The 132,392-nt window shown below is 37.4% G+C and overlaps 3 protein-coding genes and 2 long non-coding RNA genes across 10 annotated transcripts in view; 3 read left to right on the plus strand and 2 right to left on the minus strand.

The window, feature by feature from the left end:
* The window catches only part of LOC121329288, a 20,147-nt gene extending 7,576 nt beyond the window's left edge, over positions 1-12,571 (plus strand). The window contains exons 2-3 of the long non-coding RNA XR_005951756.1: positions 8,866-8,967; positions 10,328-12,571. This is a non-coding gene — a long non-coding RNA (uncharacterized LOC121329288). The remainder of the gene's footprint in view (positions 1-8,865; positions 8,968-10,327) is intronic.
* Positions 12,572-58,856: 46,285 nt separating this feature from the next.
* Positions 58,857-61,923, minus strand: LOC121328226 (transmembrane protein 26-like). The gene is made up of 3 exons (XM_041272775.1): positions 61,433-61,923; positions 60,081-60,225; positions 58,857-59,766 (listed from the first exon to the last, which is right to left on the minus strand). Exons 1-3 carry the CDS (start codon positions 61,624-61,626, stop codon positions 59,080-59,082), a joined length of 1,026 nt encoding a protein of 341 aa, XP_041128709.1. The 5' UTR covers positions 61,627-61,923; the 3' UTR covers positions 58,857-59,079.
* Positions 61,924-63,859: 1,936 nt separating this feature from the next.
* Positions 63,860-74,081, minus strand: LOC121328302 (gamma-aminobutyric acid receptor subunit delta-like). Of its 2 annotated transcripts, XM_041272909.1 has the most exons (9): positions 73,636-74,081; positions 68,453-68,565; positions 67,327-67,394; positions 66,703-66,923; positions 66,308-66,390; positions 66,011-66,148; positions 65,354-65,509; positions 64,900-65,117; positions 63,860-64,466 (listed from the first exon to the last, which is right to left on the minus strand). In XM_041272909.1, the coding sequence occupies exons 1-9, from the start codon at positions 73,701-73,703 to the stop codon at positions 64,167-64,169; spliced, it is 1,365 nt and encodes a 454-aa protein (XP_041128843.1). In that variant the 5' UTR covers positions 73,704-74,081; the 3' UTR covers positions 63,860-64,166. The 2 variants fall into 2 exon arrangements, with proteins under 2 accessions (XP_041128843.1, XP_041128844.1); XM_041272910.1 differs by lacking the exon at positions 68,453-68,565 and having other exon boundaries at positions 73,636-74,079.
* A 5,085-nt stretch (positions 74,082-79,166) lies between these two features.
* On the plus strand, positions 79,167-119,384 carry LOC121328267 (cilia- and flagella-associated protein 74-like). Of its 5 annotated transcripts, none has more exons than XM_041272852.1 (39): positions 79,167-79,235; positions 79,919-79,966; positions 80,819-80,906; positions 81,516-81,665; positions 82,635-82,733; positions 83,734-83,838; positions 85,621-85,794; positions 86,131-86,241; positions 87,530-87,632; positions 88,382-88,539; positions 88,902-89,121; positions 89,762-89,950; positions 91,357-91,530; positions 91,763-91,881; positions 94,745-94,811; positions 95,205-95,294; positions 96,280-96,453; positions 96,853-97,000; positions 97,170-97,330; positions 98,800-98,922; positions 99,061-99,182; positions 102,090-102,218; positions 107,214-107,301; positions 110,208-110,381; positions 110,894-111,027; positions 111,222-111,498; positions 111,992-112,153; positions 112,346-112,515; positions 112,853-112,987; positions 113,135-113,280; positions 113,995-114,050; positions 114,299-114,418; positions 114,803-114,958; positions 115,493-115,622; positions 115,912-116,066; positions 116,870-117,002; positions 117,659-117,786; positions 118,245-118,379; positions 119,138-119,384. In XM_041272852.1, exons 2-39 carry the CDS (start codon positions 79,942-79,944, stop codon positions 119,231-119,233), a joined length of 5,124 nt encoding a protein of 1,707 aa, XP_041128786.1. In that variant the 5' UTR covers positions 79,167-79,235; positions 79,919-79,941; the 3' UTR covers positions 119,234-119,384. The 5 variants fall into 5 exon arrangements, with proteins under 5 accessions (XP_041128786.1, XP_041128789.1, XP_041128788.1 ...); XM_041272853.1 differs by having other exon boundaries at positions 79,174-79,235; positions 113,171-113,280; XM_041272855.1 differs by lacking the exon at positions 111,992-112,153.
* A 10,764-nt stretch (positions 119,385-130,148) lies between these two features.
* Positions 130,149-130,916, plus strand: LOC121329333. Its single transcript, XR_005951762.1, has 3 exons — positions 130,149-130,633; positions 130,721-130,764; positions 130,848-130,916. It is a non-coding gene; the product is annotated as an uncharacterized LOC121329333 (long non-coding RNA).
* The last annotated feature ends 1,476 nt before the right edge of the window (positions 130,917-132,392 follow it).

The raw sequence follows: 132,392 nt of genomic DNA on the forward strand, positions 1-132,392 counted from the left end.
ATCAGCAAAGAGACAGATAATATACTGAGAGAGGACAAAAGTGAAGGTAATATTGAGAATCACCCCCCGGAAAGGTCTATATTCCAGATGCTGCTAGAAACAGGTTGGCACTCTTGTATACACTGTGTTGTGGAGATATTGAGTACAGACAGAGTTGGGAAAATGTTAATCTCCAGGTTGCAGAGTGTGGATTTCTCAATACCAAAGGTGGCTGATAGGACAAGTTCAAGGAGTGGTCCTTCAGTGAGCTGCAATGAGTTTGAGTACACAGAGAAGTCTAAAGCAGTAACACTTTATGACAAGTGGTAATTGCTTTTCAGCTTACATATTGTCTAATGAATTATTTTAAAACTGTAAAATTTTGGAGTGTCATTGCAACTAACTTTACCATTAAGCTCTATGCCTACTGTAAGCTGGGGGAAAAAAAGGCAATCAAGATCTAGCTGTTCAATCACATGTCCAGGTTTTTTTTTTCAAATTATGAAAGTAATTATTTGATCATTGGCATAAAGCATATTACTTTTGTTCAACATACAAAGGAAATTAATTCAAGACTCTTTAAATAAACTGCATTCACCTAGTAAAGGGCCCAGGTGTTTTTAGCTACATCACATTACAAACCTGGCCATTGGAAAGTGATTTCACTAAGGACAAAAGCCATTCAAGCAGAACGCAGAATGGATATTTTCTGATTGATTAATCTGTATAAGAGGGAGTTGAATGCAATGAATTAACTGAGGGCTGATGTGCACTAAAGCACTGTGCCTGTACTGACTGGCAAATATATTGCAATGTACTGTAACCTGCCTCTCAGCCCGGGATCCAGAGGGGTATGTGTAATGCTCCTGTTATTTAATGAATCAGAACTAATAGCTGGAATAATTCTTAAAACCTGGAGACTGTTGAGACTTCCCTGCAGATACTGGGATGCTGTGATTCAGTCTGTATCATTTTAGTAAGTGCTAAAGGAATACTTTATAAATATCAGCTTGTTCAGAACATTTCATTTCTTACCTGTTCTCTTATTGCTGTCTAACTATATCTTTTATCAGGCTTTCCAACTGCAACTAGTGCTTCAACCATAGGGGCTACTTCTGAAAAGACTCCTAAAAGCAGCATAATTTAATAGCAATTAACATAACTGAATGCTTAATCAAAAAATCCAGGCTTTAATCCAGTCTGATGTACAGGAATTAGGTTTATTTTATTCTACAAGGTTAAATTTGGGCAATTACCTTAACACAAATAGTCTCTACTATATTAGTGAAGATTAGACATCGTACACAATAGAAAACTCTCTTGCTGCTTTTGGGCAGTTTGCATCACAGAACTAAACTTTTAGGGTTTTGGTTTCTACATGTACAGAACTAAATGCTCTATATTCCGATCGTCACTGTATTTCTCAGACCGCCCTTATCAAAGACACCGCTTTCCTCTTTTGAGTTTAAGCTCCATGAAATTGGTTAGAAATGAAACAGATGCTGAGAACACTGTGGCTAAATGTGTTTGTTTATTAAAGTATTATAAAAGACATCCATTTCCTGAAAAAATAAAAGGGTTATGTTTTTTTTTTTTAACTGCTGTATGTATCAACGCATTTTCTTAAAATTCTTTGAACCTCTTGTCAGAACCTCAATGAGATGCAATGGTTTCTCTGCTGGTTAGGTAACTAAGATAACTACAGACAACAACAGCAGGCTGCTGAGTAGAAGAGAGACTGTGAAAAAGAGCAAGGGGATTGCTGGCAAACATGTGTCAATTGTTGTTGTTTTAAACTAGAATCCAACAGTTAGGACAAAAACATTATTTTTCTTTTTTCTGCAGCTTTCTGATTGTGGCAGACAATGAAGATGAATAGTGTTAATGGACTGGTTAGTTTTTCGAAATGTATTATCGCATTGACAAACATAGTGATGTACGATGCAGAAGGGACTGCATAACCTTCAGGGGCCGCTCCCTGATTTCATTATCGATCCAGTTTAATGTCCCGTGGGGTTTCAGAAGGTAAGTCTTTCTGTAGCAATGGACTTTTAACACGATCAGCAGTATATCATAACACAGTTACATCAAATGCAATACAAGAGTAAAAGACACAACTCATCAAGCCTCAAGCACAAAACCTCCTGTAATAAATGTTTTTTTCTGATTAGATTTTTTTTGTCAACACTACCAATGATATAGTCAGACCCTTCTTCCCTCTCCATAGGATTTCAAGCTGATTGCCCCTGCTGTTATTTAAAACAGCACATATAAGGCACTCTTTTAAATTCTCTTTTTTTTCCAGATTGAAAATTGCAGGACATATCTACAGATCTTCTCTGGTGTTATTTGCAAATGCTCGCATGGTGTTCCTGAGAAAGATTGGATAATTATGTTAATAAGCACTAAATCAGATGCATTTGGTCGGTGTGTAAGCATTTTGTTAATCATAAGTATTTTTAACCTTACTAATACCTATTGCAACCTACTGTGAATACCAAATCAGGAGTACATTTAACATTACGCCAACATTTGACCTTGTAAGAATTTTTCCCTGTATATATTAAACTTCACCTAAATTTGACTAAAGATCTTGAAGCTGAACCCGTATCAAGTGTTATGATGTTGCAGTGAAGACACCAGTGAATTTGTCTTAAAAATATACTTTGTAGACAAACCTGTCTCTGTGTTTCAAAAGCCTTCCATGACTCATTATACTAAATATTTCTACCTGGCTATATGAAAAACTAACGGTGGAGCATTTAAAAAAACAAAACGACCTTGGTATAAATTAAACAAACATTGCAAAAAGGTGACAGAGGAGATATAAAAAGGCTTTTTTTTCTTTCTAATTGCTGTCATTAAGCTTCTGCAACCATTGAATTATATGCCTGAAAGAATTCATATTTCTGTGTTTAACTTTTGAGTCATAACTTGCACATTTTTAGACATGCAGCCTTCAAGATTCACAGTTATGTATTATGTGTGGCCTCAAGGATATCTGCATTTAATTTTTCACCCAGTGGCCTTTAAACAAATTGCATAACACCTTTTCTTTGAAAGTAAACTTTTATTGATTTAGCACACATAACCCAGAAATATGGTTTGAAAGGTTATATAGGATTTGAAGGGTTTCCAAAGCAGTTACGTTACCATTGTATCAATGATATAGACAGGTTAATAAAGGTGTATAGAATAGGGTAATAAAAAAATCTGGCAGAAAGCCTGACTGTACCACACAACATCTATCTCTTGACAGGAATTCAGACCAAAACAAAGAGACAAAATTAATGTTACACTTACACAGATTTGTCTTTCTAGCTATCTTTTTTTCTTTTTAATAATTAGAGCCTCCCTTTAAAAAGAAAAGGCAAGGTGCAGGTCATTCCCTGGTAATGACAAACTGTTGCCATGTAAAAACAAAAATCACTACTATCCCATAATTCTCTATAAACAAAAACTACTCAAACAGTTCTGATTTTCTTTTTTTTCCACAGAGACTTTTTCAAAGCAAAAAAAATATATAAGGTTCTGTATTTGAAGATATGTAAATCTGGTTATCTACTTTGTTTCTTACAGTATTATTGAATTTTTCAGGGAATAGCTGGCTCTTTCCCTGCTTTTTTTCTTTCTGAAAGCTCTTTCCGATTGAGCTGCATTCACAAATCTTCACTTGTCCTCTAATTTGATTGAGTTGATTTACAGTATGGGTTTTTCAATCGTTATTTTTATTTAAAAATCAATAATAATTAATTTTGTTCCGTTACAGCCATTGTACAGATCACCCAGTACTCTGAACCATCCCAATTATATGTCTTTGATCTTGAATGTAGACAGTAAACTTTAGATATAAGCTGGTCTCTGAGCTTCATAAATCATCACAGTGGATTTGGTATCCTGGTAACGGCTGCTGGTTTGTGTTGGTTGGGAATCAAAGGTTGAGCTCTTTGAATGCGCTATTCTTGGACTTCAACTTTGAGCAATAGTCTTTTTATTATATTGCAGTGAGCAGGGTGGTTTAATCAAACTTAATGAAACTTTTCTTTTACAGAGCACACGATTAAGGTTTTATTAGGATTTTGTGATGAAGTGCTGGAAGTTGTTGATGAACCACTGCTTTAATAAAAAACTCTCACTAACAAATAGTGCAAGCTTCATTTTTTAAGTCAATACCAGAATACCCTACGCACACATCTCATTAAAACGGCATTACATTTGGCATACAAACAATAACTTTTATTTCTACTTATATATTGTTAATGCTATGCACTTTTTAGATTGGTTTTAGGGCATGCTTAAATCATTCAGTACAGTACTGTATTAAATGAATAATACCCTGATTTTTAATCTCAATATATATTTACTATTTGGCTCCACTAGCAGGAAGAGCATGTTTACCATGAACATGATTAATAAATCCTGAATATATTAGGCTTGTGTAATTTAAAAAAAAAAAAATGTGTTGTTATTTTTTCTCTCCTATTCAAATACAATCACATTTGTTAAACAAGGATAGGATAAAACTAAGGGGCTGAGTTAATCACCCTAATACTCAGTCGGGATAAATCACAGCTGGATTCACAGTACCTGTATTGCATCAGTAATACCTCACATTACACTCTAATTACTGTGTATTTACATAGTAGTTACTAGTAAATACACATGTACTTACACATAATTACAATGTTATTATGCATAATTACAATGTACTTAATGTGTAAATATTTTTGCACAATAGATGTTAGTACACAATTGTATCAGAACAGGGTTAGGGGTTAGAGTTAGGGTTAGGGTTAGGGATATCGTAAGGGTTATATCATGGAAAACAATGAGCACATTAAGTAAATTGTAACTATGCATAATAACATTGTAATTACGTGTAAGTACACATGTATTTACTAAGTAACTACTATGTAAATACATAGTAATTCGAGACACTTTGTGTAAAGTGTTACCATTGCTTCAATCCAGGGTGATTTCCGAGTGCTGTAAATGCTCTAAATAATCCAGCAGTGCCTTATTGTTTGATCTAATCAATCCCTAAATCAAATAGACAAACACTTCAGGAAGTGCCTTCAAAAAATGTTTTGATTGAAGTTATGGATGAACAAGGCTAGTGCTTGCTGAGGGGCTGCTTCTCAGCCAACACAAACATTGTGAAGCCATATTGTTATCGCAGAACTTACTGCAAGATGCAAATGAAAAGTTCAATCACTTTTAACAGAATGCTCAAGACCAATCTGCTGTTTTGCTGCTTGTTTAATCTTAACGAATGCCTGCGGATGCTTCTAATCTATTAACAAGACTCCTGTGACCAAAATAATCAATACAAAGGCTTTCTAATTATTCTAACTGCCTGACCATTCCCTGCATCTGCTTAATGATTTTGAATTGCATTAGCTAGACATTAACACCAGGAAGGTAGGTAACAAATGGGTCAGATCATTTAAAGTGTATCTCATTCCTAAAATATACTAAACCTTTACTGATTTATATTAGTGTTAATGGTGTTTTCCTTTAGATAATTGGAGCTCTGTTAGTGTCCACACTGAAATTCTGCCATTGTGCAAATCGGTTTTATTGGTATAGATTGGTTTTATGTACACTACCCAAACGTGTAGATTTTAGAAGTTGAAGTCGATAACTCAGTTTTTTTTTTATTATTATTATTATTTCAAATACTAATAGTGCACCGTCCTGACATACTGTTTGCAAAATTATATTCTGACAAAAAAAAAATCTACAAAAAAGGAACAGTAATGTTTGAGATTATTACCATACATCACTTAATTCCTTTGCTATATTTTGGTGTTGGAGAGCATATATTAACAAGTTGACAATACACCTCATTTGAGCAGACAATGGATCAGAAATGATTCATATAACCAATAACTTCAAAAACACTCAAACAGAAGTTTAAAACTAATGAAGAACAATTGGGTTGATTTGATCAGCCTGCACTGTGCCTCCTGTAGGAATGAGACACAGTTAGAATTATAGGAGACACAGAAGAACATCTCTGAATTGCCCCCATAACTTATCTGTGCAGAGTATAGGTATATCAAACCACCCCCTGTCCTCACCATGATAAAAACATTGCAACAAGATGCTTTGAAAAGTTGCTTGCAAAAGCCCATAGGTTTTCAGTGCTGTTCTGCAGGGCGTCAGGACAAAGCCCTGTATTTGCTGTTTAGTTTTAAAGTGAAGCATCTTTGAGGTTTGAACTTTCAAGCAAAAAAGTATGCAATGTATCTACACCACACATCACAGGCAGTCTGGCTTGTCACAAAATGTCACTAATCCCAATGCCAGCTATAAAGACATTAATAATCCAGGGATACCCCAGCTCATTAAAATGAGGGATGACAGTGCAGGAGTTCAGTTCAGTACTTCGAAATTCAGATAAATGCTGATCATTGCACACATTGTTTTATGCAGTGTATTGCATCTTGGATGCTGGCCTTTAGATGAATGAGCAAAGCCTACAAAATGGGCTGGTGTATGTTGCAAGTCAGTATTCAGTGAATCATGCAACACTTCTTAACATAAATGCAACAAGTTGACTGAATGAGATATTCTATAAACACAGAGCCTGTTGTCTCTGCACAGATTATTCTAATCCCCACCATTAGAATAAATATTTTAAGGCATCCCCTTCAAAGAACCTCCATGCATTTAGGTTGTCTCATTTGTTTGAGAAAAGCAAAACCCATTACGTTTAGAGAATGTAATGCCCTTAATAAATCCTCTATCTCTTCCCTGAAAAGTAACCTTTAAATTATTGTTGCAGCAATAAACCCATTGATTTCTTATAACAATGCAATCAGCAATGAAGATCATTTTTCTTTCCACATGCACTGATCAAGTAAATTAGGCTTCCTAGTCTCAGCCAAGGCCAAAGCCCCTGTCGCCCTAATTTGCTAATAAGGCCAACAGAAACCAGTGAGATGCATAAGACCAGCATATACATTTAAAAAGTTACCTTATAAAGCAATCAGCCAGGAGAAAAAGGGACCAGAGGCAATACAAAGAATCTTTCATTCTGTCACAGGCACTCAGTCCCAAACACCACTGACCTATTCCACTGGCACAGAAAGCACAGCAAAGCGCCAGCTTCAGAGTCATGACCATAACTTCTCCTGCTGGAATGCAGGCTCCTAATTAGAGAAGGTACAAGAAGGTTTGTCAGCTGAAGCAGACAGAATTTGGTCTGGCTTAAGCTTTGGAAGCAGAAGGATGTTGTTGGCTAACAATGGCTTCACTGAGCTGTTTCAGAAACCTCTGTAATTGATAACGGGAGTACAGATTGAGAGGAGCCAGGGGGGTACAGTGGATTCAGCACACGGCAGCAGTTAAGCAAGTCAACATGCTGAAGCTGGGGCAAAGTTTCGAACAACAAGAAATACTTTCGGCAAGTGTTTGGATTGGTATTGCTCCAACAATGGCGTCTCGTCCATGGTTTAGTTAATGCACTTATATCTCTAGTTCTAGTTTCCAGCCATAGGCCTAAGTCGCATAAACTAGAACAGCCAGTATCTTTATAGAAGCACGCGCCATCTAGCTTTTTTGGATTAAGTTTTCTTTTGTATTGCTAGCAATACAAAGTTGTACACTAGGTGGAGCTGGTGGTTACTAACATAAAGACACTTTTTTTCTGATCTAGCCTATATTACATATGTGAATTATGATGTAGTTAAAGACAATCAATATAAAGTAGCACCAACACTTTAACACAAAATAATACTTATAAAGCCAGCATAACAGACTGATATACTTACCCTTTAATTAATTGAAACAGACAAACAAAATCACATTGTCATTGATCTCTAAAGTATAATTACTGGGTAACTGTACATCACAGTTACTGTAGTACACTATTTCATTTAGTATTACTTGTTTGAAACCCAGAATGGTCCGTTGTTAAGAACTGGGAGAAAACTGTATCCTAAAGATACTGCTGAAACTGCAGAAACCATCAATTATTTATACAAACAATCTGTATCATCCTTCAAACATCAGGTAAGAACCCATATCAATCTAGTTCATCTAAATATAACTCATCTGCATATTAATTTAGACACATTCTGAGATTAATAACTCTAAAATGAAACTCAGGGGTTGTCATTTTTCATTCTTCTGTGGCTCACAGCTAGCGGTCCAGCTGTAAAATATAAAAGCGCATTTATCACTTGCTTGCAGGTTAAAAATAAATCTCTAGTTACTCTCAACAGCTGGGTTAACGGACAATGATTAGCACGCTAGTCTTGGACTACTTGATAATGAGTGTTTGTAACACCAGCCCTTCATGTTGTTGATCTTATAGATTTAAAGCAAGTATGTGAATGTTAAGTACTGCACTGAATTTCCATTGTCTATAATCAGACTGTGAGGGCACTGTGTGCAAGGTTACATGGAAATGACATTGCAAATAAACCATGTGAAGATGCGAGCAAATGCCTGAGATTAAAATACCTTTCTTCAGTGTGTTTTGTGGCTGCTTTGCACAGCCCCGGGTTTAATTGTTTTATTCATGGAATTAGGGACACCTGCTAAGGCAGGGGTATATAAGCAGGTCAGATGTTTCTGTGTGTGTTAAGGCTAAGGTCTGAGAAGAGACCTGTGTTCAAACCAGGAAAGTTATTGTGATACTTTAAGGTATGTGGGTACTGGTAAATGGCTTAGCCATCTAGTTCTTAGTTTAGAACTTGGAAAAAACAGTCCCACTATATATATATATATATATATATATATATATATATATATATATATATAGAGAGAGAGAGAGAGAGAGAGAGAGAGAGAGAGAGAGAGAGAGAGAGAGAGAGAGAGAGAGAGAGAGAGATCTGATTTGAAATAACTTTTTAATTGCTTTTTTTTTCTTGGCAGGTTGCAGTGACAAAATGAATTCCTCTCATGAAATCTTGTGGAACACCTGTACAAGTTTGCAGAATACTAGAAGATAATAGCTACTTGCAATCAATTCTCAAAGTATGACTCAATTGAGAACTATTACCAGGATATGCAATTTTACCTAATTTACATAATTTAGGATGTATCTGGAAATCAATTAAATGAACATCTGCACCTCATATATATATATATATATATATATATATATATATATATATATATATATATGAAACAAGGGTTAACACTTAAACAATGCTAATGTCCTCTATTTAACACCTCTGCCAAAAGATATCACCTCATACAACTTAATTCGCTGCCAGATGTAGCTACATCTGAACACCAAAATGCAATTCACACCATTTTCTGTCCACTTAACGGTCAACATTCCAAAATGAATAACAATCACACTTTTGTGTCCTGGAATGAAGCTTCAGATTAGTCTGGTACTTGTATTATAATTATTTTATTTATCCAAGGCGACTCACAGATGTATATAATACTGTACAGTATGAACTAGCTGTGCACATTGTTGATGGATTGGATTAATGGATTAGATTTACAATTAGCTGCAACAAACGATTTGGTTTTAACTTAAATCTGTGCTTATATGCATCTATTGAAACCATTATTATTATTATTTTTTTTTTTAATCAACAAAACATGTTTAACTTTTGCAGTAAAATGAAGAGGCTTGCAAACACGAGAAACTATTTTACAATATTTGAAAACCATAAAAAGCATGTATAGTTAAGTCCACTATTGCCCACATACCTTTTTAACTTGCTGATGTAATGTTGCTGGAGCTACATGAGGTACCCTGGCACTAGTATGTTATACCAGTGATTAACCTTGAGGATATAATCATGCCTTTTACGTTGTAGGACCTACACCCTATAGTTCCAGCAACATTATCAGTTCTGTGAAACATGAATTTCCTCTCTACAGTATCTTTGTTATACTTAAGCTGTATACGGCTGAAAATACTGGTACACTGGATTTTTTTAAAAAGAGTGCACATAAGGGTCAACTATATTGTAAGTTAAACACAGTAGTAAAATTCCAGTTTATCAGTGACAATATGACAAAGAGGCAGTCTCAGCTAAGCACAGTGCATCAGGAGTTAGGGGAAGAAATCAGTGGGAAAGTATGCAATTAAAAGCTCAGCTCTGATTTGAATTTTAAAATAATTCTTGGCTAACGATGCTGACAATTAGAAAATCTAATTGCAAGGATTAAAGAGAATCCAAAATGAATTAACGTGCATGTCAGATTTTAATGCGCATGACCTTTTTATTGTGGCCCGAAGGGGGGAAATTGTATTGCATTTTCAGACATCCTAAGCCTAAGGCAGTAAATGTGCTTTGCACCAAGTGCGGGCTAACATGGTATTACAGTGGCATGTCCTTTATGTTTTGTTTTTTTTCTCTCTATTCTACAGGTTCACTTGGTAATGCAAAGCTTGGCCAAGAGGGTGGCCGAAGCCAGAGTCCCCAGCTAACTATAAGACATGTAGCAAAGTAGCAGTGCTGTCTGAAGACATCCTACATTCCACAGACAGACATTCTATATTCCACACACAGCATGCTTCATCCTTGCACGTGTACAAGATGCTGATCAAATTGCAATATGCTACACTTTCTACAGGACTTGTGTTGCCATTGCCATCTCTATAGAAGCACTGAAATCTACAGCTCCCACGAGCTCTTTATTTTTTTGCCAGCATTGCCTCGAGCCAAAAGTTATTAGAAGAATAGCAGAATGCCACAGAGACACTATAGTTTAATTGCTCAGTTTCATCATATGAGCTCAAGGAAGTGAACAGGTTTACTATTCTTTCTGAGCTACTGTAAATTTTGGCACCAGACCCTAATTTAACCTTAGATAACGTGGAAAAGAAGGAAAGACACTAAACCACCTTTAACTGGAGACATCCACCATGTGCATACACTACCCTATGTTGCAACATTCTAGTTTGTATCATAAAGCATTCCCAAGATCAAAACCTTAAGATTAAAAAAGCATTAATTCAAGATTCTTTCATGTTGGTATCCTAGTGTCTCACACTGTAATAGCACAGTAATTACACATGTTGTATTGTAGTTGCAGTCCTGAAGCAAACAACTGAAAGATAAATAGCTAGATTTTGAGTATCAATAGCATGCTGTTTAGTGTTTGCAGTACTTACACTGCTCTGCAATGCTAATATGGTTAAAATGCTGCAAATGCTACAAACAAAACATCAGTATGGGCCAAACCTCTTTAGAAAACCAAGGCTCACTACAGAAAAATATATATTTTTTAAAATCTACATTTGACCTTAATATGCATCCCTAGTGGGCTATCAACAAACTACATTGTGAAAGCAACAGAGCCTGCCTTGTATTTCAATCTCTTATATTAAATGTATCCTTTCGGATAACAATTAGTGAAACGCATAATGCTTTCTAAATTGCCTGCATTGCGATTCTAATTTAATCCACTTGAAAGAAAGGTTTTAAAGTTAGAATCTGTTTTAAAAATGAGCACTCCAGGTAGGGAATCAGTCAAGATAGCGTTTATAGACTGCAATAGTGCATACTGTTGCAAACAAAAACTGTATTAAATTGGGCATTAATTGTTGCCCTACGGGGAATGCCACATTTGAATGCAATGCTTTTGAGAAGGCTATCTGAGATTTTCACTATGACCTTGCCTTAATGAACGTGCATGGATTTTACATGCAATAGTTTGGTTATTTAAAAGACTCAGCTAGTTTGTTGCCCTATTGTTCAAGGCTATGTGACATTCCAATTTCCATTAAATATAAAACGGCAGCTTTATACTTGCCATAAAAGTCAATGGGGCAGAAAATGGCGTCATAATGGCTTTAATTAACTTGGCTCCCCAGCAGCCGTTCATGCAGTTATATTTGAACTTGTGCAACTCGTTCCTTTTCAATGTGTCGGTGCATCTGATCAAAGTTGAGAAGAATTCTGGGTATATTTTAAACCAACATGGCTACATCACAGCTGTATTTGTATTACATTTGCTTGTGGTAATTAGCAATTTATTCAGATAGTCAGTCAACAGCATTGATAGATGTAGCATAAGAATGTCCTGTTGGATAATTACTGTTTGGTCCAGGATTCTGCATTCTGGTTCAGCAGGAGCTTCCCTCCGTTGGTTAACCAAGGACGGGTGACATAGGATCACTGAACCCCCATGTTAAATGCTGAAACGTGGTCATGATTACAGTACCTGGAGCCAGAAAATATGTAAAAACACTTGTTATTGATCTGAATGTGTTTTTTACACAACTTCCTGTCCACTTTGGAAACTTCTAATTGGTCCTTCTTTATAACATTAGAAGAGACCCCTTCAAATTGAAGCTGACGTCAATACTTCCTGCTGGTGTTCAAGCAGTGTTATGCTTATTGATTTACTGTGATCATTTGTTTTCTGTTCGTCAGACGTTGGCTTTAGATATCTGGTGCAATAGATTCCCAAAGGAGGATAAAGGGTTATACAATATGGTAAGATGATTGACGGTTTGATCAATAGTTTTTTTTTTTTCTTGTCAACAAAAGTCAATTATCTAACAGCAGCAGGCAAAAATGTCTTAGAAAAGTTTCAGTCCAAATATACACTGCTGTGCAAAAGTCTAGACATGTTGCATTGTTTCACTCTGATGCATTATGAGCATCAACAATTTACTCAAAGCCTCTACTAGTGTTTTCTACTATTATAACAACCTTGACTTGCATAAAGAAGGAAAAATTGCGTGAAATAGCTTGCATCACTTGATTTTCAAGAGTGGTATCCGAAGCATAATCAACAAGTACAGAGAAACAGTAATTCTGTACTTTACAAACCCAGGACTGAAAGACCCCAAAGCTGTCTAACAAGGATGAACGATACTTGAAGATAATATCCTTAAGGAATAGAAAGAAGACAAGCATTGAATTGACAACAGAACTGGCAAAAGGCGCAGTGTCATTGTCCATCCATATAAGAGCCGACTTCCCAGTGTTCCGGTATGTTTAACATCCCTTTGTCAAGAGAAAATGTGTTCAGGCTTTTGATGCCATGGCAACTGCACTCATTTATTTCTATTTAAATCTATTAATAGTTTGTGATGTCATTAACTACATAGTTAATGATGTAATGATCTACTACCACCTGTCTATTTAAACGGTCAGGTATCATGGTATTGAGTCTGTTGATCCATTGCTTTCCCTTTATTCTTCTATATTGTACATAGTGGTTGTGTTTCTTCTAAAAGTACACGTTTTAGGTCATTTGCATTCTGTTTAATGTTTGTAAAGTGTTGAACTATCGGTTCATTGATCTTTAGTTTTATACACAGAACGGATTTCTGTTTCTGAAATCCTTAATGGCATCTCAGTCTTCTAGCAAGTAATTGCAAAGTGTAAAAGACTCTGCTCCCAATATGTATAGCATGCCATTGAAATGCACAGAATACATACATCTACTGCATATTTCTGTGCAGTGCTTTAACTACATTACAGTTGCATGTGTAATTTACATTGTAAATACATAACTGCTATCTAAATGCAGTGCAATTACTAATGATGCAAGCATCTGCCAACATTTTGTAATTACACATGTTCTTGCATTGCAACTATACAAATATGTTTGTAATAAATGTGTTGTTACAGCATAATTATAAGTGAGTTAGAGACGAAATGTTACCCAAAGCAATAATTCAGATTTAGGTTGTTTTTCATTTGAGAACATTGACATTTTTATAATTATTATTTATTTTTATTTTTATTTTATTTATTTTTTAACTTTTTAAGCTTTATGTATACTGAGCAAGCTTTCCTGTTTCATAACATTTCTAAATCATTTGCAGTTTTCCAGTTCAATTTGCAGACCCTGCTATTGTATGTACAGACTGGTGTTAATAATTAATGAACAGTTTCCAGCTATATATTAGCTAGCCAGCACTTTGCATCTCTCACGCCCACTTCTGATTTTGATATAACACAACATCAGTGGAGGTGAGAGCAATGTAAATAATAACAATATTAAAACACAAAATGTTCTCTGGCGGTATAGTTTCACTTAGTGATTCCCAAAGGGTGAGAACAGAGGCTTGCTTTTTAACATTAAACATCTAAAATCAAGGCAAGGTGCTGTAATAATCAGCAACCAGGTCACATTCACATACAGACAGTGCTTTACTGTAGAACAGCTATCACAGATAAACAATGCATGCTTTAGTGTTGTAGTATTGAAGTTAAACATATACATGTAATGTGACACACAATGTATGCAGCAATTTCACTTCAACAGGCAAACAATCACTGACATCTGCCAACTGCTTCAGATTGACCTGGAAGCTAATATGCAGAGAGCACACTGTTTGCCTCTAGCACAGCAAATGTTAGTGCAGGACCTGCTGCGTTAACATTTTATGCCGTTGGCCGCAGTAAAGCGGGCAGGAGAATTAATCCATTTCCCTGTCTCTCACGAGCTGTAGCAAAATACAAAAGCTTTGTAAGGGTTTTCTTGGGAGGTCTGGGTTTCCTGGTGTGCTGGGAGCCATCAGTTTCACACATGCACAGCTATGCCCACAAACAGAATTGGCACCTCCACATAAATCGTGATGGGACCTATTTTGTCAACGTGCAAGTAGTGTGTGATGCCAAAAACTACATCACAGATGTGTATGTAACACATTTCTGCCTTCGCTTATGACTCTTTTATCCTCGCTAATTCGTAGGTGGCAGCTGCGTTTCAGCGGGATGACAGTCTGAGAGACTGGTTGATAGGGGACAACAGGTATCCACTGAAGCGATGGCTGCTGACACTGCTGTGCTTTGATTGGCTGGGCGCATGAGTCGCTATTGACATGATTTAGCACACGCATGAGACCTGACTTCTACATCACGTTTTCGGTTCTCTAACGCTGTCATTTTTTGCCCGAGAGGACGCGGCTGCGCACATATATGCTAAACAGGACCTTTATTGTCCTTGGCAGAAAATTACAGATTACTGCACCTCCACTCTTTTGGAACTTGATGTCAAGGAGTTTTACATGTTTTTTATTCCATGAGATAATTGCAAAGCATCAGTTGGACAGATAGTCATTACTGAAACACATTGGGAAATATTATTCTTTCATTTTTTCTTTTATTGAAGCTAACTCCATTACCATAACGAAGCTCTTTCTGTGATTCCATTGATGCATTGAAGCAGAGCCAGAGAAATTGCATAGCATCCTATCACCCATTATTAATTGTCAAAGGGCGGCTGTAGAAGTCTCTATACATGGTCAGATGTACGTAGCCTTGATATGCACATTGTATATCCACTGAATACATTTTTTAAAAAGCCCATTTTGAATAAATAAATTGCTAATGTAGTACTTCTGTGGTTATGCACATTTAAGAATAGCTATTTTACCACAAAAAGGGTTGAAATATAAGCGCCACCCACCACAAATAATCCAAATAAATAGAATTTCATCCCAATCCTTTTGATATTATTTTATTATAACATCATCCCCTAGCCATTTAAAACAGAAGAGAAACCCTTAAACATAATCACATATATAAAAGACAGAAACACAACCGACATTACAAGTTCTGACCTACAAAAACATATCAAGTTTATTAGCCTTCAAACACTTGAAGCAATGAAAGAAAGCAATGAATTCCCACCGCTAATCTTGTATTCAGCACAAAGGTCCCAGGTAGCAGATATCAGTCGGCAAAGTTAATTTCTAATAATTATAAACCTGGGATTTCCTCTTTTTTTTCTAATTACTGGCTAGCCTAATTATGTGTGACCTAAATAATTGTTAATTACTAACCCAATGCTCAGTAGAGGAATGGGACCCGATAACAGTGAGATACTAGTCCCAATCCAACAGCTGTACATTAAGTTTCATGACAAACCATTTACAAATATTCTCCAAATGTCTATCAGGGGTGTATCAAATCTCCTTCGCCTTGGGCTTGAAAAAGGACTTGCATATTTGATGTGACAACTGTGAATTAAAAAAATAGAGAAAAAAAAAGCTGAAAACAAAATCCTTGTAATCTTCTTTACCAGAAAATATTCCCATAAGTGCTTAACACATTTATGCGTGTAACGTTTTAATTAAATGTAGAGATATGTTTTTATCGCACTAATTATTATACTAATTATGTGCACGCATTGAGAAAGATGTTGCAGGGAGGGTATAAAGCCTCTTGTTTTATGGAACGTATAGGGGTGTAAGACAATAAGTACTTGGAAAATGTTTTGTTAGTATGATTGAAAATCGAATCTCTAATATTCTATACTCTATGAAAGCTGCATCTTCCTTTTGCAAAGTCTTTTAGGGACACACCCAAGCTGTAAATCAGATGTAATATTTTTGCTAGTCATATTAGTGAAGCTTGATGTAACTTTTTCCTGTATGCCAAGACTCGAATTTTGGTTTGATGAATAAATACTCGACGGTCAACACTCGCACTGTGCTTATTGGAACAATTCTGGCATGTTAAAGGAAAACAAGTGACTCTGAAATGCTTTTCCAGCAGCGCAATAAACTGACCAGCATTCCAACACCCTTCCTAATTATCAACCTAGAAATGTCAAGACTGTAAGGGAAGGGAAAAGGTGGCAATTCTTAAGAAGCACCTGGGGATAGAGGGAGAAAGAAATTTCAGCAACTACTGTGCGCTTGTACCTCTTTATTCACATATCAGCATGTCTTTATTACTATTGCCTTGTTATGTGACACATCAGCCCTCTACATTGTTTGTAACATGCGTTTGCATATATACTGTGTACTGGCTGCCAGAGTAGTGCTCAGCTTGACATTTGTTTAGGAAATCGAAAGCATAGCTGCCACGTTTGATAAAAGACTTTGTATGGATGGGGTAGTTTTTTAATCCTTGTTATTTTTCCAATTGAAAATGTTAGCTTGCAGCTCTACCTGCTGCTGTTTAAGACTGTGTACGTCTTGACCTAGCTTTAAACAATCACTTCAGTATTTAGTTAACTCATTTATTTTTCATTTTCATTTTTCCTATGTTACTGTTGCCAACAACTTGAGAGTGAAGAGGCCTTGAATCATTTTACTTTGTGGTTTCATTCTATTAAAATTAACAGGTGTTTTTCTCCTTTTAACAAATATGTAACACCCTCCTATAAGTCAAGCAGACATGTGTTTTGGCTAATGCCATCAGTGTAACTAGTTAGTTTTTTTATATTTTTTACCTCAGCACATTTGTACTGACTCACAAAACAAGGCATTACATTACCAGATGCAACTGCTGAGCAAAAAATAAATAAACATAAAAATGACATTATGGGATAAGAATGTCAGCTATTAAAAAAAATAACAGTATGATAAGCTGAATACGAACAAATGCATCATTATATAATTTATTTATATTCAATTACAGCATGCCTGGACACACTTTTTTAATGAGCAAGTTCACTTTTTCCATAGAAAATGTGTATTCGATAGTTTTCTAGGAGGGAAAATCCATTACAGATTCCAGATAGAAACAGTAGGCGGGTGTTTCTCATTACTGAATACATCTGATATCATTAATGCAGCACAAGTCATTAATACATGACAGAGTTTTAGCGACAGGAATGCATTTTGCATATAACAAGCCAAGGCATGTAAATTACTGCTCAAGCAATTTTGCCTGTGCAAAAGAAGTCAGGGCTACCTGTGGTATCTCATGTCAAAGACATGCATAAACACGATGCATACACTTCAGAAGTAAAATGCTTTGTTTGTTCCTTTGTTTTTTCCAGGGAATGATCAGGCAGTTAATAAGTCGATTCAGAAGTATGGGTTTTTATTTGAATGAAAGCCTGCTGTCGGTAAAGTATCATAAAACACAGAACAGTCTCATGAAATTGCATCTTCTCTGTTTTGTTGAAAAAATGGCCATGTATTGATAATTGAGGCATCTTTCATCCTGACGTTAAATTGCACATCCATGGCCCCTTGATTATATTTCTTCTTTTTGGTTTTTTTTTCACAGCACAGCTAAATTGAAATTATGTTGCAGGCTCTGAGACAAAGGCAAAATAATAATGAAGAAAAGGCAGTGTTTACTTGAAACGGGAAGCTGAGGTTTGCTTTAATCGTTCTCTTTCCTGCCCTGAAGGAGGATTCAGACTCTCTCAGCAGAAAGTAAAACCCATTACAGCCAAATCTGAATACAGGGCTCCCTCAAATATTTGTTCTTATATTTTCATAAGTGAATGTTAAGATGTTTTCATATTCCAAAAATATCTGAATCCTGGCCAAATATAGGAATACTTACTTAAGATTTAAGCTAATGTGAAAAGTGCATTGTAACAAGCAGGAAAGCAACGTTTAAACACAGGGAACTCTCGTAAAGCACGTGAAAGCATTGTTAAGCGTGTGAAATGTCCGCAGCAAAACCTGAATTTGTAGCGATTCACTCTCGCGCTGCTTTAACAGTGAAGAGACAAAATGGTGGCCAAAGGTGGGGCCACCCAAGTGTTTAGAAATGTACAACAGTCCATGTCTCCTAAATTCTCTTTCTTTTCCTTTCCAATTATGATCAGTTTGTGTTTGACCACTTTTCACAATGATAAGAAGTGTGTGGGGTGGGGGGTCACTGAAAATATATTTTAAAAAACGATTCTCTCTTTTGTCTCTCTTGGTTGCTCCCGGATTGTCTGAGAAAATAAATGCTAAACAATAGACGGGAACCCCAACATTTCCGACACCCAGTTTTCTTAATGCAGCCAGAGGCTTCGTAATGAGGTGGTTCTTTTAAATCCAGACCTTCATTTTTAAATCGGTGTCATCTCTACACCGCCCCTGAAATTTGCAACTGATAGAAGGCACAGGGACCACGTCCCCCCCAGTGGAATGACGATATGGCTTCTATTTGTGTCCTATTGTGTCATTTCAAGGTAGAGGTATACAATAATGAGTCCGTGTATGACTGCAATTATGCTTCAGGCTGTGATAAGATCATATCTCACACACACACACACACACACACACACACACACACACACAAACTCATGCACGTTCACATACAGAGTGCCTTTGGCAATATTGAGAAATGCCGTGGATATAATACCCCCTTTAACCACTGGGGGGGGATAAAGAAGGTTTTAAGAACAGGAGTGGGCAGAAGAAATACTCTTGCGTACTGTATGTGCTTGTTGTTGATTTGTTATTTTAATTTACAATGTACTACATGCAATAAAAAGCTCATCGGGAGGGTTCAATATGGTTCGAGGTGATCTTTCTCCAGGGGGTTACTGCATGCCAGCTGAACCATAGATTTCAGATGGTGCTCCTGTTACACACAGTAGTGCTGACAATGCCTCTTAAAGCATGTGAGTGCTGGTATACTGGCACCCCAACCACGCTGTGTGTGGTGTGCAGGCCTTGCTTATTGAAAATGTGCAATCTAATTCATTATTCATGAAAGCTTTGGAGGAACGTTGTTAAAAGGTGATGATCAGTGGAGCGGGGCAGATTCTTCAGAAGGCTCTAAGGAAACTGCAGAGGCATTGTGAAGATTTCCAGTGAGAATGGAACCTTGGTAACAGAAAGGCTTGATGGGTATTGTATGTGAAAGGCACAAAAAGCTTTTCAGCCAGTATAAACTGCAAGGACAAGTGCATTGCATAACACACATAACTTACTTGCATTGTCTGACAATGTTTCACACAGTACTGAAATATATTCAGTAGAGCATAATGGGTACCACTACGTCAATACAATTACACCCATTATAACATCCACAGTTATAATGATTTTGTGACAGTTTGGCAAATAAGCAAGGAACTTACTACAAAAAACTAGTAATCTTTGGTTCCTCTGTAACCAGACATTTGGTCCTAATTTATGATAGCACTATATTCATATAAGTAATAATATATCTCATATAATATATATATATATATATATATAATATATATATATTATATATATATTATATATATTATATATATAACCTTGTGTGATTAATCAGTAAACTAACTGCTGTTAACAACATTAAGCTGGGTTTTTTTCTGTATCTTTTGGATTGTGTGTAATTGGGAAAAGTGTCTAATTAATCTGAGTAATATTTTGTTTAATGCCTGTCTTGTTAACATGATGAACTATGATGAATTATCATTTATCATTGTATGATTCTAATGGTTTTTGTTGGCTAAAATGATCACTGAGGCGTTCATGGTAGAAAGTTAAAATGATTGTTTTATTTTTCAAAAAGGATTATTGTATTTGTAGTTGTCATTAAGCTGAAAGAAAAAAATATTATATATATATATATATATATATATATATATATATATATATATATATATATATAGTTATAGGACATGTGATGCATCACTAGACCTTTATTCCCTGTTAAATATGAAAATCATTAATCAAAATGCCAATAAACATGTTGTGTTTTTTTTTTTCTGGCAGATTTAAAAGATCTGTCTAAAATCCTTTTCGCTATATGAGCTAAGTGCTACTGTTTATAGATCCTGCATTTTCAATGTCATTAAAAAGGGAGCTCGGAGTTGTACACTTTTAATGTCAGTCACCTCTGACCCATCATTTCCCAAGAGCCCGTTTGCACCAGTGATGAGTGATGTGAGATACTAGGAGCCAGTTAACAGTGCAACCCACCCCCCCTTCAAGTCTCTGCAGGAATAAGGCTGAAGATGCATTTAAAGAAAGAGAAAAGGAAATCCCTTCTCTCATTTTGTTTATCAATTTCTACAGCTTGTCCTTACAGCTGAAACCAAGCAGATTCATATCTTACTTTAGTACTACTACTATATGTGTGTGTGTGTGTAGTTGCAAATCAAGCTTCATTAGTGAATAATTAAAAATAAATGAACACAGAATAATATTAGAACAGCATATGCATAATTAAACGTTAATAAAGCATTGGATGTTTAGGTTTCATAAGCAATTCTTAAAAGAAAATGATCTTCTAGTAATGGTCAGTGGGGAAAGTGTTAATGCTTTTATAAACTGAACAGATGCTTTTGTGTCTGAAGAACTTGTTTAGGTTGTATGGTAGACCTGACTACTCAGGCTGCTTGAAATACATCTCCATTTTAAAGCAAATTTTCTGTTCGCTTTAGAGGCAGTGGGACAGTATCTGCTCTTCTCTGAATCTAATTCAGAAGGGTTCAGTAAGGGAAGTCACATTATGCCAGATTAAGACTGAATCTTTCCTCACAACCCTTTTATCTCAGCTGGGTTGAACGTCATTATCAAATACCACAGTGTTAGATTGTGATGAGCTACAGCACAAAAAGGAAAGCAGTGAACCGCCAAGCACGGACACCGCCAAAGTGCATCCTAACCGCTATGCGACAGTGCCAGACTCTCTGTATTTGGGGTTGAGCTTCAAACCTCATCTCACTGACAGCTGCCTGTTACACTAGATCGCATCAAGATTCAGGCAGTATCATTATAGCTGCCAGCGCCATACATTTAGATTTAATTCAGGCCAATCTTAGAAAACTTACTTGGTGGTTTAGAGAATGAATTTTCCAGACTTCTCTTTGCCCAACTTCTCTGTGACAAATTATGTTTTATCACTGAGACCCTGTGGAGTATTTTCTGGGCATCCAAGAAATGAAACTTCAAAGATACTTGTAACCTATTACATGTCATCCATTATTACAGCTTTCATGGAACTTCTTTTTAAAACATTAATTTTAAGTCAGCAATCAGTCATTGTAAAACATTTTTAGCCTGGAAATAGTGGCATGTCATGGGATAGTTAGATTTATCACCAGCCATATTTACAAAGCTTTGTAAAAGATTGATTAATGATATGAAGTTCAATAAGGTTTGATCTGGGAATATGAGGTGGGGGGGGGGTCTCTTGTAAGTTACCTTATTACTTCCTTATTTACAGCCATATTTACAAAGCTTTGTAAAAGATTGATTATTACCTGCCTTTGATGATTCCAAGTTCATCCATCTCGACAAATCCAAAATTAATTTTGTTCTTTACTGACCTGCTCGTATACTAGCAGGATCAGTGAGGTTAAAGGAGGTGTCTTTCATTTTGAAAACATTGGTATTAGAGATACCAATTCAACCTCAAAGGCAATTTCCATCTGAGTTATTCAGATACAAATCAGATTTTGTGTTGTTGCAACCTTGTAATTGATGACAGGAATAAAAAGGAAAAAATGGAAATAAAATATGTATCCAGAAACAATACAACTTTAGAAACATAAAAAAATAAAGTTACTGCATAGTTTGAATTAAAAATAGAGCAGTCCTGTATAAGAAAAAGCACCTATTCATCAAGATATCAGTCGTACAGATGCACTGGAAGAGCATTTTTGGACAAGCTTCATCACTTAGGTGTTCCAATGCTGTAAACTTAGTCACATGCATTCCAGAACCTTGGTTCAAACTCACCAAGCAAAAAAGCACCCTTGACTCTTCTAAAGCATATCAATGTGACTGGCATTTTGACAATCACCTGTAAATACTGACTTTCACACATCTTATTTCTGTTTCCTTCACTTTCCTTTAACCACAGCAGTATTAGGGTGGGAAGAGCTACCACAGTATAAGCGTTTCTTTCAGAGTAACCAAGAGCAATGCTCTTGCTTTCTCTCCAGCCTAGGTCTTGACCTATCTAGTAGTGTTAAATAATTTCGGCATTCAAACCATCACATTTACCAATGCAAAAGGGACTCCAGAATCTTTCGGAAGATGAATGTACTGCAAGTGGAAGCTGGCCGTGCAGCATTTCGTGCATTGTACAAGAACATCATTATAAAAAAGTTACATCATATGTATTTTCTTTTTCTGTATCTTGTGTCTCTCCTTCACGCTGAGCTCCAAATAGACCAAAATGGCAAGCTCTAAATCAAAGTCACACACCAGGACTTGAAATTAATGAGATCTATACAGATTCCTAATGAGTAACTAAGGAATTAAGCAAAAGAGCAGGCATCTAGTGTTTCTTATAACAAGGATCAGTTCTTAGAGTTTCTCACTTTGCAACAGTAGCTGCTGGATTTTACATGTTTTCATTAAATTAACATTATAATTCCAGTAATAGCATCTTGGTTCCTTTTAATTTACACTGTTGTTCAAGTTATGATTTCAGCTATGTGCTGCAAGCTTGTCAAACTGTCTAATTCTGATCACTCAAGGTATGTGTAAATCTTTGTGCACAATATGCGTAAGTACACAATTGTATCAGAAAAGGGTTAGGGTTAGGGTTAGGGGATTAGGATATGCATTTATACATTAAGTACATTGTAACTAGGCATGATACCATTGTAATGATGTGTAAGTGTGCATTTACTAAGCAACTACTATGTAAATACATAGTGATTAGATACACGTAATGTATTGCTACCATAAATATATTGCATTATTATGTAATATGCTGTATATTTTCTTTCTTAAATTAGCATTGTTATGTTCCCTAGATTTGAGTAGTGACTTTATGTTTTTTTGGGGGTTTTTTTTGTTTGTTTTTTGTTAACCCTTTAGACGTGATCTGTCTTTACTTTTGCAATGCATTCTGGGGTTTGACAGAGGTGAATACAGTAACCGGGCAATGCCCATTTCTGAAGGCAAGGCTGATCTAAAGAGACAGGCACGGTATGTTTCAAACTGACTGCTAGCAGAAGGAGAATCAAGTGGAAGCTGACGTAAGGAAACAAAATAAAAGGAGAGGTGTGTTTCAAACAATAATAATTTGTGTTACTGAAAAGCAATCATCTGATTTTGATCAAAAATCCCAGGGTTTTCAGATCTTGGTTTTTCCCTGAGTGTTTCTACATGGTCCTAGTGAGAGAGCAACACAAGGTTAATCTATACAACACAAGGCGAATAGCAGATAGGTTTTTTTTCTTGCCAATCAACTGGATTGAAGGTTTTGTTTTTTTTTGTTTTTTTAAACATTTGCAGATGTTGTTGTCTGTTCACGCTGTGACAGACAGTACAGATGATTTTCCACAGTCTGCGCTTTAATGTCATCCTTGTAGCTGTACAACCCCCCTCCATAAAAAAAAAACAAAAAAAAAAAACAGTGCAAGTCAATAATCGTTTCAAACTCCTCTAAAGTGGAATATTAAATGTAACATAAAACAAATACCTCAGGTCAACAGTGCTTAAGGTTCCATAAATAAGATCCCCAATGTGTGTTAAAAAGCTAAAAGTATTTAATAGCATAATGTATTACAGTGCTACAGGATTGGGCTTGGATTTGTAATTTGACTGCATTGGTAAAATAGATGTTAGATAATAAATGGTCTTTCACTGCTTAAATTTGAAATAGTCTCAAAACCAATTTTTCCCTGAAGAGAAATATAAGCACACAAATTCTATTTGCCAACAAAATCCACCTTTCATTGTATTAAACATTGGGGAGTAGTAAATCTTGGCATGCAAATCCATGCTTCATTCAATACACTGTAATACTTTCAGCTGTCACAGGTCAGTTACTCAAACTGGAATTTATATACTCTGCATTATTTAAGAGCACAATCATTATTAATGTAAGCATACTAGGTATGCACCAGATATTCAAAAGTGCTCTTTCCTTTTATTGTGTTTTTGGGGGATTTGTAATTAGAATTCTGTTTTTTTTTTATTTTCTTTAATAAAAACATGCCTTTCCCACAAAATATGATTATGTCTGTGCTAGGGATGTGGCCCGGCTGTCCAGTTCAAAGAGTGGGCTGGACCATTGACCGATAGTATTGTGAACCAGCCGTGTGAAACAGGGTGAAGGCTGGGCGCCAACTGGCGACCTCACACACTGCAAGCAAGATTTTAACTGATACGGTTGCTGATGTACAAATCTGTAGCTGTGTTTTCAACTCAAAGCGTGGTACAATAGGAACTGCGGCATAGCCTAGACTGGCTGTTTTTTCAAATCCGTATCCCTAATCTGTACTCATATCAAGGACGGGACACCCATTTTTAAATCTAGGACTCCTTCTTCGATGGCTACACGGAATTTTCTATTCCTATTCCACTATTGCCTTTTGTGAATCTTTAATTAGATAGAAGCCATCAAGATTCGAATGTTGGCAGGCATAACGTTATATTTATGCTCATCGGTGCTGTCCATAATTCATGGATTGTTTCCTTAGTTTAAGCACAAACTCAGCAGGCAACCAAATTATGGAAAGTTTAAACTTTACCAATTCCCAGAACTGAACTGCGTATGTGAGCCGCAGGTGGGGGGTGGGGGGGGGGCTGGGCAGACAGCACAGAGAAGTTAGATGGTCTGCAATGCAGTGTCTGTGAAAACTGTAGTTAACAAGCTGTCATTGCAATCATTAGACAGCATTGTAGCACAGTGGTGGAGAAACAGCAGGAGCTGCGCTTGCCTTTAAATTGAGGAACCTGGTATTCAGAACAAAACAAAAAACAAATGGTAGCAAGGCATATACTCTCTGAGACTTGCTGCTCGCCCTTTTAATTTGGAACATTGCCCTTTTTAATTTGGAACAATAGAGTTTGTCAGGTTGCAAGTAGCTGGTTGATTGCAACACTTGGCAAAGTCTTCTAATGATTCAGCATCTACAACATGGCAAGGTAACCCATTCCATACCCAGATCACTCCAAATGGAACAAAGTGTCTCATACTCTCTGTCCTACGTCTGTCTTCACTTAATTTTAAACTGTGTCCTCTGGTCCTGGTATCTGTTATCGAGTGTAATGTCGGAAGGAATACATTTAAATTAGCATTTCATTTGTATCAAGTAAACATTTATTCGTGGAATATTCTGTTCTACTATAAAACATAATGTCTATCTATCATAAAGATGCCTATATTAAAGATGTTAATAATTACTGTTATGAGATTTGTATGGAATGCATGAGTAATGCAAATGGAATGATGATTGTTAATCAGAATAATGAATACAAATTGTACTTGGGAGTCATCAGCATGTTAATTCATACCGTAGAGAGCAAGCTTAAAAATGCATTATTAAAAAGCAATAAATCATTTGTATTTTGTTTATTAATCATTAAGAAGGAATCAGTGTGGCTGGAGAAAAAATAAAAGCACAATTACTGAAGCAATGTACAACCATACGCTGGAATGATGCATTCCAATCCCTTAAGGGCATTGATGAAAACATTGAAAGAAACACAGATTTCTTTTGTGGAATGTGATAAAACCTGTAGAGGAAACAATAGAGTAACATTTATTATTGAGAGGCTACATGAAGTTCTCAGTTGTTTTGTAGATTGGTAGCTATGAGAAAGGATTATTCTTTTGCCATATTGTCTTCAGCAAGAAGCGAAAGCAGAGTACCTAATTTGTGGGTGTGGATCTGCTGCTGGAGGCTGATGAGTTAATAATACCCGCTTCAGAATAAGACACGTACTTACCTCGCCACTACAGATCTTGCTCTTTTTCTTTGAACTGTATGGTTTGCGGTTAACATCCAGCCCTTGCATTTCCGTTCAATTTAATGGACTGAGATGGCAAACCATTACAAGTGCCATATGTAGTTATTTTCTATCAAGGGCCCTTTAGACTTGGTACAGCTGTAATTCAAAATGCCACAGCCCTGCACATTAAACAGTTTTATTTGTTTTCCGCTCATCCCCTCCACCCTTCCATGTTTCACCGGCCATAAGCTGCACTATCAGGAATGGTTTATGTTTTATAAATCTTAGTTTTTTGGGGGGGTTTTTTCTGTTGCGTTTTCTTAGCGTGGAGAGCGACTGCAGCACAGATCATCTGAGCGGCACACAAGCTAAATATCTGCACAGACTTCCACACTCTGAGGATTACAGAAGCAACACCACATTGTTAATTAAATCACAAATCAACTGTGTTTTTTAATTTCAATCTCTTTATTTTTCTGGGGCCCAGTTTGTGAACAGCAAGGTGTTCCATAATTAATTATGTTTCATTAATGCTGTAGCATTTAATTCAAGCATATTAATTAGTAGGTAATATTGATTGCACTGCTCAACAGATTATTAACAGTGACTATTGGAGGATAAGAAAATATCTCGGTAAATAATTAGTGCATTTACTGCACGCTTGCGTGTAAATATATGGCAGAGCAGAGTTCTGCCTGTAAATGTACTATTATGATTTGTATTGTTTTGTGTTTTTTTTAAAACAAGTAATGGTTGTTATAGTTTGACAGTGTGGGTGGGATTAAACCCCCCCCCCGGATGCATGCAGAATGTGTCCGTCTCCGAACTGATTTAGTGATTACTAATTGGGAGATGGCCACGTGTATAAAAGCACAGCCTCCACTCATACGGGGTGGGGATTGATGAGAGCGGAGAGTAGAAACGAGAGCGCGGAGAGAAAGTGACAGTAAGAGAAAACTTCAAAACAATCGCTATGGGTGCTGGGTCAATACCAGCACGATGCTTGCTTGTTTGTCTCTGGAACCAGATAATTAGGCTCTTATGTAAAAATTATTAACGACACATGTTTTTTATTCTATATTTTTTTTGTGTAATAATAAACCTTCATTATTACCTGAGTTCAGTGTTCGTTAATAATACACAAATACAATACAAACTAGATTACAGTTTCGTACCACTGTTTAATAAATTAATATAACATTATATATAATTAAGACTATTCTTAATTACTTTCCACAGACAGTCACTGCTTTTGAATATGAATGTATGACTAGTAAGCAGTGCCTCTATGGGTCAGACTTTATTAAATTGTTCAGTACAACTGCACTGTTAGCGGCATTTAAAATCCAAATATATTCAACCATTTGCCATTATCACAGACCACATCTCTCTCTCTCTCTCTCTCTCTCTCTCTCTCTCTCTCTCTCTCTCTCTCTCTCTCTCTCTCTCTCTCTCTCTCTCTCTCTCTCTCCTTCATTCCACAAAGCATTCTCAAATAAATTCCTATTAGGAGTCAGAATAACTGACATGGCTCCTGCCAAGCTGTTAAATGTTGGGTCCATCTTCATTTCCCCCAAAGATTTAATGAGTTTTCAAACCACCTCTCCGGTAATAATGGGTATTTCTGCGTGTAATGAAATCACAGGATGCCTATTGACAGAGGCACTGTGCAGTCTGACAGCATCTACAGAGAGAGTGTTCTGGAAAATTAGATGACAAAATAAACCCTATTAAAACTGTAGCCAGTACTCACAAATGTGAGTCCTAATGTGCGTGTGTGTGTGTGTGTGTGTGTGTGTGTGTGTGTGTGTGTGTGTGTGATTTTCTATTACTGCAATTTCATACTTACCTAGAGTTTTAGGATTGCGACACAATGTCAATTTCTTTTGGAAAACTACAAAGTGGTATGTGGCAGAGCAAAGCTCTGCCCTTTAAATTGGCAGGGATGGGGTTAACTTCCCCTACCTGTCTGGGTTTATTATGTTCAGGTGGCTGGGGTTGATTAGTTGATTAGGTTGATTAACGATCAATCAGCGCCCAGCCACCTGATATAAAAGGAGGCCTCTGCTTCTCATTTGGAGAGGGAGCTGAGGAAGCAGGTTGGTTTTTTTTGGTTGTTTGGAAAGTTTGAATCCAGTGAAGGCATTGCCCAGCCTGGAAATTGTTATTTTTGTAAATTTTGCTTTTTGTCTTTCTTTGTGTTTAAATTGTTTTGTTTTGGCCCTTGTGCCCTTTCATTTTTGTGTTTATTTATAATAAAATAGTTATTTTTTTGAACTGCAGTCTGTCTCTGGGCCTCTTTCCACTCGTCAGCCTGCCACATGGTACATAACTCAATATGTTACCGTAACATTATTCAGCAGATTTTATTCAACTTAGTTAATTCTGTAGGGTGATGTCAAACGTTTGGCCATAGCTGTACAGTACTTTAGAGTGGACAATTTGGAGTGGAAAACGACCCAGCCTTTGTATTCACAGCAGCATTCAACCAGGTCTCACTCAGTATGTGGAGACCAATCCCCTATGCAGGGGCATCTCAGTGGAGGAAACAGTATTATTAAACAAAACTATCAAACACTTGTGATAGCGATCTGCTTACACATGCTGGACTGTTTCCCTAAATCAGCAGTAAACACCGTATTAATCATCAGAGAATCTACGATAGGGTTTCTCCTCAGCACTAATGCATAAATTCCCAACTGAGCCGTGACGGCTATCAGGATTCCCGGTGTATTCCCATCAAGGGTTACAGATCCTAGGTGGGATTAGGACTCGTAGGGAGATAAAGTTATCTTTGCATATAGATAAATAGTTAGATAGATAGATAGATAGATAGATAGATAGATAGATAGATAGATAGATAGATAGATATGGGTGAATGGTTGGGTGGATGGATGGATGGATGGATAGATAGATAGATAAATGCCTGTGCCCATTCTACTGTGGACTCAGTAGTTCTCTCCCCCTTGTTCTCAGCTCCTAAAAAGTTGTAGATTTCAAGCTATCTATAACATTTTATTGTTAAGTTGAAATCTCCAACTTTTTAAGATCTGAAAAATGTTTTAAAGGCCAAATTAAGATAATTATTAGCTCCATTAAGGGAGTAGTTAAGTAATTGAGAGTTCAGTTGGAATGAAAACCTGAGCACCGGGGTTGAAATCCACTGTTCTAGTCAATTCACATTTTTGCAACAGTTGGGATAATAGTGAACCGTGAAAATATATTAGAACACCCCATTGCTTCCGTAGTTTTGATTTGCCGTGCCTATGAAATCAAACCACTGTAACTGGAAATTTTGAAACAATTTAAAAATATTCATGACTTTAATAGGCCACACAAGCAATTCATTTAAAATATTAAGAGAAGGGGAACACACAGCCACACATAGTACAATGCAATGGGTGTTTAATATACCTAATTAAAAAACAAAGTGGTCAAACATTTTCACACATGAGTGCATATTGTTTCTCTATCACTGATTACTGACCAAAAATTGAAATCCTCACACCCAAAGGTTTTTCATGCAGGTAGGTATATAAAGGATATAAATGACAAATCTTGAGGTGTGCTAATAAATTAGCAGTCACTCGGACTATCATTGTCATTTCTTTTATACTTTAGAACTGGATATTCACTGTTATAATGTAATATATCTGATGCTACTCTTGACACATCTACTGACAGGTCAATAGATAACTGCCTATAAAACAGTCTGAACAAAAGTGATGGAATAATGCATTGCCAATGCAATTGCAGTGGGATATTGAAAGTAAAGCCATGGCTATTGAGGAGCTGAATCGGAAATCTTGCTATTTTGATGTCTGTCATGGATCAACCATGAGTCATTATCACTTCCCTTGGCTTAAGCTTGAGGATCTCTTTGATAAATCTTTAAAACACTTTGTGATGGTGGTCCGCTATGAAAGGCGCTATATAAAACAAAGATTGATTGATACATCCTCTTTACTGCTGGTCAGTGGGCCAGTACTGAGCTGTCATTAATATTCCCTTGACAGACCCAGTTCAATTTGAAAGCCTGCGGACTTGATAATAATTAGACTTGTAAATTTTTGACTCGTCTCCAACAGGTCACTGATTTTAGAAGTGTCTTTCCAGCACATATAATTACTTTTTTTTTTCTCTCAGCACCCTCAGGACTCAGTTAAGGTCCCATGCTTTTTTTCCATGCTTTTATTCCAAAATAAGCCCGGCCTGTCAGAATTAATTGATGTTCAGGTGTTGGGTTATCGGAATGGGCAACAATAAAAAAATACTTTAAGGGGAAAACTTTGAGGGTAAATGCATTAATGTACTGGTTATATTTGAGGCAACATTATTCAAAATGAGTGCTTTGCATTGTAATCACATGACTTTGCCAGTAAAACAGCAATGATTCTAATCAAAAACTGTCCATGGCAAATTTGCTAGGAGTGTGCATGAATTATGAATTGGGCTTGCTCATACTGAAGACCAACTAGTAGATTTTTTTTTTACTGATGTGCACTAGGGAGCAAAAGAAATACATTAAAATCCAGGTTGGGGTACATATCTGGCCTGCATAAATTATGGAAAAGAAACATTTCACATATAATACATTTACACCCTGCTAATGCTCAGAATTACAATGCTGTATTACAAGGATGAATATGAAAGTTGTTCGTCTTCCAGAATGCTCACCTATGAATTTACACAGAAGTCACTTTAGCTGTCCTTACCCAAGGCTGTTAAAAGGCAGACACTCAGTCCAATTCTTGTTCTGAATCAGGGAGCACTATTATCTCAGGGCCTGAGGATGCAAGCATAGATGGCTAGAGAGAAGATGGAAATTAACCAAGGAATAAATTAAACAAATGGCCCTGGATAGTGAAAACATTCAATCAGCTCTGCAAGCCTACAGCAAAACAACAGAAAATAGCAATTCGTTAACAGGTCACCATTTCAAACTGTGAAATTGCAGCTACTGTGAAGGACGTTCTCCATGCAAAAAACTCTAGCCAGAACTCCTCTGTCATTGAGATACTTAACATACGGTTGTTAGTCTGCTATTGCTGGGCTTTTCTCCACTCTTCAACCCAATCCACGTATGCCTCAGCCCCAAGGGATTGCACTGCTGACCCCCTGTGCAAGGTTCATTTGCTTTTCTATGTGAAAATTGTCGCCTTACAAACAGGTCATCCAACTAGCCCTGGCCATTCATTGTGTGCATATCGAAAGGTACCATACAGCTCCCTGTAGTTCTTGCTGCAGCCGTGCTATTTACAATACTGTAATAACTTGAATGATTTGTTACAGGCTGCATGTTTTGTGTTTTGGAGTAGAAGACTTGATTGTGTTATTGTTTAATAGTATAACAGGTGGAATCGCTTTGCTATTGACATGCAATTGAATTCCAAGTGTAGCAATTCCTATAGGTTCCATCAGACCTTGATAAAGGTACAGTAAACGTTTTCCTGAGGCACCAGCTAAGACTCATTGCGCAGTGTCTATGTTATTGATGAAAACAGAGGCAGCCTAAAACCAATAAACCCATTCTAACACAGACCTTGCTCATCCATAACTTCAAGCAAGTCATCTTTTATCAATGTCTTCTGTGGTATTGACAAAGGCTTCTAGTTGAAACTTGTGTTTAGTTTTATATTTATGTTTCTTTTTAGTACTACATTAAATGTATTTTCTTTGCGCTACATATAATGGATCTCTATAATGGGGACAATAAATCAGCTCTTGATGTAAAACCCCAGCGGGTCACAGTGAGAGTTATAGAATGGCAGTACTGGGTTCAGCTACCATCCACAGAGATGGTTTAAGTTATCCTTTGTACTCAGAGTTTACAGAAAGCAATGGGCTCTCCTCAGAGTTCCTGGCCCTGCTGTTGCCGCTTCTCTGTTTCAATGGCTTGAACGAGAGCAGGATGATTAAGGTCAGACTCCACTGTGCTTGTTTGATGTTCCTGCAGAGGCTGCCAGACAACAGCTGTATAAATGTACTGTTATTGTCACACCAGTCTTCTTTTTATTAAGGCACTTTTTTCAAACTGAATGATAAACAGGGAATGGAAGCGGCAGTGTATATATATATATATATATATATATATATATATATATATATATATATATATATATATATATATATATCTATATATAAAGGGTCTCATTTGCTAAGAACAATCCTAAATTAAAACTCAATTGAATAGCCAGGCTCAATAAAATTACAATGTGATCATTAAGGCACCTACTGACTTCCACATGGCCAAGGCTTGCTTTGAGAAAGATTATCTAACTCATAAGCATTTCTGATCATTATTCTTAGCAATACCAATCAGGTTAAATGATTACCCTATAATCCTCTTACTCCTGAGTTTCTTCTAGAAACTGGCAGCTTTAATTTACTGTCGGTAATAGCTAGTTTCCATCAACTTACCAATAGCTATTTATTTTTATTGTTGCTTTACTTAAAGCCACGGGAAAAGTCAATATGATGAAATATTAGTTCCAATATTGACTGAACAGTGCAGTTAAATGAGACACAAAAAGATTGAGTCTTTTTAATTTATTGTGCAGCACAAACTAATGTTGATTTGATCTTGTTCGCTATATTGTTGCTATTTGTTACACTCAGATCAATGCTGGCTGGTCAATAGGCTTTTATGTGGTAAGTGCAATAGCAAAGCTTAAAAGTGCAATTTCATTTTTTGTTTTATTATTATTATTATTATTATTATTATTATTATTATTATTATTATTATTATTATTATTATTATTATTATTATTATTATTATTATATTTTTTGTTTTGCCCTTAGACATAGTCATGCTTATTGATCTTTGTTCTATCAAAACCTCATTATTCTTTTTTCTTGAACATTTGGAGCATAGAGAGAAAATGTCAAAGAGGACATATGAATTCAGGTATGGTTTCTTAATACATACTTTTTATTTCATTTTTTCATCGAGAGTTTTAAAAGGTATTTTTCAGTACGTATGTCATATATATATATATATAATATATATATATATATATATATATATATATATATATATATATATATATATATATATATATGTGTGTGTGTGTGGTGTGTGTGTGTGTGTGTGTGCGTGTGTGTGTGTGTGTGTGTGTGTGTGTGTGTGTGTGTGTGTGTACAACAGGTCACAGTTCCTCAGTTAGTTAATGTCATTACTTTCAATCAATATAAATGTATTACTGTTATTTCAATGTTGTCTTGCACTTATTACAACATTGTCCAATAGCTCTGTTTACAGTGAATAAATATAAGGCACCCATACCAATGTTAAACTATGCAGGGCTACAGATACATAAGAACAGCTTTACTCAGTTTGACATGGCAGGTAATCATGTCTCTGCATTGTGTTCTATTGATAGATACAGCTTTGCATACTGAATACCATTTCAGGAGACATTGATGGTCACAAAAATAATTAACTCTAATTGTTTCAAAGGAAAGAGCATTTGCAGAAAGGGCCACTTGTCTGCTGCAACCACTGCCCCTTCTTCTGCTGTATTCATAATGCACTGTGTGAACAGACCCTGAGACACCGGCTCTGCATTGAAACACCTGAGATCTGACCTCAGTAGATCTCACACGCACAGAGAATGATGTAGAGTAGTCACCATACAACTGGGAGACCCATATAGCAAAATCTACACAGCGGAGATATTAAACTGGATACATTTCAAAATGAGATCTGCTTGACTACAAGACAGTCTTGTTGTGTTTATTGAGACATACTGAATGCACCTCTTTGAATCCCTGTCTTAAAGCACAGCCAAAGGAATATGTGGAGACGTGAACTGACCTGGTGACATAGGCGGAATTTACACGGGGGACACAGGGGCCATGACCCCCCCCCCCCCCACACACACACACACACACCCACACCCACACACCCACACTTTTTCATTATTTCAGATAGAATAATCTTTATGCAGAAACTTCCTCCCACCCCCATCCCACTATTGAAACCAAAGTTACTCCACTGACTAGTGATAAGCAGATGTGTTTTCAATACAAAACCTGACAATGTAAAACATTGGCTGAGGGGTTTGTGGTTGTGTTATAGCAGCATAATTTTTGGTGTTTTCCCCCAAACATTTGTGGGACTTGAACTAAATTCTTACCTTGTGTGCCCGAAAGCAACGCAATGCTTGTTAGAAGAGATCAGTGAGATTGGAGCCACAGGAGGGCAATTAAAGATACACAATCAGGGCGAAGACACTTGTCTCTATTTTGTGGCTGTTCTGGTAGAAGGTTCTTGTTGTAACTCACCCTCAGAGAGACTAATAAAAGCACAATAACAAAGGGGTTTGCAAAGAGCCTGACAGGAGGTTTTTAGGAGCGTATGCTAATGGGACCCACAGTTGATTCTGACATCATTTTAAAAATGTTCTCTTACGCAGTACCGTATGATCCTCTGACTAAGATGGCTCGTACATTTTGTAAAAGAAAACCAGACCTCACATTATCTGTTTCTACAGTTACCTAATTGCACTTTTAAATAAACATCTCCAGTGCCTTCAGTTTCCAGACATACTATTTTGCCTCTTATTGCATACTGTCTGGACAATAGTACCCTCCTGTTTATGCCTGTGGCACCAGTTCAACAGAGTATAGAAGTCAGCAGCCTTTTTCCGCCTCCTCCTTTACAAACCCCAGTTGCTAAGCAATGGAATGTCAGATGCAATGCATTCTTGAAGCCCAGAAGATTGCAAAACATCACCTTTGAGCAGAGGTGAGATCCCAAAGCCACTGACAGCTCTGTGTCTTCAAATTCAAGATCAAGACTGCACTGCTGGGTCAAATGCATTAAGCATGGATTAGCAAAGCTACTATAATAATAATAATAATAATAATAATAATAATAATAATAATAAATAATAATTGGGGCTGTGCAGAAAATGTAGGTTTTACTTTATTATAAAGATCGTTACTGTCAATATTTAAATCATACTGGAGTTAGGATCCCTAATTACACTGTAATTACTGTAATTAAATTGTAAATCCACTACAATATGTGTAATTTCCATGCTATACACTGTAATGAGAGACACTCAATGTAAAGTGTTATCGAGTTTAGTTTATTATTTATACCATGTAAGAAGCTCAATTTAGGGGTTGTGCAGTGTTGTACATAACAGCATTACCTCTTCCATATAATAAAGGAAAGATCCACAGATTGGTCTTTAGTGTCTGCTGTGCATTGCTAGGAAATACATTATTGAAGGATTCACAATAAGGCGATGGCTCTGGCCATGCTGCATGACCTTTAGCTATCAATGGATACCTTTACTTTACCATGGAAATGCACTAGGGGGACCTGGCGAAGGAGTATATGCCATTGACCTTTGCCCTCATATCGCCTCCTTGGACTTTATTAGTGATTCATGCTTGTCTTTCAGATGCCCACACTGTGTTTCTCTACCTCACAGCCAGCGTGTTGATGTAAAATGAGCAGTATAAATAAATAGGTCACATCAGTATTTGGCAAGCGATAAGGGTTTGTTTACAGAGCTCACGCTGTGCTGTGCTGTGCTGTGCTGTGCTGCGCTGTGCTGTGCTGCGCTGCGCTGCGCTGTGCTGTGCTGTGCTGTGCTGTGCTGTGCTGTGCTGTGCTGAGCACCAACTTTGGGAACAGCAGCAGGTTAAATCATTAAAAAAAATGAAATAATTTGAGCCAGAAATGGATCACAGTATACCTGTCCTGTTTTCATCTGTTCGCCTTGATTTGAAAAAATGACAGCGATGATAGGACAAGCAAAATATCACCTTGCCTCATCACATGTTTTATCATGTTCACCTTCCAATCTGACAAGTATCACAAATACTGCTATGTAAATTCTCATGATGTCAGGATACTGTACATCAATCCCCTATCATACATCAATGATAATTCCAGCCCATACAGGGATCTAGTCTAGATGGGGGGGGGCTTGAGATGGTAGCAGCTGGTGGTACAGTAAAAAAAACTAAGCAATCTAGATCAAGTTTGAATAGAGGTGATAAAATATGCATACTGTCATTATCAAACACTGACTGTAGGCATGTGATTATAACTAACACTTTATCATCTGTTTATACTGCAAATAAAACAGGAATGATGATAAAAAACAATTTCTCTTTCGAATAAGGGCATAATAATAAATTGGTATTTCTTTCCTTTTTCTTATCAGATATAACATTAAGTAGCTCCCCTGCATTTTTAATTATTAATGTCCTGACACTTTTATAGGGACTACATTTCAATGTAACATTTTATATGAGAATTGTACACAGACAAGCAGAGTTCTGTATTCTGTAGAGGTTTGCTGGTGTATTTTAGTAACATGTACAAAGAGGCTGTTTTATAGCATGATTAGCCCTTGTATAATCTGGATTTGAGGTTGCTTAAATTGAAAGCTTTTGAACGAAATGATAACTGCATAACTGCATATGTCTAGTTACAGTATTTAACGTCTTTTCTTTTTGTGTAATTTAGTTGTGACACCAGACTTGCATGCAGCAACAGAGTACAATAAATATGAAATGTAATCTATGCTTCCTTGGTGAGTAAGCAATGCTTTACTACATTCACACTCCTAGTCCATAAAACAAAAAAATACAGATCATTGCATCCATCTCACCTCTCTATTACTTTACATCTCGAAATTAAACTGACGGCTCTTTTTAAGGAGGAATGAAAAAGCTTATTAGGAAAGAATGACGTACGGGTCTCAGATCAAAGGAAAGTAATTGTTGGGCAATTTCACCCTGCAGTTAAAAAGTGCAATTTTTAAAAAAGAAGTCTACAACCTCTCTGTTTGATAGAATATAACATTCTGTTCTTTTTTCAGCTCTCATGAACACCTCTCAGTGGATTCACAACACAGGCTGAGCTACCACTTAAGAAGCAAAGACGTCATATTTGTCCGAATGCAAGCTGGTTCTATATCAGCATGTTACTTTCTCTTTCATTCTTCGTATTGTGGCTGAATTGTTCTGTTTTGGATTGCTAGGTCTTTAGGAGTGCACTGTTGAGTTTTATAAACGCATTGTTGTAGGTGAAAGTATTAAATAATAGCATACCAATGAATAAACGTCAAGCCACACCACCAAGGTCCCTGCTGCCAGTTTGTGGAATTTCTCTACCGCTGCGGACAAACAAGAGAAAATTGCTTTGCTCAGTTCATTAAAAATCTAAAAACAACTCCTGCCAACTAGCTCAAGCACGCAAAGACATATTAAGGGATTTCGTTTGATGGGCATTGTCGGTTATTAACCCACAGTGATAAATATATAGTCGTTTCTTTCTTTTTTTTTTCCTCCACAGCTTGGCATGTTTTAGAACCGTAAAACTGGGCTGCCTTTGCTGATGACCTTTTAGAACTGAAACTGCCTGCAGCCCTGGCAGGACTAGCCTTAACAGTTCAGTATTCTTCACATATACAGAGTTTACTAATCCAGCTCTTTACCTTGGTCAATCCTTCCAAACACCCAGGAATCAAAGCTGCTCCAAATGGAGATTATTTTACACATAGAATATTGATTAGCCTATTGGATTCATGAAAGACTTGCCCCTTCCTTGATGATTTGATTACTCATCAGGTTTAGAAATCCTCTCCAGAACTTTTCCACCTCTGAGTCATATATCTTCTCCCAGAACAAGTGATCAGTCTACATGTACTTGGAAAACGAAGAGCATAATATCTGAAAGGTGTCAATTAATAAGCACTGAATGCAGCTGTATTGACTAGAAAAGGGCACAGGGAGTTACCCAAGAGTACTAGACCACTGTTGACAGGGTGACCACTTCTTTAGTAGCAAGGAGGTCATTTTATTGTACAGGTACTGCAGTACTGAGAATCTAAACACACTGAAATGTTTTTACTTGCAATGAAGTCTGCTTGCGTTTGTTCAGACTAGGGTCGATTGTTTCGTACTATGATTTGTGTTACAGGCTCTACTGAACAGAATTGAGTTGGATGTTTGTCTCCAGCCCCGGTTGAAAAGAGGAGTTAAGATCAAACGCAGCTCTGACACAGAGGGCGCCATTTTGCCCCCCCCCCCCTTTTCTATTAAGTTTTACTAGAACAAAAGCTGGATTCCCACCAATCCTGCTCTGGAATCCAGAGAAATCAAGACGCCATGAAAGTGAAAGGGGTCTCAGGGCTTTACCGTGGATGAATCCAGTAGTGCTGACAGGATTACAATATTTAACCCAAGATCTTTAAACTAAATTTTCTCATAACTATTGATTGCTTTTTTTAATACTTTCGAACTGAGAGAATTAAAGCAACGCATATTACACAAGAGATTGTTTTGTATAATAACTGGAGCTTAAAAACATGCATGCAAAATTAATAAAAGGGTAATAAAAGGATAAATAAATGCTTAGATTCACTTCACAGTCTTTTTGTAACCAGAAAATGCAAATACAGAAGGACAAAAACATTTTGGTTATTTTTTAATATATTTCTCATCTAAGTAGGTTCTTTTTAATATATTTCTTCTTAATGTATATGTAATCTTCATTGGAAAGTTGACTTTATTAGCTGCTCTTCAGAATGGTTTTCATGCTCCATTTCCATAATGGCAAGGATCTTATTATGCACACAGAAATGTTTTATTGTTTTTCATAAGATAAAAACAACTGATTTTTTTTTTTTTCAAATTATCTTTCCTTTTAAAAAGGGAGGAGGAGGAGGAGGGAACAGGAAACTCGAACAAGCTTTCTGATTCTATTCTCTTTAATACAGAATGCAAGGGAAATCCATTATCTGCCAATTATGAGCTGTCTGCCAGAGAAGAGTCTCAATCACATCGCCTCCTTCTCAACAAACCCAAGTTCAAATGACTTTGCTGAAAGAGGAAGCTGATTTTTTTATTCCATATGGGACAAATCACCCTCTGTTAAATCCCCAGTTGGACCTCTTACATGTATACATTTCAGGGCGTGCCCGGACAAATCCGTTAAAAAACTTTTTTTCTTTTTTTTTGTTTGTTTTTTAATAATGCCAGTGAAGTTAGTTCTCTGTATAAGAAAAGTCTTATCCTTTGTTCTGACTCCTTAGTGATGTGTGTAGATATTGCTGGAGTCATGGGTATCTCTGAAGCCTTTTTTTAATGGACAAGTTAATAACCATCCGACCAATTTACTATTTAACCCTTTGAGGACTGGAATTGTGTTACCACGATCATACTGAAGTGGGCTTCTAGGAACACGATCGACAGTTTTGGCAGCGCTGACAGATAGCTGCTTCAGAGAAACACATTTAGAGGTTAGAAAGACACAGAAAAACACTATAAATCTGTACACTGTAATTATATTAGAACATTTATTCTATCTCATTTGTTTTAATATATATGTTTTTACAACATTTATAAATATCAAGAAACTAATGGATATAAGTAGATACTATTTTATGAACTAAATGTATCAGGTTTTTTTCCTTATTACTGATAATAATGGAATGAATAACAATTATTTTATTTATAAATACTTATTTTGAGAAAATAAATTGAGAGTAGTCCATTTTTGCTTATAAAGACCCTGAGAATAAACATGCATTACGTCTTGCAATAACAAAGGTGAAACAGTGTCTTGTAATTTGCCCCAACAAAACTTATTTTTCAACAAAAACACCAGGAATTATTGTAAGGTCTCTCGGGTCATAGAATAACACGTTTTTATACATGTATCTCTGAACTGAATACATAATAATAAAATATACTTATCATTTAAAAAAAAATAATGTGTTGAAAAAAAAAGCAGAAAGTTTGTATGGATTCTGAAGTACCCAGAGTGTTCTGAAAAAAAGGACTTCCAAGATGCTACAGTAAAAAATAGATTTGTTGTGAATTTTTATAGGAAGAGAGTCAAATGCAACCAAAAAACGCCTCGTCCTGGGGGAGCAGAACAGCACTGACAACAAGCTTATTAAACAGAAACCCTGTAAGTCCTCTTTCCTAGAAGGCAAAAACATCATTTTGATCTATTTAGGCAGCATTGCCAACCTTAACCAATACAAAAGGGAATTAATTATAGCTCTTCCTAATTACTCAAAAAAAAACACAAACTCTATGTGCAGGCAATTTGGGAGGATAGTATATCCTCAAGCAACCCATTGAGAATGATTCATTATTTCTAACAAAAAGAAATGTTTTGTGAACATACAGTAAACACAAGAACACAATGTGCTCATACCTTCATTTGGGAAAACAATCCATAAAGTTTCAGATAATAATTCATTGAGGTGTTCATCTGCTTTTCAAATAGGTCTTGACTAGATGCCAGCAAAATGTTACAAATAAAGTATTTATATCTTGGTAAATGTACTGCAATAACACTGTAATTGCACAAATGGTTGTGTAGTTGCAATGCAACAGCACATTTAATTACAAAATGGAAATGAATTGGCAGTTAAAAGCATAGTTTGCTATTACATTGTGTTTGTGTGATTACTACTGTATGCATCCATACAGGCACAATGTAATTACAGTGTAGTTAAGAGACTCTTCATGAAAAAAAGAACCAATTTCAAATTCCAAAGTTACAAGAAAATTCAAGCAGACAGATTGCAGATAAATATAATACTTACAGTAGATAACCTTGTAACAGTGACCATTCTGTAGATCTCCCTCGAAGTACTACTACCCCTGTTCTATACCATACTGCAGGGCCTTCACAATTCCATTGCTGCAATGCATAACAAGTTTAAAGATATAAACATGTTCTTCATAGATATTACAAAATTCATATTTAAACTGCAGGGTCCAGAAAGTGGGGTGTTACTTTTACCCCAAGATTTTTTCAAACAATCTTTAATTTTTGTTGTACAGGCATCTTATGTTGCTCGGGAGTGTGCAGTTATCAGTCTTAAATTATCCATGCAATCTAATTAGCCTGATTTGCGCAGAGGGATTCAGCTGAAGAATCTCCTGGAAACGGACTAGGTTCAAGCAGCAACGTTGATCATTAACGCTAGCTGACAAGATATTGCTTCACTAGCTCATTTGACTGTCATATCACCTCAAGATCATTATGCATCTTAATGAGACGAGGTCAATGCCCCTATCCGAGTTTCAGTTGATTGTGATTGATCTGCAGCTGAGCAAGTCTAAACTACCAACAGGTATTTTCTTGCTTAACCAATCAGTCTCACCGTCCAGCAAGTAATCCATATTGCTTCTATCAGAGCTCATAAGCGGGTTTTTTTTCAGTATTTCAATAGAATTCATGCTGGATCTAAAGCAAGTCTTTATATCCATCTTGTTTCTAGTATTAAATGCTTTCAGTTCTGTTGAGACTTAATAACCCGCAATAGAAAGAAAATTGTTCAACATAAAAAATAAAAAAAAGATCACACTAGCCCCTCGTAACCATATTGCCTTTTTGTTTTTCCAGTTCACAAGTACAATGAGATCTCTGCAAATCCCTGACTGGAATCAATCCTTCCATTCTAAATTGTTTTTAATATCACCCCAGGAAAATGTATGAAGGGCTTTACAGTTGCCATGCAGAATAGAGAACAGGGGGCTGCCGCAAAGTGGTAGAGAAGGGGCCAATAAGGCGTGCACCTGGTAGTTATAAACTGCATTGCATAATTGCAAGAAATGACTTCGTAACAGAGTTATAGATGGAGTCTCACAACAGTTCCGGTAGTTTTTGGAAGTCATTTTTGGAATTTTCCAGTCTGAGTATCAACGTGTAACCATGTTAAACTAACATAATGGACAGTGAATGCATTTGGCATCTATTATAGTATCACGCACAGAAAATGTTGATGCAATTAGCAAAAAGGCAGAAGTTAGGTTACTATTTCATATAACCCGTTTCCTCTCTTTTGTTCCGTGTCAGAAATATTTTTCAGTGTCTCTTTGTGCACACTGCACAGTGCTGTCATCTGGCAGAGTGACTATCGAAATGAGCCCTTTCAGCAAACAAGCTATCCGCAGATAATGAGATTGAAAAGAATTCCTGGAAGAACCCCATTACATTTTAAAAACCTTCTGTACAGTAATTCAAAATGATTACTAATCTAAACTTGAGTAACAAGACAGATGACATGGCAAAAACAAAATAAAAGACAGTGTCAGCTTGAGCAGTTAAAATAGCAGTGGCATGTTATCTTTCAAGGGGATCTAGCAATGAAGTGGAAATGAGATTTTAAAAAAGTAAGTGAAAGTAAGAGCTGAGTCATTTTAAATCATTGCAGCTGAACAGAAACCAACGCAATAACTTATAACCTACAGTGCACTCCATTGAAAAAAGAACATTCGTTTAGGCTCCAGCAAGATCAGCTTAGCATCGTTAAGAGGTCAGACTCATCCCTTAAGATTTTGGTTGCTTTTTTGTTATTGCTGTAACCCTGCAAACAAGTCACACTTTACATTTGATGTGTCTCATAATGGAAGCCACAGTTAGGGGGTTAAAATGTTGATGTCATTTTCAGTTATTAGTTATGTATTGGAGTTAGTATAAATTCAATGACAAGAAGAGGCTTTGCTGTAATTGATTTGTCAATATTAAGATCCTTTTGGTTTCACAAGCCTTCAAGTTGCAGTCTCCCCCAATACAAGCAACTGTCTTTCAGTGTCAATGTTTTCCTGTTTATGTGCTTACTTTGTGGATACACTAAAAACTGGCAGTACTCAATGTTAGATAACTTCCTGTAACTGTTAAACAGCTATACATACAACCTAAATAATGTGAGATAAGCACATGTTGAAACCTAGCAATTGCCAATCACTTCATTTGCAATTTTAAAAACATAATGGTCAAGTGTAACAGGGCAGTGGCAGGGAGTGAACCGCCAACCCCGTGCACTGCAAGCAAGCCACAATGCAAAACAGCCCATTGCCCTCTGCCCCCTTTAACATTGGCAATTGGCTGCAGCCAATCTATGGACTGAAATAGCAGGAAGCCTTGTTAAAAACTAAAATACTGAATGAATGAATCCTACCCCAGAAGCAAGCTCACTGCAAATTAACTTTACAAGAGAAACTCTCTTATATATGTAAATGAATCTGAAAATATATATTTCCCATTTTTTGTCATTTCTGATTGTTCCACCAATGTCCTTTAAAGAATTTAAAAGGCAATATCCAGGGATTTAAAAAAAAAAAAAAAAAAAAGGAAAGTCTCTCCCTGAAATGTCATCCTATGATCACATGACATCGATCTGACAGCTCAAACCATCCAACCAGACAATAAGAACATTTCCCCCTTTACTCTCAAAATCATATTCTTTAGAGCTGAGATGTACTCCCGATTGCTAAGCAACACTTTCTGCTTGGAGCCCATTTAAACACAACGATGATTTGCATAATGTAACTTGTTTTTTTTTTTGGGGGGGGGGGGGGGGGGGTTGCGCCAGTAGCACAGAACACCAGTGAATATTCAATATCTGTCGATTCACCTGCATTTTTTCACATGGCTCTGAATGAAACTGACAACCACGTTGCTAAAATCTAATGACAACCACATTGTTAAAATCTAATGATACGAGGAAAGATCTTGTAAGTCTAATATCTGTGTGTTTTTTTTTTTTTTTTTCATCCATATAACAAGTTTGTTTATTTAAGCTCTTTAAATGTATTCATCCAAAGTGAGATTCTGTTGTCTCTTCTTAAGTTGGCACTTTGAATCATGCTGGGTGCGCAGAGGCAACGTTCATTTTCATTGCTAGTCAAGGTGATTTGTTTCGCAGAGTTGCTGTGAACAGCAGAGGGCACATTTTGCAAACAGCTCCCCTGTATGTGGTGCTTAGCATATTTACATGAAATAATGCAAAAGGCACTGTGCTCATCTGCTGGGCATTAGCTGCTGCAGCTTAAAGGAAATATATAATGTGGCAAAGCATTTTTTAGAATTACTTGAGAGCATTTCTAATGTGAAGCGGTGGATTGCTGTTTTTTGATAGGAGGATCTCGCCCGTACTTGTTTTTGTGATCTGTCCAAATCAGATGTCTTTCCACCACCAAAATAAATGAAAGATGATTCAGTTTAGTTTTTGTGTTAATCAAACAGACTGCGTGTGAGAGACGATGTGTATTCTTTTACCTATGTTCTGGTCATTATGTAACTTCGGTCAATGGTACAATATTGATAAATCACTGCTTGATCACAATACTTTCATGCAACCTAATTACACTGGAAGGCATACGGTAAACTCAAATTATTATCTGTCCATGTTTTGCATAAAATATAGGCCACTGCAGTAATTGAATTGAATTGAAAAAGCAGTGACATTTCAAGGTTCTTATCTTATCCTGAGACACATTAATTTCTCCATTCAAATTGTATATATTCCACCTATCAGGGCTGGTCCCATATTGAGTAAAGCCTTCAGGGATGCGTAGATGGATTATCACAGTATTCCAGCTAATCTCTATTGAGGTGAAGGGGTATTCAGCTTTCCTACTTTCTCTAATAGAATTAGAGCTGGCAGTGAAGAACTCAGGAGAGATGTGCTTATGGGATTGACAGAACAACCAGGTAACATAAAGATCATCCATTCAACCTTGGCAATGAATCGGGAAGATCAAGCAAGTCTAATGACATGGACTAATGTTCTTAACATAGATCCGATGGGTTTCTGTGGGGTTACTGCAAACCCCAGCTTTGAATCTGTCAACCTTTGCTCTGTTTCATCTTAGCCAGCTTTTTAATTTATATCATTAAAAAAAAGAACGTTGAACAAAATGACTAGCCCTTTGAGTACAATGCATTTACTGCACAGTACACACTGTGCCATCTGGTTCCAGTACACAATACCAGCACCCTGGTTGAATTTATTAACCTATTTAAAGTTTATGGTAGATGTCCATGAAACATGTATGGATTCTATTTTATTAGTGATCAGCCCTAAAGAATTATGTGGCTTTTAGCAAATAAATACATCTTTGCTAGACCCCTATAAGAATGCTTAAAAATAGCTTGCTAAATCTACTTTGCATCAAGTGTTTATGAGAACTTGAGGCGATAAACTTTCATTTATTATGATATGGCCACATATAAACAGCGATATTGCATATTAACAATGAAACAATACAATCAAATAATTAAAGAGGCCCAAGAAAAGAAAAATAGAGAAAAATAATGACAGAGCCTCTCAGTTTCTTTATATAGTCATTGAAATTAACAGCTACTTTATACTTTCCATCAGGGTCAGTTCTAATTAATAAGTAAAAATAATAACTGAAGAATGCATTTTAAATGTGCGTGCACAGCTTCAATTACTTGGCAACAAAACATCTAGAGTCTTTCCAGTTTGATAACTGATAGAAGCACTGTGGAACACTGCTTTGAAAATGCTTTCTCTCAAGTATATCAAGGTATATCAGTTCTAGTATCTGTCACAGATGGGAGGACTCTGCTGTACTAAAGACTAATGATCCTTCTAACTGAACCCCAGTGAAGAGGAAAGGGAGGAGATAAAACTAAGACAGGCCTCTGTCTGATCTGCAATCTTTCTTTATATCTGGAAGAAGGTTGTTTAAGGCTTTGGGTAAGTCTCTAGCTGTGTGGGTTACAAGAATAAATGCGGGCCGAGGATGAAGATCAAACCTTCATCCCTGACTGTGGCAGGCTGGCGAGTGGATAGAATGCCTTCACTGGATTTAGAAAAATTTAGACAACCAAACAAAACCAACCTGCTTCCTCAGCTCCCTCCTCCCAAATGAGAAGCAGAGGCCTCCTTTTATGTCAGGTGGCTGGGCGCTGATTGATCATTAATTAAACTAATCATCTAATCAACCCCAGCCACCTGAACACAATGAACCCAGGCAGGTAGGGGAATTTAACCCCATCCCTGCCAATTTAAAAAGGGCAGAGCTTTGCTCTGCCACACTGACGTTTTCAGACTTATGAGGATCTTCAAGCAATCTCTATGCAGGAAGCGCCGTGGGCAGTCATTAGTCAGGGTTATCCAGCTGAAAACCTACTGCAGAGGCCAGGATTCCCGTAGGGAGGGAGCAAGAGCCTGAAGGGGTTTGGAAAGGATCCCTGGACTGGAAAACATGTTAGATCATGAAGCAGTGGAACAGAGAGCACAGAAATACACTACCACGCAAAATTAAGACAGGCTGCAGTCTATTGAAGACAATATATTAGAGCTGGAGTTTTAACTTTAAATGTGTAATTGCATGTGTATTAATATGTTATAACTGGTTGTTACTGTTAGTAATACGGTTAACATGAGTAATGACATGTTATTAAGTTGACAGAAGACACCTTATAATTACTTAATGACTTAAAGCTTACTAGTAGTGTATCAAGAAAAATTTAGTAATAAACTGTTATCCTGTGTTAAAAAATACCTTTATTGGTATTATAGGTATTAATGAGTGTTATAAGAAAATGTCAGTTTCCTCTATGCTAGTAAGTGATATCATTTTCCACACAAAAATTAACCTTTCTTGAAAGAAGTGGACTCAATTTCACAGTTTTCCTTCTTCAGCTATGTGGAAAACACTCTTTCATGTAATTTAAATGGTCCAATTTAATATGCAATATAAAGTAAAATAACATAATTACAGAAAGTGTGATAACAGCATCGTTTTTTTCACCTTGCCAAATTAGATAAGCTGTATCATGATAACACAATGGAAATTAGGGCCCACTCTATTTAGTCCAGTCAAATACAGCAGAATCCAAATGAATTGCTAAATAGAATGAACATTAGTGGCTGCTCAACGACAGCTTATTCGAGGTCTTACTGTAGATAAGAATGCAGGGAGATGTTTAGCTATGTGAATGGAATATATATATACTTCAATGAACATATCATACTTTGCATTGCTGAGACAGCATTATGAATAATATCAAGTATGCATTTACTAATGAGTGTCATACAGAGGAATTTGTCATTGGGGTAATTCAACATTAATAAATAGGTCATTCATAAATATGTAATGCATAGCATGTGTCTGATACTGGGGGAGAAATTTTGTGGGGACTAGAGTAGCTGATGATTTTCACATCTTTGACATTAGAAAGAAAATGGGAAAGAAAAGAAGCAATAGACCACTACAACTCAGCATGCTAACCCTAAATCTGTCACCGCAGCTGAGACGCTCTGCCACTAAGCCGACAGTGAAGGGAGAGGCGATGCATCTGAGCTTAGAAAAGCGACAGTATAAATGACGCAGAAGATAAATGTCACATCCTATTCAGATGTGTTATGTGGACTCATAACCTTATGGATATGCAGTCAACGCGAATGCATGGCACTCTAATCTGTTTATGTGTTGGGTTTCCTTGAATGTGCTGGAGCCCTGTAATCACGTGTGGTCCACACAAGGGCACAGAGATATTTAACATAACCTTTCCCAAATACCCCCTTTCCTCTGACTCAAGCAGGCAGCATATTTCCACAGGTGTTTTTCCCAGGCACTGATTCTCAAAAGAACCTTTCAATATACCTTACAGAGTCCTTGGAATTACATTGTGTGATTAAATAAAACCCCTTACTGCTCCTTTCACTCATGATTCTTATTCTGAAGAACCTTTGAGAGTGGATTAACAAAGGGCTTCGATATTGGCATAATGTAATCAGAAGAAAAATCAATTCCTGCATACACTTTATGATAATGGGATTTGAGAGGAATTATGTAATTCAGGCCAGTGATATCGTTATGAACAGTTGGTAGAATGGGCCGCAAATCTAACACTGAAATGATAGAAAGTGTTATTCTAGTGCAGTGCCATGGTTATGTTATCAATACCAGTGTGGTATTGTACTTCACAAGAACCATTATTCACTAAATCTGACTGTCCAAATCTGTTGTCCCTGCAATTATAAAGTTTATATTAAAAACTGGTGGCCAGGTGTCTTTTGTTTTTCTTTAAGTATTATTTAAAAGTTTTTGTATCGTTGCTACTTATGCATGCTACACAGCACTGTGCTCACTTCTAAAGATTACGAGATGCTTCGAGTTAGTTCACCTCAAAGGCATTTTGCCTTATCAATGTGAGACTAATTGCATCGTGATGAGCTATTTGAGTTTACTGTTGACCTACTGAGATGCATTGAGTCTGAAGGTGAGACCAATAATCCAATTACCTTGATAAAGGACCCAGAATGCAATGAAAAACAGAAACAAAACCATCCAAATAACATGAATGAAAACATACACACACACACACACACACATACACACACAACATTCACCATACTTGGGAGTGTGTGTTATATCATTTTGTAGACCTTGCTTATTCAATCTTTAACAGATTGAAAAAAAATGTAGTGCTTATTTTAATACGCTTGAAGTGCCGCATTTGTGACAAAAAAGACTGCAACGATGGTCTGTATTATCTGGTACAAGCAGTTACAATGAAAAAGCAACACAATTGTGCGGTGATAGAACAATGAACACAAAATACTGAAGCCGTGACCTTGTGTAGTCAAACTTATTTAATTTTATATTTTTGAGGTACATTTAATACATTGCAATTAATTTCTTGACTGACTGAAGTTAACATTTTACTGAAACACTGTTCTTTACCACTCTGCGTGCCCATCCACAGCGCTGACAGTATAATGCGTTTTAAAATTACTGTTTTTAAGCTCCTGTGAAAGAGCTTTCATTTTGTTTGACATCAGAACCCTTGAAGGAACGTTCAGAGTTTTATGCTGGTTTTTGTTTGTAGCTTGTACGTTCCTTGCAAAGATACAGGAATGTGTATTTCTATAGCGAATGACAAGTGGAGAGACTTCGTTTTCACTTGCAAATGCAAAAACAACGTTAGAGAAGATGATGATATCTCAGCATGGCAGGTCTCACAAACAGCTGGCTCTTTTCTAGATGTGATGCTGTTGTAGGAAAGAACAATGGCCTACAGGATGGAAATTTTGCTTACCACTGACAGCCATAAATGAAATATTTATTATAGAAGTTGTTTCACCTTTATTGGAACTACCATTGGGTATATTTGCAGAAATAAATTTGTCTATTGACCCATCGTATAGATTTATTTTCCTATGTCTGTTTATATTATTTCCCATTGTTAGAGAAGATAATATATATATATATATATATATATATATATATATATATATATTTTACTCAACTTACACCTCAGTCGAGAAAGAGAATTGTACCTATGCTTCTGGAAGTATGTTGAATTAATCTGGTCTGATCCCATTTCATGTCTCAGTGCCTCTTTAGAATACATTTTTAAAATCCAGTTGAGGTCTGCCTTTAAGGACAGACTACAGCTACGATAACCCTTCCAATACAGGACTATTGTTCAAAGCCCAAGGTGTTGAAGGTAAAGTTTATTATATCCTGGAGTGCGAACATTGTTTTGCTTGAAGCTGCCAACGCCCGCAGGGGAAATACTCCTTACGTGAACAAAAAAGTTCTACGGTACTGCTGGTATAGACTTTTATACTTCATTGCATATAAAAATGCAATTTAGACCTCCCTGTCATATTTGCTCTACTGCTTCTTTCTGATGTGCTGACGAAAACACATCTTCAGAAAAACATTAAAACATGCACTGGAATGCAGAGCTTTCAAATATTTAATAAAAAAAGGGTTTTTAATGCCTCATTAAACTGAAAACCATCAATATTTAATAGTGATTCATTTCTAACTTACATTTCACATCAGAAGCCCCGTTGTCAAATCCGATTCCTTGGGATCCTTAACAGTGTAATGCTGCATAAAATTTTTTTTAAAAAACAAAACATTAATTGCTTTGCTCAGCATTGTTTTGTACTCAGTTTTGCTGTTTTTTTTATTTATAATTAAACTCCAGTGAATAAAAATGAGTTTGGATAAGAGAGCAAAAAAAATAAATAAATATTGAAATTATATTTATAGAGAGGAGGAAGGGGAGAAATGAGGTCAGTTCACTTCAGACAAGAAATTGCATACTGGTAAGAATCTCCTTGAGTTCAAACAGGTTAATGAATTCCAGTTGCATACCATAGGAACAACACCTGAATATCTTCTGCAATTCATCTGAGTTCATTCATTTTTTAAATTCAGCCCTGTTAATTCACGTGGATTTAATTAGCTGTATTCATTCAATATTGATCACATGTATTAGGCATGCCTTCAAGCGAGAATTAAATCTTCTCACACCCCGCTGGTATGCGTATAAGAGGGTATGAATTAGTGAAGAATAAACAGGGAATGCATTAAGAACGGGTGGAGGGGAAAGGAGAACCGAAATGTTTTTAAATCGTGATGAATTAACAGGGGCTGAATTCAAAATGTTTATTCAGACTTGTGCAACAAAACTGGTGGCCGGTCGCACAAAACACTGGGTAAGTGGACTACATTGCAATATAATACCTAAACATTTTCTCCTATTTTAAAATTGGTTTCTGCAATACTTTAAAACTCAATATACACTTAAGGTGAAAACTTAACTTAATGTGGCACCTGGGCTGTGGAATTTAGAACTTTATATGCTTATGGGTGTTCCAAAGTGGGAAACACTTTACATTGAGTGTCTCTAATTACTGTGTATTTTTATAGCAGTAACTTTATAAACACATGTGTACTTACACATAATGACACTGTTATTATGCATAGTTACAATATACTTAACAATGTAAAAAAAACAAAACAAGTGACTTCTTTCTACTGAGCTGTTACAAAAGAAAGTTACAGAGCACCAAATTTCAACTTTAAAATAAAAAAGAACTTTGCCTGTTCAGTTTCAGGGAGCCGTGGCTATAATTGTCACTGTAGCTCTCCCTGTGAATGTAGTGATGTATTAGGGTGATAAAAGATCCACACAGACGAGTTTCCATATAAACTCTGTGGACTGTAATTGGATCAGTGGTTAAACTGAAAATTAATTAAAGTAAAAAAGTCGGGAAAGCAACAGGAAGCTGGCTTCTTGTACATTTAGTATAAAATATTCAAGAGAGTTTCGTGTTCATTTTAAAAGGTCGGGTGACATGAGCTGTAGCAGGTTTAAAATACATTATTTAAAGTTTAATGGCTCTAGAATATACGGGAACAGATGGATTATGAGAATGGACAGGTGTTGGAATGCTCAAAGCTAGCCAATAAGCATGATTAAGGATTGGTAAGTGAGGTCAGGGTGACGAGCAACATTATAATTCGCCATTTGCTGGTTCTTTAAAAGGAACGATGATCAAAATTCTAAATATTTTAATTTTGGGAGGGAACTAGTGTAATATTGCTTGAGTTTGGCAGGTCATCATGTTTCTTAATGCTGAACATGAACCAATGTTGAAAATGTCTGTTAGAAATATAGGGAGCATGTTACATCAACCACATATATTTAGGGTTAACTGCAGATAACCACAGAGAGGTGGCTGAAGCAATCCAGAGTGATTCCACAGTACTGTATAATACAGCTGTAGCTCAACCCGGCAGTGTGTAGGTTGGTCTCAACTACACCATGGGCATTAAAGAAACCAATGTCACTCTTCTAAAGAATAATAGGTGTGTCACATGGTGTATAGTTAAATCGCAGTTGAACTTAGTAAAACTCTGGATATATTACATTAAGTGATTCTACAAAACAAGCCTCCTGCTTTCCTACTCAGTTTATCCTGCCTGGTTAAATAAAGGATCTTATAAATGATGTTTGAAGGTTTATGCTTAGAATTTCCCCAGGGAAAGTCTTATAGCCATTTCAACAGATACTGTTCTAGAATACAAAAGTTAACCTGGGAGGATGAATGGAAACAGTAGATTTAAATTGTGCTATTTGGAATGCAAAATAAATGTTACTTACCTTATCAAACTATTGACAGGAGACAGAACTACAGAAATAAATATGTAAAGAAGAAAATGCAAGACAAGTAGCCTTCACTTGCATTGCATTATAATTTCCCAGCATTTGAAAACAACACCATTGATTAAAAGTCAAATAGGGATTTTCAGTGTTTTGCCCAAGTGCGGATGTCAAGAGGCTTATAAATATAGAGAACCCCTAATGAAGTGCATATAGATTTAAGTTATTTTGATGAATTAATCTGTGGAGAATCTTCTGCTTTATGTTTCAGAAAAAAAAACCTCATTAGAGTAAATGCATTCATTTCAGATTAATTCATAAAACCATACAGAATGATTTCCCTTGTGTGGGAATTACTGGAAAACACTTATGGATATTAAGCATTGATTAATACCACATGCAAGCTGAAGAGTGAAGCAGATTAATGCAGATGATTTTCTTGTTTGAATGCAACCTTTATTAAGAGGCTGATGTTCATATACTTAGGCATTTTAATATTATACATCTGGAAAGGCCAGTGAACTAACAAAGAGTGCAAAAAGACAGTGGAATCTATGTAATTGATCTAAGCAGTGGCGGATCTTAACACAGCCACGGTACACTTATTAAAATAGGACCATACCTGTCTTTTTAATATAATTTACAAAAATATTCCCACGCACTGTGAGAAGTTGGTTTCCACAAAGCTTCCTTCTTGTACTGATATAAAATGGCTGCAGTGTTTCAATCTCCCACCGTTTAGATCTATTGAACAGAACGCATTGTTTTCCATTTGGTGAAGTGATATATTGGATAGAATCATTTTTGACCTGGCATGCCACCTTGTTTTCAAAGGGAGCAAGAGAGCCAGCACAATACTGCAGGTGCGCTCCTATAAAATGACTCCTTCGTTGTACATTTGATTGGCATGTATTATAAACACAATAGAAAGGAAAACTCGTCTTTGATTGGCTGTGAACTTTTCATGTATAATCAGAAATGGACACGGTATTGACTCTGCAGTTGTATCCATGTGCTGTACACCATTGTTTAAAGAAATCCTTCGTTTTGGCTACAACCTGTTGCATGCTATATTGAGGACAGTCAAGTTAGATGTGCCTATAATCAGCAATGAAGCTCAACATATGGAAAATGGAGCTTTGTCATCACTGTGGGGAGGAATACACCAAGAAACAAGAAAAGGCAAATCAACCCATCAAGGCTAGTCTCTTGTTAGCACACCATTCGCCCCTATCTGGAGGTGGGGTGGGAGGGGGGGTAATTGAAAAGCACACTTACCAGTGTTTAAGATCCTACTACTGCACTTGATAGGCAATGTATTTAAGACTCAGTTTCCACTTATGCCTTCTTGTTATTTTCTGTAAACTTAAAGTAGCATCTTGGGTTAACTTTATCTGTACCATTTACTTCATCAAGTCCCTTCTTACCTTTTTTGGTTCCAGGCTGATGATAATGGAGTCATAAGCACATTGTGAAATCACACTGAGCATGTGCAGTATTTAATGACAATAAAGAGCATAGGGGGCCAGGAAGCTTAGTTGTTGTAGATGATGTTTTCGTCTCATAAAGCCTTTTCTAAGGCTGCTTATTATAATCATCACTTTAGTGGCAGCTTTCCAAAAAAATACAGTTCCAACACCCCATTTTTACATTAAGGAGATCATGATAAAGAAAGAAAAAGGATCAGGATTCTTTGAACATTCAGACCGCCTCTCTCAAAACAAGCACTGTTTTCCACTTGACATAATTTATCGGGCCGAGGCTGCAGAAGCTGTCTTTCAGGTCAACTCTGAGTCAGAGCTAATAATGTTAAGTTGATTCATGTGCTGTTTAAACGTGTAAGTAGAGCAGCAAGCCGTGTTCTGTTTGCAGTGTCAAAAGTGCTTGATTATGGATGAAGGTGTCTGAGCCCCCATCAAAAATGTAAACACGTGGCTTCATAACATGTAGGCCATTAGTGTGGTGTCACTAACACAGCTGCATGTGACTATCCCGGTTTAATACTGTCATTCAGTCACCTTCGTGGAGGTGTTGTAATAGGTGCTTTCAGTGAAGAGCATTTTGAATGCTAAAGAGGATTTTTATAATTGTGTTAACGTGGGGTATGGTAGGCATAGGCAGGATCCAAGCAAAATGTGCTTTTAACATTGCTGTGCGATCTTAAAGAGCTACACGCTTCAAGTATCATTTGAGTTGCTTTTATATATTTTTTTTACTGTTAAATGATGTTTGTAGTCATTCTGAGAGTTCCAGGCTCTATTCCGCCAACGCTGAGGTATTATTAGTGTTGTCTGTATCTGCCTCTACATGGCTTTGACCACCACGTTGTCACATGAATGGAATGAGGAAGGCGGTTCATTCACTGCATTTAGAGTCTTCACACAAGCTCCAGGCAGCTAACAGCTGGTAAAGACACAGATGACATGAACTCAATTTTGCAACAGCAGAACCCAGAACCACTCAGAACTATTGGAAACAGCATGCAGTAGTTAGGGAGATACACCAGAATACATTTTTAAAAATTGTCATTTACGGTTGGTGTCTTTTAAAGAAGTCAGACATGCTCAGGTTGGAGGTGTTTTAATGGATTTCTATCAAAGGCAGATCATGCAGTATTGCTATCTGTTGGCATGCCTTTCCACCTACAGATAAACAGTGCATCTAGAATGCTGGGAGAAAATTGCTTAAAAGTAAGCCATAGGTATCTGTCAACACTGAAACCTGAAAATATCAAACTAAGTTTACAGTTTATCCTGTTGAAAGCATTTGCCATTGGTGTGTTTGTATGACATTGTAACTTGCTTACGCAATGCCCTGACCGCTCTTTATCGTGTGTTGCTGTGCCTTCTAAGGTTTACAAAGCAATGCATTCAAATATTCTCCCGTATTAGCATTCTGTACAATAGCATTGTTCACCAAACTGGACCGCTGAAGTTTCTTTGGTTGTGTCTGTTAAAGGATGCTTGCATGAAATTGATGAATTTGGATTCCTGCTATGAGTGAAATTATACAATCACAAAAATCGATGGCATTTTTTTTATTTAATTTTTTATTTGTCACAAAAGAAATGACTGGTACGAAACAGCTAAACAACCCATAAATGTTTGTTTGTTTGTTTTAAATGAAGCAATATTTCTTTCCATTTCTTCCAAAGGGATAGTTAAGCAGGCGTTTTATTGCAAGTAAATGTTGCCCTCTAGTGACGAATTTCATTACAGCCAAACCCTTCACATTTTTAGATCAGAAATGTGTGAACTGCATTTCTGTTTACAGTGGGCAGGCCAACCTGTCAGAACAAAGCTGCCAGATCGTTATGAGTGTGCAGTACTACTCCATAGAAGAGATTGATACTTTCAAAATATACCATGGTAGACTCTTGTAGTGAAAGAAAAAAACATTTCTTAAACCTTCCTAACTGTTGTCAATCCACACTGACTGAATTAATGTTTTAATGACACAGGCATGACTGTAAGTGTGTGTATATATATATATATATATATATATATATATATATATATAGTAGCCATCTCGGTTAACTCAGCAGGCATCTCACACAGGGCATGGCAATCCACACACAGGTGGAGGGCAGGTGTGAACCCAGGACCTCTTGCACTAAAGCATAGTGCCAATACCGCTGTACAAATGAGCCAGCTCCTTTGCAAGTAGTGTATATCAGGCTTATGGCTTTGGTTCTGGTATGTGATTACATCACCTACCAGCCCTGCTGCTGCCTTCCCCCGTGCACGCTACTATATATATATATATATATATATATATATATATATATATATATATATATATATATATATATATATATGCTTCTCAGGAGCCCATTTGTTCATTCCTGTTGTAGGTACAGAATGTACAGTGTTATGGTTAGCTTCCTCACATACTGTTCAATGAGCGGCTGATTGTTGGACTCTTCAGTCCAATGCTCGCCATATAAACCACCAGCAGTTCTTACAAGACAGCATGACAGGTGTGTGCCCTGTGGTCTTCAATACTGCTCCCCAAGGAGCACCTTACAAAAGAGATGGTGTCTTCTATGATTTTTCTGATGGGCTAATAAAGAATGAAAATAAGACAACCTAAACCTTATTATCTTAAAAATAAACCCTTTGCCTTTTCTGTTATCTCGGAGCTTCCTGTAATAAATCTTGAGACTTGTAAAACTTGTCTTTCTCAGTACAGTGGGGGTGATTCCTGTAAAGGTCACTTCCTCCCTGAATATGTATATTAGGAACAGATATCTTTAACCCTTTCTTTGCTGGGTTTTTTTTTTTTTTTTTTTTGCACTAGTACAGTATGGTGATGAACCAGGAGGTTCTGATGGAAAGTCAGGTGGATTGCTAGAAATCCACCCCCCCCCCCCCCCCCCCCCCCCCCCCCCCCAGATATTACCAGATATTACCAATGAATGGAAAGCAACACTTTACATGAAGTGTCTCTAATTACTGTGTATCTACATAGCTGTTACTTAGTAACTGCATGTGTACTTACACATAATGACAAGGTTATTGTGCATCGTTACAATGCACTTAATGTGTAAATGTTTTTGCATGATAGAATCCTAACCTTATCCCTTACCCTAACTCTAAACCTAACCCGAACCCTAACCCCCCCTAACCCTAACATATTTCTGAGAACTTAAATAGATTTACAAGTTAAGTGCTTTTGTAACTATGCATAATAGCATTGTATTTACGAAGAAACTACTATGTAAATACACATGTGAATGCACAAGTGCTACCCAATGGATTGCCAGCCAGTTTTTACCCCTCCACTACATATTTGATTATGTGACGTCAACTAACAAGTAAAGGCAGTCCTGTAACATACACTGGGCTGCTGTTATACTTGCTGTTCGCAGTCACAGAACAGTGCTGATGAATTGGTTTTCAGAAAACAACGCCTACACAGACTGACTTGTGCAGCACAATTAGCAATCAGCTTCTAGTTAACTGGTGAATTCCCTGTGCACCGGAACTGGGAGGTGAGGGCTATCCCTTTGAAACCATGACTAGGACAGGGTGATATCAAACCCTTTCTTCAGGAGAGCATGGGTTAATTTGATTGAGCTAACATGGTGTCTGTTATCTTTTAAAAAAGCCAGTCCTTTGGGTATTGTTTTTGCCTGTAATGCTCAAGCAAATGAGCAAGAAAAAAAAAGCATAATAAAACCGTAATGCATCATTGTGCGTGGGAGGAAGCAGGAATCTGCATAGGGAGACCAATTGATGGCTCTCATTTTCATGGGTTCGGCTCCAGCGCAGCTTTTAACGCAACAGAAATCCAGTTATTACTCAGGTTAGAGGCAAGTGGGCTCTTGAAACAGCTAGTGATGAGACTTTCCCCACAGATCATAAAACACCACAATAAACTGGCTTTCTACAGAGGCAGCAGACATGAAGAGTAAAAGATTTCAAAGCAGCTTAATCTGCCGACAGAAATGTACTGGTGTCTATCGAAAAAAAAAGACATGCAGCAATTGAGTTTTAAAGATGTGTAAACGTGAAAAGTGATGTTTATTCCATATTATTATTATTATTATTATTATTATTATTATTATTATTATTATTACTGATTCCAAATACAATGACCAGTTTTTCCTAATAGATTATTTCACCATTCATTGATTTTTATGGCTGTTTAAAATATATTACATTATATTCTATCACAGCTATTATTAGGTGAGTACAGGAAAAACAAACAGATGATACCCTTCTAAAAAGGTACTGTAATAATGAAAGGCATGATCTCCAGATCAAATGCTTTCTTTGATGCAAATCTAAGTGCAGTTTGGGCTGAGTTGCAATATTGCATTAAAAAAGGCGGCTGATAAAGCCTCGGTCTAATTATAACATATAATATAATCTGCTCATGCTTGGTGTCATTTATGACGACATCACAAGTATCGTCAACACTTAAAACTGAACGAAATGTGTCATTTACAATCGGAGATAGAAACTGTCACCCCCATTGTTTGCATTAAACACGTTCAAACTGAACCACATGTTTTGTATTATTATTATTATTATTATTATTATTATTATTATTATTACTACTCCTGCAACTAATTTCCATCAGACGGAACTATATTGCCATCTTGTGGAGATGTGTGCAACTGCAGTTCTTTGGAGCTGTGAATTATCTTGGAATATGTGCAATATTAATCAACAGTGCATGGTAATAAAATACAGAAGATATCCTTCAATAAGCCAGCAAAGCACATGTCATTACTTCTGAAAAAGTATCGGTACAGGTGCTGTAACACAAATAGAACAGGGAAACAGAGAAATAAATATACCCTGCTCAAGAAAAATCATATCAGTCTGGTTCAAAATATTGATACGTTACATCTATAACATGTCTATTAGGAAATATGTACAAGCACAAGACAATTCCAAGTATGCAGAATCAATAATTAGGTTACTTTAACTGTTTCTAATGCTCCACAGTGCTGTATAGATACATTCACAATAGTTAGTTTCTCAGTAGTTCAATGCGTTATTATGATATGGGTTGTATTCAGTAAACTTTAGTCAAATTAATATAAATTGAAGGACATACTGTAGTTTATTTTGTATAGAATATATTTGTTTTACTATTCCTTTATTTGTTCACCAATTTTAGTTATACAAAGCAGCTCAATCATTTACCAAAATGATCATTGTGTTATATTTGCTATACAAATGCAATGCACATCTATAGAATCACTACAATAGTATCTACACTATCTGCATGTAGCTGGGTAGTTACAGTATATTATATTCACAATCCCATATATAGAAACCCTAAAGAGGAGCTCTATTATCATTTAACATATTTGCATTTTTCATATATATATACAGTTACCATATCCAACTATTAGTGATGCTTAAATTCTCAAATATCATTACCTAATGTTAAAAAGAAATTCTTTTAAAATGTGACTGTGAATACCATCTCATTTTGAGGGTGTCCATTACTTTAAACTAAAACCCATAAGCTGTTAGAGCAGGGCTAGGCAACACTGGTTCTTAGAGTCCACTCACTGCAAGACTCTTTCAATCAGGTCCCTTGGTTGATATTTAGCAGTTAAATAATTAAGAAACCGGTTGGAACAAAGTCACGCAACGGATCGGACCGGAAGCTCCAATGTTGCCTTGTCTTGGGTTAGAGATGCGGTTTGAAAATGTTCTCGTGGTCTTTCAGCAGCGTCATCGGAGTGGTCCTGCTGCCTCCCCCTGCGGCTCTTCTCACACTGAACCACGACGATCCTGTAGATCTCAATCATGACGATGAGGATGTTCTTGCAAGTGAAGAAGATCATGAGCTGGTTGAGCACATTCTCCCGAGCCATCAGGTAGAGCCGATAGAAGAGAAAGGGGCCGTCCTGCATCCCCACGGTGACCAGCAGACTCCACACCTCGCTGGAGCAGCAGGACACGCAGCCGCTGCCTACGGGACTCTCCAGCCGCGGCTCTTTGCCAGCCTCCGAGGGGAAGCTGACATCCAGGGGAGAGCTGTGGGGTTTTGTTTGGGTCAAGACCAGAGGGAATTGCATGAGAGCCCAAGTGAAGAGGCTCAAGCCGATGAGCAGGATGCCATGGTTGGTCTCCACCTCCGGCTCTTTGAAGGTGTCGAAAATATCTAGGATGTCGGCCCCCAGTCCCACGTAGACCATGAGCAGCTGGGAAAGCTGGTCCCGGGACATGTCACCCTTTGGCATGAGCCATCGGCCCAAAACTAATACAATCAACATTGTCTGCTCCAACCCAGCAGCCCAGTTTTGAGGGTTCAGGCAAATCAGCTCCTGGTTCAACAACATATTAGAAAATAGCTGTCATATTTTATTGATGAGGCAAGGCAGCCAATAAGGTTCATGTAATAACCTCCTTTACCCCCCTCTCATAATCTGTGATCTGTGGTATATTATATCAACTACAACAAGGTCAATGAAGACAGAACACAAAGACTTCAACTTCTTTTTTTATGAATACCTTAATAATTGTTACAGTGTGTCTGGGGTTTGTGATACAGCACTGTACCACAGATATAGATATTATTAAAGTGAGAAAAACAAACAGACATTGTAAGTCTTGTTCATGCACCGCATGCTTTACCTACCACAGGTATTGGCAGATTGGGTGGCAGATCATGTGTACCCCCGTGAGAGGCGTTGGCTGACAGTTTCGACTGCAACAAATTGAGTTCCAGAAACCAGATTGAAGGGATCACTGTGCTCAAGTACAGAAACACCATAGGGGAGAACCTACAGATATTGAGGAAAGAGCTTTTGTAGTATTTCCATTCATGATGGTCAAGGAAAGAACCACTGACCAGCAGTAAAATCACAAAATATCGGAAACATTTAAACAAATGTTTATCGAAGGTATTGCACGTGTTAAAAACATGCCACGCCCATGAGAATTAATATGACGGTACCATATTCTGATATTACAGTTTATTCATCATAATTTGGTACAGGCAATAAAACTGAATGAAAATGGATGTAGGATTAAGGTTAAGGGTTAAAAATGGCCATCACTATTCAGCTCAGGGGTGGCCAATCACATCCTGGAGAGCCATTTCACTACGGGATTAACAGCTGAGATAATTAACGACTTTGAGTCTTGATGGAGGGTTAATTGGCTCATAAACAATTAAGAACAGGGTTGCAAATGCTCATTTTTGAAAATCTGATATTTTAATTTGACACTTACCAAGGGACTCAAACATTATCAGTAAAACAAACCCAAATCGGAAAGCACAAACCTAACAGCTTGAAAAAAAATACTCCTAGCTATAATCATTCCATTTTAAAAAGGTCCGGTTCATTAAAAGGGAACTGCTTGCTGCTTTAAGATAATGAGACCACATTAGGACTACAGCATTCAAATATTGTAGTTATGCAGAATTATTTCATTACAAAAGCGATCTAAATACTGCCACTGTTTATATAATATATTTCTGTATATTTATTATAGATCCTTGCAATCCTCGCTCACCTGGGGATTGTGAGAAGTGTTAATTCGTGCATGAATGCATGCCACATACATGTGATCAAGATCATTTGCTACAAAGGGACATGGAATGAACAGGCATGAATAAAAATGAATTACTTGAGAACTCAAAGGAAGTGCATAACATATTCAGGTGTTACTCCTGTGGTGTTCAGCCAGAATTCATTATTCTAAAGTGTTATCCTTTAAGATAGGGGTCTCCACCACTAGTCCTGGAGAGCTACATGGTCTTCTAGTTTTCATCTCAAACAAACTCTCAGTTACTTCATTGCACCAATCATTGGCTTAATTAGTCAAGATCAACAGGTGTTGCAGATCTTCAGCCATTGAAGACATCTCAATCAGCAGTAATGTGGCACCTCTTGAGTGTTTTAAATGACTGCTGTATTTAGTTGTGCCGCTGTGCAGATCAATGGAACATGTTTTGTAACTTATTTTTTTAGGACCTGCTCTTACCATTTCCACTCTCCGTTCTGTGTGCATTTCAGTGTGACTGCCATCTCGACGCCCAGGAGCCCCACTCCGATCAGCAGGAGCCAGTAGATGGGTTCTCCTTTCACCGAGACCACCCGCCACACTGTCACCATGCCGTGGACAGCAAACAGAACGCGACTGAGTGTGGCCAAAAGGAGGTTCAGCAACTGACACATCTTGGTGGAGATCTAATAGAAAAGCTAGGGCGAGTGAGAAAGAGCAGTGATAAGCGCTATATATATATAAAGACCTCTAACAGGGAATTGCTCTTCACATTTATGAATTGAAAGGGATTGACAAAGCGGTTATTTTATAAATGCAGCGTATTGTAAGAAAAACAAACTCCATATATTAGCTGTACTAGGAACAGTGGATATAGTGGATATCAACATTGACTGTATATAGATTTACACTGTATGGAGATCAGATGTTTTTTGAAATCAACATTTTTCCAAATTTTAGATAAATGGAACAATTGTATAGTATAGTTTACTTATATGACAAAGTAACAAATGTATCCAGAATGTATCCAGTCGTTAATCTGCCCTCATCACAAACTAACCTAAAATGAATAAATATGGTATATAAAGTATACTATTATATAACTATTGGCCAGTTGTTAATTATGTGGTCTCTACTTTGTGTACAGATATATTTTGGCAATAAGACTTCACTTGGTTATAACACTGGGTTATTTTATTCTTTTAGTATTTTAAACTTGAAATACATTGAATACATTTACAGACGTGGTTTAGGATATACAAAACTTACCGTATGTATTATATTTGATCTCCAGTCTGATTTTCTCTGCTCCCGATCTCCTTATCCAGAACTGTTTATTGAGGCTACAGGGAATGTACCTGCTCCCAGATGTTCCCAGATGTTTTATTTCTCACAGATCCACAGACAAATGAAAAAAGTATATGTCCATCACAAAAGCCCATCAAAACCTCTTTTAGAATATCCAGCTGGACAAACGCTCAGTGTCGTAAACGCAGATCTGTTTATATTTAGTGATACTGGCTCACATGTCTTGTGTGACCCGTAGAACATGTTCTGGTTTCTGTGAGGAGGTACCCCTGTGTCAGTGTTTGAAAAGGACGAGGTTGAAGGGGTCTGGGGTTTTTCATGCTAAAGGAAACGGGGTGTAACGTGTGTGTGGTTTGCAATGAATGGCTTAGAGATAAAGAAGCATTGACCAAAACCCCTTTGAAACTGTTAATATGTAAACCAGCCCTTATTATGTCATCATTTGAACTATGGCTAACAAAGCTATCTCCGAGTAAAAATAACAGCACGTAGTAAACCTTGTAGTTATATCAGGGTTATTCCCTTCCCCACCCAAGAGATGTCTCAACCCATCAATACCCTTCAAGATAAACGTGTTCAGGCAGCGTGTTTTGAGTTGCTCATATGTCTCAAACACAGGACGCATGGAAAAAGTTCTGCAATTCCTGATACCAACAACAGCAAACTTTCACATCCCTGCAAATTTCAAAGGTGTAGTTAGGAATTTGTAAACTGTGCATCATTGTCCTTACTTCAGTGAGAATGTGGAATCGTTTTTGACTGCTTTCGCACACGGACGACACAAATTGCATTCTAGTTGTCATTTTTTATTTCCTCATTGTGGTCCCCCTGGCTTGTTTCTTGCCAGTACTCTACATTGGCAAGATAACATAACGCAAGCTAAAAGAATATGTGCCACATATTATATCACATCGCAAAAAACCTAGCCAAGCAATGTTTTTGTTTTTTTTTGTTTTTTTAATGAGCAAATCAAAACAGATCAAGTCTTTGCAATGCTGTAGCTGCTTCAGTTTAGTTGATGTTTTCAAATAGGATAGGCAGAAAACATGAGGGTTCTGGATTGGTCAGAAAAATAAACAATTGATGAGTAACAAAAGGAAAAATACACCGTTACCAAAATGACCAAACCTGAAATAACAAATAAGTGCCTGGTAGTCTGAGGTTCCCAATCGCAGTTGATGTTTTTCTCTTGAACTGAAGAACCAGAGGGAAACCTCTCTTAGGTGTTTTAATACAGACAGAGAGGGTATGAGAAGATGAGAATACATCCAATGTGTAAAACTAGAAACAAGAACTGTAGGCAGTTCACAAACAGAGAAGTGTCTTCTGCATAGCAGAAGAAGAAAATACATGCACAACAGTTAAATTCTACTTGATGGCACCGGAGGAAAAAACAGCAGGCTTCCCCATCTCCATTCTGTATTCAGCGCCAAAAAAGTGCAAAAATAGAATACACATATTAAACAATTCATGCACCACCCAGAAAATGACACACAGCTGTTGTGTAGCTATTAGCTTCAGGATCATACGTTGTCAAGTTCACAACCAGCTGACCTCCTGTTGAAGAAATTGGTTGTAAAATAAGACGCCACCAACAGGTCAGGCAAGTTCCATTTAATGTTATCTGTTGATAAATGATACATTACGATCCGTTATTTGCACACGTGGCTTTGGATTCTGGGTTACAGTATCGGATCAGTAGCTGTTGCTTTTTGCATGTACATTATTATATTGAATGAAGTCAGAAAAGTCATAAACTTTTTCATAAACTGAAAGGTCACTGTTAGACCCAGTGTTTCAGCTTCCACTTTCGTTAGATCACATGGTAGAAATAACTCGGGGAGATTGATGTTCGGAACAGCTGCATCAGTCTGCCTGGCTATTTCTACTGTGTACTGTATCATATTTACATGGTGTAGGCCACCCAGTAGATGACATTGACAGCAGCAAAGGCCGCAGGGAACACGGCTCTTGAATAGATATCGATGGTGTCCGCGCCAATGGGTTTGAATATGGGCTTCTTCTCTGTCTTGGTGTCATGCTTCTTTGACTTTGTCTTGCCATTCTCGACCTCATCTGTGCCGTAGGGAACCCCAGGGGGCTTTTGGGCCCGGTGCTGCCGGTTAGAAATCATCAAGTCCTGGTTCATGCCGGCCATTGAAAGGGAGAAGAGCACCATGGCTTGTTTGCCATTTTTTACAAAGGACTGTAAAAAAAAAAAAAAAAAAAGCTGTAATACACAAAATACACATAAATCTTGATATTTGTGGCTTGGGGCTGAATTGATCAAAAATGAACGAATCAGTATTTGCTATGGTGTTTTATCTTTTGTGGAAAACTTCTAATATTAGAAACTTGGAAATAATCCATTCCATTTAGGATTGATTCTAACTCGCTCAATAATAATAATAATAATAATAATAATAATAATAATAATAATAATAATAATAATAAATGTTAATTACAGTATCTGACACACAAAGATGCTAATTTAAAGTCGATTTGACAACATGTTATTTTGCTCTGGGGATCTGGGGTATACTGAGAGTAGTATACTAAATTTACAATCTGCTGTCCTCACGATGACCCTGTGAATGCTGAATGGACCCACTGTACTGTGAAATGAGGAACAAACCCACCTCTGCTCCAGATTTGTTTGCCTTGATCTTCGTTCTCGGTTTCCGCATGTACTTGTAGTCGGCGTTATAGTGAGCAAAGGCATACTCCACCAGGGCGGCGAACACGAACACGTAGCAGATCCAGAAGTAAACGTCCAGGGCTTTGATGGCAGACGCTCTCGGAAGAGACGACCTGGCGCTGACCATGAGGGTGGTCATTGTGAGGACCGTGGTGATTCCTGGGAAAAGAGAAGCCATCATTTAAACTAAGGGTCAAACGAGCAGAATCCTTAAAAAAACAATGTTGCAAATTGCATTTGATAAAGCAGTCCCTGTGTGTCATATAATCATGCATCATATTTTCGGAGTATAACTAAAGATATGAGGGTCTACTTTTCTCCTTGTCTGACACCAAATACAGAGCCAATCTTACCAGTAGTTTTACTTGGAAACTGTATATATATACAAAACTTACCTAACGATACCCTTGCAGGCACAGCTGATTGGCTAATCCAAAAGGAAACCCAAGACATGGCGACCAATAAGATGGAAGGCATATAGGACTGCATAATGTAAATGCCTCGATTCCGCCGTAACTGGAAACGAAGACTTAGCCTGGGAAACCTGCCGGCTAGGCAGAAGCACAGGTATTAAAAAAAATGGCAAATTCACATGGATTCTATACAGACAACAGGATTCAACTAGTTTCTCACTTTGCTAGACAATTGAGTACAGGTGAGAGTTGCTGTAATTATGGTTGATTAAGACAGTAGATGTCATACGGACTTGGGTTTAAAGCAATTGATTGTTTTTTTATAACTGGGATTTATTAAGCCTTTCACCATTCAGTTAACAGATGCACTTAACATGCAGAGCTTTGAAGTTCTTAAGGAGATATATGAAGATTTATTTTTAATTAGGGCAGTTCAGCAAACATAAAGGTCATTTTAGCTGTTTCTGGTGATATAACTGATTACATTCTTACAGGTCTAAAAGAGTCAAATAATTAAGTATTATTTAAATACAGACACATTAGGGTATGTTTAGACTACATAAGTGATCCGAGTCCATTAATCGAAGGTTGAGGGAGAAAACCTTCCACTGTCTGAATAACAGCTTGACATGTTCTTACCAGATTTGAAGTTCATAACCTCTGTGTCAAATCTGTAGTCCGTGATGGTAAACTGAGACAGCTCGAGTTTATCCAGTCCATGGATTTGATCCTGGTTCTCTGACCAATGATAGACGATATCTTCAGAAGAGTAGCCATCTGAGATGAAAATATACATATATATAAAGAAGAATATTGGCTCCAGGGTGAGAGTGCTTTAGATGACTCCTCTGCCAAGCCACATTCATTATTGTTGTGAGATGAATTGATATGAGCAGTACTTTTTGGCAGGCTTGGTAGCCTCCTAATGTAACTTACAGCTCTCCAAATCCAGCATGCATTCCTGTTCATCCATTGGGTACTTGGTGAGATCCATGTCACATGCAACTGTCGAGGTAATTCTGAAAGAGAATAACAGTAGCTATGTTATCTTGCAAGTAAATCGGTTCTCAAATGAGCTTGGAGGGAATTCTAAGAACAAGAGAAGCCATGCATATATATTATAACGCATCGTATGATTCCATATGGAGTCATCAACAGCTGTGCATCTGACGTCAGCATTATCAAGACATCCTGAATGGGGAACTTGATAGGTCCAAATAATCGTTCTTCAAAGCATGTTTTAAATCGAAAGGCATTTTCATCTCCAGTCAAACGCATTAGTAAATAATTCCAATAACAAGGTAACTGCGTGATCTCTGAGATATCCGTACCTAATGCTGTACAGGATAACTCCGTCGGGCTGCAGGCGGATGAGCTTGTTCTCCACAGTGACGTCATGAAACCAGGCGGATTTGGCGTTGACGATGAACGTGTCCGGCAGCCACAGCTTCTCCACGAAGCGGCTGTCCAGCCCCAGAGTCTTGTTGGTGTGGTTGTACGAGAGCCTGTCGTCTCGCCAGCTTTGACGGAGATACACCGTCATTGTGTACTCCTTCAAAGAGACCCAGAAGAGTGGTATAAACGATAAGCAGTGACGCTTAAAAAAGATGAAATCTAACAAGAACAAATGCATTCACCCTGCAATGGCAATTTTGCCAGAATGATACATGTTTGAAACCATACAGCCAAGGCTGTCCTATTGAAGCCTGTGGTATTTTGTATCACTGTTTGGACCTGATTAAAATGGGATACAAGCTGTGACATGAGAATCAAACATAAATAAAACTTTACATGAACGGAAATGAGCAAATGTTGATTTGCATGCAAAGCTTTTCTTGATAAAAGAAACGACTTGTCTTGCTGGTTGTTATTCAACAGGCCAGCTTAGCAAACATGTTGTTCCTTATTGTTTAAGACAAGGGCTCACTTATTAAAAGGGGAAAATTATACATTACCATGTTAACTTCCGAGATGTGATCAATGCTAGCTACTTCTATAGCCATGGCTACATTCACCGGAGGACCTGTGCAAAATACACAGAAATTCAAATAAGCAAAAGCTACTGAAACTGAATTATTATTATGACAACGCACAGCACATAATAATTATTTAGCCAGGTTATACTGGTATTGTCCAAATATCTCAAAATATGTTTATTGCCAAAGGTTAATTCTAGATTTTGGTGGCATTAAGATTTGAATAGAAGTATTACTCTGATATGGTAGATTATCAAAAATATTGACCAGCTTTAGGCATTTATTATGTATTTATAAGGAGGATAAAAGCCCAGTTCAATTACTCACAGGTCAAAAATGTAATGAGATCATTACACTGCTGTTACAGCATGCTGGGAAGGGACAGAGAATAAATAAGAAGGGTTCTGTGATCTATATCCAGTACTGTAAGCAGGTCTGATATTAACTGGAATGACAGCGGTGTGTGAAGGTTGAGCGTCAATACCACTGATCGTTTTCTTTGAGATTAACAATATCTGAATTTAGTAAGTAACATAATGTCGATACACCGCTAACTCTGTACTTCCAAAGCCAGTCAAGTCTACGGATAATATTTATTTTAAAAATATATATTTTATTTAATGTATTCCGGGGGGGGGGGGGGGACACCTTTCGTAAAAGATTTAAAGGCGTAGTCGTTATAGCAACCTGTACTCTATTCAACAAGCCAATACAGATGGGCTCTATTGTAAACTTTACTGTAGCTCAGACAAAGAGACAAATCTGCTTAATCACTGTAACCTTTCTCGTTAATGTAATTTATACAAATGATAATTACGCTTGAAGGAGGATTAATAGGCCAGTTAATTGTGGAATATAAGTTCTGATCTAATTCAATGTCTTAGGTCATTTTTATATACTTGTTTTAAGTTTGGAACTTTTAAAAAGTTTCACGATTATTATTATTATTATTATTATTATTATTATTATTATTATTATTATTATTATTATTATTTCCTTGATTTTGTGAGCAGCATATAAGCAAATCATTTAAACAGCATTTTTTTCAGAGCACCACCCCTTCCTGAACACTTTATGCAATGATAACAATATAGTTCAAACCCACCTCCTATCCCTGGGCGGAAATTCCGAGCATACCCTTTCATCAAATCATCCAGATTAGGAAGCCAGTATATTTCAATGTCTGTTCCGATATACTCGCCAATGTCATTCATGGCCCTAAACAAACAACAAAAAGAATGCTTAAGGTCTCTTTCTATAGGCGCTGCGTGTTACAGGTCGAAGCATATATAAGGGAAGGAAACATTAATAAATTGCAGTCCAGTTTCTTATCAGTCTAATTGTAACTGCTAGTTTGTCCACCAGAGGGCAGTGTGATCTTCAGGTCCTGCCGGAATACCTGACCACAGCATCTTTACATCATAGTTGAGCCATGCCAGACTCAGCTCCCACCAAAAGCATGCGCTTCTAGAGTTTTCTGCCTTCATGTTTAAAGCATCATCAGTTTACTGGTGTGTTGCTTTATGGATACTGGTACAGACCCAAATCCTGCACGCCAAGACTGTTCAAAACAATTACATTTTATTGTAACAGTATTTAATTTTTTTGTGTTTCTTTTTCATTTCATTTAGACACTGCACAGCTGCTTTTAATTCATCAATTAATTAATTTCAAGGTTTAAAAAGTGAAGCAGCCATTCCTTAGTGCCCTTTGTGTTTGGGAGCCATGCATAAACAAGCTGACAATTCGGTCAAAGGGTCTGACAATTAAATAAAATGAATGTACGGCATTGTGGATGTATTCAGGACAGTCTAAATAAATCCCTGCACTCTACTGTCAAACTGTGGATTCTGGAACATTCAGAGACATTGCAACACATTCCACAGCATTTGGACAGAATATGAAAAAACAGTGCCTTCAATTAATTTGCTTTTGCTTCAACTAATTTATAACTCAGTACCCTCTGTGACTCCATTAAATTCAGCAGAAATGTAGACAATAACTCTTTTATCTAAATGAGACAGAAATGCAATTTTATTTCTGAAAATAAGTACAAAAATTAATTAGTTCCAATTTGGTTTGCATTAAAAATATATAATTGACTTAGTTTGTGAGTAGCAAGAATCCTCTCCAAAAAAAGCCTGCAGGATTGAATTTGCCAAGAGCCGAAGAAGCACTCTTCAGTGATATTTAATTAATAATTATATCTATAGGATAAGTCTTAAAAGCAATTTTAGGTATTTTTGCAGGGTTTCGCTCAATGGGTAGCTGTACACCGAATGAACCACAACACAGCTCACAAATTGTTAAACGCGATTCCCTTTTCTAGTGAACGGGGAGAAAACAGAAAGGAAAGAGTGCGCCTTGATTCTGAAATCTCTAGGGTTTTTTTCATGCTTTCAGGCAAATTAATAATAGTGGGACCTGAACTGTCTGCCCTGCATCGCTTTTGTGCAAACTCAAAAAGAAACTGGCTTCTCTTTTTCATTTATTCCCAGTATGTTTTGGCATTGTCTAGAAACCCATACCAGTGTCTCTTCACTAGTTATGATTCAGCCCTCAGGTACGTCTTTAGACGTCTGAAAAAAACAGACCCTCTTACAGTTCTTCTGTTTGTGAAGGGCCCAGGGTTTGTGAAAGCTATAGAATTGATAGCTCTGGACCCTGAAGTCCTCTGTACTCACAAAGCATATTAGTTTGATGCAACTTGCCATAAGAAATTTCCCTTGCCAATGTTCTTTGCTATCCCTGCAAGGGTGCAAAGGTCCATGCAACGCTACCCGTGGGACCAGGTTTAGTGGATGTGCCACTGAGGACTGCAGAAAGGTTATCTTTTTCGTTCAATAACTTCCAAAAACAGGGCTGTTTCAAATCCAACAGGGTTATAAATATCTAATTTACCCTAGTATGTGTCCTCATTGATATAAAACTCAGGATATTATGAGCTTCCTCCGAGACCTGTTCTTCAGAGAGCAAGTGCAAAAGGAAACCAGGTTATGTTAGGCATCTATCTGGAAAATCTTGCTGTGTTAATAATTGGTTAATAATTTAAACAGCCGCATTCGTTTTTAATTCCCATCTGAGTTTGGGGTGTGGGGTAGAATTGTGATTTAAAATAAGGATTAGGTTTAAGTGTGGATACTGCTGGATGCTCCTGAAGCATTTGGTATAGGAAGAATTGATACCTGAGGGTAGACTTCAATAAACACAAAGGTAAGAGATAAAGGAGCGGCTTGACAAGGGAGGTGCAAGGGGCAAACTTTTAATATAGCGTATCAGAAGTCTCATCAGTCCTGAATAAAAGCATGATTCACGTGCTTCCATATCTCACTGATAACAGAGATTAGCTATTCACAGAAGAAAATGGGTAACACTTTTCATTAAGTGTCTCTAATTACTGTGGGTTTTTTTTTTCTTGAAAAATAAACACATTACAAAAACAATGCTTTGCTGATGGAACCTTATAGATACTGAAATCTGTACACAATATTGAAATTCTATAAGCATTAGGGCGTCGCACATTAAAAATACCTCTGCTGCTGACACTGAGTTACACTGTGTGTACTTACTCTAGTCATCCACAGCAAATGCCCACTTAGAGTTCAAAATTATAGGTTAGACTTCAACTATCATTATTTTTTTGGCACATTGAATAACAATGGTTTACTTAAAGGGGCGAATGAAGCATCTAATCACTGTGAAAAGCCATTAATCAGAACATATTTTACATATAAGCCTGTCATTGTCAAGTTGGTGTTTTTGGGGCGGTTTCAGGCTGCAAGTACATATTAAACTGTCCATGAATAATGTACAGTTCAATCACAATGAGAAGGACTAATTGTTATGCAGAGCTACTTAGTAAACATCTATTGTCCGTTCATAAAATCGCAAATAAACTATTAATACATTTTTCATGTTTTCAGATTATTCATGAAGTATTTATTTGATACTTGCTGGTGTCTTGTAACACTTTGTAAATCTTACATTAACACTCTTTCAACATAACGTGCAGGTCAAATACAAAGCGTATTATTTTACTTTGATAAGGACTCATCGTAGCTATCGTTCTGCCCTACAGTAAACAGTAAGCACAGAAAGATAGCACATGCTTTCTCAAACCAAGGTAGAGACAGAAGAAGCCTTCAGTGCAGGTACTTAACAAGTCAGTCCTTTCTGACAGAGATCAATCTTGTAATAGATGAGTATTGCTTTTTACTATATATTCTAGGAGGGGCCTACACTTTGATACATGCAAAATCAGTTCTCTGCTACCTTTTAAGCCACTTGCAAGACTGTATATTAAGTGTCTGTAATTACTGTGTATTTACATAGCAGTTAATCAGTAAACACATGTGTACTTATACATAATTACAATGTTGTCATGCATAGTTACAATGTTCTTAATGTGCTCATTGTAATTTGGTGTAACACATATATATGTAGTATAATATGTTCAGTTCTTTCAGTGACCATGTTAATTCAATGTTTTACTCTATTTGTTTTTTTGGGGGTTTTTTTGCAGTGGCGCCTTAAAAGTTGCTGACAAGGTGCAATAGGAAAATTGACATTCCACAAAAGAACTTCTGTAATTGGTAACAGAATAGAATTTACACCCTGATCATTCCACAAAAGAACGGCTGTCATTGGTAACAGAATGGAACTTACACCCTGATCATTCCACAAAAGAACGGCTGTCATTGGTGACAGAATGGAACTTACACCATGATCATTCCACAAAAGAACGGCTGTCATTGCTAACAGAATGGAACTTACACCCTGATCATTCCACAAAAGAACGGCTGTCATTGGTAACAGAATGGAACTTACACCCTGATCATTCCACAAAAGAACGGCTGTCATTGGTGACAGAATGGAACTTACACCCTGATCATTCCACAAAAGAACAGCTGTCATTGGTAACAGAATGGAACTTACACCCTGATCATTCCACAAAAGAACGGCTGTCATTGGTAACAGAATGGAACTTACACCCTGATCATTCCACAAAAGAACGGCTGTCATTGGTAACAGAATGGAACTTACACCCTGATCATTCCACAAAAGAACGGCTGTCATTGGTGACAGAATGGAACTTACACCCTGATCATTCCACAAAAGAACGGCTGTCATTGGTGATAGAATGGAACTTACACCCTGATCATTCCACAAAAGAACGGCTGTCATTGCTAACAGAATGGAACTTACACCCTGATCATTCCACAAAAGAACGGCTGTCATTGGTGACAGAATGGAACTTACACCCTGATCATTCCACAAAAGAACAGCTGTCATTGGTAACAGAATGGAACTTACACCATGATCATTCCACAAAAGAACGGCTGTCATTGGTAACAGAATGGAACTTACACCCTGATCATTCCACAAAAGAACGGCTGTCATTGGTGACAGAATGGAACTTACACCCTGATCATTCCACAAAAGAACGGCTGTCATTGCTAACAGAATGGAACTTACACCCTGATCATTCCACAAAAGAACGGCTGTCATTGGTGACAGAATGGAACTTACACCCTGATCATTCCACAAAAGAACGGCTGTCATTGGTGATAGAATGGAACTTACACCCTGATCATTCCACTGCTCATTTCAAAGTTCTACAGTTAGTGATTCTTAATAATAACTGTTCTTAACGCATGCCCCGGTATACTGTTAAACAAATTAAATTACTCCTAAAATATATACATATTGTCATTGATAGTTTGTCATGCAGCAAAACCCTTCCAGAGTGTGCTGTTATGAATGTTCATATTCTGTGGTTTACTGACTGTTGACGAGTCAAGATGGTATGTAATCTGTGTACTCTGTGTAATCTGTGTAATCTTCCTTTCTTTTATGTTTTCATTTTATAAAGTGTAAGCGATTAGTGTTAAATTCACTGTCACACTGTATTTCCAAGCTGAATTGTGGAGTGCAGCAAAAACAATTGGATGGGAAAGTTTTTCTTACAATAATAATAATAATAATAATAATAATAATATAATAATAATAATAATAATAATAATAATAACATTATTCATTTCTGTGTATGTTTAGGATACAGCACTTCTCAGCATGCATTTAATTTAACAAATGAAGAAAATTGGTCCAAATTAATGACCTTTAAAACTCCATCATTATCGTATGCAATGCAGCACTTTACCTAAAATAACAACAACAACAACAACAGTGTAGATCATGTGAGAAAAAAAAGGAAAATACCATCATCTCAATGAATAAATAATAAAGGCTCCTGCAATCGTTCTCACTGTGCCTGCTAAAGAAACTTACCTGATAAACTTATACTGCTGGATGGAGAGTACAAGCAGGGATGGCACAATTAAAGTGAGGAACTCCATCTCTTCAGCTCCACAGTAAGTTCTGCCTCACGGTATCAAATCAATGCAATCATGTAGTTAAACCTGGACTGTGCTTTGGATCTCCCATTTCGTGCTCTGCTGCTGCTTTCCCTATGTAGTCTTTGTAGCGCAGTGACTGAACTCCTGTGCAGTACAGGCTGCTTTCCTCCAAGCATTCATACCCACTCTACACTAGCACAGCACACCCTGACTGGACCAAAAACTCAGCTTAACCCTCCCAGTGCTGTCGGTGTTCTCCTCAAGCTGTTTATAAGCTCACAGGGGGAGGACTCAAGTCAAAAAATATAAAACGTTTCTGCAAGGTCGTGTGCAATTATAGTCATGACAAATAAAGTGGCATCAATTAGATTTTTTTTTTTTTTCTCCCTGTGCATTTTTTTTTTTTTTTTTAAATAAGTATTTTAACGACGCCATGTGCGTGTGTTTGTTTATTGAATTGCATGTTCTGGAGTTTCATTTTGTTAATGAAAGGCTCTGAAATTAGAGAAAGGTGGGCCAGTCAGTGAACCGAGCAAGGCGACAAACCTCAGCCAGATCAGTGAAAGCTGCCAACACTGTAGAATCTCATGTTTGAAATTGTTATGCAAATTATGAACAGAACAGTTAGTGTGTAGTGAGCATAATCTTACTAGGCTATTTCGGGGTCTCCTTTCGTTATACAATCCCTCCAGCACAGAGGCATATAAATAGTTAGTGGAAGATTTACGCAAAAGGCAGCTCTAATTTTGTGTGGCCTGTTTTGCAGGTGGAGTACAATAGAGTAGCCTCGTATCTCTAGGCATTTTTTTTTTAAAAGTGGTCTACATGGTTGAAGCGCTGTCCAACACTTTAAAACATTGTCACTTTACACAGAGGAGCAACTCTAGCAGCACTTCACAGTTGAGCTACTAGGCCAGATAGAATTGCATCTTTGGTCCTCAGCCTTGCAGTCATTCATATTTCCAAATGAATAAGCTAATGTTTTCTTGTCTGACTTTATACTGTTGAGTACCAGCATATCAGGTGTATAAAAACAGAGCTTCAAATGGTTACAGTGCCAATGCAGTAATTGTTTTAGTCTTGTATTGATATTGAAGCTTTTGCTGTTTATGCAATACTTACTATTATAATGCAATGTAAAACCCTGTTTGCATGCTTTAATTTTGTATTACTGTTTGTATGATTGTTTGAAGTGTTTTTGTCTTGTTTGAATGACTTGTCGACTTTTGCCATTGATTTACAGTCATTTCTTGCCGCCTTCTCCTTCCAGGACCTGCTTGAAAACCAGGTGTTTCTCTCAAGGGTCCTTTCCTGGTTAAATAAATACATTTGTACATGTGTAAATGTGTTTCTCTAGATCTGTCTCTACCTGGCTTTGCAATTGCGTTGAGCTTTTCTGGATAATACAAACTGCCGAAAGGGCATTTCACAAGGGTAAGCAGGCAGTGGTCCAGCCAAGTTCAAAGGCCATTTTGTCACATGATTTCAATGGAACGAGGAAGTCTGAAGTTTGAATTTTCCCATCAAGTTCACAGACAGGTAGTGATAAAAATGATAATAACTGAATACTGGATCAACAGAATAACTCAACTTAATTGTGAACATCTTAAAAAGGCAAGGGGGAAGGGGGAACTCACAAACACACACACACACACACACACACACACATATTTAGTCACTAGGCATCAGTTAATCAAGATCCAAAATAAGAGAGAATGTTCCCTTGGGCACCACCCACCTTCAGAGAAACCAACGCCTGCCAGCTTCAGCAATCAGATCCAAATTTCCTATTTACGGTGGGTTTTTTTTTTTTGGTTTAGTTTTGTCAATTAGTATAAACTACCCATATTGTATGCTCTGAATGCACACTCACACTGGGGAGTGGGCTGAGAAGTATTGAACTTGTTCTCCAGTGACATTAATTTTAGCCATCGTAATAAAAGGACATACAAGTAGATAAATAGTATAGTGCTGTTGCACATGTGTGAGTCGCGCAGTGTTTAATCTAATTTAAAGATTACTACACTCCATGTCTACGTTTTAATATTTGAAAGACTCAAACCTCAATTTAAAAGAAAACTCCGCACCCAGCCAGCAGTAAAGGAAAACCCTTTTTGCTTTGATTGCTTTCAATTTGCTTTAATGTTTGTTTCTTCGTTAAAATGAAGGTTGTTAAGCCTCTTCCCTCTAAAATAACTGCACAGTGATTCAATTGTCACTCTCGATGAAAAGCACTGAAGCACAGTAAGAATTCCCCCTCTAGCTCTTCAAGCTCATAAAATTCTTGTCATCTACTTTTGCAGCTAAGAGGAGAGAGCAGCTTATGATTTTTCAAATCGCATTGTTTACCCAGTGTTCACTGAGAAATAATTGCCATTAATGGGTCTTGACATGGGCATTTTTAATTAATGTGTGACGTCAGATATTTTTTGAAGTCCTCTTTGTTGAGCGTGTGTGTGTGTGGGTGGGTGGGTGTGTTGTGTGTGAGTTGGCTTGGTCACTGGTCGGTTTGCGTAAAATGATGTCCCATGGATTGATGTCTACTCCCATCCCCTAATACTTTGAGCTGCGGAGAATTACACCATCCATGCACTTAGCCATTTCACCCCAGGGGTATCATTTATCTTAAACATATTCCAAGAGTAATGAACGTCATTATGGGACATCATTACTGCTATAGGAAGGGAATTTGCTTTGGTGAATGAGGTGTACAGAGCATCAGGTTTACTGTTATTTTTCATTTAAATTAACCATTAGCTAAAGCTCAGAACAATAGATTTATTGACCATTAGAGGTTTGATTTTTCGAACCTTGATGCACAAAAGGTACTGTATTAACGATCTAAACAAGGGTGGTCCAGTATAATGACCCAAAACCATGACAGTAAAAGGGATGTACTGCAAGCCTTTGTCTTTGCATGCTTTAAAACCACTCCACTGACAGCTATGAACCTTTCTGAAGCCGGCAAAACCCACATTAGTGGCTCAATGAGTAAACTTCCTGATAATTGAGTGTATTGCATTTAGATACACCATTGTTTAGATGTATTGAATAGACCCCCCTCCAGCTCCTCCTATGGTTTGTTAAAAATACAGTCCCCATGATGGCAGCCTGATCAAACTGCCAGACTATGCCATGATAGTGAAACAGTGAAACAGTAGCAATTTTTACTGCACTGGACAACCGCTAAATGAGGAGTCAAATGGACCAATCATCAAGCAATTAACAGAATAATTACTCAGCCTGAGCTGCCCTACATATCTTTACCTTCACCTGAGTTAATGTCCAATGCTGCTTAACAGAAAGGGCTCAGGGGGGTTATTATGTTTCGAAAGATGCATAAACAGAATTGAATATCATATTTTTTTTGTATTGGATCAATTGTAATTTCAAACGCCATATGTTACCAATGGTGACAGTAAAGTTTACTACTGTGTATAAAAGCTGTTTCATACAAAAAAAAAAACACTATTTAAAAATCAGTGAAGCCCATGGGACACAATGGAAAGCTTAAAGTAAGCTAGCCTGATTTAATCATTCAAAATATATTACATCCCTTTACACCCCAACGAACAACGTTTTATTTTCATTTCCTATTTTTCTAGTTTGTAATTTTTTTTTCACTTCTAGCCAAACACATCCAGTAAGACCAAGAGCTGTGATCACAGTCAATTGTGCATGAAGGTAAGCTATGACTGCTTCTACAGTGATAAAACAATCGAGCCCTTTAGAGCTGTTAACATGCAATTCAGGCTGGCTTTTGAGGAACCCTCGTCCTTTTTAAATGACGTCCTCATTTAAACATGCAACATAAAGAAGTACATTTCAGAACTGCAAATAGAGTATTATTCTATAAAATCTATTGGCTTACTCCTAAACATGTCATCATTATGCTTTATGGAAAATGTGTATCCATAAACTGAAACTAACCATTGTATTGAGTTAGATATATCAATTTAGTGGTGCTTGTATAAACAGTGTATACACATACAATAAACATATATCAATATTATTAAATCACAGCTTGTACTATATAAAAACAAATAAACAAATCTCATCTTACAAGAACTGAAGAGCTGAGCATACTAGGTTTGGTTGTCAAGGGACTTTATTATATAAAGAACATACTGCATATTTCTTTCTTTAGAAGCCAAGCTATTACATGGAAATTCTCTACTGTAGTGTCCTGGATATTGAAAGCTATTCCCCAAACTGAAAGATCTTTTTGTGGTTTACAACACACACACACACACACACACACACACACACACACACACACACACATGCACGCACACACGCACACCATCTCTCTCTCTATTAAGTACATATATAATTCTCATATATGTCCTTGAAAGGGCAATGTAGTGGTTAGCGGTCAGGTTGACCTACTTTTTTTTTTTTTCCAGCATAAATGAAACCAGCGCTTAAAGTCTTAAATTAAACCTTTGCAGCTTAATTCAGACAGGAAAGGTATTTAACTGAATATGATCTGCTTGCATTTTAGATGTACTGAGAAGCTTGAGAGCTCAAGCCACCACTCACTCACTCAGAATAAAACCCACCTATATTGCATCTTGTTTTGGGATGAAAGAGCAAAAAAGTGACAGCAAGAAGAAAAATACAGGGTTACCAGCTTCACAGCATAAAATCAAATCATTTACAGAGACATTTATATTCATTTATGTGTGATGCATGGTGCAGCAGCAGCTAGAAATGATACAGTATAGTGTAGAACATATATATATATATATATATATATATATATTATATATATATATATATATATATATATATATATATATATATTTACTATTGTAGATCATTGCATCAAACTTTCGAGTAACCAAATTAGATCATCTGAAATACTAAAGAATAAAGAAGAATAAACAGATAAATTGACGCAATTTAAGTATAGGTTATTTTTTATAGTTTATTATTACTGGATTTATTATATTTTGGAAATTCAATGCACCAACTCGGTCCTTTTTCTGAAATCATTGTAGCGCCTTTTACTCTTGGTCACTTCAGTTTGCATTTTCAATGCATCATTTGAAATAAAATGTCTGATGAGAGGGGTTAAAAAGCATACAAATGTCACAGTACAGTCGGCTATATTACACCTTTATTGTGTTTTGCCAAAAAGATTACAAATACCCAGCTGCAGAAACTGTAAGTGTTTTTAATGCATTAGCTGGAGCTAAAGTAAAGCATTCGCCAGAACCCGGAAAAAGATAGGACCTTACCATTCAACTTAAAAGGTGGACCATGGTAGAATCACACAATCAATAAGTATCTGCACGTTGTCATTTAAAGAAACATTATATGTATTTATTTTGTAGTAAATAGCTGTATATTTTTAAATGTACGATTTTCTGCCAAAAACGAAGAGGAATCATTTGTAGTGAAGATTTAGTTAAAGTGTTCTCCTGCACGTTGCTGGTAGTGTCTGGTTTCCATGGAGACGTCCTAAACAAACCCGCTGGTGGCTGTGTGCAGGGAATGCGACTGACGGCCGGTATTTCTGTCTTTGCTGTAAGTAAATGAGGAACTTTAATACGTTGTTCAGAATTGCTCGTTTGAATTTTGCCTTTTTGTGTATAATAAAATGTGATATGAATAAGTTATGGTACATAAAATACTTTACCGGCAGGGGTTAATGCTTTTTGACAGATGTTGAAAGAGAACCAATGCTAAGTGTTTTTCTCCCGCGTATCCCTACCCGTCAATGTTTAAACGTCTTTTTTTTTAAATTTGAATTGTTATCATTAGTAATTAACATTGAAACACAAGGGACTGTAAATAGGAAAGATGACAGTATCTGTTTTATAATGCTTCGGGTCCCATTCCAGAGTGGTTTCGACTGTGCATGTGTGGAATTATACCTGACATATCGGGATTCAGAAAAATAATACTAATACTAATAAATAAGTCAGTTAGTTCGTACTGTCGTTAATGAATTCAGCTGTTTGGTATACTGTAGCAGCATAACTTTCTTAGTTAGCATCTGTAAAGGCCTTTTTAGGAACCAAGTTGTACTCTCCAGTTATTATTATTATTATTATTATTATTATTATTATTATTATTATTATTATTATTATTATTATTATTATTTAAATATGCATTTTATTTTTCAAACAAAAAAATGAAGTAGCTAAAAACAAACAAAAAAGGCTAAACGAAATCAGATTTTTTTATTATTATTATTATCTTTTCAGAGGAACCGAGCCCAACGCAGAAAATGTGGACAGATGAAGAAACAGAAGGTTATTTCTTTTCCTTCCGAAATACAGGGTCGATCCAGCTTGCATCCTCCATAGCACACAGTCATAATAATAATAAAAAATAGCTTTTTGTCATCTACAAGAATCTTATCACAGCACAAACATTTTTATTATTGTTTTTGTTTTTACTGTGCCATCGGTTTGGTTATTTTTCAGAAACAAATGATAATGGCTAACCCTGCAATCAGGCAAAGCACATTTCCGGGGTCCGTTTTCTTTTCCAAATTGTGTTTTAGCGGTTGAGCAGTTTGCAATATGCGTTTTGCACTGTTTGAATGTGCCTTTCAGAACAGTTACATTAATTCAGGAGATTACTGCAACTGCATTTTTCGATAAAAATGTAATGAAAACGTTTCCCATAACTCTTTTTTTTCTTTTTTTATCTCCTAAATAAGAAAGTTCTTAAGTATGAAATTGGTATCATATTTATCACAGCAGTTCCAGATTAGTCTATAAGCAATGGATTTTAAAATGTGCTATAGCCTATAGCTTTTAACAGCAGCATTTATTTAGAATTCAAGAGCTCAGGCATAATATCCTCACACCTTGCAGGTTTACTAATTACACAGGATGGTGAAGGCCAGCATTTTGCCTGCATCCAGGCTTCTATGAAGAAACTTTAATAGGAATCTGTGAAAATACACTATATTGCGCATACCTATTAATTTCTCTGTTAACCTGATACATTGGACATAAAAAAAGTGTCTGATACAGTTCTGGTACTATTATAATTCTTGCCTTGACATCTGTATTGTTTGATGGGCCCCAAAACAGCTCAAAACAATAGAAATGTAGTGCTGTAGTGTTTGTGACGATGTCCTTACTTTTTTTAAGATGAGGGCACAGGAGAAGGATTTAAAGATGAAGAAACGCTGTTTCCGAAATCTGTGGATGATTTTGGGTTCAACTCTGACTCAAGCTGGTGGGTGGTGTGTTTTTATATGGTATGGAAACATAGTAGGTTGTTTGTGTCAGTCCACCTGTCTTTCTGTGGAGAGGGGGGGTCAGGTATGAGTATTTAAGCGCAAGCAATTGGGGTGTTAGAAAGGTTTATGTATGTGTTAATGTATTTATGCATGAGTGTGCTCATATCTGCCTCTGTTCTAATAACAAATCTTTAATTATAAAGAAGCATGGAAAGGGCATCACATTAAAAATAGAACACAGTTCAGTTTTGTGTAAGGAATCCCAATGCAATTTGGAGGAATTCTGTTTTTATACTATGCCGTGGAGTAGGCAAAAATTATGAAGGTAGCAAACAACCTGGGGATACAAACTACATTACTATGCCACATATCTGAATGCAGAAGGGAAATAAAGAGTTCTTTTCCTGGGTACATTCCATTTCATTTTGTTCTACATGATTGCATTTCAAGGGCTGACAAATTAGCTTTGCTGTAAGTTTTCGATGAAACATGCAAGATGGCACTGGGACTGTTGTGAGGCCCAACACAGCATTATTCCATTATGGAATAGATATGGCTGCTAAATGTTTTTCCATATCTAAATGTTTTCCTGTTCTATCGTGAAGGGATGGCGATGAGGCTGATCTGGCTGTAGATTTCGACGTCATTAAGAAGATGAGCTGTGCTGAGAGATCACGGATGTTCAAGCTGCGCACAAACTTGGACCAGCTGGACTCCTTACACAAACAGAAGGAGTATGAGGTCCTGAAAGCCAGGTTCGTCTGTTAGAAACAAGTCTTAAACCTACCACGTAACCCCAGTGTTTCCCACACTGCGTCTACACCAGCTAAGCACAGAAGGTTAATTTCCGCATCAACTGGTTCTTCTGTTAATCCCATTGTTTATTTTTTTGGTCAGCACTTTATCTGCCTAAACCTCAGTCATTTAATTCATTTAACCCCAGAGTTTCATGTTTTCAGTTATTTTAGGATCCTCATTAAAAATGTGGACCCTCATGCATAGTGTCACACGACAAGCTGAAGACGATAACTACCTTGTATTTTCTTCTTCAAACCTTTAAATGTTTTGGGTATAATCCACAAAGCAATTAATTTTATACAACGTTTTTGCTTATGTTTAACCTATAAGTTACTGCATTCGAAGGGCATTTGTGTGCACTGGTTCCAAAATCCTGTACTGAATATTCTAATTCTAAAATAGGAAGGGTGAAAAAAAATGTAACAATGTTTCTGCTTCATGACTCTGTCATCAAGCCATCTCAAGAAGAGTGAAGAGAGCCATCATGTTTCATCTTTTTATATCACTAGTAACAGATTGCAGTAATGCAGCTCATTTGGTGGCAAAGATAATGCACATTAGGGGACCAAGAGCTGATCTATAGCCGTGATTAGAAAATGTTTCTGGAGCTTTTCCCGCACTGCAGCTCCTTCATCTGTTCTAATGTTGTGCAATTGGAGAATTTCTTATTCTGGATGTCTGCATTAACATACATTAGCAACCTACTATGTATTTTAAACAAACATTTAAAAGGCAAACAAAATAGCTAAAAAAACCACAGTATATTACAGTATGTTAGCTACATTTAAATAAAAAATACACACGCACACTTGGAGAAATGTGTCTGAGTACAAAAATCATATGATCAAGTTAAACATGGATCCTGTTTCAATTTTCCTGCGATTGCCTTGCAACGTGACTGATATTGAGTGATATTTTATTAAAAGGGAGGAACTAAAAGCATGCCAGCTGCGCGTCGCAGAGCTGGAGAAACAGCGAGTCGACGTGGAAGAAGAAATCAGCAAGCAGGAAAAAGCAGAGAATACGTAGGTGGCCATTCCTTATAACGGGGGGGTGGGGGGTATGATACTTCTCATATGTCTGTTGACCCTAGCCTGAATATATGGGATGCCATTTAGAAAACAACAGAATCAAAATTATTCCTGGAAGTAAATACTCAAATTAGGCAATATGACTATTAACAGGTATTGTATTACCCTGTGGTCTTAGCAAAGAGACTATCAGAAGATGTTAAAATACTAAGACTATATCCAGTGCCTTTTATGAATATGTGAAAGCCTGTTAAGACCATCTTGCCTGTTTCAGCTTTGAGTCCCAGACACATAGTATAATTCTTTATGAATAGACTATGGTTCATTGGCAGCCATCTAAAGTGCAAATAATTTGTATCTGTTTTTTATTTTATTTTATTTTCACCTGAGTAATTCATCTTGTCTTAAGTTTTATATTCTATATTACATCTTACAGATTTGAAGATGTTAGATAATAATCTTTTTTTTTTTTTTATAAGATGAATTTTATATGATGACTTTTGTTTTTTTTACCCAATTATTTACTTAAATATAGGCAATGATTCAGATACAGCTGTACTTTCTTTCTGGCATGTACAGTTCTGTAACTTTTTTTGCTTGTCAGAGATATTAACTTCATCATCAAACTGCAGTGCTTACAGGGAGGGTTTTCTGTTTTCAGCTCAATTTCTTTCCTTTTTCAGGGGATCTGTAAAACAGCTTCAAAGTCAACAGCCTTCACCTCTTTTCTTCTAGGTAACTGTGACACAGCTCGGAAAAAAAAAAAAGTTTGTGCAGCAAGCGTTTTAAGTTTTTAACTTCGAGAACTTTCTTCCACAGAATCCAGTTAAAAGTCTGTCTGTTTCCAGTGACAAGCGACTTAAATTGAATTACTTTCCGTACATTGGTTGAATTCTGAAACAGTTGTGTTTGCCCAGAGGCTTTGCAAATTGTTTCCTATAAAATATTCATAATATTTGTTCTCTTTTTTATTTTTTTTTCGTTCTGTATCCAGAGCGGCATTGTTTCGCCTGCGGGCACTGCAGAGACGGCTTTGCGTGGAGCTGCAAGGGGAGGAGGACCTTGAGTCGCAGATTGAACTTGTGCTGGGAGAAAATGAGTGAGTGAAGTTGACCAGCGTTTCGAGCGTTCATCTGTGTGATGGATTTTTTCATACGCTAGCATGCAACGTCCCTCACACTGTAGGCTGCTTAAGTTGCAACGGGGGTCATAAAATTGAAATACGTTTTGTTGTCCTATTTCATAGGATTTGTGAAATACTAGTGTGACCTGCTGGTTGGAGCTGTGGCCAAACCACATCACATTATTCTGCTTCCTCCCTATTAGCTGTCTAACTGGGAACTAGCATGATCCCACTATACATATGGACACATTAAAGATTAACGATTTACATCTGTTGGCCTATCATGGAACAACACTGAGCCAGATCATGAAACTGTCCCACAGGCTGGCACTGATTTAAAATAGAACATTTTGTCTTTTTTTTTTTTTTTTTTTTTTTTTTTTAATCTATAGAGAATTCTGTAAAGAGCATTCCATTTGTAGGAATTGGGAATCAAATGAAGATATTCTGACTGCTGCAAAAGACAAAGTTAGATAGTAAACCAAAGGGATAGCGGCTCTGCAGTTGCCTTTTCCATATTGGAGGACGTGTGGGTGCACAAAACAGAAGTCTGCTGCACAGATGTCAGTCCCCATTGCATTTTGTTTATTGTTTTTGAAACCAAGTCACTTTCTATCATTCTGTTTTTCAGAGATATCATGCTTGAATACACCCTTATCATATATCTCGAGATAGCTGTCGTACTGTCCTTTCCCATGCTTTTTGACAGCATAAGATATTATTGTACATGTTTTTCAAAGTTTGTAGGGTCACGCCATATCAACACATTGTTAAAAATAAAAAATAAGTTATACTTTTAGATTCTAAAGTCCTGTTAGCTTTAGGAGGCATTTGGCAATGGGATAGTCATTGGTTTATAATCTGAAATATTAGTGAGATAAAAATAGAGAGAAATTATCTCATTGGTACAGTAGATCATTACTGTATTATTAAAATTATGTAATATTTTTGTCAACGTTAAAGTCTGTAGGTGATAGTATGATAAACTTGATATATTATCACAGCAGAAAAATCTTTACTTCTGCCTCTGGTCCAACATATGAACATAATTTATATGGAAGCCATATAATTGTACAGTTTGTTATTTTACCTGGATTAAATTATATAAATCAGGAAGCAAACTTGATGATGTCTTGAGCTAATGAACACTGATTAGCCTGTCTTTACAATAAAGAAAATATATAATATATTCTGGGTTATTTTTCCATAATGGTTTACATAACTATAGCTCAGAGAGTATGTATTGGGGCAATTTCCGTGGAAAAAGAAAAATAAGCCTCACCGTTTTCTCTCTCTATTTTGGTAATACTTTTGGGTTGTGTTTGTTTCTATGTAGTTTTCTTTTAGTCAGAGAAATTCTCATTCCAAATGCAAATAACCTAAACATTGCTTATAAAACAACTTAACTATAAAGCAGTTTTTATTAGTCAAATGGCAATAATCCGAAAAGCTGAATAAAAGGTGACACATAAAAAAACAAAATACAACGAAGATTGCCAATAGGATTGCTTGGTACGGCCTTCAGTTATAGTAGAAAGTTATCAAGGTTACGTCACAAACTGGATTAGTGTGAAAATGCGATTTCCCCTGCCTTTGACGTCGCACAATGTTTGGAAGCACGTTTCCTACAGTGTGTGGTATGTGACGACTTTCTAAGCTGCATAGAAAACCGGTCAGTGACAGCAGTGGTGATATATCTTGTGTGTTTTTGTTTTTTTGGCCTGTATCTGAACTGCTTCTTCTTTCTCCTACCTTGAGATATGAGCTGTGCCAGGTCGAGGTGGAGCAGGGCAGATTCTCTTCCCTTCGTCGTGAGGTCCAGAGGGACGAGGAAGAGAGCGAGACACAGCGAGGCTGGGAGGCCAATCAGAGGCTTCAGAAGGAAGAGGCAGCCATGCGAAGAGCAGAACTCCGGAAACAGCTAGACAGAAAGTAGGCAATAGAAGATTGTACCAGCCGAGACGCAATATTGTACAGGCAGTAAAATGTCCAATTAAAGGAGACACGTTGAAGCAAAAAAGGAGATTTAAAGGCGAGACCCACAGAGAGAGGGAAATAAAGTTAATTTAGCTCTGTGGGTGCCACTGAAAAAAGATTGCAAATGTCTTTTTTTATTGTTTCCTTTCTTCTAGTGCATGTTTTTTTTTTTTTTAGATCCTCATTTCCCATTGACACAGCTTTTACCGTGATATAATAAAGAACTTGCTGATTCCAGTAACACTGTCAACAACTTGAGTTATTTTTGTATTTTCCTTCGCCATCTGCTAGGAAACAAATGAACTCCTTCAAGGAGCAAGAGGTGCAACATCGAAAGGCAGTGGAAGACGCAGTGAAGAACCACAAGAAAGCTGTTCGGTTTCTGAAGGAGACAATGAGCAGGTAAGGGCATCATTTATCATCGAGTTGACAAAAAGGTAGCACCTGGTAAAACATTGCTGATCTATGGAGTTTTGAAACAGCACATGTGGCTAGACAGTGATCACGCTGCCAGCACAAACAAAGCCCACATTAATAAGCTCTGCAAATCGGATTTATCATAGCATTTATTGCACAAGAGTAACAGCTGAAGGTCTTACTGGTCATCTCATATTCTTTTTAAAATGCCTGATTAGACATAAAAGGCAACGCAATTCAAAAACATCATCAATCTCTTCCAAAAACAGATTATTTTTGCAATGGATTTTTATTCTAAGACAAGTTTACAAGGAGATCTGAATAGCCAAAGATAGCGATTCTGTTTCGAGTATGGTTACAAGGCTCTTTAAATGCTGCAGAAAACATACATCGTTGCTGTGATGATTTGTATTGTCTCTCATGAGTGTGACAACATGATGCCATATTTATTACATAATAAATCAAACTGGAACAGCACAGAAGCAACATGGGATACACAGAGTTGGCATATGCATTTGCAATTTGTGTTACTGCTTCCTTACAACACGTCAGCAAGTCTAAATATGTATGTATATATTTTAAAACAACTGAAAATGGATGTAGGTATTCTTAAAAACAAATGGCAGTGAGCCAGCAACCCACAGTTTCATTTGAAGTGTAGCTCTCCTGTCCTAAAGGTCTTACTTGATTTAAAAAAAAAAAAAAAACAAAAAAAAAACAATATGAAAGGGTGAGAAGAGCATGAGTAAAATATGCTGCCAGCGAAATGTTGTTTATATTCTCAAGTTGCAAACAACCCCAAAAATTATGTCAGCCAATGAATTTTACATTAAAAGTTTTTTGTTCAATGATGTATGCCATTGGCATACTAAATAAGCTGTGCGCATAGTGAAAAACAAATTGTTTCCCTGCTCCACACTGGCTCAGCAGTTGAAGCCTGCTGTTTCTTGTCCCAGATTTGATATCTAGTCTCTGAGGACCCTGTGAAAGCTGGTGATGTATTATTGGGCTTTGATGGAAACTGGCAAAAAAGGATGTTTGGCCGCAGGCAGATTTTGACCAACTTTTTATAAAGTAGGAGCAGGTGTATGATACTGCCCTAATATATAAGCTTGCTGGGGAACTGATTTAACTGTGCTTCACTGTGCTTTTAACTAAGCTGTGCTGCCTGCTCTTGTCAGCGGTTTTAACATTGAATGTACTTTTCACCCTTGAGAGATGCATCTCTGGCACTCAGTGCTCAGCTAATTATCAACCCGTCATTTTGCTGTAGAATTCATCAGAAAGAAACTGAGAAAGAATTACGAAGCCGAGAGGAGATGGAAAGACGGACGCAAGCTGTTTTGTCACTGAAAAGCAAGATCACAGCTACCAAAGTAAGATTGTGTAGCCCTATTGGTAACCACGCCACTGTTACAGAAGCAGCACAGTTTGAGGGGATCCTTGCCATATATTCACCACAAAACATGAGCTATACTGGACTTAGAATGAATGAAAACTTTGAAAATTAAAACTGTAAAGGATATTCACAACAATTACGTATCCCAGGTAGACTCCCTCTTTGTCATCAGTTCCATTATAAGAAGACAAGCTCGCCATCAACCAGATTATTTCATTCAATTTCACTTTTCTGAAGATCTACTGTACCTCTATTAGGACCAGATCTATCTTGAGTTTTTCCATTATATATATATATATATATATATATATATATATATATATATATATATATATATATATATATATATATATATATATATATATATATATATAGTTGATTGACTGATTTGGAAACTCAGTCAATCAACCGCCCCATAATCAAATACATAATCATGCCCTTATCGTTCGTCGTTTGTCTGGTGGTCCCCCTTCTCCCCTGCCTCCACCTTGCAGCGTGCCTTGTCCAGGGGGAAGATGGCCTCGGTGCCACTTGTCCTGCCCACTGGGATTAGTTTTAGTCAAATTCATATATTTAATTTATTACAGGTTTGCCAGTGCAGGGGCGGCTAATGACCTCCAATGGGCAAGACCATCGGCCATGTTATCTGTCAATTCAATAAATCATTCATTTCATTCCACTGGTGGTTGTGTCCTTTCTGAATTAATTTTTTTTTGTCTGTTTAAGGAAAATATTTGTGCTATGCAGGCCCGTGATCAAGCAAAAGCTGCAGTGCAGAAGGAAGAGGAGAGACGGATCAGAGAGTCAGTGAGGAGAGAAGGAGGGGACGTCACCAAATACATGTACCAACAAAAGCGGCTGCAGGAGTTTGAGAGACAGAAACAGTGAGTCTTTCTTAAATGGAGGCATACCCTATAACGAACGTGATTCCTTCAGGCTGTTTTGTTTGCTGTCAGTTCAGTTTCCATGTCTGTCTAATCATTGCCATTTCTGAAAATCTGTCAGCAAAGCGCAAAATGCAGTGCTGTTTTTGTTACATAACATAACTGACCATCTGTTCTGTAGAAACTGGGTTGAGAACTCTGTTTTTGCTTGCCCTCACAGCTATTGAATAACATGCGCCCACCACCATGCTGAGCCAGAATTGATCTAGCAAGTCATAGGGGAACAGCTTCGTAACCCATTGCCAGTTACCTGTGCCACCAAGCTTCCTGCCCACCTTAACCTCTTCTTCTTTTTTTTCAAGGGCGTTCGAGGAGCAGAAAAAGTCCCGCAAGGTTGAAATCCTCTCTAAAATCCTGCAAGAAGAAGCCCAGATGGAAAAACGCAAGAAACTCCTGCCTGATCTTTTTCCAAAAATGCAGAAAAGCCAGGACTTCATGCCAGAGTCTGGGAAGCCTAGTGATAAATTACTGCAGTACTTAGAGATGACTTATGGGGAGGCAGATGATGAAAATTATAGACCCGTAAGTGAAGCCGAGCAGAACTGAAAGCACCATAATGCACAGAAATGGATTGAGGTTGTACAGAAGCATGCATAACGGGAAATTAATTATAGTCTCAAAACAGATGAAATCTGGTTCTTGTGGATTACATACATAAACGTGAAGTGTTATTAGCTTATGGAATCTCTTTAACAGATGACACACTGTCCCCCATTTATTGTGAATAATTAAGAGTAATTTCCCAATAACCTGGCATACAAAGACTGCAAATATTGGATCAGCATATAAACAAGATAGATTATTTGTTTAGATCTATTGAATCATGGTGCCAGCATTGCTTAAATACATGTGCAGTCTGATACAGAGGGCTAACCATGTTTACAAAAGGCTTTTTAGCTTCCATTAGCTTTTGATTGGGAGTATAATATTTCTCTGTCACATCTACATCTTGGACTCGCATCCAAGCTATTTATTCAGATCAACACTTTTTATATTGTAATTTAATATCTTTTTAAATAATCTTTCTTATATTTTAAACTGATTGTTGTGATTAATCAATGTTCTGTTCAGTGTGCTATAGTTTGTGTTAATGGGCTACTCTTAACCCTTTAATTATTTATTACACTCCCATGGCTTTGCTGTTATTTTCTTCCCCGCACAGAATTGGCGTTCCCCATCCCCAATGTCCGAGGATGGTGGCCCAATATCAGGAAAAGGGTCATCTGGTCCTGATTTGTCACCTGGCTCCCAAGACTACACTGAGGATGGAGACAGTGAAGAAGAGGCAGAAGAAAGCCTTGCTCAGCCTGAATTCACAGGATTATGGGATCAGAAGCACAAGACATACAAGGTAGAAGGTATTTTATTTAGTAATAGAGGGGCGTTTGAATCAAGTGCAATGGCAGATTTCAGAGATATAAATTAATTTTTGTATTGCATAAAGATAGCTGGAAACTACTCAGAACTGGTCAGGCAAGTTTTTCTTCCTAGTTTTGTTGTGGCCGTACAAAAGCTCAAGTTTCTTGTCTTTTATATGTGATAGAAGCTGTTATCTAAATATCATGAATCGTAAAAAAGATGGATTAGTGAGGGTAACGTGATGGCAATATCAATCTGAGCAGGAGGACTCAAACTCAGACGCCAATAAGGTAAACAAGCCCAAATGCTTTGTGATATGGATCCATCTAAGGAGGCAGTGATTATATTTCTACACAAGAAGGATGCTTCGAAATGATGCATAGTTATGACACTCTTTTAAGGCATTTATTAAGTCGTTAGTTTGGGGAAATGTGATGGAATTCTTAACTCAGTTTTTCATACACAAAAAAAATAGCTTGTTTTGTCAGTGATGAAATCTCTGGCTACAGGCATCGCTTCCTATTTGCTGGTATGTTTGAAGGTTACAACAGAACATGACATGCAGCCCTGCTATTCCTGAGGGAGGGAATTCAAGTGGAAAATGTAGTTTTAGCATTTAGTTCAAGAAATCATGTATTTTTTTTATTTTTTTAGTAGTCACCAATTGGTTTTTTTTTTTTTTTTTTTTTTTTTTTTTTTTTTTTTTTTATCATTTACTCCCAATTTTTGAATAATTATTTTTAGGCTCAGCTCACCGTTACCACCCCTTTGGTGACTCGGGAGCGGCGAAGACAAACACTTGCTGTCCTCCGAAGCGTGTGCTGTCAGCCGACCGCTTCTTTTCACACTGCAGACCCACCAAGTAGCCACCAGAGCTACAGCGTCGGAGGACAGTGCAGCTCTGAGCAGCTTACAGGCAAGCCTGCAGGCACCCGGCCAGACTACAGGGGTCGCTGGTGCGCGGTGAGCCGAGGATAGCCTGGCCGACCTAAGCACCCCCCTAAACACAATGGTTTTGGTTTATGGGATGAGCATTTATGCTGCCAATACTTCTCATATAACTATCTCTAGGACATTTCAGATTGGTCAGCACCAGTTCACCTCTTTGTGTTAAGCCACTGTCCCTATTCAAGAAGGCTGTGCCACTGCCATTGGAGAACAACATTCCTCAAGAGCTTATTCTTAACCAATCTCTCCTGCACAGTTCTGGTGGTCAATTGTTTTTACATGATAAAATATCCCATGAACTTACCTTTTATTATTGGACCGATATGCTGAAAACGCAAACTTTCATAGCTTTTCATAGGTCCTTTCATTATCAAGTGAGGTCTTGACCCTTAACGGTGCATAAATTTAAACATCTTGCGACATGATTTTGTGTTGTATGTGTTCTTCAAGATACCACAAGATGAGACTCGACCCAGGCCCATTACTACAAACAAAATGGAGCAAGAGATTTTAGCTCGAACTCTGGAGAAACACCGGAGTGGAATCGTCCGAAAACAGGTTGTGGTTGGCAAGGAATTCAAGGGATGCCCATTTTACAGCAAACCGGACGTCATCCACTTCAAGGTAAGAGCTGTTTTAGTTTCTAATGTCTACTGCATTGACTGTACAGAGACTTACTGAAGTCACTGGAACGAAAAGACAGTCCACGTTTGATAAAATCTGTAAGTGGAACTTTCAAGTTTACTTATCTATTAACATAAACTATGATCAGCTCTGACAAAATTGCTAAAAATCACTGTATGGCAGGCTGATGATTTTTAACTGCAAACGTAGCTGATTTTCCAGTTTGTTTCAGGATTTCGAGGTTGGAAAAACATATAAGAAGAAAATAATGCTGACCAACTCTACATACACCATCAACTTTTGCAAGCTGGTGGGAGTCAGTGAGCACCTAAGAGATTTCATTTATCTCCAGTGAGTACCACTGCTGTTTACAAAAGTAATCAGAAAAGCATTGCGTGACTTTAGGACTGGTCTGTGTTAAGAGGCAAGTCAAGAAGGATGAATAGATGTTACTAATAAGAGAGCTTTTTTTAACGGTTATAGGTTTTGCAGGTTTGTTTGAGCGTTCCTTTTAGTGCAAGGTGAACATCAAGATAAAGTTTTCCTAGCATTGCTTTCTCCTGCTGTACTTGACTTTCTGAAACCACAACTCAAAGATAGAAAATGTTTAAAATTATACTTCATCGTCCTTTAAGTCTAATGTGCCTCGTGATAATCCATTACCATTGCTTTGTCTTGGTTTTCTTTTTGTTTTTTTGTTCTGTTAAGAGGATTGAATGGACCCTTCTGGACTTGTGACCTTCTGAATGAATCAATTAGAAATTTAGTTGAATTCTATCTTCCAGAATGATGGGAGTGTTCGCAAGGAAAAGACCCCAAATTATAAGTATGGCAGGTGCATTTTTCCCAGATTTACCCAGGATGTAATTGATGAAAAATCTAATTGCATCTTGCACCAATTTTGCTGTACACACGTTTAAACTTTAAGGTTTTCATGCAGGTATAGATATCAATATTATTTTACAAAGTATCCTGCACCACATCATCAATAAAATAAAACAATGATTCAAAGAAATTGATTTAATGGTTTTGAATACATTTGATTACAGGACAAGAATCTGTATAAAAGGGCTCATTTTTCCACATTAAATGCTGTAAATGCTGGTCTTAATATGGAAGCGTATTCTCTCCCTGCTAAACGGTGAACTCAGTCACTGGGAGTCTTGTACTTTTCTACATAAATCACTAAATAAACAGGGTTCCATTCTTCAATTTTCAGGAGCTAGCCTCCCAGGGGGGCACACATTAGAAAACGATGAGCGATAAATGGGCACTCTAATACAAAATGATAAATACAGCTTTGAGTCTAGCAAAGATGCAGCCACTTCTCAGCAAACAGAGTCATCACAGTCTAATACTGGAGGAAGAGCCACACTCGTTACCCTGTAATTCCACAATCGAAAGCCCATTCAGCTCTGCATTGAACACCAATCACTTCTCCAGTTCTCTCCCTGTATTCTCTCTAGTGCTGCTTTTGATAAGTGACTGTAGGCTTTTGCTTTAATTGCACAGTCGGTTGGTGATTGAAGCATTTCCTCCAATTGGGAACAAAGCCAGATGAAAAAAACAAAGTGAATTCCACAAGGTTAAAGAATAGGCGTTTGACTACTGCCCAAAGGTAGTAGGATTCTAACATGTGTACACGTTCCTTTAGGTGTGCAAAAAAAGGCAAACCACGTTAATTAACGTAAAGTGGTGGTCACTAGCAATGCCAAAACATGACCTTGGACAGGAATTGAAAAGAGTCACAGGCTCTGGTCCTTGGCTGCCAATCAGAGGTTGCTACTTTGTTCCTGAGATTCTGTGACGTAAGAATTCAGCTGCTGAATTATTATTTTATCTTTTGTTATTGCAAAGTGCAATTCGCTCACGCTCCAGCTGAGTGGCACAAAACATTTCCCATGAAATGAACAGCGTGCGCGATGTTCTACCTCGCTGCATTTTTGACACGTTGCACCTACAGGGCTAGTAAAGTCATTGCAGTTTTGGCGAGTAATACCAATGTTATTGTCTAGAAACTGCTGTGCTGTTAAACCGACTGTTCGCCAGGTCTGAAACGATCTTTACTCCTCAAGCCATTTGATATTTTTTCATAACCGCTGCCCAGATTCTCTGATGTTTTATAGAAAATGTGCTTTCAATAATTCTCACATATTTTGGCATAACAAGTTTGCAACATTAGAAGCATACTGCAAATAGTGCTACAAATAAACTGAAGACTCTTTTGGATGTATGAAAAGTTTATTATTTCTAGATGGGACCTGCTGTTTTATTTTATTTATCTATGAGAAAAGTTACAAATAAGAAATATTATTATTTTGGGTGCAGAAAGGTTAAATCTATCTACTGGTTGGGAAAAAAAAGCATTGCCATCTTGGAGTGTTACTTTGTACAGAATGTACATTTACAAGTGTTCTACTACCAAGCAATGCTATTTTGATTAGATGTTCTGGTTTTAAAAAAGCTTTCAATGAATTACCTTTTGAATGTGCAGTCAGTTTGTGCCATCAGGGTTTCAGTAAATCTAATCCAATAGAGTTATATTAACTGCAATGTTGCTGTTCCTGGTTAAAATCCAGGTGCACTTTGTCCTAATGAAAATGCTGACTTTTGAGCCTGCATGGTATTTTGATTCTTTTTTTTTATTAATTTGCCTTGAGGTCACATCTCCTTCAACATCTGTAAGAGCTTTTCATTAAAATAACATCTTAGAGCTATATTTTATTGCTTGGGAAGGTTTGTTTGAATGGTAATGCTTTTAATATTTCCATTTCTAACAGTGTTATTACATTGTCGTTACATGTAATTATTTTTTGTAATAGTGTTAATATTGTTTTTGTTTGTATTTATGTATTTTCATGTATAGCATGTCAGCAGATACCTAAGCATTATGCATACAATAAGTGTACATTTACAGTTTTGGTATGATAGTACTGCCCTCATTCTCTCACCCAACAATAAAAGACCACCTTCATATCAAGTAAGATGTTTGTTTATTTTTTAGCAGTTTTGCAATATCCTAAACAGCCTAGAAACCAAAATATTTTCAAACAAAATCTTTTAGTCTCTTAATGATTCTTATAGCTTTATCTGGAACATCCAGATTTGTATTGTATTATCGGTAATATTTGCTGACTTGAGCCCCCAGGGATGTCTGAAAATCTTACTACAAGCTTTTTTCCATCCCAAATCTGATGATTTATTTTCCTTCCAGCTTCGATCCTCCCGGCCTGATGTCTGCGGGAATGGCCTGCGACTTGGGGGTGACATTTAAACCCATGGTAAGACACAGCAAAGCCCTGGAAGAAAGGGGCAGAGTGGGAATATGATTGAGTCCTTAGCTTTTTCACATTTTATATTCTTTACGATGCCTTGAAGCACATCCTGCATGTTTATGTGTGCTTTCTGTCTTCATGCATATTGACATAGATAGAGATTTTTCCCTTATGTTGGTTCATTAGAATGCACAGCAGTGTTGTGATCCATGTTACGTCCCATTTACTGATCTCACTGCTTATAGAATAAAATTATTCAAACTTTAATTTCGCAAATAAAAAAATTTAAAAATAATGAATCGACGCTTAAGCTTAAGATCTTGGAACGTATGAAATTACTTCTTGTACATTTGTGTACTCTGTCAAGCGTAATCATGCTCTCTGTTTTGTTTTTTACAGATAAATGAGGATCTATTTGGAGAAGTGACGTTTCTGGCTCAAACCGGCCCTTTTGCAGTTCCGCTGAAATGTACCATCAAGAAATGTGAAGTAGGCTGATCTAAATTACAACAGTGTTACAGTAACGTGAGACAACTGAATATACAAGATATGCACATGTGTTTGTGAGATGTCTAAGGATTCAAAACGTTTGATGCAAATAGACTTTTCTAACAATAAGACCAAAAGTAAACCTAACCTGCAGATACGCCTATGAAAAATGTCAACAGTAAGTAATTTGTAAGGGTACACAATCTATACAACATAATGGTGTTCTACATGGCTTTGAAGTCTTCTGTTGGAACATGTGAGTGGGATTCACAAGGAATTCTCTATTGAATTGTTTCAATACTTTTCTGATACCACACAGTATTTGAAAAGACTTAGCTGGTATGTTTAAAAGTTTTTAAAATCTTTGGGGGAGAAAAAATATATGTACTTTCGCCATTATAAGGAATTCTGTCCTCCAGAAACAAGAAAGATATCAAGTAGTCCCTTTGATGATATATCTTTGAGTTTGTACAAACACACCCACAGGAAAACTGAATATTCTATTTCTGACAACATATACTACAGGGGAGCACTTCAGTGAAGAACTTAAAGGTGCTGTGCTGCCTTTCTTTTCCGGATTGTATACAAAAGGAAAAGGTGTGGTACCCTCGTTGGTTACTTACACCTGATGTTCAAATAGAATACTGTAGCTGGATTTCACTGAAGAAATACATGCAACAGTACCGGCGCTGATTTCTCAGTTCAGTGTTATTTTTTGCTTGATGTTCGTTCTATGTCTGACATTTTTCTTCGAATCATCAGGTTTTTACTTCTTAATATTGTTTACTTATTTTAATATGGAGCATCATATGTAAAAAAACATATGAACCACATCACTTTCTTTCTGAGATAAAAAAAAAACACAGCAATAGGTTAAAAAATAACTGAAATGAACAGACAGATGTATTCTTTTTTTTTTTTTTTAAATGTCGCTCTATTACCCAAAGAGTGAGCGCTTATTTTTTGCCTTGTTTTCCCCTCACAGCTGGCTGTCGATAGCAGCCTCATTGACTTTGGTACCCATGTGGTGGGCGAGACAATTTCACGGACCATCACCCTGTCCAACCGAGGGGCCCTGGGAACAAAGTTCAATCTGGTGACGTCGGCGAGCTCCAGTGCTGTCCGACTCACTCCCGAGCCCTCCCCTCTGGGACAGCCGGTGGGTTAAGATGAATACATGCAATGCATCCTACTACACAAGGGCTTCTGAACGATGATCAGCAGCGATAGAATATATCAGAATGTAATTCATTTTACCAAATACATTGAGTCATTCCAGCTTTTAGTGTAAGCTTAACGTAGCAGCTTAGTCAGGTAGACCACACACCTTTTGTGCAAGTAGCTTAATCTGAATTAAGGCTCACAGAACAAGCAGTGGCATGGTTCAAAGGGCTATGCATTGGGAGTGTTAAGATAGTCCCTGGGATATACTCAAAATATACTTTCATATCAGAAAATATTTTCTGCACGCAGTGCTTCTAATCCCATTGCTCATTAAATAACAATAAAACAGCATGCTTGTATCAGCTATATCATGATGCCTTTTGCATTATTATAGACCCCCCGAGATTCCCCTCATGCTGATGTTGTATCAGAAGCTAAGGGAAGCACAATGCAGGACTCAGGAGAAAGCTGTAAAGAACAGTCAGAGGGCCCTGACCATTCCAGTGAGACACGCAACCACAAGGCATCCAAGGAAAAATGTGGTAAAGAGTCCTGCATAAGGAGCAAATAAATGGTAGTTTAGAAAAAAAAATAGCTTTCATAAAAATAAAAAAAAATCAGTTAAACCTGTATCTGATAGATGTACATGTTTTGCTTTTTGAAGCTGAGAGTCTCTGGTTTCTGAAACAGCTCCTATTTTAATTCTTCTAGCGTCTTTATCCTCAAGTGAGCAAACTCCCCTTGTACCAAAACAACAGAACCAAGACATGGCTGTGGCCTCTGACCTCATGTCAACGACCGGAAGTAGGGCGGAATTGCTTGAGTCCAGTGCACAGGAGTTGCTGGAAACCAGTGAGATCAAGCCTGGAGAGGTGGGTCATTGCTAACTTGCCACTGAGGGATGGATTCAATCAATGAATGATTCAGTCATCTCCCTATTCCTTAAGCTCAAATTAAATCACATTTCCTGGGGGGTTGGGGGAGTAACTAGCCAGTAAAGCGCTTACATGTTGTGCGTTGGTGAGGTTTCTTCTTGAATTGCACCCTAACATGGAAACAGCATGGATCATGAAGAGATTGAGGGTTAAGGTATTGCTGAAAATGGTTTCTTATTTGCTTTATGCTTATCCAAAATAATCATATGAACCATGTCTATTTCCATGCAAAGCTTATGTAAGCATGTAGCAGCTGCAGTTGTATGTAAAAAGTAAAAAAAAAAAGAAAGAAAGAAAGAAAGAAAGAAAAATAAGGCTGCAGACTTTCAAAATCCTGTTTTAATCTTGGAAGTAGTTATACTTTATAGATGTCTCGTCTATGTTATCAAAGGGATACCCAGTTAGACATTGCAGCTTGTTTGGCATTATGCTAACCGTGGTAGCTGAAAGTAAGTATCTTGTGGATGATCCTTACTGTCTCTGACACTTAAAGAAGATTAAGAAGATGCTGGTGCTCCGTACCCTTTGATGGGATTATTTTCACTTGTCAATTATGCAAGCTTTCATGTCTCTGAGACTGTATAGTCTGTCAGAGTTTGAAATACACTGGTACTGCTTTGAAATCTCCTGTCCAGCTTGTCGACAACATGCGACTGTTGGTGCCTGTAGTGATCATAGCAAATGTCTTACTTTATGCAAAACCAGTTTGTATACTATTAATCATTGCAACTCTTAACTTGTTATTTTTAACTGAGCTTTATTGCCCTTTCAAAGAAATTTGAATTGCAAATGTCAATTAAAGAAAATGTAGCTGCATAAATTAGTTATGTAATTGCATTAAATAGCACCAAAGAATTGAAAAGAAAATCTCCCCACTGTCTCTTCATGTTTTAACAATAGATTTTAGTAAGATATTTCTCTGTATCTTCAATTTGTGTAAAAATGAAAACCTCCATTTCCCTCAGAATACATTAGGAGTTGATATTTACATGTATCCACTCAATTTTAATCCTCTGCTATTCCGAATGGAGTTCCCTACTGTGAAGCTCCATGACGTTGAGCACTTAATGTGGAAAACAATCTGTGTAATTTCGACCTGCACAGCTTTCTAAAGCACATTAATAAAGTTCATGGGTTGTTTGCATGACTGACACTTTTTTTTTTGTTATGTTCTAATTTAGGAACTCATAACTCTTTGCCATATTCTAAAAACTTTTTTTTTTGTTTGTTTGTTAAAGGATGAACTCATTAGTTATATCGAGCACAACAATGGGTATTTAAAAAAGCAAAGTGAAGCATGTCTGTCAAGGGTGGTTTCTAGAGTAATTCTAGATGTAGAGTATGGCTGTTTAAAAAACTTTGTGTACCTATATATTCATTATATAAGGTCTCTCCTTTTGTTTTAGGTGACCGAAGGTGAACTCAAACCATTCGGTTTTGTCAAACTTCAAATAATGTTTACGCCAACAATCCCTGGAGAGGTCCAGATGGACTTTGACATCAAGTTTTCTGACCCAAACTCCCAGTCTGTAAGTTTTGCACTTTCTCCAAGTTCTCTCACCTGGTGTTATGCCTAAAGTTAGAAATGTTTCTGTATTAGTTACCGAGACAAGTTTCTCAGCATTTTGTATACAATTTTACAATGCAGTCTTTTTGTGTAAATACAGATCCCAGTCAGAGTTCGAGGAGTTGCCATAGATGTCCCTGTGTGGGTTTCAAAGCCAAATGTTGACCTAAAGATCTGCATGTATGATCGCCTGTACCAGGATAGCATTCCTGTACACAGCAGGTAAGTCTAGCAAAGGTGCTGAACGATTTCCCCATCATTAAGAGGTTTTCAAGTAAAAGCAGTAGGCTTTGTCTCTGATGCTCTCCAGCACATCTACTGTGATGTCTACGTGTATGAAGAAAGTCCTCACCACAATGGAAAACAGTGTGGACTGAGCACATCAGAAACATGCCCTCTGTTCACAGCATATGTCTGTATTTTCCCAAATGCTTTTGCACCAGCTAAAGCGATAATTGAATTGGGCCCTGTGACACAATCGATCTGTAAGCTGTTCTTCTGCCAAACAGATGTGTGCTGGGTAGATCTTGACAGCAAATCTTGACAGGCTTTACTATTTTTAACAAGTCAAATGAATGTTTAAAGTAACAGGTAAATGTATAGGTTTACAAGACGTTTTTGGGAGCAGTGAGAAGGAACAAGTTGTCCAACAAATCACATTTCGTACTGAAACTGGGTGTTGTATTGTCACCAGTATGAGCTCAATTTAAGACACATTAATTCTGTAGGTACTAACTGGTTTCAGCAAAAATTAGCCTTTGCCTGACCAGAGCTACCTATCACAAGATATCACTGGTTTGTAGAGCAACTCCTGCTTGGTTAAATTCTGCAGCTGTATATAGGGCACTAAGAATGATCAATATAGTTCTGTTATATTTTTTTACTCTTGTCAAATACGCTAAAACATCTTCCATTAGGATTCTACTTTATCCTTCTCCAAAAGCAGAATTGCAACATGTTTTGTATATCGCATTTATGTAGCACGTATCCTTTATTCAATTAAACTTAGTGAAAGTTTTCTTTTTTCATGCTGTCCTTGTTATCAGTGCAGCAGTGTGCAGGTGCCAGCTGGAGCCCAATTACACGATTATAGGAAGTAATGTTGTCTGAAAGCATGAAGGGCAATCAGTACTGTTCATTTAGCCAGCAAACTGGAGTAGAAGACTGACGGAATAGAACCTTCCAAATCATTCTGGCTGGTTTTGGTAGTTTCAGACAACACTTAATTTTATTTGTAAGGTTAAGCCAGATTAATCAATAGAACCATTACATTTCCAACCTTTGAATCAACTGGCTTATGCTTCAAAAGCTGAAATCAAACATTTAAATATTCCTAAAGATTTTATTATTATTATTATTATTATTATTATTATTATTATTATTATTATTATTAAATTGCATGAATAGTTTTTGAGTCAGCATTGAAAAGAAGATGCTAAGATGTTAATATAATAAACATTTAAATAGCCCCCTAGTGGGTTGACACTATTCACAGATTCTCCGAATGAAATCTTCTACTCACCTCTAATGCCAGGCTGCGGAGATGGCGCAGAGTAATTATCCACTTTCCCCCACGGGGGTTTCATATCAAAGCAGCCCCTGGGCTCTGTAAGGGCTAAGAAAGACACAGGCTGCCATCTGGACCGGCAGCTTTTAAACCAGATGAGAAAATGGAAAGGGATGCCAGTTTACCTCAGGAGGTTCAGGGCTATTAATCAGGGATGGGCATGAGCACATCAAGAACTATTTGCAAATTTACCAATACAAGTAATGTGCAAATGCTGGGGATAGCAGAAGTCTAATTCATAACCATAATGTCCTGTATACATACAACTATGGCCAAAAGTTTTGCATCACATAGATTTTTAGGATTGAGATAAAAAAATAAAAACTATATGGACATAATTTTAATATTTTTGTTTGACATCATGTAAGCAAAGAAAAGTATAAAATTATATTGCAAAAGTCTACCGGAAGCCGTAATAGTAGTACAGTATTTTATGTTATATTTTGAAATGTCACATTTTCCAATGTTTTAAATTTTCCATAATTATATGAAAAACTACAAAGCGGTATGTAATTCAATATGTTAAAGTAATATTATTCAGCCAGTTTCATTCGACTTTATGAGGCTAAATTAGTTAATTCTATAGGGGGATGCAGAACTTTTGGCCATATATATATATATATATATATACCAGTTCACTATACATACACTGTAAGCATGCCCTGTGCTATTCACATAAATCAAAGACAGGCACTGAGTGAGTGTAGCACTGAGCTGCTTTCGGAAAGGAAGATATCCTCAGGTAATCCTATATGGGTGTCTAATTGTGTAAACTGATTTATTTTTCAGCAATTAAACAATGTATTTTTCATGAGGGTTATTGTGTTTGGATCTTGCTGTGTAAAGTCCCTTTGAAGAGGTATAATAGGAGTTTCATGGCTATTAAGAATTCCCACAGTAAAGCTCCATTGTTAACACCAGTTACAGCCTGTCCTTGCCACAGGGGGAACCATATGCTGGATTCTATTGAAATTGGGTCACCTCAAGCCCAGGAAAAAAGCATTAAGAGTGTTTGCATTACCAGAAAATCTAACACAAGAGAAAACGCTGTCAATGTGACACAGCTGCCTCAAGGTTACACTCTTGTGGCAGCAAAAATAATACTGTATTTACATTTTATTAGATGTGTTGTCAAAAACTATTCTTTAAAAAATATGTTTAGATAGATAGATAGATAGATAGATAGATAGATAGATAGATAGATAGATAGATAGATAGATAGATAGATAGATAGATAGATAGATAGATAGATAGATAGATAGAATTATGAATTTTATATGAATTATTACCACTATTGTTTGTAGCTGAAAAAAGTAACAATGTAAAACATTAACATACATTTTCACTTTAAAATAAATCATGTAAGGCCTATAGACACACACACACACACACACACACACACACACACACACACATTTTTCCTTACTCCATAGGTGTAGTACACAAATATGTGTTTATATATATATATATATATATATATATATATATATATATATATATATATATATATATATATATATATATTATGTATTCTTTTATGTAATCCTCTCAATATTTTTAAGGGTGAACACAGCTGTTCGTGCAACGTTTGAAGTGTGCAAGGAACTGAAAAACCACATGGAACTGCTTCCAAAATCAGGTTATATTCAGGCGCAGTCCACCTTCAATGTGCAGCTCAAATTCCTTCCCAGGTAAATACCATCTTGTACTTTTTACAATGTTAGCCCCCAGCCGACCTCTTTAAGGAGCAGTTTAGGGCAGTGATGGCCAGAGACAACTTAGTGTAATAGATATTATAATTTAAAATTAAAAAAAGATCATAATAACTAAGAAAGTCACATTGAATATAAACCTACCACTGTATTTGGATGACCTGTCTATGGCATTCCCATTTGAACTAACACAGCACTGTATATCATTTAATGTATTGCTTTTGGCTAGGACAAGCAGGGTAAAGAGAGAATGAATGAATGAGAGAAATCATTTGGAGAGCAGAACTGGAGACAGTCAAAAAATGAGAACATTTTAATTTGTACAGCATAATGAAAAAGGTCTTTAATTACAGGCTGAGAAGTGTTGAACATTCAACCATAATGGATTACTGTGTAGAAGATCATAATGACCTGCCATCATTGGTTTAATAACTGAGGGGGCATATTTAAATTATAGCTCAGAGAGGTGGGAGAGGGTTATTTTTAGGTAAGCTGGCTGCATTAATGACCGAACAGATTTTTCATCCGCCATACCTTTTTGGTTTAGCGCCAGCGAGGCATATTGATAAGATAAGATTTGCCATCTGATGCTGTGGCATTACAGGACAGAAGGTTTTCTTTCCAACCTTATTGGTTTAAAGCCAAGAGCGCAAGCATAAATGCAATGCTGAGTGTCTTTATTCTTCTTTCACGGACCGGAAGGTTTAAAAAAAAAAAAAAAGGAGGATTAGGACTAAAATACAACAGCTCTTCTTGCCTCTCCCTAGATCTCTCCTGCTCTTTATATCTGTGGGGACGAGCATCTGTTAAATAGTACCACAGTGTTTCACTGTCCGCTGGAGTCTTGCTATACAGTACACAGTTCACTTTTTCCCACATTCACTTGCCCTGTAAAGTCGTGTTCAATAGAGACTAATGCACAAGGTAGTGTGTGATAAATGAATGCCCACCCGAGGGGTGGTATGCTACATAAACCCAGAGGTCAAAGCCAGAGGAGTTTATCCAAGCCTCCCATCCAGAGAGGGGGCATTCAATTGTGATTCATCACACTTTACCCCATGCAGTACTTTTGTTTATAATCTCAGGGGGGGTGTTCACTCTACCTGGTCTATGCTGCTGGTGTTATATCAACTGGATGAGCCCATTGAAAAAAATTGCACACCAATTAATATTATTATTATTATATAATACTGTAGTAGTGTTATAACCTGATGGTTCTGGTTCTGATTTTGTTGGAAAGGAATGCAAAAAGTTGAATTGTTTATACAGAGTTAATCTTGTTTTGATAGTATTATACTGTGGTACAAAGTGTCACCTAACCAGTGAACTGTGAAAAGCTCAGGGTTACAGATCTGATGGAGTTGTTTGAGAGGCTTTCTCAAGACTGCATTAGGCTGCATTTCATCATCTGCAGCTCTGTTTAATGTATCTTAGATGAGCAATTTCTGCTTTTTTTTTTTGTTGTTGTTGTTGTTGTCTCTCCTGGCAAGGATTACGATGGTCGTTACCGAGTCATGAAATCTTCCTGGCCTTAGGGACATGGATGGTCCATAAGATTGCACATTGCAGGCAAAGGGTGAATAAGCAAACCCACAACAAGCTAAATACATGCGTACACAGCTTTCTGTATGGCTGTGGAATAACCACAGGGCTAAAGATCTGAAATAACTTTTATGTTATAAAATTGGTGTTGCTAGCATATTGTGTTTTTATATCTTTGTCCTTTACAATATTCTGAAAGTATACTAGCTAAACAAAAAATACTGTGATTTAAATACCTAAATCCTATTTAAATGAAAATACATCAATCTGCCTTTTTAAGACAATTGAAAGGGGTTCTTTTCAGATGTAACATTCAATGCTTATGACCCCAGTATTGCAGCCATGTTCGGTATTAGCAGTCTACATGTGGAGACGCTATATAGGTTTAAATGCGCATTCTCTGAACTGTTTATGTAAGAGCGTTCAGTTTTTATTTTTTCAGTCCTGGTAATCCTTTTTGTAATCCCAGATAATCAGTGCTAAAGTTGCCAAGACTATATGTGCTCTACCATTATTATCAAGCAGATAGCTTCAAAGTCAAGGTTAAAGTAATTAAGTAATAAGTCAGAGACCTAGCAGACTATAGCATTAAATAATGTCACATTTTTGAAAATGTTACCACTGTGAAAATGGTACCACTGCCCCCTAGAACAGAACCTTTGTCTTTGCAGTGCCAGTTTTGGGAATCTAATTTTCACATAGCGGTAATACATGGTGATTCATGGGGGAAAGTACAGGGACAATTCTAAATTGCTAAGTGCAAACTTAGCATGGTAAACAGTCAATTGCTTTCAGAAGTAAAGTGGTTAAAAATGGTAACAGGGTAATATCAAGCCACATGCCTTTTGACCAGACAGATGGAATTCTGCTATCCTGCAAGGATTTTCCACTTTCAACAGCCAAGCTAATTTCAAGTGCCCGGTTCCAGTCGTGATTCTATTAGCAGAGAACAAGTGATTCTGTTAATAAATTATCATCAATGTCAGGTAGACATGACTGTGTCGAATATACATCCGCAAACACAAATTAATCCTACTTTTCCAAATGGGGGAAACGAAGGCATGTCAGGAATGTCTTGTGAGTGTCTTCATTCAAGCTGCTTTCTCGAGGAGCTGCTGCCATTAGTTATTATTATTAAAAGTTAAAAAAAAATAAAGTTGCAGAAGTCTGATTACTGACATGCAACGTAACCCCAAGAAAAATATAAAAATCACAGCGTGACCCCCTGCAGCTGATAAATAGAAGTTAGTTTAAAATCTGTTATTTATAAACCCTGACATGTGGAAACTTCAGTAAGTTCATGTAAAGCCACTGACATTTACAGCTCAGTTGTTACGCCATAGGCTCTTTACTGCAAAAACAGAACAAAAAAAGTTGCTTTGGAGGAGTTTGCATATCACAGAAGCTGTTTCTTGAATTTTTGACAATTAATAAAAAAACTAAAATCTAATATGTTGAATGTAGAGTCTCTTGTTGTATCATCTTGTGCAGTTTGGGCGAGAGATTCTGCTCAAACTGCCCAAAACTACTACATTGTGACGTATTAACTTATTATTTATCACAAAAACAATGTTAGCCCCCAACCGGCCTCTTTGGGGAGCAGTGAGGGCCGGAGACTATTTAACAGAATGGATATTATAATTTACTATTTTAAAAAATATCATAATAACTAAGAAAGTCACATTGAATATAAACCTACCACTGTATTTAGATGACCTGCCTATGGTATTCCCATTTGAACTAACACAGCAGCGTATATCATTTAGTGTATTGCTTTTGGCTAGGACAAACAGGGTAAAGAGATAAATGAGCAATCATTTGGAGAGCAGAACTGGAGACAGTCAAAAAATGAGAACATTTTAATTTGTACAGCATAATGAAAAAGGTCTTTAATTACAGGCTGAGAAGTGTTGAACATTCAACCATAATGGATTACTGTGTAGAGGATCATAATGGCCTGGCATCCCTGGCTACAGTGATAATGTAGCCAGGAACTACTATTAAAGAGAAATAAATTGGCATCTGTCCTAGAAAAAAATAGTAGGTCCTTGACAGTGATTGGTTGATTTCTCATACATGATTGTGATTCATAATAAGTAACACAAGACTCTCTCACATTTTTGGTCACATCCAGGTTGGTTCTGATGACATTACAAACCACTAGCGGGACCCTCACATAATTCAGAACCTGCCACTTTGTTAACAAAAAGTATTAGGGTTAGTTAGTCCAGTTGTTGACAATCGGGGGGGAAGGTTATATCACGCTTCATTTTACCCATTAAACCTGACTTCAAAAGAACATTCATCAGATAACTCTCGAGTTAAAGCTTTATGAATAGCCCTTATCATTCTGAAAGCCGTGATCATGTCTATCAAAATATAGAATGGAAAAACTGAAGCACCATCACTTGATTTTGACTAGTATAGATGAGAATGCAGATACGGGCATGCATGGAAAGGCATCAGCTCTTACTTGAACAAACCTGAAGATCTATGGGCCTGTTTCCACAGTAGTTAATCAGATTACATAACATGATGGATCGCTTCAAGTTCCCAGCTCTGCTTTCTTCATGCATTTAAACTGACATTACCATGGTTACTGCACAGATAAACACAATTCTCTCCAGTGCTTAAAACCGGAGTTCATTTTTGGCATAGTGATTCGATAACTTGACCAGTCTTCCGCACTGTCACAGTTATTTCCCAACAATCAGAACACTAGTAGATTGATTGATTACAACCCTCTCAAACCCTTCTATTCTATTTTAAGTTGCTAACAGCTCAGCTTCACTTCCACTCATTGGGTCCCACTTAACTGTTGAGCCTCGCTTGACAAGAATGTATTGTATTTCTCTGCCTGAAGCTACTCCAGCCCTGGCCTTTTTTTCTGATTACTGATTCACTAGATTACTCTAGAGATGCAGCACAGCATAACTCAATAAAAATAGCGTGTACAAAAAAATTAAAATAAAAAAAAGAGAAAATCATTCAATTCTCATTGCCAGATAACATCAACAAAATGCATAATCACTACCTGCTAAAGCCCCAGTCTCCACTTGCACAGAATTTTAAAATGCTCCACATGGTAAAAGCATAGCAAAGATATAGGGAAGCAGGATAGGGTACGGATTTCTTGACACAAACCTAATGGCTTTAGACTTGTATCAATCCTCTTTCCTGCCATATACCAGGGAGTCATCATTTAACATGTTTTCCCCCTAATGCTCTCTTCGTTGCTGCGTCTAAGATGGCAAAATAGATGTAGAAATTTAACAGACGAAAGCCTAAGGGGCTTCAATTGGGAAATAATTTCTAAAAAGAGTTATCTGAGGCACCATTAAGCCAGAGCTCTTGTAAGGGATTGAAAAATGTATACTGTATCTTGCTTATCTTGATATTCATAGACGGCATTTTTTTTTTTTTATTATTCAGGCTTTCGTTGATGGAAGATGCTGGCGGATACTTTGATAAGGAGACGGGAGTTTTGGAAGTCCCCATGACAATACATGTGGCAGATCAGGTTAGTTACAAGTCATACACCTAACCTATTAAACAGCGATAGAGTATTATCAGTCCATCGATGAAACCTCTCTATTCATTACACATGACCTGGTTTAAATTTGCACAATTCCTGTAAAATCCCTTAACATTTAGTTCAGAAAGGTTAATGTTTCTAATGCACTGGGCACACATTATAATAGCATCCCAGGGTGCCAGCTTTTCTCCATGAAGCGAAACGAAGAGCATATTGAGATGAGGGTTATATATAAAGATGTAACCTTTAGACTGGAAAGCAGGGTTATAGTCATAAAATAGTATATACAAAACTTTATATTAATCCATCAAAACAGACTACAAACAGGTTATTGATGTCACCGACAATCTCTGTTACAATTTCAAGCAAATTACATGGTTGAAAAATGTGGATCTTCTTTTTTTTTTTCTGTGCGTTTCTGTGTTATGCGCATAACGTTTTACAGGAAATACCTGCACATCGTAAGATGACCTTAATTTTGTTTCTGCATGAAGCAAACTTTGAATGAAAACAAAGCAGATTATTTCTAAGTAGTTTCCTGTTTTTGTTTTGTTTTATCATGCCATGATAAGGTCCTCTTGTTTGAAATGACCTCAATGCTTCCTGTGTTCACAATGCACTGTGGGGTTGTTTTGAAAGAGCTGGTCTCAACCGTTTGAATTTTAAGAGTGGTTACGAGTTCAAACGGAAGCCTGGGATTGTGTTATAATACAGAATTCATAATGAAGGTAGAATGTGTTTTATTTATTGTTAGAAAGTAAAGATTTATTGAGTAGAGCATGATATGGACTCTTGAGTAGATAAAGCTTAACACAATGAATTATTTCTGTACTTTTTTTATACAGCAAACTTTTAGCTATTGCTCCCAGTGGGTTCTGAAACATTCATTATACCAGCAATGTGTTATTTTAATGTGACCTCAATCAGGGCGAGATAGTGCAAAAGCACAGAGACAGTTTGTTTGAGATTATTTTTGAAAACTGAATTCGGCACAGGATTTGAACAAATTAGAAAAGGGAATAATGAAAAATGTTTTTTTTTTTTTTGTTCGTTTTTTTTTTACTAACCGTGTTCATTTTAATAGGGGGAGATACAGTATTCACCATTGAAAAAGATGCTATGATCTCAGCATTCTTTTTAACTGTTAAAAGGTTATTAATAGTAATAGCTGTGCTTCAAAAGTCATTGCTTTCACCTTCCCACACAAACATATATACTGATGCATACTTTTCCGTTCACAGCTTCATATTCCTTATAAGAAATAGTCTCAATGCTGCAATGTTTATAATAGACCTACCAGCTGATGGGAAATAGCTCCCTCTTGTGGTCAAGGCATAAAAATGTATATCTACAAAAAATGTGTATCTAAAAAAAAATGTATATCTACATCTACTATATATATCTATATATATATATATATTATATATATATATAATATATATATATATATATATTATATATAATATTCTTATATTATAAGAAAAATAATTTGGTTCCGAGATTTACATGTCCTTAAATAGACTGATTGAACGTTCGTCTAAAGATAATTTTATGACTGGTGCATTTTGTCATGGACTTCCTACTGCTTACAGAGCAAAGCATAGTATTTAGCATTGACATTGAGATACCAGAATGCATAAAGATACCACAATACATGCATTTTAAAATGTATTTGTCATTTTTAACCTTCCTACTTGGATACCCACTATTTTAAATATTTTACAGTTATGTTTTTATGTAATGTTTAGGGCTATTCACAACACTTTTTATGGTTAGAAGTCTATTCTCAGATTTCAAACAGCTGTTCAACCTAAGATATATTTCAGGTTTCTAAAAGCCCTTAACTGATATAAGATTTTAGTTTCCAAGATGCCTCGCAATTTAAAATGTCCTGAGCTCATAAGTCGATGGACACACAGTCAGTGGGTTTGGGTTTCTGTTGCATCAGAAAGATAGCTGAAAACGAATTTGATTCCAGACAAGTCTTATAACTGCATACAGCAAAGTCTTTGAAGTCAAAATGATCAGTAATGCTCGGCTTGTCTCAGCCAGCTATTCACAAGCAGCGCATTAGCATCCTGCCATAAGTGCTAATCATTTGTGTAATTCCAGTGCTGTTCTGCATGTGCTGCGAATACATATTTTATAGTCTTGCTAAAATGTAAGCTGGCTTGCTGCAGTTTTATCTTGCTGTGCTCTTGTACCCGCATGTTTTCCTATTCAATCTTCCCAGAGTACCGTAATAAGAGTCACTGGCTAGGTAGCATAAAATATTTTGCTATCTTAACCCATGAATCTTTTGAAAGATTTTTAAACTATTGCATGCATATTATGATAGTTATGATAGTTCTGACAGTTAAGTGTTAAAGAGTAAGTAGAGGGGCTCTACAGGGAAGCTATTTAAACAGTTGTAGCAGCACGTGGGACGTAGAACACTATTTTTTTCGGAAACCCCACTGCTTACTCTTTGAAGGACTGTTCAAAGCTTTACAGATTCCAAGTGTTATACTGCTTTTACATGTTCACACTGTCAGCCCCAGTTTTAATGAAGAAACAGTGTCTAAGGAGGGCAATGAGCCAGGAACATTTCTAATCATTTTTGCATTAGAAGAAATAGACATTTAAATCACCCCGTTTCTTGAAATGTGGGAAGCGAAAGATGTGCTTTAAAAGAAATGTAGCTACATAAATCTTTATTTATACATAAATTGAGCAATGGAGATAATGATAAAAAAAAAAAATCTCAATATGAAACAACAGTACAGGACCATTCAGGATGAAAGGGCAAAGGATGGGTCCAAACAGCATGTCAATGGATAGCATGTGTAGCCTCTGTAGTGTTGGCCTTGCTGTTCTGTTTGTCTGGATAAGCTGACATTGACTCTCCACAGACCCGGCCACTTCTGTTTGCAGTCCACGCTGTTGTCACAGCTTCTGATCTGGAGTTTGACAGAAAAGAAGTGGATTTCGGACACTGCTCCATCCACGAGTCGGTTCAAACCAGCGTGCACCTCACAAACAAGTCTCTTCTTCCGCAGGAGTTTGGGTTTGTCGGAATTCCAAAGGTGGGAATTGTAATCAGGAATTCTGCCTCTTAACATACCAGTAACTTATCTGCAATAAGCAGTGTAGACAAACAGAAAATCTAAAACATTTATCACATTACTACTACCTTTGTAATGTCCCAGTGATTTCTTTGTAATAATGCAAACAAAAAAATCAGTTCTAGTTCCCCACTATCTGTGGCTTTGTGAATGTAGCTATACTGTACATCTCTCAATTTGAACATATGTTGAGCCTTTTTTAAATTATTAGAGCACCATCTAGGGAAATCATACGGGCACTGCAGCATCACAGATTGATCTTCAATGAATTAACTTCCGTCCCAGAAAGATGCTTTGGATTATTTAAAAAATAAATCATCTAATTCACAATTTTATGATGAATGAAATCAAAATGAAAAAAAGTTGTATTCACCAGTATAAAGTTAAATCATAATAAATCACATTGTTTTTCCATTTTTACCCCCATACACTTCAGTCCAACATACTTGTTTATTACCTGTTTTCATTTTCAGTATGTAGATGTTCAGCCCAATGATGGCTTTGGGATCCTTCTTCCCATGGAGACCGTTGAGATTGACATCATATTCAGTGCTAAAAAGGCAAAAGAATACAGCTTTGAGCTCACCTGCAAGTCAGGAATCAACAGGTAACTAAAGCAGTGTCCGGAAAAGTGTTCTCATTCCAATCAGTGGAGTTTAAAGAGTGGGGTTTTCCAGCAATCGGACTGATTCCAGTGGAATCGTCATATACTTGCATTTTGCACTTATTAACATTTAACATTGCATGTGTCCTATATTTACCTGGATGATTTATTTACCCTAAATCCATTTTTCGATTCAGAGATTTCAAGTTGTCTTGCAAAGCAGTTGGAGTCCACCCTCCCCTGGAGCTGTCTCACTCTCTGGTCCAGTTTGGTGCCACGGCGGTGAATGACAAGTCCACAGCCACCCTGTACGTGGTGAACTCCCACGCCAGCCGTAACGAGTTCACCCACCCTGTGCCACGGATCGGCAAGGGGGAGATTGCACCCGTGGGACCGACTTCCTTCGAGTTTGTATATCCAGAGGACTCAGATATCACCATCACTCCAGCAGTAGGGACAGTACTACCGGGGAAGGTAAGAGAAATACATATTCTATAATAATAATAATAATAATATTAATAATAATAATAATAGTAAATATCTCATGCCAGTAAGGGATTAGGGCCCTGCTTGATTGAAGTGGAAGCGCCTGTATGGTCTATGGCACATTACAGTAAGGTACAATATTATGTGCACACTTTTTATTAGATAGTCTCTAAAAGATTTCATTTTAGAGCAATCGCGGTATCAGGATACACCGCCAGCATGGTTTTCAGACAGCCCTGTTGCACCAAAATTCATATTCCCCATCGGTGGTAGTCATACCTTCCAAATTTCATGTCAGTACAGCAAAAAGTCTCAGAAACACAGCAGCAGACAACACAGGCCCAACATCAATCAGAAGACTATTTGGCCTCATTAATGTGTTGTAATTCCCTGTTTATTTGTGTACAGGTGATTATATTTATGAAGCTTGACGTGGCAATGTAGTTACATTGAGTGTGTGTGTGTGTATGTGTGTCCTCAGAGCTGCCTGGTCCAGGTTTGCTTCAGACCCAGTCTGTATAAGCAGCAGATCCAGGAGGAGGCTGTTCACATGCTGTGTCGTGCTGAGGAGACCAGATTACTACTGCAGGACAAGAAAGAAAAGGAGGCCACAAGTGCCAAGAAAGCCGAGATGGATGCAATGGTGGGGCTTTATTTCAGATAGAGTTGTCTGCCTTCAGCCCTGGATGTTCTTGTAATAGAGCTACCCCGTAAACCAATTAGTTTATTTACTGTTATTTATAATTTAACATTTAGGTCAGAGAAAAGTTGCCAGTGTTTTTCAAATGTGCTCTACATGGGGGCTTATCGTTTTCTATCCAATGGCTTTACTCAGAGCAAAAAGGAGCCTCCGTCTGCATCAAAAGGGAAAAAGAAGCAAAAGCAAGCCTCCGCTAAACAAACAGCGAGCGAGAAGAACACCAGAATGTGTGACACTCCCAGAGCAAACTCCAATGAGAACAGAAGCCCCTTCAACCCTCCTAAACCAGGAGACATACCACCAGAGTAGGTGTCCTGCCTGCCAGTGTGAAGGAGCAGAACAAAAAACAATGCATGCTACATAACAAAAAATGATGTAAAAATGTGTAATATATATATATGTATATATATATATATATATATATATATATATATATATATATATATATATATATCCTGACTGAATCACATTGTTTAATAGACTAATTTACGCACCTTTACTCCTGAATTAATTGACATTAGTATCTGCGTTATTATAAACGTACTTACTGGAACCCACATGCATATGCGTACATTTAAACACATTTTATTTTGTAACTATGTGTCATTTATTGCATTGCCTTATCTTTCTGTTGCGTTCTAGTTCAGATAGCTTTGCTGCCGCCCAGGCTTCACTGATCCGCTCATTCAAAGGTTCTTTTAAGAGATACATCATCCCCTGCTTTGTAGCAAGTGGAAAATCAGCAAATAGGAATGATCCAGGTCACTTGCAATACAGGTAAAGCTCAACTTGTCATATCATTTTCCTTTCGCACACCTTTTTCAGCAATTAATATTCGATTTATAATAATAATAATAATAATAATAATAATAATAATAATACAAAAAAACTGTGTTTAATTTAACCATTTTACTTTTCTACAAGGTTGACTGCCAAATCTGCTTTCTCCCCCCCTACTAGTCCCCACAACACCCTTTACCTTGAACTGCACTGTCCTGCAGTAGTGCCCCCTCTAGTGGTGATCTCCGACCATGGCAGGAGCACAGTGAATTTCAAAGAAGTGGCAGCAGGTGGGAAACAATGGTATTGCTTATGTAAAATGCGTCATCATGTTGATAAAATTGTTTGATAATTAATAAAAAGGTGTATCTGTATTTTCGATTCACTGCAAGTATCTTTAAAATGTTGGACAACGTACATCGAGTGACAAAGTGTGTTAAATAAAAATGAATGTGATTTGCTGTTTTGATTGCCCAACATGTGAAATCTTTCCTCATGTAAAAAGAAAACTAGAAAAAAAAAACTATTTTAAAATTTGAATTTTGATGATACAGCAAAAAAAAAAAAATGGTGTAACTATCCTTCCTTGACAGATTTTAATGTGTAAGCCTGGAGAAAACAAATTGAGTTGTACCACGTTTAGGTTTTTCTGAGTCATCTTTTAACTGTGAATGTCATCCATGAAATAAAACAGAAGACAGATATCAGATTTCAAAGATGCAAGGAGACAGACCCAGTGAAGTGAAAAGACAGGCAAGTACAGAAAAGACCAAACTATGGAGCCAGACACCAATTCATGCATTTGTTTTATTTTTAAGTTGTTCAAATCATTTTTTTTTTAACCAGGCAGGACTAGCTGAGAACTGGTTTCTGGGGGTAGAGCAGATAGCCAGGCTGCCTGTATTGGGATGTATCCAAGACAGCATGGTATCTTAAATACCCACAATGTATGCAGCATGTAATATAAATCTATCTTTAACCTTGACTTTTTTGTATCTTTTTAGGGCAGACGGTGGTAAAGAGGGTTACAGTACAGAATATCTCACATGAACCTCTTGAAGTATCCTTTATCAGTTGCTTTACACCCCAGAAAATAATTTCTCTTCTTTCTCTTATTTTCTATTTCTTTCATTCTTTTTGCTTTTTCTTCATGAGTAAAAATAAAGCAAAACAAAGCATGGTAAAGTGCAACATTGCCCTGCAAGTTTAGGGCTTTTATAAGACCAACACTGCCGCTGAAGTTTTCCTTCGCTTTCATTACAAGCATCAAAAAGGGTCATTGAATCCTTGACTGGTGTGTTTTTTAAGCTGGGCTCCACCCTCCTGGATCCCAATGGTCCCTTCATGTTGATGAATGCGCTCAGGCCTCTGCAGCCTGGAGCTACCCACACCCTGCTAGTTTCTTTTTCTCCTGCGGAGGACAAAAAGGTAAGGAAGTATTCCAATGCTATGCCAATAAACCTGCTCTTACTTTAGACAAGCGATCTAGTGAAAGAATTTCAATGGCACACGCCTGCTTGTTGTGCGGCTTAAAAGCACATCCACAGTACCTGCTGCTAATGTTTTACCTGGGGTCTGTATGTGCTGGCTGCAGAACTGAAATGCATGGGATGAACCTGTGTCACGCTATGACTAAATATTTGTGCTCAGGTACCGCAGACACTTCTTGTTTTATTAGACTCAGCAGCCTCTGCATACTTCTGTGCTATGGTTCTGTTCTTTAACCTACTTTACACTATGCAGTATCCTTTTCTGTCTGTGCCATTGCACTAACTGCACTATGAGACATCACTCCTGTTCTGTCCCCTACAGTTCTACGAGACCTTGGAGATCCGAACTTCAAACATGACCCTTTGCCTGAACCTCTCTGGCATTGGGATATATCCATCAGTGACTTGTTCAGCTGAAGGAGGCATCATGGATTTTGGATATGTTTTAGCCAATGAGAGTTCCACATCTGTATTCAAGGTAAATAATTCCCTAGGACAAATAAAGGCAGTTTCCTTAGACTACGGAGTTGTGATTTTAAGTGTACGGTTGGAACTAAGACTTTCATTGCATAGCAGTTTGAGTCAATTCAGGTTTTAACTGTGAGCTTAATTAGTAAACCCACTGAGAGGAAAAAGTGGGCTTAATTAGGCTTACAGTAAACCAGTAATGGCACAAACTGCTGTGCAGTGGGGGGTTTATTTCAATCAGTGAGACCAAGTCAGGTAGTGACTTAAATTATAGAGGCTGACCATGATGTTGTCTTTCAGGAGAACATTATGCATCATTAACAGTTGACAGGAAGGTGAATTCTGCAAATATCTCAAAGGGCAGAATTAAGGCTAATCTTTTTCATCAAACGTTTGGCTGCTTTGCTTGGCTTCCAGTGTATGTACCCAGCTAAAGCGCCTAAGCCCTTTGGATGCTTTTCATGAAAGGCTCTTTATGATTTAATTTGAACAGTATAATCTGCAGTGTTAACTGGCAGAGTTAAGTGTGTGTTCTGGTGTTTAGTTGCAGAACACCTCCTCCATCCCTGTGAACTACAATCTGAAACAGGACAGCGTGTCTGTGAAGAAGCATAAAGACCAGCAGGGGCTCCCATCGTTCCTAACGCCCAATAAGGAACCACAGTCTCTAGTAGGTAAGAGCTTTGATGTCATGTTTGTTTACTTTGAACCGTGCAGAGGACTTGTAAAAGCGCACAAGTGCCGTAAAAAGAAAACCTTTTCAATGTTATAAGGGAGCAGACAGGGTTGCTTAACTCTTTATCCTCACCTTGCCTTTGTATTAATTACCATTGTCAGAGCTATTCAAATACAATTTATGCTGATGACTTTTAAAGCATTGTTGTTTAGTTGTAACTAGAACTTTTCACATGCTCTGTGAGGCCCAGCAAGCCAGTAAACTGTAATAATCCTTGCCATTGCCAGGTACTCAAAATAACAGTGGCCTCAGCGTCTTCTGTGTGTCACCTCTAGAGGGTGCTATCAACCCTGGGACGAGCCAGGATATAACCGTGACTTTCCAGCCCGACCACGAGAGTCTGTATTACTCTGATCGACTGATGGTGGAGATAGTTAATAAGGTACAGTAAGTGGAGTAATAGAAATACACTGCCAATAAATCTCTTTCAAATGAAGGTCAACTTAACAGTTTTTTAGAGTCAATTATTAGATTCATATACCAGTATTAGCTGTAGCCTTTGCAAGTAACAAACAAGAAGCGTAACAAATGACCACTTGCGTAAATAGATTAAAACTATTTAGAGCCCCTTCAATCTAGGGAGTATTGTTTCTGCAGGAATTTATGCAACATCAATTCCCAGTAGCATTGTGGTACAAAGTGGCTTCTGAAGGTGTGCAAGATCGTGTACTAAATAATTCAAGCCCGAAGTTCACAACTAAAACAATACCCACTCATTGGTTGTAGGTTGTTTTTTTTTTTTTTCTAAAGATGTCCTAAATCTGTCAACGAAGAGAATTACTTGTTTTTGGAAAGAAAAATGTGTTCCTGATACACTTGCTACCACAGTGTGGCTGGATCTCCTTCATGAACATCCTCACGGCATCTTACATGAATATGAGATTCTGACTGAACAAGAACCCTGTTAAAGAGTATTATTCAAACAGGAAGCAAGCTGTCTCTGGTTTTAAGAAGTTTAACAATCCAAAGAGACACATTCCAGCTTTTAGGAGTCTACTGAACTGTGTGCTGTCCCTCCAAGGCTATCAGAGTCGCCATGAGATATATTTACATACACATTTTTTCTGACCACTCCCTTACCTTTGATCACAGATTGATCGCTGATATTCATTAGTGACACTGAAAACAAATGTCCAGGCTTATCAACAATCACTGATTCTGTTCATGTTTCTTCCTCTTCCCCAGGAAGTAGCCCATGTAATCCACCTGAAGGGATCGTCAAGGATTCACACCATGTTTGTTGACGGGGGAGACCCTCTGGATGTTCCAATTGAATCCCTCGCCGATCTGCCTGCAAAGGAAGATCCTGAAGGAAACGGTAACTATTGCATGAAACAGTGGTTATATAGGTTTTAAAATCACATTTGTGTCAATCCATACTGTGTACTATACATTTTGCACTGTACAAAACAGTAGATGGTATTTGTCTATAGTAGATAGTGTGTTCTTAGCAGTCCTGTTTATATCCAGACTATATAAACTGTACTGTATATATGTGTGTGTGTGTGTGTGTGTGTGTGTGTGTGTGTGTGTGTGTGTGTGTATATATATGTATATATATATATATATATATATATATATATATATATATATATATATATATATATATATATACATATACACATTTTTTATATTGAAAAATGTGACATTTCGAAATCTAACATGAAATACTGTACTATTATAATGGCTTCCTGTAGACTTTTTGCAATATCATTTTGTAGTTTGATTACACGACGTTGAATAGCATTTCAAAATTACGTTCATATCGTTTTGTTTTGTTTTTTTAAATGACGTCTCGATCCTAAATTGAAAGTTTTCTAAAATAGGTAGCAATCCTGTATCTATCCATGCTGAATAAACTGCACATCCTGTTTGTATCCGTGCTGAATAAACTGCACTGTGTCTATGTGGCTATTCTTCTGTCTATGTGGATTGACTGAGTGCAGAGGGCCTCCCTGCTTTTGTTTTGTTCAGAGCTAGTGGAGCTGATGAAACCAGTCCTGCTCACCCTCAAGGCTGCCTGCAGTGAGAACACACTGACGCCTGCAGTACGGGAGCTGCAGGTCGGCTGTATCCGATCCACACAGCCCCTGGCTAAAAAGGCATGTTCATTTATTTAAAGGACTGAATTGCATATTACATATTGTAGAGGTGTGTGTATATCAGATCCAGGCTTGAATGAACACTCATACCCTGGATTAGGTGAACAGCAATAAATAATAATATTCACAGCCATTCAAAATGCAGGACCACAGCTTCAAGTTAGTTCCCCCACTGCCTATTGGAGTATTGAACTGTAGAGAAGGCCTGTCAGTGGATGATTTCCTTTTCTGAAACCCTTAATTTCTATTGATAATGTCCTTAATGCCAGGTATGTGTATAAAGCTGAATCCATTCATGCACACTGTCCCACAAGTGAATGGCTGACCTTTTGTGTTGTTTTGTTCCCTTCTGCTATGTAACATTTCAGTGGATTATTACGTGGCACAGCGAGTTTGCGGTTGTGTTTCTATCTCATAAGAAGCTTATCATTTACTCTGCAATCCTTTCCCCCTGGCAGAACGTGGAGTTTAGTTTAGATAATCTAAACAGCCTCCAGCAGAAAGGCTTCAACGTGGATCCAGGGAAGGGAGCTGTTGATCCTGGTCAGAAAAAGTCTATTACTGTGACTTGGGCACCACCTAGTGGCCATGATGTGAGTCTACAACTGATTTTGACGCAACTACAAACATTTTATTTTCCATACTGGTAGTTATTAATTATTATCCTGGTATTTTCGGTGATGCAAATGCTACAGTGCTCACACTGGTGCCACTTTATTTAGCCATGTGCCTCTCAACTTTGAGGCTTTTTGTAGAATAGGAAGTCTTTCTCATTTTTTTTTTTTTAATTTTGTAAAAAGAACTGTAAGAATGGTGCTGAAATGGTAAAGGTGTCTTAATATTTATGTGTGGTACAATTGGCTTTGATATAACAATTGTATGCTCTATGGCTATTTCAGACAATGGGGCGCACAGCACATGTGTTCTTTACTGCAGTCTTTAATTACTGTGACTCCTATAATACATGTGATGTTGGCTCTGATAAACAGTGGATTAATATAACGCTGCTGCGATAGGGGCAGCACTGGACACAGCAGAGTTAATGTAATGCATTTCTTGTATACTTTGCAGGGTGTTTTGCAGCACATTAAGCTAACAATCAGTTCACTGTTTTAGACGAGAATGTGGAATCTTCACGTCATTCCTTTTGGAATGTGGACAGGCTTGTTCAGTTCTTTTCTTTTTTTTTTTCCAACCATGATTTTGCTACAAAGTGTAAAAAGTTTTGTGTTTGTGTTTTGTTTCAAAAACAGAAAAACCTACCTGTTGCAGCCTGAAATCATTTTAAAAACAATGCAAAAAACCTGGCAAGTCTGTTAATTTAGCTGACTGTGCTTAATTTATTTTCTAGATGACCCAGCCTGTCTCAATCTCGACACAGCTTACCCTCAAAGGAGATGTTACAGAGATCTACAAACTAACCCTACTCGCTCTGGTATCATCATGAATGAACAGCAGACTGGGGCTGGGAAAGGCACTCACTTCCATTTCATTCTACGTTTCCTAAGTGCTGGAAATAAATGTCTTCAAACAAATAGCACAGTTTGTACAAAAACACATTCATGGATTTTTAAAAAATTTAAAGATTAAAATAAAAAATGGTGTATGTTTGTTTTGTTTTTTTCATTGAATTTGTTTTGTTTTTTTCATGCGCCTTATAAAATTTAAACAGTTCTAAAAAAAAAAACAAAAAAACAATAAAGTCTGCCAAAAGGGTCAAACTCACCTATAATGCCCTATTGGAAGGTGCAGTACAATGCACGTGGTATTCTTACACCCTGTACTTATGTAGAGGTAATAGTGGAAAAAGTCCTATGGCACTGAATAGCGTAATCAGTCGTCAAACTGGAGTGCACATCAGCCTTATCTGCTGCAACTGTTTCCACTCCACCCCACCCCACCCCAGCCCCCCCCCAGTAACATCAGCACAACCGCGGGTATTATAAGCCATGTGGATTTTAAGATTACAGCTTCTAAATAGGGGGGTTGCTTAGAAAGTAGTTTGTGTGAAACATTTATAGTGTACAGCTCGAAAAACAAATACTACAGTAGGTAAAATGTGAAACACCTGGGATTTGTTGAGAACTTTGGTTTGGCCTAGCGAACAAGCGGCTCAGAAGACTGATTTAAGGTTATTAAGATTCACTTGTCCTTACTTAAATACAAAAACACAGCTTGGGGCTTTTGGGTCTTGAATGTGCACCTGCAGTATATTCTGCACCACGGGATAATCTTGCCATTGGAACGATAGTCAGGAGGACATTATTGAACTGGAGCTTGATTTAACAGTGGAAAAAGTCCTCGAGCTGTTGCTTTAAAGCAAGCGGTCTGACCACACCTGGAACTCCAATAGCAGGTTAGAAGCGACATTTTTTCACACATTTCTCAAATTTTTAAACAACTGTGAAACAGGTTTTTAAAAATGTCCTTGAGTGTTGAAATGCTAAAAGGTGTAAAAGAAATGTAAAGTTAATAGCACAACTGACCAGTATCCAAAATGACATTAATGGGATGAAGCCACTAGATGGAGTCATTGTGCTTAGTGCTGCAAGCTGGTGGGACATAATTAATTAATTAATTGGAAAAACACGCACTATTTTGGTTAAGAGCTCTGTATTTTTTATTGTCTCAGACACATGACAGGAATATTAAGATCAAGATGCTTTCAGAAGCTATTTAATTAGCTGGGCACTGGCTACCTTAGTTATCACAGCCATTCATATCATTCAAATAGCTGTGTTGTGTGTGAGCTGTGTCTGTAAACATAAAGCTTGATGCATCACTGATTCACTGAGTTTCTACCTGTCCAGGTATCATACTTCTTCAACAGCACCTCTTGGTATGCATTATTGCTTCTGTGACTTGTAATACGAGATTAGACACCACAAACAAAAGAAAGGCACAGCCTTCCAAACCATGCAAGAACTGTTTTTAACGCTATAAAACTAGCAAGAACAACAACTCTGTAAAGGCTTGCTGTTTCTTTTCCCTTTCAAATCTGTTGTTTATGTTGTTTGTGTCTTTATGGGAACAGGGGCATATGTTACGGTCTGGCCTGCTGTTTGCTAGTGGTTGGGCAGCTGCAGGTGCCCTGTGCCATGTGGCCCAAATATTAGCAGGAATGCTAACCACCGTGTCATTGCGTTTTGAGTTTCATATACAGTAAATGTGAAGGTGGATCAGGTATGACTCCATGCAGGGTCTCTCTGAAACCACATTTTTCTTCATTGACCAGTCCTGTAAAAAAACATAATGTCCTGTCATTTTGCCAAGCTGATACAGGGGTAGGGGAAATCACTCGCAGTGAACATTAAGAATTTCCTGCCCTGATAACATGCTGGTCTGTGTAACAAAGGAAAGTTTATACTCAGTTCTTATCCCCCAGCTCCCTATTGCTACATGATTTCTTAATTATCAGTTGCAAGAGATATACAATACTAAATGCATAATGAGGTTTTATACAAACTGATGCTGTAACAAGGTCAAAACTGCACAAGCATGTATCAGTGGAGAATGATGCAGCCGTCACACATACAAAATATACTGACTAGGAAAGAAACAAAGAAAAAAGACACTTAGTGGTATTGTTGTTCAGTTATTGTTTCAAGATTTCTGTGGCTCTGAATGCCAGTACTAATAAATACAAAGGAGCGTGCTACCGTTAAACATTAAAATACACTCACAACTTGTCCCTGAAGATACTGAGGTGAAATTACCTAGGAAGTGCGAGTGCAAGAACATTTTACAATGAAAATACATACACGTCACATGTTTCTATCACATTTGCACCAATACAATAAGCAGAAGAGTATGTTTCAAAACTACAGCCACTTTAAAAATTAAATAAATAAATAAATGCCACCACATTTACCACCTTATTAATTTCCATAGCTATGTAAGCAGGGCAGCTGACCTCCGCACAGATGACCCTACAGTTTAATGACTCTGTGAATTCTCTACAGCACTGCACTGTCCCAGTCAACTTGTGCCACTCTAAACTAAGAATCCCGCAATGTCAACACATGCCTATTCTGGCTAGACTTGAAGTATCAGCTGGGTTGTGAAACACAGTGCTTTATTTATATATGCACATATATTTAGGAAGTTATCCAACACTAGAAGCTTCCTATCCCAGTCTCAACCAGATTCAAACTAGCATTGGAAATCTGATAGGAAATCACAGAACACTGCGGACAGTACTGTTCTCACAGATGTATTCTGTAAAATGTTATTGCACAGCTCAGGAATAAGATCAAGCAGAATTTAGCTAGAATTTTAGGAAAGAGATTTAATTTAAAATACACACACACATATATATATATATATGGGAAAACTACAAAGCTGTATGTAATTAAATGTGTTAACATAACATTATTCACCAGGTTTCATTCGACTTTATGAAGGAAAATATGTTAATTATAAAGGGGGAGGCAAAGCATTTGGCCATAGCTGTAGTTTCAAGTGACTTAGTGCTGTAAAATGGTTTAAAACTATGTGACTTGATTTAGTCAGTCTTATCGTAACACTTTCCCTTATAAAAATGCACCACAGTATCTGTGAATGGTATTTTCCATTAACACCTGTTTGAACTACAATGCGTGTTCCAGTATCAGAATTCATATCAATCTCTGGCTCAGTTCCGGATGCTGGTAGTAAACATACACACACACTATATTTAGCTCCTGCATCACCAAACTGCAGGAGTGTGTGGGGTAGTGTTTGATAACATAGATAGGGATCAATCATTCACTGTGGGTGGTTTGTTTGGAAAACCAAACAAACCTAAAACTACCATCCAATTGGTTATACAATACTGCACTAACAGAATGGCTTTCTCACTGTGGCAATGCAGCCACTGCAAGACAGATACGGCTGTGTTACACTAGCAATGCAATGGCCTCTTTGCCAAGGGCAGCATGGTGTTTAGCTGCATGCTGATGTGAGGAGGGTGGTGCCTTTTCCTTTTGAATTGTGACACATGAGAAGATGCACAATCTTTAACTGGGGTTTGTCATTTCACCGGGATTACAGTCCAATTCAGCTTTAGGACTGTAGATCGAGGGGAGATTTTGTATAACGCCTAGCAGACTGTTGTATTGCTCAATCTGATTTCTTTCACCCTGGCAATGGCAGGGCACACTGGCTCTATGAAACAGGCAGGTATAAATCTGCCACTTGCAGAACTTGGATTTTTATTTTTATTTTATTTTTATTTTTTATATGATGTTGCTATGCCAACCAATCAAAATGCCTACAGGCTCATATAAACCCAGTTTGACAGCTTTAATGTCAAGAGCTAGTTTCCATGTGGGGTTCCATTATCACAACTGTTCTGAAAGAGTGCTTTTACAAAAACAGACGAAATGGATACACACAGTCTGCTTCCCATTGAATCTCAGGGAGCTTTAAAGGCCTTTCATTGGCTCCATGTTTATAATAGTATTATTGCAAAATAATTCGATTGAAAAACAACTTTTGTGTATCGTTCTACTGTAATGCTGACACTTTCCCTTTAAGAACAAACGAATTAACTCATTGCAATAATCACCTATCAATGATATAAAATTGTAATTAACTGTGCTGGGGAAGGCACACAGTAGCAACGCTTCCGTGCTTGCGTTAGGAATGGAAATTGAAGAAATAAATAATGTGTTGTTTTTTTTTTGTTGTTGTTGGTTTGTTTTTTTAAGACGTGAGGTGAGTTACCTGAGATTCCAAGTGTTTTCTTCTGGATTTGAACAAGCCATTTGATAGTTCTTACTTCCCACATTCTATTTATTATTGACAACTATTTTGACATTTCCTAACTAAATGATTTAACATATTCATTTCAAAACGTTCTACAGCCCGGAGAGTACATGTACAGAAATGTGAATATAGGTTGGAAAACCGGTTTGATTTACAAGATAACCTTTACAGCTTTTACTTAGTTGTTTACAACAGTTCTGCACTCTTCTATCTGATAATCTCCGGTTTCTCAGAGAGCTGTGGCAGTGTACCACCTAGAGGACGTCTTTGGAACTGCATGACATGGTTTCAGGTCAATGTTTCTGTCACCCTCAGATTGTTTTTGAGAAAATATTACATCTCTCCTGCCAAAACAGCATGAGCGTGTGTGACTTTAAAAGGAGAGCTGACACAAGACATGACGCAGGAAATGGTTAATGGTACTGGACAGCCGGCTCCAGGCACTCAACCTACAAATTGTCGGTTTTGTTGTCAGTTGGTAAGTTCTTGCTCAGCCTTGGACAGACACAGATCTCAGAGGAAAACATTTTTGTTTTAAATGTTTTGTAGACTGTTTACAAAGTAAATGTATTGACAATATATGTCAAATATATTTGATAAGCCCACATTGTTCTGATTGGATTTCTTTTTGTCATTTCAGCGACGCCTTGTTTTGTTCTTTTAGACATTAGTGAAGTTGAGAGGTGTGCTTAGCCTCCCTGGAGGTGCAAACCCCACAGAGGGGTTACATCATGCGGGGCCTGGATGAGGACAGCCCTAGTGATCACACCCTGGTTATGATGTAAAAGCCATCTTCTTCCACCATGAATAAAAGCAAAGTATACCAGCAAACACTTTAGGTAAAATTAGACTCAGAGCCCAAGCAGCACAAGTGACTGTTGCAAAGTCAGAGCAAAACACATGTAATGTAATGGGTGTGACTCCAGTCCAGGGAGCATTGAGAATATCAGGAGACAACCAGAACTGGGAGCGGTACGTGAAATACAGGACACTGTACACAAACATGGATCACGAGTAAGAGGGTGTTTAGTCTGTCTATATGTGAACAGGAGGTTTCGTTTATTGCAGCAAGTTGACTGGTTACTGATATAACAGTAAGCTTTCATCCATTCCACATCATCAACACAGGTGTTTAGGGTAAATGCTACAGGGAAAGACAGTAAAACCAAGTGAAACTTCCCTGCTCCCTCGAGTGTCATTAAAGGGAAAATACGATCCCTTAATGGAACTTCGCGTGGTCCTGGAGACGCATTTGCTCAATGAGTAGTGGAAATTCCATTTTATTTATTCGAACACCATTGGTAGTTCCTGCATAACATTTGTCTGCGTTTTAGAATTGCCAAAATAAACTAAAATGTAAAGGACAAAAGTTTCCACCCAACGTCTTTGTCTACTTGACCAAACTTTTACTTTATATACCTGCCATTGGTGCTGTAGAGTTTGACCTAGCAGACTGCGAGTAATAGAAGTGTAGATAATACTGCAAGGCATTAGACCTGAGTGCGTCTCAAATAACTGAGTCAGTAAATGACTACACCCCTTGTCTGCAAGCACTGTACAGGTGGTGAGGTCATAGTCACAGTCTCCACAATGCAAACTGCTGCGGTCATGCTTAGTATGCTGTTATCAACCGAACATGATAGGTAATATGGAACACATTCTACAAAGCCAGTGCTAAATCTCTGAGGTATACATTGCAAGGGCCGAGATTGTTGAACCTTCATGCAACTATGACAGATTCCAGTCTGGTGCAGACAAAGGGGGGTTGAGCACACCTGTGAATACAGAATGCTTTGACAATCCTTCAGACAGGAAATTCCATTCTTATTCTTTCTGAATAGAGAGAACAGTGATCGACAGTAGAGGAACTGTTATTTCTGTCTTTTTACTGTCCGTTTTTCAAAGAAACGCAGTCCTGGCAAATCCTTTCAAACAGTTCAATTATATGGCTCGGTTTGTGGCTTTGTTTCTAAATTTAGTTTCCATCAGGCACTATCAATCATGTGCAGTTTGCACGTAAATGGAAGTCATTGTATTCACAGCCGTATGTGCATTTTTTTCTTCCCACAAAGCAATCATTGTTTCTAGTTTCAGCTGCACACATTTCCCCCACAAGCTGTGGAACCAGTTTCAGGATATACAGCAGGTATGATCCGTGAAGTCTGCTGTGCTATAGGCATTCCTGCTGCAGTGGATCATATTCTAGAGTGGTGTTTCCTTCATGTTGATAATACATGAAGTGAGTGTGATGGAGAAAGGGGTTCACCATTTGCATGCAGAAGAAGATCTTGTAATGACCCTCCTCCTAGAGGCTGGGGAGTTCATCATGTTAACATCAGTATAAGACATTCAGTACTCACCTCTCCACTACAGAAATTGCGTTTTAGTTGAACGGGGTTTGACTTCAAAAAGCCTGCCCAAAAAACAAAAGGGGGGAGGCTCTGGGAGAGGTCTTTGAGGAGCAGCGAATGAAGACAGCTCTGCCAATGGGGGCTCTCTGAAAAAGAAGGAGGCCTCTTTAGGAATGTCTTAACAGATTGCTTACTGGCTTCTAACTTGATTTTATTTTTTGAGAAACTTGTCTTTACTGTTTTCATTTTATACTATTTTCAGGTTAAACACTGTGGAGAGAAATAGGGTTCTGAAGTGAGTGTCACGACTCTAGTCCTGTTCAAGGCATGCTAACGAGTCCCCCTTTTAGTGTCCAATTCCTTTCATGCAGATGGAGCCCAGCAATTCCAATTATCCAGCTGCGTTGCATAACAATGCGTTAAGGAATGCCAGTCCAATTTTAATGACATTACAGCACAGTTCAGATTTATAAAAAAAGAAAGCTTCAGAAACCTGTAATAGCCAGATTTACTCTTGCAAAGTTTCGATCATTTATGAACGTTTTGTGCATTTTATTATTTATATTTGTTATAGTTTTAAAATATGCATTTATATAGTACAGAACCTTTGCTATTTCAGTTTTTTACAGTAATTTTCCCAAGAAAGTCAGAGACTTTTTGATCAGACATTGGAACTTCAGTGACAGCGGTAACAAGACCATAGGTATTCTCAGAACAATAACCTGCGTGTTGTACTATACTGGTCTGTGAAAGGAGCTTCCATTCATTATAGAGCCATTATCTGTCCAGCTGAATTGTAGAAACCCTCTTAGAACATAAGAAAAGTTTGGGAACTAGAAAAAGCCATTCAGCCCATCGTTCCTTGTTAGCACATAATTCTCCCCTACTTGGGGGAGGGCTGATTTTATTGTGTCTTTTTCAATTGTTTCCGGGACTCCCTTGTAAAAGAGGCATCATTCTCAATGGATCAACCTCCTGGTTAAATAAATACATACAATAAAGCACAGAATCTAGTATTTTTGTGGGGTGTTTGCAGTGCTTTAGATCTTACTAAGTCACTCTTGTTTCATTATTTTAAGTGGAGGAACAGGTTTGGTTTTCCATTACCTACTTTGTCTACAGAACTGCCACTTACTCATCTTGTTCACATTCACAGGATGCAATTGTAAATCATCACTAAAGGAGAGTAACCATCATCAGTTGGAATTACAGAAATTGCTTATTTAGCATTGCTGGTCAATGGAATATCATACTACCAACTCAGGGATCAGTGTCTTTAAGTTTTGAGCTAACCCCAAACTCATCTTTTGTTGGATTGATACAACCCCCTAGTTATAACTGCAGGCTGGCAGGAATCACCTCTTGAATTTCGCTCTTTGAAAGAGAAAACCTGCAGACACTAGTATCTAAATGGCTGTACTTGAATAGTTTTTCGGATCAATGAAAGCTCAGCTTTTTTCTTTCTCCACAATGGCTTTGGTGTGACTGGCCCTCTAATGCAGCTTCTTTGACCAATCCGATGGAAGAGTATATCTTCCAAAGAGCTACAGGTGAGTCAATTGGATAGACTTCAGATTAGGGAATAGTCAAACCTGCAGCAATCTCAGCTGATCAAACAGATAGGAAGAGAAGAGAAAAACAAGCATGATAACATCGAACAGTGAGGGACACGCTAATAAAACATTATCCTGTGGGAACGCAGGGGGAAAACAAGCATTGTGTTGCCAGCCACCCATGTCTGCTAGACTGAATCACCCTGCCTGCTATTGTGGTCCGCCACACAGCAAGCAGTAAACAACATCCTGGGAGAATCGTGGAGAAATCCAATAGCAAGCAAGGGTATCATCTTGAGTTTTGCAGCTTGTGATTACTAACAGCCTCTTCTTCCAACCACTGATAAGCATGATACAGACAAAAACGCACACAAGTTGATTTTCCTGTGGCTCCCTTGAAATTTCTACATGCTGGTTGAGAGATATCAAATTAAACTAGCCTTTGGGATCATTCAAGCTCGTGAGACCTTTTTTTCTCTGGCATTTGACTTACAGCCTTATGCATGCCCCTAGATCCTGATAAAGCACAGTAAAAGCATATTAGTAGCATGCTAAAAAATGTTAAGTCATTTATCTGATTGTCTACAAGGTCTGATCTCAATAATGCCACTAATCCCAGCAATCCCAGACATTAAAACTAAATTTCAAAGACTGGTGTCTCACACTCATTAGCCCATCTTTACAGACAAAATGTCTTAAATAAAACTACTATGGTTAATGTTTCTGGTATGACCCAATTCCACAGAAATACAAGGAAACATTGATTTTCTCTTTGGTAATCTTAACTGTTTTTGAGTGTATTCACACATGCTATCCATGGATACAGATCAGCGTTATGGTTAATGCTTAACTCTGTGACCGTGAAGCATTGAAGTGAGACTGGATCCAGGAATGGGAATTTGAACTTCGGAGACAAACACCTGAACTGGAAATCAATGCAAGGGCTGGGGCTTTCCTACAGTGACCCATTCCGTCCCACTGCGGTTTTTATAGGGGCTTAAATAAACAAACCAGAGCTTGTTTGGACATACCACCATATTTTTGTACAGCTAACGTGCAAGGAAAGCTCACACTAAAACCTGGAATATCTCAAACGACTCTGTAATGGGGAGTCTGAAATCCTCCCCTGTACACTAACAGGTTTGAAATGCTTGAATGCCATTTAGATATGCCAGGTGATCAAAATACACCAGTTTAGATGCTGTGGCACAGCACAGTGACGCACTTGCACTAGCAGTTGAATATTTCTCTGATCACAAGGCATTAGAAATAGAAAAGTGCAAGGTGGACTAACCTTGGAAGGGCTCCTTAGAAATGAAAGGGGGGTGAATGTGTTAGATACTCCTGGATTTTGCAGTGACCTCTGGACAGCGTGGGTAGCTACCAGGAAAACGGGACTATTAGAAAGCATTGCAGGTTACCAATGCAGTGAGGAACTGGGTGGAAAGGAATGCTGGGTGACAAGGGGAACTTTTTGGTACGTGAAGGCTGTCACATCATGTAAGATTTGCCCTAAACAAACCCTGAGTGGGGAATAGTGATCTTTGTTGCTCCAAAAACCTTTTGCCGATTAGTTACCCCTTGGACACAATACTTTTTCTCCAGGGAGAGCTTGTTCTACCCTGTTTATCGATCACCCAGTACACAGACACAGCTGTCAAGCCTTGTTTATATAAGTAATACCCTCATGCCAGAGCAAGCTGCCGGGAGAGTACAATTAACAATTAACCTGACACAGGGGGTTCACTTTGTCAGCCATGAGGCACACAGTAGCCTCCTAAAGAACGACTTTGTTAAAATAGATGTTTGAGAATGTGCTAGGTCATAATCCAGAACCCCATGCAATAAAAAGACTTAATAAATACACTACAGCCAAAAGCACACCTAATAGCAAACCAGAAGATTATATCAGACTGTAAATATAGGCATGCTTAACTTGGCAACTGACATGTAAAATATACAATATTTATAGGCAAGCAACAATGAAAAGGTTACTTACAGTCACTCCTTTTAAGATCTCTCTCTCTCTCTCTCTCTCTCTCTCTCTCTCTCTCTCTCTCTCTCTCTCTCTCTCATATATATATATATATATATATATATATATATATATATATATATATATATATATATATTGCTTGTACAAAGGTAGTTTAGCTAGTCCTAATGGACTGCTAGTCTTTATAATGTAAATATTGTTGAACAAAGTACTATGGTATCAAAAATTACAAACATTGGAATGGAAATAAACAGAATGCCTCTGTGCCCAGCGACTGATGTATTGCAGTGAAGGAACTTTACAGTAAAAATCAAACAGCTGAAAACCCCTTCAAAGAATGGTGTCCTATTATTATTACAAGCCATACTATAGCAGGTTATTAATGTCAGTGCTGCAGCCCACCCCTCTCTGCTAAAACTGGGCATATCAATGTACACATTGAGTGACAATACTGAATTAACCGAAAGAATTAAATCCATCTTGATTCAAACAAGCTAGCATGCAGTAAATGAAAATAAAGATATATTTCATCAAAGAGGTGTCCAAAATATGGCATTTTTTATTGGAGCTGGGTTTATCTGAGTATAGCAGTAACTAATCAAAACTAATTTAAATTGCATCAGCTCTATAGAAAAATCAACTCCACTCAAAATAGCAGATTAATATATCTAATATTAATTATTGTTGTTTTACTGTCATTTACTAATAGTAATATTTCTATTAGCTGTACAAGGATAGTCAAATTTGTCATGTGATTTGGTTTTCAACTCTTTTATGGTCATGTGGCACTCTGAGCTTTTTTGTCTTGTATGCTTTTGGTCAATTTCTCTCACGTAGACGAGCTCATAAGGGGAGTGATTGACTGCATCTTCCTGTTTGTTTGCGAGCCATGTGCCCCCAAGGCAAGTGGAATAAGAGCCACTCGCTTTACAATAAATAATGTAAAACACAGAATGCTTGCTTGGCTTCTAGTTCGGTTGCACAGAGGGCGCGTCATCGTTAATAGGAGGAGTGTGTTGTGAAAAAACGGGCGTGTCATGGATATATAAAATTTAAAAGCACGCTGCTGAACGCCGTAATAGCCTGTGTCAGCTTAATTTTTTTTTTCGCTCTGATAAAAGCGGTTTGGATGTAAAAACAGGATCACCATGTACTCCATTGTGAACGGCAATCTTGTTTTACCAATTCTGTTTCTCCAGGTGAGTGTCGTTCTCCCAGTCTTCTTGTCCACAGTCGCTATGTACAGCTGTTGAGACAGTGTTGTGTTTTTTTTTTCTATTTTATAGGCATCGTTCACTACAGCCGAGAAGGAGTGTGAGGACCCTAAAACGTAAGTTTTCTTCCTGTGACAATTTATAAGTTCTGCAGTGTTCAAAACTTACGCTAAATGTGTAACGTGTACTATTTTCATAGGTGTCAAAGTGAGAACTTCAAGTGGTCTAATCTGTGGTATGTGTGGTGAGTTATCATATTTATATTCGTACTTGAATACTACAATTTATTACGATGTAGGAATATATATATATATATATATATATATATATATATATATATATATATATATATATATATATTTATTCTCCCCCCCCCCCCCCCCCACCTTCATTCTGCTGACAATCTTGGCCCTCCTGTTGTGTGGCATTATTGTCAGCTGCGTGAAGTTCTGCTGTAGGAAGGACAAGCCGCCGGGACAAACCTTGACAGAACATCCCTGTGAAATAGCAATCGTTGGCATGGACAACCAGAGCACCGTTGACAGCAGAAGCACCATTACATGTAAGCCCCTTCCACTTCGACCTTAAATTGCGTATATGGACTAGCAGACGACTAGTCTGTGCATTTCTTCTTGTGAAAAGTTGTCGACACAAAACCTGTCCATGGTTACAATAGCAGCAAAATAGACTATTGACTGCCTACGGGGAGGAATCCATAAGGATTTTTTTTTCTTACTACAAACATTAGTCGTTCATTTTTTAAGGTTTTTAATAGAAGGATGTTAATAACGTATTTATTTTTCAGCTTTTAACAGCGCGCAGCTCCCGCCTGACAGCCAACTGCCTTTTCCATTCGGTCAGGTGAACAGGGGTTTTGCGCCCCCGCCTTACAATCTCTACGCTTTGGAGATGCCTCCGCCTTACGACGAAGCTTTGAAAATGCCGATTGACCCGCACGAAAACTCTCCGGGGAACCGAAAAGCCGATATCCGACCAAGCCAAGGACACGCTGGTGACTCGCACCCGCAGCCACCAACTTCGGAGGAAGAGCTGAACGTGTTGAATCAGCAGCGCCGCCCGCAAGAACATTTCGACGAGGTTCAGCTGGACGACCCCCCGCGGTACGAGCTTCACGATATCCACATCCCGATATCCGAAGAAGATGAAAACGACTTGAATCAATAACACGGACTGCGGGAACACCAAAGACAGCCGAGCCCTCTTCAAGCAGAAATAAACGCAGCGGAAGGGAATGTACAAAGTGCGTAATTTGTATTTGAACTATTACGCTGCTACTGCGCGGGGGATGGGGGGAGATGGGTTTCCAGTTTCGATTGTTAATCAGTGTTGCGAGGTGCTGAATTCAATGTGACTGGTGCTTTACTTGTAAGGCTGAAAGAGCAGTAAATAGGTTGGCTTTCATTGTGAAAGACTGGTTTGTTGGCCGGTTTAACTGTCTACAACGAGAGCTGTACCGAACCCCCCGCTCATGGCCTTTGTGATTTTTTTCATAATGATTTGAATTTGGAAAGGCATAAATCGGTATCTTTTAATGGAATTCAAAAAACTATACAGTACAACAACAAGTAGACTGACTCCACAGGTTATGCGATGGCTGTATCTACCGCCTGTAGCGTGTAATTGTTCAATGCACACGCCCTACTTTTTTGTGAGAAAGGTGGACATTTCTCCTAGTTTGCTGGATTCTGATAACGTTGCTTGGTACAGGAGTACTGATTAATGC

The sequence above is a fragment of the Polyodon spathula genome, chromosome 16 (assembly GCF_017654505.1).
Source record: "Polyodon spathula isolate WHYD16114869_AA chromosome 16, ASM1765450v1, whole genome shotgun sequence".
NCBI lineage: Eukaryota > Metazoa > Chordata > Actinopteri > Acipenseriformes > Polyodontidae > Polyodon > Polyodon spathula.

Excerpts from the sequence above, each read along its gene's own strand:
- LOC121328302 (XM_041272909.1), bottom strand. The coding sequence starts at position 73,703 with ATGGAGTTCCTCACTTTAATTGTGCCATCCCTGCTTGTACTCTCCATC. Across the intron at positions 66,149-66,307 it reads CATGCTGGATTTGGAGAGCT|ATGGCTACTCTTCTGAAGAT; the intron begins GTAAGTTACATT and ends TTTTCATCTCAG. Across the intron at positions 64,467-64,899 it reads CAAACAAATCTGGAGCAGAG|TCCTTTGTAAAAAATGGCAA; the intron begins GTGGGTTTGTTC and ends TTTTTTTTACAG.
- LOC121328267 (XM_041272852.1), top strand. The coding sequence starts at position 79,942 with ATGTGGACAGATGAAGAAACAGAAG. Across the intron at positions 95,295-96,279 it reads GTACCATCAAGAAATGTGAA|CTGGCTGTCGATAGCAGCCT; the intron begins GTAGGCTGATCT and ends TTCCCCTCACAG. Across the intron at positions 114,419-114,802 it reads CTCCTGCGGAGGACAAAAAG|TTCTACGAGACCTTGGAGAT; the intron begins GTAAGGAAGTAT and ends TGTCCCCTACAG.
- LOC121328226 (XM_041272775.1), bottom strand. The coding sequence starts at position 61,626 with ATGTGTCAGTTGCTGAACCTCCTTTTGGCCACACTCAGTCGCGTTCTG. Across the intron at positions 60,226-61,432 it reads CAGAACGGAGAGTGGAAATG|GTTCTCCCCTATGGTGTTTC; the intron begins GTAAGAGCAGGT and ends CAATATCTGTAG. Across the intron at positions 59,767-60,080 it reads CCAATCTGCCAATACCTGTG|GAGCTGATTTGCCTGAACCC; the intron begins GTAGGTAAAGCA and ends TTGTTGAACCAG.